Source organism: Felis catus, chromosome C2 (assembly GCF_018350175.1).
Source record: "Felis catus isolate Fca126 chromosome C2, F.catus_Fca126_mat1.0, whole genome shotgun sequence".
NCBI classification, from domain to species: domain Eukaryota; kingdom Metazoa; phylum Chordata; class Mammalia; order Carnivora; family Felidae; genus Felis; species Felis catus.
Genome location: NC_058376.1, coordinates 2,464,154 through 2,592,593, shown reverse-complemented (window position 1 = coordinate 2,592,593; position 128,440 = coordinate 2,464,154). Strand labels below are relative to the sequence as shown.

General features: G+C 58.1%; 1 protein-coding gene and 1 long non-coding RNA gene across 9 annotated transcripts; one reads left to right on the top strand and one right to left on the bottom strand.

Moving 5' to 3' along the window:
- Positions 1-46,767: 46,767 nt before the first annotated feature.
- Positions 46,768-127,914, top strand: AGPAT3 (1-acylglycerol-3-phosphate O-acyltransferase 3). 8 transcript variants are annotated; one of them, XR_006584741.1, is made up of 11 exons: positions 46,768-46,916; positions 106,537-106,763; positions 114,126-114,295; positions 115,820-115,981; positions 117,078-117,231; positions 117,808-117,910; positions 118,531-118,603; positions 120,010-120,163; positions 120,405-120,480; positions 125,021-125,219; positions 125,820-127,914. XR_006584741.1 is itself a non-coding variant. In XM_003991359.6 (9 exons), the coding sequence occupies exons 2-9, from the start codon at positions 106,586-106,588 to the stop codon at positions 125,906-125,908; spliced, it is 1,131 nt and encodes a 376-aa protein (XP_003991408.1). In that variant the 5' UTR covers positions 100,693-100,820; positions 106,537-106,585; the 3' UTR covers positions 125,909-127,914. The 8 variants fall into 8 exon arrangements, 1 of the variants encoding a protein (XP_003991408.1); XR_006584745.1 differs by lacking the exon at positions 46,768-46,916 and adding an exon at positions 47,393-47,715; XR_006584742.1 differs by lacking the exon at positions 46,768-46,916 and adding an exon at positions 82,588-82,643.
- LOC123379840 lies at positions 96,112-100,549 on the bottom strand. Its single transcript, XR_006584746.1, has 2 exons — positions 98,001-100,549; positions 96,112-97,878 (listed from the first exon to the last, which is right to left on the bottom strand). It is a non-coding gene; the product is annotated as an uncharacterized LOC123379840 (long non-coding RNA).
- Positions 127,915-128,440: the final 526 nt, after the last annotated feature.

Sequence of the window (128,440 nt, the reverse complement as noted above, 5' to 3'; positions counted from 1 at the left end):
GGGGTGGGAGAGGCAGAAGAGGGGGCCCTCCAGCGGGACCCCAGCCCTGCGGGCATGGGGAGTGGCCTGGACAGGCAGGCAGGGGAGGCCTGCGGTCACCCCAGCCCCAGGGAGCGGCCTAGAGCCTGCCCTCAGATACCTGTCCCGGTGTCAGCGCGGGCTCATGGGTTTTATCGCCGAAGAAGTAAAAATAAAATGAAACAAACCCCCAAGGAATGCGTCACCAGGGCAGCCAGAGAGCAGCGCAGACGAAGCAGGGGAGCAGCGGCCGACAACAGACGGTCTGACTCTCCTCCTGCCTCGAGCTCATCTTGGAGCGGCATAAGCCAAGGAGCGTAAAGGGCCCACAGTGTGAGCCCAGCCCCTGGTGTGAGTGTGTGTGTGAGCCAGTGTGACCACAGGTTGTGTGTGTGTGTGTGTGTGTGACCTAAGCCAGCTGGACAAGTCTGCAGAGAATTCAGGTGAGTAGAAGTCAACCCTGAAGGAAAATCTTGGGGCGCCCGGGTGGCTCAGCGGGTTGAGCGTCCGGCTTCGGCTCAGGTCGTGATCTTGTGGTTTGTGGGTTCGAGCCCCGCACTGGGCCCTCTGCTGTCAGAGCAGAGCCTGCTTCAGATCCTCTGTTCCCCTCCTCTCTCCACTCCTCCCCCCCTGGAAAACGGGTACACCTTGAGGAAATCATAGCCGTGCCTCTTTCGCACACCCCCAAATCCTGGCAGCTTCAGAGACGACCCACCAAATCTTTTGCGTTCAACCCTTTCCTCCCTTTGGTTTGCCAGTGTTTTGTGCTGGCTTCAACTGGACTTTGAGCATGTTTGCAAAGGGGGGGGGGCACGTGGCTCTGAGACGATAGCAGGACGGGGGAGCCGTGCTGGAGGGGAGCGCGTCCCCTTCCTGACCTTGGCTGTGGACCTGGTGTCCTGCTACCCGGCTTGCGGCGGGGGCTGCTCTCTGGGCCCCCGCCTGGGTCCTCACCTGCAGCCCCGTGGTGTCCAGCCAATACCGTCAGAGCAACCACGCATCTCCTGGTTTGTGTGTCACTTTATGGACTCAGCATCGGAGCAGACTGTCCCAAGTGCAGATCAAGTTCCAGAGTAAGATGCTCTGCATTTTCATTTTGGATTCAGCTGATGTGAGAAAGGGGTGGAGCCAGAGGCTCATGGGGGTCCACATGCAGCAGGTGCAGGGCACGGGGGGTCACCGGGGTCCATGCACAGCAGGTGCAGGGCTCGGGGGGTCACCAGGGACCACACATGGCAGGTGCAGGGCACAGGGGAGTCACCATGGTCCACACACAGCAGGTGCAGGGCACGGGGGGTCACTGGGGTCCATGCACAGCAGGTGCAGGGCACGGGGGGGGTCACCGGGGTCTACGCACAGCAGGTGCAGGGCTCGGGGGGTCACCGGGGACCACACATGGCAGGTGCAGGGCACCAGGGGTCACCAGGGTCCACACACAGCAGGTGCAGGGCTCGGGGGGTCACCGGGGACCACACACGGCAGGTGCAGGGCACCAGGGGTCACCGGGACCACGCACAGCAGGTGCAGAGCACAGAGAGTTTTAGCCACGGTGTTGGCAGAATGAAAGAAATACCAACAAAGCAAATCCCCTCCTCTGATTTCTCCTGGTGGCTCATGGCTTAATGTGTTCATTTCTCCCCATTTATTTTCTTCTATTTATAAGTTGCTAGCACTGTGTAATTTTATCTGGTTGCAGTCAGAGAAGAAATGAGAACTTGATTTTAGGACCATCAGTAGAACGAGAATTGCTGTCGTCTGGCCCGTCTCCTCCCTGAGCGTGGGGCTGAGCTCATGTGGCAGGAACCTTCTCTGCACTCACGGAGGCCTTCCATCCCGCAAGAAGCCCTACTTAACCCCACAAGGCTCCCTGTTTTGTTTCAGCTCTGTGTGTGTGTATCTTGAGGAGGAAAGGGTTACAAAGGGTGAAGAATATAGGTTTTAGAATCAAAAGTCCAGGGGCACCTGGGTGGCTCAGTTGAGTGTCCACTCTTGATTTTAATTCAGGTCATAATTCCAGGGTTGTGGGATAGAGCCCCATGTCGGATTTAGCTGATGTGGAGTGTGGAGTCGGCTTGGGATTCTTTGTCTCCCTTTCCCACTCTCTCCTGCTCGTGCTCTCTCTCAAAAAAACCAAACAAGTCCAATGCGTGGCTCTAGAACTTACCTGCTGTTTAAACTTGGGCCTCCCAAACTCAGGGTCACATCATGTCACAAAATGGCTACTCGAGCTCCAGCAATCACAACCATATTCCAGTCAGGAACAAGGAGGATGAAGGGGGGAGAGAGGAAAATAACTCATTTCTCAGCGGAGGCAGCCCTCTTGAAGGAACTTTCCTAGAAGTCCCAGCCCATCATTTTTATTTCATTGGCAAACCCCTGCTGCAAGAGGGAGCTGACAAACATTTTTAGGGCTGCACAGCCAATACTGGGGTTGTGTTAAAAGGGAGGGGAGGGAGAGTGGGTGTTGAACAGGGGGTTAGTGGTCTTCCTCGGGCACCTGCTGAAGGAGGCTCCCCTGCTCGGTCTGCTTATCTCAGCCCCTCTTTATATGTCCATGGCACTAACCACAGTTTGTAACTCTGGGTTTTGTCTGTGTCCCGATGAGAATACAAGCTCCGTGAGTGTAGGTGCTGGGCTGATCCATCGCCCCCTCCCCGCCCCCCCTGCCCCCGGCCACTGGTCCACAGAGGAACACAGCGTGGGTGTTTGCTGGAGGGGGTCTGAGCCCTGCCTCTCTGGGCAGGTGAATGAACCCCACCGGCTTCAAGTCCATACATGCTCCCTTCAACTGGGGTCTCATTCATTCATTCATTCATTCATTCATTCATTCACTCATTTATTTTTTAACGTTTATTTATTTTTGAGACAGATCCAGAGCATGAATGGGGGAGGGTCAGAGAGAGGGGGAGACACAGAACCTGAAACAGGCTCCAGGCTCCAAGCTGTCAGCACAGAGCCCAACACAGGGCTCAATTTCACAAACCACGAGATCATGACCTGAGCCTAAGCCGGACGTTTAACCGACTGAGCCACCCAGGCACCCCTATTTATTTTTCGAGAGAGCGTCTGTGAGTACGAGGGGGAGAGAGGCAGAGAGACAGGGAGACAGAATCCCAAGCAGGCTCACATGGTCAGTGGACTCCCCCCACCCCATGGGGACTCTTCTGTTCTTTGGTTGTTTTGGGGGAATGATCTCTTGTTTTCTGGAAGGCAGACCCTTGCTGTCCTAACTGTATGGGTTTAAGCTGTTAGGACCCCAGAGGGAGGTCCAGGGCCTCAGCCTCCAACCCGAAGCATCAGGTGTGACCGCCCCTGACCCAGGACCTTGGTCTCAGCGTGTTGCTGTTGGTCTCTCAGAATCCTCCCAAGTTCCTGTTTCTGACGTCTTTTGTGCAGGCGAGGAAGTAGCCCAGAGAGATGTGCCCAACCGTCCGAGGTCACTCAGGTCACCGGGGACAGGCTGGTCCCCTCCCTCCCGCAGCTGTTGGGGGGCGGGTGTTCCCCATTGACACCAGCTGGATCTGCCACCCACAAGGGGCCCCAGTGGGTCCACTGCCCCCTGGGGACTCCTGACTCTGTGTCTATCCCCAGGTGACCTTGGCCCCCTGCTTCACCTTGGGTGACATGCTGGCATCGGCTGGGAGGCCTTCAGAGAGTCCTGCAAGGGGTGCATCCCTGCCTGAGCCCCGCAGAGCCCTCAAAAATGCCATCCTTCACCATAAGGGACCCTTTCCCAATCCTGTCCTGAGACTCGGGACAAAACTGGCCCCAAGTGGCTGAGTGGAAGGCACTGGCTCAGGACTGCACCCCTTCTCCCTGCAGCACCCCCGCCCCAGGATCCCCACCATCCCTACGGTTCCCTCCCCACCCTTCCTGAGCCTCAGGCCCTGAGGGTTTTTCCTCTCCATCCGTGGTGCGCTTTGCAAAGGAGCCCAAAATATCTGTTTCTAGAAGTGTTGGCCTTCAAGAGCTGCAGATGACTCACGTCTCAGCCGGTGTCTCCCTCCGTGGCGCCCACACCGCTGGGCCTGTTTCTAGCCAGCTGGGTGGCAAGCGGTGTTCGATCACCTGCGTAAGCCGCCGTCACCTTCTTAACGGCGGTCCGTCTCCCCGTTTGTTGGTCCTGAGTTCAAAGTGGGCTGGGTGCAGCCCTGTCCCTGACGGCCGATGTGCCTTCTGGGTGATCGAGATTCTTAGGTGATTGGAGTTTGGAGGTAATAACAGCAACGTGTCACGTTCGGGCACTGTTTCCAGGCGTGCGCGCTTTGTCTCTGGCACCTTCACAGGGAGACCAGTGGGGTGGCTGTCGTTGTCCCTGCCCCAAAGATGAGGACACTGAGGGTCCGAGTGGTCACCTGGCTTAGAGAGTAGGGGGTCTCCCAGCTCTTCCGTTCAGAGGGCTCCAATTTTCTCAGCCACGAGGCAGAGAGAATGACACCTGCAATAATACAGCTTATCTCTGGGGATTGTTTTGAAGGGTTATTGTGAAGGTGACTCCTTGAGCACACACAGCAGGGTGGCCCCCCTTGCACCTGTGGGTGTCTCCAGGGCGCCCTCCCCGCTGTTCCCTCTGCTGGGACTGCGGCTCCACTGCTCTGGCCCCTGGGGCCCCGGAATGTCCCTCGGGGCCCAGCTCCTCCCGGCTCGGAGGCGGGGCGAGTGCACTCAGTATCTGAGAGCCGTAAACTAGCTAAGGGTCTGTTAACGAGACCTGCTGTCTCCTCCCACCTGACACATTTCTGCTGAGAACCAGCCAGGTCAGACCTTGGAAACTGGCGCTCTGAGGTGGTTCTGGAAGGTGGGGAGCACTGACCCTGTTCCCTGCTGCCCCTCCTCCTGCCCTCCTCACCCTTCAGCAAGCAGCCCCTTGGGCCGGGGGTGGCCCTCCCTCGTAGGATGTGGACCCCAGAGGCGGGCTGGGGGGTCGCCGGGCAAGAGATCCAGGTCCTGGAGAGCTGGAATGGGGCCTGGAAGGCCAGGGTGAGATCCAGTCACCCGCCCCCCCCCCCCGGCCCTGCAGATGCCTTGCCCTCTGGGGTGGGGCTCAGCCTCTAACTGGAGGGGCCTCCCTGCCCGGTCTGGGGGGTCGTGACCTCATGTGCCCTTTCCGAGACTCTTGGCTTTGCTGTCTCTGGACCTTTGTCCGCTCTCTCCCTGCCCTCCAGTGGCCACACAGAGACCGGCTCTGCAGAGACCCCCTGCCTGTCCCTCCGCTCCAGAGGCCAAGGAGGGGGTCCCAGAGACCTCCAGAGCACGTGGCCCAGGGGTCAGGGAAGAACTTTGTCATCTGGAGGTGGCAGTCAGAGGTCACAGACCCCGCCCAGGGGCCCCGGTCAGCCTCCTGGTGCAGGGGCTGCAGGCTCAGGCTGACGGGAGTGCAGTGTGGGGTCACTAAGAACTCACTACATTCTATGGTGTCCCCACCCACGGTGAGTGCTCTGTCCTTAGCGTCTGTCCTTAGCGTCTGCGGCTGCTGCGACCCACGGCCCGCTGTATCACAGAATTTATGGCACGAGACCACACATCCAAACACTGGTGTCCCAGGCCCTTCAGGGCAGAGGGCCTTACGGTGGGAGGACGCGTTCAGGAAACTGCCCACGTGTGAAGGTCTGTGCTCGGGAAGACCCAGGGCTGGCAGTGAGGGCACTGAGGCCCTGCCTCCGGGGTTGCCTGACGACCCAGAGGGAAGGAAAGGTGGCGCATGGAATACGGTGGCCCAAGACTATTACTGAGCAATGATGGGGGGATTCAGCGGGGACCCCAGAGGGCACAGACCTGTGGACCTGGTTAACCCTCCCCAGAGGATGGGGAGGGCGGGGAGGGTGGAGGGGGGTGCTGGGCCCGAGTGGGGAGTCTGTGGGAGGGGTGGCCTCCGTGAGCTCTGCCTCCCAGTGGTCCCTCTGGGGCCCTGGTCCCGTGAGAACAGAGGAGATGGACGAGACCTGACTGTTCGTGAGGTGCGGTCGGGTCGGGTGTGTGGTCTGCAGAGCCTTGTTCACTAAGCAGAAAGGAGTCGGGGGCAGGGATAGCAGAGCGTCGGCGTATGGGGGGGGGGGCGCACCCTTTTCTTCTGGGCCTGTGGCTGCCAGCTCTTCGGTCAAAACGGCGCCAGCCGTCCCAACAGCGGGCTCTGTGGTCATGCTGTCCGGTGGTAACTTTTCTGTCCCCCGGGTTGTGTTGCCCTTAGGCGGGTGCCGCGTCCTCCCTGCGATCTCGTTCAGGTCCCTCACTTGTGGAGCATGGAACCGGCCAGCAGGGCCACCAGCCTGCCCGCCCACGGCTCACAGTGGGCCCTCCCTGGCCATCTGCCTCGTGCCCCTTCCCAGCCTCACCCCCGGCTTGGCGCTGCCCTGGACAGAGGCCAGAGGAGCGGGTAGCCCTGTTGGAGGGGCTCCCAGGGCTGTGGGTGCACCTGGCCCTCCCCGATGCACTTGGCCCTCAGGATGCCAGGGGCTGTGAGGAGTGGGGATTAAGGAGGGAGCCGGTCCAGGTAAAGGAAGTGCCCTGCCTGCAGGACGCCTTGCCCTTCCCCTGCACCCCCCACCCGCACCTGGTCACCCTCACTAGGCCACAGTGCCCTTGCGTGGCCAGCCCCAGGGCCGGGCTTCCTGGATTCTGGAGGAAGCAGACAGCCTTGCCTCTGTAGAATGTCGTGACCCGATTTCAAAACCTAATGCCCTTGTCGTCGGCCCGGGGTGTGCGGCCTGGGTCGGGACTGGCCTTGGGTGACCCACCCCCTCTGGGTGTTTTTGCGACTCGAGGGGGATTCCCCTGCCCTCAGGGGCTGAGCGCATCCTCTCCCTACACCCGAAATGCATGCTTACCTGCACGTTCCTCTGCCTGCTCCCCACAGCGAAGCCCCCCGAACGGTCCTGATCACCCCCACCAGAAGGGGTTCTGCTTACAGAAAGGAAATGCACACTCTGATCTGCCCCTTGGGCCTCCTAAGACTTCTGAGCCTGCTGGACACCGGCTGAGGGGCTCCGGGAGGTCCCCCCCACGATGGGCCACCTTGGAAGGTGCTCTGTCCCTGGGCAGGATGGTCCCTCCTAGCCTGTCTTGTCACCTGGCACAGTGCTGTCCTGGTCCTGTGGTTCCAGGGGTGGCCGGCCCTTCCAGGCAGCACTGCCCCTTTCTTTCTTTAGATGAAGACACCAGCCTTTGTCCCCGTCACGGCCCTGTCAGTGAGCTGTTGTTCGTGGGTGCTGTGGCAGGTGCCGAGTGGGAAGGCCATCCGCCCCTTTCGGGTCATAAAACACATTTCACGTGAAAAAAGTGAAAACTCAAGGGCGCCTGGGGGGCTCAGTCAGTTAAGCGTCCGGCTTTGGCTCAGGTCATGATCTCACAGTTCGTGAGTTTGAGCCCCGCATCGGGCTCTGTGCTGACAGCTCAGAGCCTACTTCAGATCCTCGGTTTCCCTCTCTCTCTGCCCCCCCCCCCCCCAAATAAACTTAAATCATTCTTGAAAAAAAAAAAAAAAACAACGACACAGAAGGCCATTTTCGCTGTAGCATTTAAACCATTCGGGCAATTTATATCCATTAAAATTGTTTTCTGACTGAATCTCCCCGTGGCTCTGTTCATCTTCTGATGAATGAGGGGCAGCACGGAGGCCAGTGGGGCTGACCAGGCACCAGAAAGTCAGAAAATATAGTAAGACAGACCAATGCCACCAACACCTGACTCTTTATTATTTATTTTTGAGAGAGACAGGGCACAAGCGGAGAAGGGACAGAGAGAGACAGAGAGACAGAGAGGACAGAGAGAACCTGAAGCAGGCTCCAGGCTCCGAGCTGTCAGCACAGAGCCTGATGTGGGGCTCGAACCCACGAACCGTGAGATCGCGACCTGAGCCGAAGCCAGCTGCCTAACCGACTGACTGAGCCACCCAGGTGCCCCAACACCTCACTCTTTAAAAACCAGTCAAGAACAAAAATGACAATCCTTCGGCAAGAATGACCAAGGGAAAAAGCCCCCAAGTTTTGAACAAATGATATGAACCAAGAAAGGGACCTACTTAGAGGGCAAACCTCACAGGAGAACTTCACGAATGACTTCATACCCATATATTAAAAAACGTGGACAAAAGACCCATTCCTAAAAAACCCAAACCAGTTTTTTGCTAGAATTGGTACAAAAGGAAGAACTCTGGAAACACAGAGAACCATCGAGGAGAGGCCTCCGTGGTTTACGAGCGAGTGAGTGGCATCATGAGAGCGGTAAGCAGACGGGGAGGCAAGGGGGCGCCCGGCCCAGGCTCAGCTGGCTCCACAGGCGGGCCTGTCCCACTTCGGGGGGGGGGACAGGTGCACACACGGGGGTGGGGCAGCTCTGAGTGTAACGGGGGCCGAGGTCAGGAGCGGTCACGTAGTGGTGTTGACTGTTGCACAGCAGTGAAAAGACACGAGGCAGATTCACGGGTGTCAGCGTGGATACAGAGGCGGGGCACGCGGGACAGGACTGCATCGCCATTTAAAGCTTATTTTTTATTTTTTATTTTTTTACAAAAGTGTATTTACTTTGAGAGAGAACGAGAGCAGGGGAGGGGCAGAGGGAGAGGGAGTCAGAGTATCTCGAGCAGGCTTCACACCAGCGTGTAGCCAGGTACAGGGTGTGACGTGACCTGAGCAGAGACCAAGAGTCCGGCGCTCCACCGACTGAGCCACCCAGGCGCCCCTAAAGCATAGTTTTGAAAAGAAAAGAGCGGGAATGAAATCACCGGATTGGCAGTGTGTCCGAGCTCCAGTCTCCCCTGAATGGCCCTGAGTTGGAAGGAAGAGGGATCACCACACTTTGTACGCAGTGGGCGCTTGATGTCGGCTCACTGGAAATCTCGAAGGAATTAAATTTGGAACAGTGAGTGGAAGTTTCTGGCAAACACGACCTCGCGGGCACGAGGCTGCGTTGAGCTCCTTCGAAGGGGCCGCGGGCACCGTGTGTCCCATCCTTTCTCCTCCTCCCGAGGGAAGCGGGCAGGGGTGCCCGTCTGGATGGACACTTGGGAGGAAGTTTCATCTACGCAGCTCCCGCCAGCACGCCGCGCGGGCCTGCTGCACAAGGAAACCTGCAGGTGAGCTCGCGGGCAACTTTGTAAAGACGTCTGGTTCTTCAACGTTTATTTATTTTTGGGACAGAGAGAGACAGAGCATGAACGGGGGAAGGGCAGAGAGAGAGGGAGACACAGAATCGGAAACAGGCTCCAGGCTCCGAGCCATCAGCCCAGAGCCTGACGCGGGGCTCGAACTCACGGACCGCGAGATCGTGACCTGGCTGAAGTCGGACGCTTAACCGACTGCGCCACCCAGGCGCCCCAAGACGTCTGGTTCTTGTCCCATCCAACATGCAGTGGAGCGAACCTTTGTCTTAAATTTGTGGCTGGGGCGCCTGGCTGGCTCCGTCGGTTGAGTGGCCACCTCTGGATTTCAGCTCTCTCTCTCTCTCTCTCTCTCTCTCTCTCCCCCTCTCTCTCTGCCCCTCCCCTGCTCTCACACTCTTTCTCAAAATAAGTAAGCGTTTAAAAAATAACGACTTTATGGCTGGTTTTAAACATCCAGCACCACCCCCCACCCCCACCCCCAGCTTCAGCTTCGTCCCCAGGCTTGTCCAGGGAGCGGCTTCCTGCGGCTATACCAAGTCCGCACGACGGCTCGGACCGTCCTGGGCCAGTGGTCTGTGTGCACGCTCTGCAGGGTTGGGGAAGCTGGTTGACTGATTGAAAAATCTATTAATAATATGGTGGACGCTTGAAGAAAGTGGTGTTTGTGTAAGAGATATTCCTGTTGAGAAACTTTTATGAGAGTCCTTGATGTGCAGACGAGAGCGGAAAGTAACTGTTAGTTTCCTGTGGCTCCTGTAATGACCGACCGCACATTTGTCCTCACGGTTCTGGACGTCGGGAGTCCTGACTTGAAGGCTTTGACAAAGCAGGTCTCCTGGTGGCTCCACAGGAAGTCACTTCCTCGCCCCTTCCCCGTGCCAGCAGGTCACCGGCACACCTCCGTCCCTCTGCCCTCGGCCCCTGCCACCACACCACACGTCCTCCTCCTCCTCCCTCTCGCAAGGACCTTGCGGTCACACCCAGTCCACACAGCCTGCCCAGGACATCTCCCCACCTTCAACCTAATCCCGTCTCCAGAGTGCCCTTTGCCCTATAAAGTGACAGATTCCCAGGTTCCGGGGAGTACTGTGTGGGGGTCGCTGCTCTCTACCGTGGGAACCACCAAAAGGTGAGGTGACACCCTCGGGCTGAGCTCTTCCAGGGTGAGGTCAATGCCGAGAGACTCCAGCTGATGGGATTCTTTGGATACCAAGATAAAAGACTCGTTTCTTATAACCTGTTATTCATTAAACCACATTTCTGACTTAGACACGCTTGTTCACCTTATTCCATTTTCTCAGCCAAATGAAAAAAACACTTGAAAACGAAAAAGCAATTTGTTCTCAAATCCTGGCCCTCAGTGAAGTGTTCTTGAGTCGCTCCAAATATAGGACAGACCCAGCTCATGGCCCAGAAACTTGTCTTTGTGGGCACTGCAGCTCCCCCGAGTGGGTGTCCACATCACGAGACATGTGGAAGGACCCCATGAAAATCAGTCATGTGCCTGTTTTCTTCCCAAATGGGAAGAGTTTTTTTCCTGAACTGGAAAAAAAGAAAAATCACGCAGATTTTATTTTCCCACTACAGAAACGAAGAGTACATGCTAATTCCTCTTGGAAAATATGGGCCACTTAGCATATGATAAGATGTATCCTACTGGAAAGACTCTAAATTGGTTTAATTCTTTCAGAAGAGCATTTTGGCAGCGTGAATTCAGAGCCTTAAAGAAACTCCTGTTCTGGGAAACGATCCTGCGGAAATTTACTCCAGATACGAAAAACGCATCATGCAGAACTCCGGTCTTCATGGTACTTCTGTGAGAGTAAAAAGCTCACCAGAAAGAGAGAGGGGTTGAGAAAACAATGGTGAATATATTGGATGGAATATCGTGCAGGGAATCAAGCCGGTGTTTCCAAAGAATTATGGTAACGGGATGGGGGAATGTGTCTCAGTGTGGGTTCCCGCCAAACCCAACTCAAGGCACGGGGGTGATGGATCCCCTTGGGGTGCGAGATGGGGAGGGAGAGAGGGAGGAGAGTGAGCAGGGAGCCAGGTGGGAACCCAGAGAGGCTGTGAGCAGCCCAGGGAAACTCTCCCACAAAGGAGCCAGGCAGCCGAGCTCTGTGGTTGACGGTCGCTCCTGTGACACGAACTCCCCAGTGCTTCTGGAAGCTCCATGTGTCACCCACGCAGGCCCCACGGCCGGAGCCCCCCTTGGGCTGAGATGCAAGAAACAGGTGTTGGAATCACCTTTGGAGAGGACTGAGGGCACATGGGCCAGGCACCACGTTTGGTACAACATGCTCAAGTCATAAACGTGAAGGTACACAATTTTATACACACCGTCAGCATAGCTCCGTAAAACACAAGAACTATGCACGAAAAAGGGGCCGGAAGAAAGTGCACTGAGGTGTTAGCAGTGATGCTCCCTGAGTGGTGGGGGACACTGTGGAGTTCTTTTTTCTTTTCTGCTTACTCTATCTACTTTTCTCCATTTTCCAGCTTTTTGCAATAACGTTTTATTATTTTAGTAATGAATAAGCCACACACATTAAAAAAAAAAAATGACATGGTGAGGTAAATTAAAGAAGACCCGAATAATTGGAGGGGTATACCATATTCAGTGTTTTGGAAGCCTCAGGATTACCAAAGAAATCAACTCTTCCCAAATCAATCTAGTGATTTAAGGAAAAATCCCAGCCATAATCCCAGCAGACTTTTGTTGGAGACATTGACAAACTGGTTGTAAAATTTGTATGGGAATTCAAAGGACCTAGAATGTCCCAAGCTGCTTGACAAAGAACAGTTGGAAATCACATTGGCAGATTTCAAGTATCACTATGCAACTACAGCATAGGGGCGCCTGGGTGGCTCAGTCCGTTGAGCGTCCGACTCCGGCTCAGGTCACGATCTCGCAGTTCGTGAGTTTGAGCCCCGCGTCGGGCTCTGTGCAACAGCTCAGAGCCTGGAGCCTGCTTCAGATTCTGTGTCCCCCTCTCTCTCTGCGCCTTCCCCACTCATGCTCTGTCTCTCTCTGTCTCTCAAAAATGAACCGTTAAAAAAAAATTTTAAACTACAGTATACACAGTATAATATTGGCAAAGAAAGTCAAATGCATCGATAGTTGGGCAGAATAGAGAGTCCAGAAATAGTCCCCTATTCATGCTATCTTTCGCTTCAACAAAGGCACTAAAGCTATCTAATGGGGGAAAGAAAGTCTTTTCAATAAATAGTTTGGAAACTAGATATTCACATGGAAAGTAATGAACCTTGATCCCTACCTCACACTATACTCACGAATTAAACTGAGTTGGGTCCCAGACCTGAATGTGAAAGCTGACGCGAGAAACCTTTTAGAAGTATACATAGGGAATGTCTTTCTGACTTGAGGGTTGGCAAAGACGACTTAGAAAGCACACAGTATTGTATTTCATCAAAATTAGAAGGCTCTGTTCATCAAAAGACATCATTAAGAAATAGGACAGCCACAGACTGGGAGAAAATATTTGCAAAACACATATCTGTCAAAGGACTCGAGTCTAGTGTATGTAAGGAACTCCTGCAGCTCAACAATAAGACAAACAGCTCATTTAAGAAACAGGCAAATGATTTGGGCAGACACCTCGCAAAACAAGACCTGCAAATGGCCGATAAGCACATGAAGAAGTGTTCCACGTTGTTAGACACCAGAGAACTGAAAGTAGGAACCACGGTGAGCTCCCACTGTGACACTCGTCAGAATGGCTAAGATTAAGGAGATGGTGTGTCGGGGCGGGGTGGGGGGGGGGGCGCCTGGGTGGCTCAGTCGGTTAAGCGTCTGACTTCGGCTCAGGCCACAATCTCGAGGCTTGTGGGTTCGGGCTCTGTGCTGACAGCTCGGAGCCTGGAGCTGCTCCGGATTCTGTGTCTCCCTCTCTCTCTGCCCCTCCCCAACTTGTGCTCTCTCTCAAAAATAAATAAACAGTAAAAAAAAAAAAAAAAAAAAAGAAGATGGTGTGTTCAGCACTGACATGAGGCCACCGGAAGTCCTAGCACTGCTGAGGGGCGTGTGAAATGGCACAACCCTTTGGAGACAGATCTGGTAGTTTTGTTTGTTGTTTTTGATCTTCTAGAGATAACATGCACGAGCAGGGGAGAGGGGCAGAGAGGGGGAGAGAGAGAGTCCCAGGCAGGCTCCGTGCTGAGCACGGAGCCCAACGCAGGGCTTGATCCCACGACCCTGGAATCCTGACCTGAGCGGGAGTCTAGAGTCGGATGCTCACCTGACCGAGCCCCCAGGCTCCCCACCGCAAAGAGACGTTTGCAAGAATCTGTGTAGCCGCTTGTCTGGGCTCGGGCTGCTGTCGCCAAGCACCGCAGGCCGGCTGGCAGATCAGTACTGCTGTTTATTTCTCTCTGCTCTGGAGTCTGGGAGTCCGAGCTCGGCTGGGGGCCGTGAGGGCTTCTTCCCGGCTGCCAGCTTCTCACCACACACTCACCTCGAGGACAGAGAGCCAGCGAGCTCTCCGGCCTCTTCCGACAAACTCATTTCACGTTAGCATACGTAACACATTCTCATGGAAAACAAACAACAACAACAAGGACCCCAACAAACTATGTTCCCGAAGACCGAAAATTGAACAAGAAGCAGATTCTTGGCTTATGATTTTTGCAGATGTCTTTAACTTCTGGCCTAATTGCGGACAGCCGGATCCTCGGCCTGCCTTTGTGATCTACCTGTTGTCACACGTGGTGGCACAGAATCCGCCTCCCACGGATACGGAGTCGGAAAAACGAGTGTCTTGAAAACTGGCATGCTGGTGGCGGTGGCTAACACTGGCCGTGTCGGATCTGTGTGTTTCTTCAAGGAGATTCACAGTAATTGTGCGTTAATTACAATAATGCAAGACCCAGGCCCGCCTCAGGCGTCCCTGCTGTGCTCGTGGGTCATGTGGGGGTGTGGGGTCGGGGCCCACGGCCCCCGTGGAAGACAGTTTGGGGTCGCAGGCTCATGCGGAAGGCCCACGGTTTGGGTTTGGGGGGTTGATTCCTCAGAGGACCCCCTGCCGCCAACCTCGTCTCCAGCGCTGCCTGCAAGTGGAAAGTTCCATGTAAAGCACGGGGGCCAGACATTAGAAGTCACAGCGTGGCTGACTTCGGACAGACATCTGGCACCTCTTTGTAGGATGTGGTCTGAGCAGGAAACTGCAGCCGCACTGCTGCGCCCGTGACTGTAACGCGCGGTGTGAGATCACGGATCCGTGCGTGTCACCGCAGGGCTGTTGCTGATATCCCGGGTGTCACTCCTGCTTCTCAGGACGAATAACCACCACCGTGCCCTGTCCGAATCACCCGCGTCATCGGAGGTCCCGAGCTGACCGCTTTCCCACATTTCTTAGCCGTTCCCCATCACCTGGCAAAGCACGAGAGAAAGGATGACTGTTCCCTTTAAATGCCAGTCTGCGGGGTGAGGAATCCACGTGTCACCTCCCGGTGACAGGTGACGCTTGCCTCCCTCTCTCTCCCCCCCCCATGCCAGCCCCACGCCCCCTGCCAGTTTTCTCGCTCTCTGGCCTGACCAGGGGCCCCAGGCCCACCTGGTCTCTGCCTGCCCCTGGCCTAGAACCGGCCTCTTCTCCGAGGAGAGGGCGCCCAGCCCCCTCTCTCCTGCCCAGACACTAGCCCCTCTCTAGCTCAGCGGATCCCCATGTCCCCTTGCGCCGGGCTGGGTGTATGTTGGTGACATTCCCCCGCTGGGGTCCCACACTGTGCTCTGTGCTGCCACTCTGCCACCCTCCTCCCTCTCGCCAGTCCTTCCAGGCACAGAATCTTCTGGGCTCTCAGGGGTCATGGCTTTTCGTTTTTGAGTTGTTTTTTTTTTTTTTTACAACTGTGTCATAGGACGTGGCTCCTGGGGCGCCTGAAGCTGAGCCAAGGGTTTCCAACGTGGTGTGATCTTTTGGACTTTTGGAACTGCGCTAGATTTTGCCTTCGGTATTTGTGCTGAAACACCAGGTTCCTCTCTTCTCCTCGCCCTCTGCCCCCACACATTGGCGTGTCGTGCTAGCCCCTTCTGGGAGGAAGACATTTCCGGAAATGTCCCGTGGAGGCGGGCCACTGTGAGTGCCCCGGGGCAGAGCAGGGCCACAGACAGTCCCTAGTGTCGCTGGGCCCCCTGAGGCCACTCCAGGCCATGCCACCACTCTGGGAGAGCAGGCCTGGAGGGAGCCTCCTTTGGTGTCTCCATGGCGCCCACCTCCCCCAGCCCCCCAACACTGGCCTGGCTGAGTGTCTCCCCTGCTCCAGAACGTAGTGTGCCTGCCTCCTCCACACAGACCTCTGCCTCCATGCCGCAGACGAACAAACAGCGGTAACCCCAAAAGCAGCCGCCAAGAGGTCCAGGGACCGATCCACATGTGGGAGGGTCCTTGCTCAGGGAACAACTCTCCTGAGAACCCCTGCACGTGGCAGTGCAGTGATGAGGTGCCTCGCAGGGCCCCCCATGCTCTGGTGGACACCTGGGGGCACACCTACCTCACCAGTGGGAATGCATGCGGGTAACCTCGCCTCCAGGGTCAGCTCTCAGGAAGGTAGGTTGCGTTCTGTAGAAAGATCTCTCCCAGTGCAGGGCCTTCTGTTTACAAATCCGCTGACCTCGTTCAGCAACGTGCCCTTTCCGTACCGTGTTTCCCCTTCTGTCACCGTGCCGCATGTGACGGCTGTGTTGGGACTTCATTCCTTTCGTGGGGAGCGATGGTCCGCTGTATGATACGCAAGATTTTGTTGATCTGTTCGTCAGCTGGTGGGCATTGTTTGTTTTGGCTATAATGTCTGTTACGAATAATGCTGCTAAGAACATTCATGCACGGTATTTTGTGAATTTGTTTCCGCGTCATTTGGGTATCTACCCACGAGTGGAATTGGCTCACATGGGAACTCTAAGCTTGATCTTCTGTGAAATTGTCAATCTGTTTTCCAAAGTGGTTGCACCGTTTTACATTCCCAGCAGCAATGAAGGAGACTTCCAATTTTTCTCCAAACTTGCCAGCACTTGTTAGCATCTGTCTTTTTTATTATAGCCATCCTAGTGGATGTGAAATGATACCTCGTTGCGGTTTTGATTTGCATTTCCCTTTGACTAATGACGTTGAACATATTTTCATGGGATTCTTGGCCATTTGTGTGTCTTCTTTGGAGAAATGTATATTTCTAGTCTTTGCCCATTTTTTATGGGGTTGTTATTTTATTATTGACTTGTGCATTCTGGATACAAGTCCTTTATGAGATCTATGACCTGAAAATACTTTTTCCTCATTCTGTACGTTTTTTTTTTTGTTTTGTTTTGTTTTGTTTTGTTTTTACTTTTTTGGATGGTGTCCTTTGAAGGACAAGTTTTTAATAAAGTCCAATTAATTTTTGTATTTGATTGCTTGTGCTTTTGATGTCCTATCTAAAAAAAAATTACATAATTCAAGTTATAAAGATTTGCACCTATGTTTCCTTCTTATAGTTTAAATTTTTTTTAATGTTTATTTATTTTTTGACACAGAGAGAGAGAGACAGAGTGCAAGCAGGGGAGGGCAGAGAGATCCTTCTTACAGTTTTATACTTTTAGCTCTTGCAGTTAGGTCTTTGGTCCCTATTGAGTAAAGTTTTGTATATGGTGTGGGGTAGGGATCTAACTTTATCCTTTGGCATGTGGATATTAAGTTGTCTCAGCACCATTTATTGAAAAGACTATTCTAATTGGATGGACTTGGGACCCTCTTTGAAAATCAACTGACTGTAAATGTGTTTATTTCCGTACTTTCAATTCTATTCTGTTGGTTTATCTGTCTATCCTTATGCCCAAATATACTATTTTGTTTATTGTAGCCTAGTATAAGTTTTGAAATTGAGAAATATGAGGCCCCCAACTTTGTTTTTCTTTTCCAATATTGTTTGGCTATTCTGGGTCATTTAATTTTAGTATCAGCTTGTTAATTTATGCAAAAAAAAGACAATTGGGATTTTGATAGAGATTGAGTTGAATATGTAATCAATTTGGGGAGTACTGTCATCTTAATGATGCTAAGTTTTTTGGTCCATAAACGTGGATATCTTTCCATTTATTTAAGTCTCCTTTGATTTCTTTCAATGATATTTCATAGTCTTCAGTGCATGCGTCTTGCACGTCTTTTGTCAAATTTATTCCTATTTTATTCTTTTCTATCCTATTACAAATGGAATTGTACCCTTAATTTTGGTTTTTGATTCTTCATTGCTAGTGTACAATCGATTTTTGTATATTGGTCTTGTATCTTGCAACTCTGCTGAACTTGTTTATTAGCGATAATAGGGTTTTGTTTTGCTTTTTAGCTATAGTAGTTTTTTTTGTGGATTCCTTAGGATTTTCAATATGCAAGATCATGTCATCTGCCAATCAATGCCTTTTATTTCTTTTCTTACCTAGCTGCTCTGGTAGGATCTCTGGTGTAGTATTGAATGGAATTGGTGAGCATGGGCATCCTTGTCCTAATTCCTCATCTTAGGGAGAAAGCAGTCAGTCTTTCATCATTACATGTGATTTTGGCTGTGAGTTTTCACAGATGTCCATTGTCATGCTGAGGAGGTTTTATTCCTGGTGTTTTAGAGTTTTTGTCATGAATGAGTGTTGAATTTAGTCAAATATTTTTCCTCCATTTATTGAGAAGAGCATATTTTCTACTTATACAGTGTCTTACACTGATTGATGTTCATATTTTGAACTGAACATGCATTCCTGGAATAAACTCCACTTGGTCATGGTATATAATTCTTTTTTTTTAAGTTTATTTATTACTATTTATTTTGAGAATGAGAGAGCAAGCGGGGGGTTGGGGAAAGAGAGAGAGAGAGAGAGAGAGAGTGAGAATGAATCCCAAGCAGGCTCCACATTGTCAGTGCAGAGCCCAACATGGGGCTTTGACCCATGAACTGTGAGACTCATGACCCGAGTCGAAATCAAGAGTTGAATGCTTAATTGACTGAGCCACCCAGGAACCCCTATAATTTTTTATATACTGCTGGATTTTGTGTGCTAGTATTTTGTTGAGGACTTTTGTATATATATTCATAGGGGATATTAGTCTGTAGTTTGCTTTGATTGTGATGTCTTTGCCTGGCTTGGCATCAGGGTAAAACTGACTTCATAGAATGAGTTGGGAAGTATTTACTTTTATCCCTTGGAAAAGTTTGTAAAGGATTGATTATTCCTTAAATGTTTTTTTTTCATCATTTAGAGAACACTTGATTCGTTTCTGTAATCAAACCCATGTAGATAAGACCTTCCTTACACATTTAATATAGCACATTACCCCTGTACAAATAGAAAAACACATTTGTGTTTCATATTTCTAGACCAATATGACTGTTAATTTCTGTACAATGTCAGCCCATCATGGTACACACACACACACACACACACACACACTCATAAAAGACCAGTAGGAGTATGTTATGCATCAGCAGCAACAACAGCGTTTCCAGGTTCTGTGGTCATCTGCACAAATTGATAGACACATCCAGCGCACTCCATTAATAAAAAAGATTTTAAAAAGATAAAAAAAAAAACAAGCCCCAGAAAACAGCAAAGTTATGTTACTGCTGTGGTACCCAGTACCATTTTTTCATTAGCTTCTCAATCATCATCTGGAAAGAAAACATTCTAGAATAACGTCATTAAAAATAGCTCTGAGAAAGCATAGTCACTACTGGGTATCATAAAGCAGGAACAAGATATTTTACATTCACAGAGGTATGATACGGTACCGTTCCACAACTATAACACTAAAGGATACAACTCAAAGGACTTGATGCTCCATTTCCAGCAGAGGGCCCGAAGGATGGTGTGACACACAGCTCTGGTAAAGAAACGCACCTTCTCAGGTAGGATTTCCTGTCATTAAGGGCCCAGGTCTAGGTATCCACTGCTCTTGAACATCAGCTGAAAACCGCTAAGAAACCAAAACCCAACAAACCTCATTGGATTCATACAAAGATGACGAGTGGAGGCAAGCCAGACTCAACCTAACTAGTATTCTACCCAATCTCGTGTTTGAATGGTAAGAACTCCATGGAAGAAAGGAGGCACCAAGTAGCACTTCAAAGCTTTGGGCCACAGCCAAAACACAGCGTCATTTCAAACAGAAGCAGTTAGCCAAATTCTGTGCACTTGGGGATGTCCAAGGGTGTGGACATCAATATTTCATCATCAGTTACTGGTGTTCAACTCAATCACAAGGTTACAAACACAGCAAGCTGCCGTAATAAAAAATAAGGCTCCCTTGTCCAGCAGCGGTTACCTTCCATTCTCGACCACCAGGCCTGGTGCTGGGTAGAGGAGCCTTATTCTTTACATGTCTGATAGAATGTGCTAGTGTAGGGGCACATGGGGGGCTCAGTCGGTTGAGCGTCCAACTTCGGGTCAGGTCATGATCTCACAGTTGTGAGTTTGAGCCCCGTGCCGGGCTCTCTGCTATCAGCACAGAGCCCGCTTCAGATCGTCTGCCCCCTCACTCTCTGCCCCTCCCCCACTCACACACACACTCTGTCTCAAAAATAAATAAACATTTATAAAAAACTTAATGTAGTAATCTTGGCCTAGTTTTTTTTTAAATATATTTATTTATCCTAAGATAGAGAGAGTGTGAACAGGATGGGGAGGGGGGAGTAGAGAGAGAGAATCCCACACAGGCTCTGTGCTGACAGAGTGGGGCCAGAACTCAGGAACTGTGAGATCGTGATGAGCTGAAATCAACAGTCAGATGCTCAACTGACTGAGCCACCAGGTGCCCCTGCCTGTTTTTGGGTATGTGTGTGGGTAGTTTTTAACTTAATTTTTTAAATGTTTATTTTTGAGAGAGAGAGAGAGCATGTGTGAGAGTGGGGATAGGAGCAGAGAGAGAAGGGGTCAGAGGATCCAAAGCGGGCTCTGCACTGACAGCAGACAGCCCAATGAGGGGCTCGAGCTTACAAACTGTGAGATCATGACCTGAGCTGAAGTCTGATGTTTAACCGACTAAGCCACCCAGGCATCCCTGAGGGCAGTTTTATAAAAAGTCACCAATTTAGTATCTTTACTTGTTATAGATCTATTAAGATCTCCTTTCTTCTTCTTCTTCTTTTTTAATTTGTTTTTAATGTTTATTTATTTTTGAGAGAGAAAGAGACATAGAGCACAGGCAAGGAAGAGGCAGAGAGAGAGGGAGGCACAAAATCCGAAGCAGGCTCCAGGCTCCGAGCTGTCAGCACAGAGCCCTACATGGGGCTCAAACTCGTGAACCATGAGATCATGACCTGAGCCCAAGTTGGAGGCTTAACCGACTGAGCCACCCAGGCGCCCCAAGATTTTCTTTCTTCTCGAATCAGATTTAGTAGTTTGTCTTTTTAAGAATTTGTTTATTTCATATAGGTTACTTAACTCTTTAGCATGCAATTGTTTATAGTTTCCTTATAATGCTTTCATTTCTAGAAGGCCAATAGGAATGTCTCCAATTTCATTTCTAATTCTAGTAATCTGAGTCTTCTTTTTTTTTTTTTTTCTTGATCAGTCTAACTAAAAGTTTATTTTGTTGATCGTTTCAGGGGCTAACTTTTGGTTTCACTAACTTTCTATGTTATTTTACTATTCTGTATTTTACTTATTTATGCTCTAATGTTATCTCCTTCCTTTTGCTTGCTTTGGGTTTAGTTTTGCTCTTTTTTTCCCCTTCTTTCTTATGGTGGAAGTTTAGGTTACTGATTTGAGATCTTTCTTTTTTAACATTAGGTATTTACAGTTACGAATTTCCTTCCAAGCATTGCTTCACTGCCTCTTATTCATTTTGGTGTGTTGTATTTTCATTTCCATTTATCTTAAAGTATCTTCTAATTTATCTTGTGATTTCTTCTTTGACTCATTGGTGATTTAGGAGTGAGCTGTTTAATTTTGACATATTTGCGAGTTTCCCAAATTTCTTTCTATGAATGATTTCTAATTTCCAGATTCCCAGGAGAGTGTGAGGGCCTTTCAAGGTCTCCTGTGGACATCTCATTCCTCAGCTCTTCCTTTTAAGTTTTTGTTCAAGTTGTTCACCTCAATTTTGGTAACGCTGCTTTAGGCAGCTGTGATGTTAAACAGTTGCCACTGATTGTTCATAACAATCCTCCTAAGAAAAAAGCTGTTCACCAAGAAGTAAGGTTTGAGTCAGGTCAAATAAAGATAAGCCCTGCTTGTCTTTGTTTCTGGGGTTTCCAGGGAGCTACCAGACAGGCCAAATAATGACAGTTATCAGGAGATGGGGCTTTGGGCAAGTCCCAAAACCATTCTGACCCTTCCAGTGGGTGTTAGGCTGCTGGTGTTTATGGCTACTGGCATTGTGAAGCTGTTAGTTTTCAAGACCACTGCAGAGAGGAGGAGGTGGATGGGAGTGGGACAGCCGAAAGGCCCTCAAAGCTCATTGTTCTTTCTGAGATTTAGCTGTTTTTCTTGAATGTCTTGAGCTTCTCAGGTTGTTGCAAGCAATTCTAGAGTTCTGTGAACTTCCAGAGTTCTGAAAAGGTTAATTATAATAAATGTTTGCCAATGATTTCATTGCTTTTATGGAGGAACGGAGTTTTGGAAGTCTTGTTCTGAAAGTGGCTATCCCTGAAGCCTTTTCTTTTTAAACATCAAATACAGTGTTAAATTCTGTCTGAGGTATTCTCGCTCTCTAATTTTGCTGCATGGCTGGCTCTCCCTGTCAGGAGTCCAGCTCTGGTGAACCCTCAGCTCCAGGAAAGAAAATGGTCCATGGATGAACTATGTGTGTCTAGAGGCCATAGGTTCTTCTGGCACCTCCTGGCCATGTCATCTAGTCAGCTGGTGAAAGGTGGTCATGCAGGAGCCTACAGGAATGTGGTTGGGCCAGGCTCTAATTGTGTGAGTTGGAAAAAAATGTGGGAATGGAGCAAGAAAATTTGGGCTGAGCCGGGCGGGACCCTTCCCGTCCAACTGGGAGAGCCTGGAGCTGGCCGTGGTGCTGAAGCCCTGAGTTCTGGTGGTTAAGGCCGCCAAGGGGAGCAGAGTGTAGGGACACCCACCCGCAGCAGGACTGGGCTGCACTGGGGCCAGACCAGGCCAGGGGACCGAGGAGACATTTTGGATGTGTTCAGCCTTGAGGAAGCAGTCAATACATGAGACCTCGTCTTCTTACCTCCCCTGACATCCTGTTACATGTTTACTTACATCACAAGCACTGCCACCAAATCGCACTACAGGAAAACTCACAAGCTGAGAAACAATTAAATCTAACAGCAGCTGTCTGAAGCAGGTACTGTTCACGGCTGCTTCTTTCAGATAAGGACAAAATTTAGACTTTGGATTTAAGTAGCACCTTCCCAGCTTCCCTTCAAGGAGCTCAGAGCATCACATGGAATTAACTAAACTAGTTAAACTTTTCTGAGTTACACAGTAATTTGGGGAACAGCTCAGAAGCACCCCCAGGTTCCTGACACCTGATTTTCCAAGACTGCCTAATTAAAAAGGATACAATAAAGAGGAAGATACAGTTTAAAGCAGCCATGAAATCTATTCTGTCATTCAGAATCATTTCTTCTGTGCCTTGAGCCTCAGGAGGGGGTCTGCAGACCCCTTGCCTGCTCCTATGGGGTCTGCAAGGATTGAGAGCAGTGCCTTTTGGTCAGTCTTGTCCTGGGTCCACTGGGAGGGGGCCAGGCTGGGACTTTGACTCAGGGCCAGGACCACATTTGAGGGAGAGGTGGATGTCACAGTATGTCTGAGGAGCATGGATTTTTAACTCTGCAGCTTTGATCATTAAAATATGCCCCAACTTTTAAAAAGATGCCTTTGTTGGCATATAATTCATGTACCATAATATCATCAGTTTAATGTGTGCGATTCAGTGGGTTCTCATATATTTACAAATACGTGTAAACATCCCCACACTCAATTTTTAAAAAAAATTTTTAAGTTATTGATTTATTTAGAGAGAGATAGAGACAGCGTGAATGGGGGAGGAGCAGAGAGCAAGGGAGAGAGAGAATCCCAGTCTCCATGCTGTCAGGGCAGAGCCCAATGTGGGGCTCAAACTCATGAAACTGTGAGATCGCTACCTGAGCCAAAACCAAGAGTTGGACGCTTAACCAACTGAGCCACCCAGGCTCAATTTTAGAGCCCCCCCACACGCTCAATTTTAGAATATCTTCATCACCCCCAAAACAAACCTCTTCCATGGATACAACAAAGAGACGTTTTCAGCATCAGACTAATGTTTGAAAAGGCTTAAATGTATAAAGATCCTGTATTTTTTGATATTACTAAAAATACCCTCATATTTGGAGAATGATAAAGGACAAAATTAGCATAGTGAACAAGGGGAAATAAAGGGGGGCACTTTTCAAGGGAAGAAAAAGAAAGCTTGCACCCTTTGGCTATCAACCTTCTTATCCCCCCCCAACCCCCACCCCAGGAAACCCCAGATCTATTTTATGTTTCTATGGCTGTCCCTGTTCTAGACACTTGACATAAATGAGTCATGCAACGTGTGTGGCCTTTTGTGACTGGCTTCCTTCGGTCCACTGGCCGACAACCTTTAAAATGGGAAAAGAATACTCATGATGGGGACCGACTTAGGGGAGCCTCGTCTTGGGACACGCTTCTTCAGATATTTAACCTGTAGCCCTCAGCCGCTCGGAACCTTCAGTAGCTCCTGGCCCACTCGGGGTAAATGCCAGAAGCTCTTCCTGACCCACGAGGCCCTGCACATCTGCGAGCTTGCCCTGACGAGCCACGCTAGCCTCCTTGCTGCCCCCCAAATTCGCCAGGGGCGCTCCCCACCTCCCCAGCTCACGCTCCTTTGGAAAGCTTACCACAGGCTGATGTCCTGTGTGTTTTATCTGCGTATCTATTTGTCAGCTCTCCCTCCCCCGGAAGAGGGTCAGCTCCACCGGCAGGGGCTCAGGCTCTGCGCTCTCTCCATTCCCTGCCAAACCCCGGTGCCGGCTCAGACGCTCAGCCAGCATTTGTTGAGTGGATCGGTTCATGCGAAGGTCTTTAGACAGCCATGTTCGGCCCTGGAAAAGTTCGTCCTGACCATGGCTGTCCCCTTCTCCTGCCCACATCCCTACCCGCACCCTTCTCGTTCCTGCAGCCGATAGGGTCCTGTTGGAAAAGCTGGCGTGGAGGGCTCGTGCTGATGTCTTACCCGGGAATGCTGCATTCCTCACGTGGAACCTGTCTTTAGTGGGGAGGCCGCTCTACGGTTCCACGTGCACTGCTTCCCTCAGCGGGGAGAGCAGGTGTGGTCACTCTTTGCTGCGTACTTGTGCAAAAAATGTCTGGCTGATGTTGGCTGGGTTAGCAGGTTCGGCTTTCGGCTCTAGTTCATTCTAGACCCTGGCTGAGGAGCCGTGGCTCCCTGGGGCATCTCCTCGCCTTCCGGGTGTGCGTGTGTGGGGCGGGGGGGGGGGACTTGGGGACTTGGCTGCCTCAGCTCAGAGCCCGCTCGCTCGCTGGCTCTTCCCCCGTTCTGTCCGCAGGCCTCGTGGAGGCCCTGGCAAGGCTGGGAGGGGAGGGTCTGGGGACAGATGGTACAACCCACCAGCACAGGCTTCAAGGATGAAAAAGGAGGGACCCACCCCCGCCCTGTTCAGAGTGCGCGAGGTCAGCTGGCAACGCTCCGAGTGTCTGGAGTGGAAGAGGGGGCAGGAGGAAGGAGCATCCAGGTGTTTCGTGCCCTGTTGACCGCCAACACCTGGACCCCAGACTCCTAACTCGTCGGAGTCGGACTGGACCTTGGCACCCCGGGGTCCACACCCCTTCCCACCCTGGGAGAAGTACAATGACGAGCCAGGGGCCCGGTGTGTCACGGGGAGCAGCTGGGACAGAGACCGGGCGCCGGGGACTGGCGGTGCTGGGGGCTATGCCTGGGTCTTTAATCACGTGGCCCGTCTGAGAAAGCGCTGTCGGGCCAGAGTGAAGGAGCGACCATGCCGAGCATCTGTGTGGGCCTCTGGCTGAGCCCTTCCCCCGTGTCAACTTGTTTGCCCCTGACAACAACCTTCGGAGGCAGGTGCCGTTCTGTCCCATTCTACAGAGGAGGAAACTGAGGCCCAGAGAGGGCGAGCCATGGTGTGGGTGCCCCTGGCCCGCCTGCCCCCGGAGCATGGGTCTCTAACCTCTGGGCGGCCCCCGTGGCATGCACGGCTGGTCCCCAGCAGGCTCAGCTCCCACGGCCACACGGAGCCACCTCCTGCTCCCTGGGAACCAACTCTTGCTTCCAGCTGGACCCTCTGCCCTCCTACTCCAAAGAGGGACGTAGGAGAGAGTGACGGCGTCTGCCCTGCCCCATGGACTCAGGTGGCAGATAGACGAGATAAACAGGACAGGCCGCCTCAGCTGGCCCGCCGCCCGGCCACTGTGGCTGAGGGCTGGCAGGTGTTGTGGGCTCAGGGCTGGGATGGGGGTGTTGGTGGCAGCTCTGACCTGTCCTCCTTATGGTCTCTGACTGATGGACTAGATTTAGGGTCTACAGTGTCAGGAAGCCACCCCAGGTGAAAAGGAAGCAGATAGGGGTGCCTGGGTGGCGCAGTCGGTTAAGCGTCCGACTTCAGCCAGGTCACGATCTCGCGGTCCGTGAGTTCGAGCCCCGAGTCAGGCTCTGGGCTGATGGCTCGGAGCCTGGAGCCTGTTTCCGATTCTGTGTCTCCCTCTCTCTCTGCCCCTCCCCTGTTCATGCTCTGTCTCTCTCTGTCCCAAAAATAAAATAAAACGTTGAAAAAAAAATTTTAAAAAGAAAAAGAAGCAGATAGAGGTTTTGAGCCCCAAACCCTCCGGTTTAGAGCACTCTCACAGCCCCGCACGGCCACAGCACCGGGGCCTGGGGGCTTCTCCCACCCGCCCTGGCTTTGGGGGGCGGCCTGGACAGCAGCTCAAAGGTGCTCCCAACTCTAAGGCCTGCTGCATGGCGGGGCCTGCCTCCCAGTGCTGGCCCGGCCGGAGTACTTTCCAGATGGCACAGCTCAGCACGCCTGCTGGGAATGCCAGCTCAGAGCCTGGAGCCTGCTTCAGATTCTGTGTCTCCCTCTCTCTCTGCCCCTCTCCCACTCATGCTCTGTCTCTCTCTCTCTCTCTCAAAAATAAATAAACATTAAAAGAATTTTTTTTAATAATAAAAAAAAAAGAACAGGGGCACCTGGGTGGCTCAGTTGGTTACCTGTCCGACTTCGGCTCAGGTTCGTGACCTTGTGGTTCGTGAGTTCAAGCCTCACATCGGGCTCTGTGCTGACAGCTCCGAGCTCTCTTTGGATCCTCTGTCCCCCTCTCTCTGCCCCTCCCCTGCTTGTGAGTGAGCTCTCTCTCTCAAAAATAAACATTTTTAAAAATTTTAATAAGAAAAGAACAGAACAGACAGCAGGAAGTGAGTTGTTAGGCCTGAAGGAAGGAAGAGAGCCCCTCCGCCAGACCCTGTGGCAGGATCCTGTGCCCTCCGCCACGACCTCCCCCCCCTGGCCCCGTGGGGGCCCCAAGACCTGCCGGCTTCTGGCTGCATCAGGGAGTCCACGTGTGGTCTGCCCACTGCCGGCTTCCACGCAGAGCTTTGAATCACACCACAAGCCCCCACCCCGGAGTGGAGACCCCCTCCCCACCCCAGCCGAGGCTGAGCCCTCAGCCTCAGCCCCTTCCCACCCTCCAGCTGCACACAGCCCTCCAGGAGCCCTCTGCTCGCCCCGGAAAGCCCCACCATGCGAGGAACAACCTTCCCGTCCCCTCTCGGTGCAAGTGTGACCTCACCAGCCTCCGCATCAGAACCGAATTTGGGTGGGGGTCCTTCTGGCCTCTGAGGGGTGCCAGCCGGAGGGCCCGTCGACAGAGGAAGTGAGAAAGGAGGTGTGGTCTGTTTGGACAACGGAGTATCGCAGAAGGGAGGTCTGGCCTTGAGGCCGTGGTGCTCAGCGACGCGAGCCAGTCGCAGAAGGACAAGCCCTGGGTGGCCCACTCACGGGGGTCCCGGGAGAGGAGCAGGGCCAGCGTTTCGTGGGGACGGGGTCTCAGTGTGGGGAGATGGGACAGTCTGGGGACGTCTGCACAACAGCGTGGAAGAGCTAATGCCACCGAGCTGTATGCACTTGGAGGTGGTTGCGACCTCCAAGTGGTTCGTGTTACCTGTGTTTTGCCACAAAAACGGAGGAAAACCCGAAAATGAATCGGCACGTATGTGGGCTTATTCAGCTCTGCCTGCCGCATGCAGGGAGGCCTTGGGGCTAGCCCCTGCCCCCTCAGTCCAGCAAAGGTGACCTGGTCAGTCTCTGGGTGCCGTCTGTCCCCGGAGGAGGCCCAAGTCCGAGCCTCCCCGCTCCCAAGGGTCTCAGTGTCCGGTGGATGGAATTTACCTAGAACCTCACAGAACTGGCTTCTTCAGACTCGGCTCCAGCCTAGAGAGAACGTGCCTTCCTCGAGGTCCCTGCGAGGGCTTCGCTGATTTGAATCCATTTGGATTAACACAGAGGCACGGGGACCGAATCCCGGGCCGTGGGGGCTGGGGCAGCCGAGCCCCTGAAATCCGGGTGTCAGCTGGTGACGTTCTCGTCCCAGGTCAGGACTCCCTCCGGCTGTCCTGGTGGTCGGCACAGTTCAGTTCCCTGCCCCGACCGCAGAATATTCCAGATGGTACAGCTCAGCATGCCCTCCACAGGCCTCCCCCCTTCAAAGCCAGCCACAAAGTTGTGCCCTCCTCTCCAGGTCTCTGCTTTCTCTGCTGTGGCTCCAGACTCACGTGAAAAGGGCGCGGTGCTTGGGCCAGGCCGCTGAGGTCATCTCCCCAGCCAGAGGTCAGTGGTTCGGGGCCTTGATGACACCCGCAGCACCGACACAAAGGGTTTCGGGACCCATGGAGGGGGTGTGCACCCCAGGGCGGGACTCTTGGGTCCATCTCAGAATTGTGCCTCCCACACCCTGTATACATTGGGCGCTTCATGGATGCTTGCGAGACAGGCGAGAAGGTGGGAGATCGCCACGAGTTCGAGGACCGTTGGGTTCTCCTGTCGTGTTTATGTTCTGTGGACACAGACGGAGTGCACGTACACAGACATGTCAGAGAGACCGGGAAGCTTTCACAAACGTGGGCTCGCGCGGGGACGCTCCGAGAGGGGAGGGCTAGGCTCGTGCGTCTCCAGGACCTGAAGGCCGTCCCCTTGCACGGAGCCCTGGGACGGAGCGGAGTCCTGGCTAGTGGACGCTCGCCGCCCTGCCCCCCGCCCCCTGCTTTGGGAGAAACGCTGCCGTGGCCTCTGGGCAAAGCCGGGGGCTCAGCTCTTCCAAAATTGCATCCCTACCGCAGACCAGGGACACAATTCATCTCCCCCAGTAGGAGTAACTAATGTCGGCTTTGCTCGTCTCTGGCAGGATTTTAGTTTTTTACCATCTGGTGTTATTCTCATCAATAACAAAATATTTCCGTGTTGGAAATTAGTGCTTTATCCTTCATGGGGGCAAAAGTCAGGGCTTGTGTGGAGTCCGGTGGGCAAATGTGAGTAACGCTGCGGGAGTGACCGGGAGCTTCTGTCGCTGGGACCAGCGCGGCCCCCGCAGCGCGCAGCCTCCCGGCCGGGGTGCGTCAGGACCCCAACGCGGGCAGCAGCGGGGAAGGGGACAGGCTGGCCCTGCCGTGAACTGCATGCTTTGGGATGATTCAAGTGGCAAATGTTGTATGCATTGTGCGCAATGAGCATTCTCCCTGGGGTGGACGGTATTCTGGCCCCAGGGTTAGAATAGTCTGCCTCCCCACCCCCCATGGAGCACAGCATTTATTTGCTGTGTCCCCCACTCTGGGCAGGGAGGCAGGGAGGGGACAGGCCTGCTCTGCTGTCACACCTGGACCGGCGAGGGTGACCGGGCACGGGGTGCCTCCCCATGGGGCAGAAACCGCCCTTGCACCTGCCCCAGCGGCCGCACCCTCTCCCTGTTGGTGTGGGTCTGCTCCTTCGGGATTCTGCCTGTGGTTGCAGCTGGGGCCCCCTGGAGCAAGCCCCCCAGTCTTTGTCCTCCCACTTGGGTGCGAGAGGCTCCTTCCACCCACAGGATGCTGGTGGCCGGTATGGACCCGAGTCCCTGAGCAGTGCTGGAGAATCGAGGTGGCCCCGGTGTAGACAGCTGCCGTGTGGCCTGGAGCAGCGCCCCAGGCAGGGAGGAGAGACATGGCGTGTGCAGGTGCACTCGTGGGAGGCAGATCGCCGGGGAAACCTCCCGAGTGCTGGGCTCAAGCGATCCCGGTCTGTCCACTCACGCGAGTGAGATTTTAGGCGAGTTACATCAACTCTCCGAGCCGTGGTTTCCTCAAGCATAAAACAAGAGTGTGTTAGTAGTGACCTGGGAATATCTGCGAGAGTTTCTGCGGGAGGTGTGCGCTCCCGCCGTCTACACGGACCCGTCATGTGACACAGACACGGACGTGTGTCGCTGCTGGCCGAGTCCACGCCTCAGTGGCCCCGTGCCCTGTAGAGCTTCTCCTGAGCCTCCAGCGGTCCTGGCACCCGGCGCCCGAGGGAGCAGCCGGCCAGGGTCACCGCGGGGTGTCCTCGGCTTCAGGGCGGGGCCGAGACCTGCAGCTGGCTCCGTCTTTCCCCAGGGCCAACCACGGATTCTCGCCGGTTTGGTTCCAGAAGAAAAGCATGTTCTCCTCTTGAGATGGAACCACGTGGTTCGAACCAGGACCCGTGCCGCCCGACACACCGTCGGTGTCTCTACCTTAGCTGCCAGAAAGCACAGACTCGTGCCGGATCGTGTCGACTCCCGTTCCTCGTGCTCCTCTAACCGAAACGCGCTCTGTGTGCTTGCCTGGCACCTTTTCTTCTTGGTTCTGTGCTTGTTGGTTTATCGTGCTCTGGGAAATGCTGTGGCTTTAAAACAAAACCACAAAATAAAAAATTTTAATTGCCCAAGTGGTACAGAAATGTATTCTTGTAACAGTTGAAAAACGAGGGGCACCTGGGTGGCTCTGTGGCTTGAGCGTCTGACTTCAGCTCAGGATCTCACGGTTGGAGAGTTCAAGCCCCGCCTTTTCCGCCCCCTCCCAGGCCCGCTCCCTCTGCACTTGGGGGGGGGGGAGCTGCGTCTTTCCAGGTCTCCTCGGGTGTGCCCACAGAGCGCGTGCAGAGCTCTGCAGGTTGGGTTCCCGTAAATGGCACCGTATGACAACATCACGTAGGCGTTTGTGCTCGTATTCAACCCCGTGCCTTGGAGATCTTTCCAGATGTCAAATATCATACTTGAAGTCATGCCAACAGACTTAATCCAGAGTCACTGACCCCTCCTGCCTGCCCCCTGCTGCCCTCTGCTAACGCGTGTGCAGGGGTTCCTGGTTGGGGGGGTGATGTAATCTAGCCAAGGTTTCTATTTTGCCTGTTGCCCTCTGTGTGTGTTCCTGTGGGATCGTGCTCTCTGGGGACCAGGATGCTGGCTAAATCCAATAGCTTTCCTTGAATCTGGAAGAAGTGTTCGATCATAGCAGGAGCAAGCGGACACTTACTGAGAAATTCGGGGTTGACCTTGAACGGCCTCTCTGACCGCCTGACCCATCCAGTGGCCGGCGTGCCCCTCCCGGGCTCCGAATTGTGGGCCACAGGGCGAGCACCCGCTGGCTGTCTCTCCTCACTAACCCGCGTCTGATGATGATCGGGGTGTCCAGGCTCGGGAGCCGCGAGCGGACTGAGGTTCCCTGAGAGTTGACATTCAGCAAGGCGGAGACCTGGGGCTGAGGAGGGCCTCGAGAGTGGCAGCTGCAGGCCAGGGGGTGGGACCAGGAGGGACAGGGGCACCTCTCAGCCCGGTGGCATGGTGCCAGCACCCCACACTGAGGAAGGATGGGAAGCACAAGAACACAGATCATCCTGAGTCTGAGGGCCTGTGCAGCTTGTCACTGGGCGTGTGTTCAGGGGTGAGGTGTTCGTGCGTCCGTCTGATGGACTGGGTCCCGTTCAGCCCCTCCTCCAGGCTGAGAACGGCACCAGCTGCTTGGCCCTGAGACCTAGACAGGCCCCAAACCCCGGGACTTCCTGTTTGTCGCCACCCACAGAGACTGCACCTGCCTCATGACGCCCAGGCCAGGATGAGGCCTGAGTCCTGCCGAGTCTAGATTTGTCGGGTGTTGTGGGTTGGGTGGTGTCCCCCAAAGAGATGCGTCGGAGTCCTGAGCTCTGTACCTGTGACTGTGACCTTAGCTAGAACCTGGGTCACTGCAGGTGTGATTAGTTAAGAAGATTTCACCCTGGGGCGGGGTGGGCCCTAATCCAATGGCTCGGGTGGAGGCCGAGTGATGACCCAGAAACAGGGAGAAGCCACGAGATGATGGAGGCAGAGCAGGGTGACGGGACACAAGCCAGGGGGCCCTGGGGCCACCAGAGCTGGACGAGGCAGGACGGATCCTCCCGGAGCCTTCAGAAGGGGCCCTGCCCCCGCGATGCCTTGATCCCTGGACTTCCCAACTCCGGAATGTGAGAGAATAAATCCACGTTGTTCTAAACTGCCCCTTTGTGTGCGTGTAGCGGCCCCAGGTAATTTGTCTCGAGGAAATGACTTTTCTGGCATATCCTGACCCGTCCCCATCCCCCAAACATTCCTGGGAACGGAGAGGCACCGGATGAGCGTATCAGTAAAGCCTCCTCCCCCAAGGCCACTGGGATGTACACAGAGTGCCCTGGAAGCAGCTAAGGAAATAGGAAGCCGGAGGTGTGGACGGCAGTGTGGGTGTAAACACAGTTCCAACAGGCCCTCCTCCTGGCTTTGGCGATGCAGCTCCTGCTCGGTGACCTTCCTGAGCCTTTGATGGGTCGGACCCCACAGACTCCTCTGTGAGCCTCTTCACGAAGCTCCTTGAAGCCTGGTGCCCCCACCTCCCGGCTCTGATGGAAGGGACACATCGGAGTTCCCTGTCTCCACGGCTTCACCTTTGTCCACACCTGTCTCTCCCTCTGGGTTCCCGGGCGCCCCATCCAAGCCGCTGACCTGAGCCCTGGGTCTCCTTGGGCTGGTTGGCCCCGCCGGCACAAAGCCGAGGCCCAGCTGGGTCACGTTTGTCCTGTCAGGGCGATTTCCTCGGCCTTGAGGTGAACGTGGGGCGTGCCTGCAGGTGGGCCAGGCCTCTCGGAGCCCCCCAGTGCAGGGCCAGGGCTCCAGTCCCTCGGGGGCCCTGGGAGGGAGCCCGGGGCCAAGTGGCCCGCAGGCATGGGGAAGGGAGGCAGAGTCAACCTGGAGCGGAGATGGGGTGCCTCTGCCCTCGCTAAGGGGCTCCCTCCCCCCGAGGCTCCCAGGAGCCTGCGAACACGGGCCTCTCCCCTTCCGAAACAGACCCTCGGGTGGAGCACGCACCTCAGCGCCCCCACGGGCTTTGGCGGGACCTGAGGGCCGTGACCCTGACCCGGTCCCAGGACAGCCGGGCAGCGCTGACGTCCAGCAGACATCAGGGACCGCCAACCGCAAGACAGGAGCAGCACTCACCTTCAGAAGCCAGTCCTCCCCGCTTCTCACGTCCACAGACACATGTCGGGGAGAGCAAAGGCCTTTTCACTTTATCGCAACATTTTGTCATCGAACCCGGACGTAGTGCCACCATGAGAAAGCGCACACTAGTTCCTTCTGTACCAGATTCCCTCTCTGGTTGTACAAGTGGCGTCAATCACTTCACGGATAATGACGTTTGGGGCGCCTGGGGGGCTCCGTCGGTCGAGCATCCCACTTCGGCTCAGGTCACGATCTTGCGGTCCGTGGGTTCGAGCCCCGCGTCGGGCTCTGTGCCAACAGCTCAGAGCCTGGAGCCCGCTTCCGATTCTGTGTCTCCCTCTCTCTCTGCCCCCTCCCCTGCTCACGCTCTGTCTCTCTGAAAAATAAACATTAAAACAAAAGGTGGTGTTTTCAAGAGCAAATGTGATTTTGCTGTAATTTCATTTTTCTAAAGGCAGTTTGCAAATTGTCTGGGTTCTAAGTTCTGAGAAACAAATTCCACTTTCATATCAAATTCCACAACAAAACGAGATGTGCGCTCCCACAGGGACAACACCCTCACGGTGGGCTTCGTGAAAGTCTGGAACAGGAGCTGGTGGCAGACGAGCCCCGAGTCCGGAAACAGCCCCGCAAGGCAGGTGAAGCTGGTGTCAGAGCAGGCCGTGGGGCCACTGCTTCAGCCCTCGCCCCCCACGGTGGCCGCACCCAGGGTGGGCGCCTAGGGCCGGAGTGCACCTTGCAGGGAGGCCCAGCAGTCGTTATGGAAGCCAGGTTGGAGTGACAGCTTCCAGGTGGGGACACAGGTGGTGATGGCCGCCGGGCGGGGACACAGGGGTGGTGATGGCCGCCGGGCGGGGACACAGGGGTGGTGATGGCCGCCGGGCGGGGGCACAGGGGTGGTGATGGCCGCCGGGCGGGGGCACAGGGGTGGTGATGGCCGCCGGGCGGGGGCACAGGGGTGGTGATGGCCGCCGGGCGGGGGCACAGGGGTGGTGATGGCCGCCGGGCGGGGACACAAGGGTGGTGATGGCCGCTGGGCGGGGACACGGGTGGTGATGGCTGCCGGGCAGGACACAGGGGCAGGTGGGAGGTGCCAGGTGCAGTGCATGGAGGTGCCATGTGACTTGTCATCTGAAGTGGAAAGAGGGTCTGCATTTAACCCTGATGGATTTGGAATTGGAGTACTGGACCCTCCTGCCCACTTCCTCTGTGGCTGCCACAGACAGCGTGGCACCTGTGGTGTGTCCAGAGGGCACGATCAGTCAGTGAGAACTTACCTACCTTTCAGTAAAGTCCATGGAGATGAAACTACTCGGGATGCTTCCTCAGTGACGGGAGATTTTAACCCGAGGTCTGACCACGTGCAGGGGACAGGATTCTGAGCAGCTGTCGCACTTGACCGAAAAGGCGGAGGAAAGGGGACCTTGGAGCCACGTCAGCCACCGCCACGTCCTCAGGAGATACAGCCTTCCCCATCCCATGCTCCTGAAGTGCTCCCCGTGGTCTAGACGCAGACCCAACATTCCCCAAACCTTGGTCACCCGGAGAACACTTGCTGTGGCCGCAGGGGCCGTGGGCCCGGTGGGCTCACAAAGCCTGCGGTGCTGGGTGGCCACGTGGACAGCAGGGGGGGGCATCGGGAGGGTTCCCTTCCTTCCCACGGCCCCTTGTCCGCAGGTGCTTCCCCAGCGGCTGGTGACACGAGAGGGAGGGAGGGAGATGGCTGCCCCACGCAGAGGGTCCGGGGTCTGGGACGCACGTGGCGCCACACGGTGCAGCCACCGCCTATGTGAGTGCTCTGAGTGGCAGAGACACGTCTGTAGAGACGGGAGGTGGATTTGAGGTTGCCTGGGGGCGGTGTCGGGGGCCGGCAGGGTTACTGGTGCGCGGGCGAGGGGGATCTGTGGGGGCCACGGAGACGTCCCGCGGCTCGGGGATTTAGTTACAGACCACGGGGCCGTGTCCTTGAAGGGGGCCAGTGAGCGCTCTGTAACGCACCCCTCGACTGAGGGATAAATATCGATCTTCCATGGAGCCTACGGGCTTCGGTCCCCAACTCTCAGCCCAGATGGCCTGATGCGGAGGGAGAGCATTCCGTGCGTTTTTACAGCCCTTCTACGTCAGATGGCGTCACCTTCAGACGAGGCCCTGGTCCGGTCCTTGGTTGTGAGGACAGGACGTGCTTGTCTACCCTTCTCACCTATGACGTGGGGTGGCCTCGCCACCTCGCAGGCTCGGGGGACAAGGAAGACAGCAGGCAGGGCCTGGCCGGGAACCGGTGTCACCTGCCCCTCTGGAGAGCAGCTACGGCTGCGGTTGGGATTTCGGTGAGGCTGCGGGGCCCCACTTAGGTCAGGGCCGGACGGGGCCGTGGCTTTGGCCCCAGGAGTGTTTCTTGCACCTTCTGCAGGAGCAGTGTGTGTGTGTGTGTGTGTGTGTGTGTGTGTGTGTGTGTACACACTGGCCCTGCGTCCGCTGGCCTCTCCTGACACTCTGGCCTCTCCAGCAAGTCGGGGCCTTGCTCCCTGGGTGTGACCCGGCTGTGTGGTGGCACTCCGCCTCCGTCGTGACACTTCTCACACTGGTTGGTGGGGCGGGCGCTCCGGGTGGTGCTAGGCCACCGTGGGACAGGTGTCACGTTGAGTTGCCCTCGTTTCCCCAGTCCCCACTTGCCACTGTGCCCTATGCAGACACACAAGACCGCCAGGCATGAGCTGTGTTCTTACCGCAGCACACACACAGCACACACACAGTGCACACATAAAGCACACACACACAGTGCACACAGCACACACACACAGCACACACACAGTGCACACACATACAGCACACACAAAGCACACACTGCACACACAGCACACACACAGCACACAGACACCACACAGCACACACACACACACACACACACACACACACAAAGCACACACACACAGTGCACACGCACACAGCACACACACACAGCACACACAGCACATACAAAGCACACAGCAGACACAAAGCGCACACACACAGTGCACACACATACAGCACACACAGTGCACACACACAGAGCACACACACAGCACACACACACAGCACACACAAAGCACACACACACAGCACACACACACACAGCACACACAGCACAGTGCACACACACACAGCACACACACACAGCACACACAAAGTGCCCACACACAGCACATACAAAGTGCCCACACAGCGCACACAGCACACACACACAGCACACACAAAGCACACACATACAGCGCACATACCGCACACACAAAGCACACACACACACAGCACACACACACAGCACACACACAGAGCACATACACAGCACACACACACAGCACACACAAAGCACACACACACAGCACACATACCGCACACACAAAGCACACACACAGCACACACACAGCACACACACACAGCACACACACAGCACACACACACAAAGCGCACACACACAGTGCACACACACAGCACACACACACAGCACACACACACAGCACACACAAAGTGCCCACACAGCGCACACAGCACACACACACAGCACACACACACAGCACACACAAAGCACACACATACAGCACACACAAAGCACACAAACAGCGCACACAGCACACACACACAGGACACACAGCACACACAGCACGAATGACAAAGCGTGCTTCTTCCTTCCCGGAAACACGTGTTTGTGCGTCTCCCACCCTGAGGTCGGAAGGAGAATGTGTCGAGACCCCTCCCAGTGTGAGCTGGTGGAGAGCGGGTACTCAGTGTGTGACAGACAAAACCGAGTGGCAGAGAATAACCACGTATTTGGCCCGTGGTTCTGCGGCTGGCAGTGAGGCCGGGCACAGCTGGGCAGTTCTTCTCTGGCTCTGGCAGGGTCACCAGCCTCTGCACCCAGCTGGCGGTCAGCGGCCTCGCTTTCCTCACGGTGGCTGACAGGGATGATGGGGCTCTATTTTATTTATGTATTTTTTTTAATGTTCACTTATTTTGACACAGAGAGAGACAGAGCATGAACGGGGGAGGGGCAGAGAGAGAGGGAGACACAGAATCTGAAACAGGCTCCAGGCTCCGAGCTGTCAGCACAGAGTCTGATGTGGGGCTCGAACTCATAAACCACGAGATCATGACCTGAGCTGAGGTCGGACGCTCAACCAACTGAGCCATCCAGGCGCCCCAATGGGACTCTATGCCCCTCAGCAGCCACAGACCTGTCGTTCATGTGGTGGACCACAAGCAGGTCCTTTTAAAGCGACTTCTTTTTTAAACAACGGATTGGTTTATTTTTAATCATGGTCACATACACATAACATAAAATGGATCATTCTAGCCATTTTCAAGTGGCATTTAAGTTAGCGTCTCGTCTTGTATGACCTTTGCCGTCGTCCCGTTGGCCAAAGCAAATTGCAAGAACAGCCCAGCCCCTCTGGGTGGAGGAGAGCAACGTTCCTGGGGCTCTTTGTGCCACGGGCTGGGCGGGGCCGGGGAGCCAGCTGTCAGGGGCTGGGTGCGCCCGGGGCCTGAAGGCCACCACTGGGGAAATGTGGCCCAGGGTGGCCCTCCCGGTGTTGCTTTGCACAGCGAAGATGTCTGATGGCACAGGACAACAGGGGCCCTGGTGCGTCGCAGGCAGAGGGCAGGCACGTGGATGCGGGTGCTTTAGCCAGTGCTGGAGGTGGGGACCCCGCTCCAGTGTCCTGGCAAATGGGCCCAGCAGCAGGGGGCCTGGGACTTGGAGGGGGGAACCTGAGACTGGGAGGGGGGCCTGTGACTTTGAGGGGGGCCCGAGGACTGGCGGGGGGGCGGAGACCAGGAGAGGGGGCCTGGGACTGGAAGGCAGGGCCGGGACCGGGAGGCAGGGCCGGGACTGGGAGGGGGGGGCCTGGGACTTTGAGGGGGGCCCCGAGGACTGGCGGGGACCCGGGAGGGGAGGCCTGGGACCGGGAGGCGGAGCCAGGACCGGGAGGGGGAGCCTGGGACAAGGAGGGGAGGCCTGGGACTGGAAGGCGGGGCCAGGACTGGGAGGGGGGGCCTGTGACTTGGAGGGGGGGGCCTGAAGACTGGCGGGGGGCGGGGACCAGGAAGGGAGGCCTGGGACCGGGAGGCGGGGCCGGGACCGGGAGGCGGGGCCGCGACTGGGAGGGGGAGCCTGGGACCGGGAGTGGGGGGCCTGTGACTTTGAGGGGGGCCCGAGGACTGGCGGGGGGGCAGAGACCAGGAGAGGGGGCCTGGGACTGGAAGGCAGGGCCAGGACCGGGAGGCAGGGCCGGGACTGGGAGGGGGGGGCCTGGGACTGGGAGGGGGGAACCTGGGACTGGGAGGGGCGGCCTGTGACTTGGAGGGGGGGCCCGAGGACTGGCGGGGGACCGGGACCGGGAGGCGGGGCCGGGACTGGGAGGGGGGGCCTGGGACTTGGGGGGGCTCCCCAGCCTGTTTGGGAGCAGGCGGTTCACAGGCATCGCAACGCAGCCCTGCTTGTTGTTGTTGTTGCTTAGATTATTGAAGTGTAATCGACAAACAGCGGTCTGCTGGTTTCAGGTGCGCGACACATTGATGGGCAATTCTACACGCGGAGCGTCGCTCCTCTTGACAAGTGTGGTTGCTGCCCCACGTTATCACAGTATTATCGACTCTGTGCCCCACGCTGTGCTTTTCTTCCCCGTGGCTCGTTTATTCTAGAACTGGAAGTCGCTGCCTCTTCCTTCCCGCCACCATTTCACCCGCCCCCTGACCCCCTCCCTTCTGGGAACCACCAGTTTACGCTCTGGATTCGTGAGTCTGTTACTGGTTTTGTCTCTTCTTTTGTTTTTCAGATTCCACATGTAAATGAAATCATATGGTATTTGTCTTTCTCCGACTTTGCTCAGCGTAGTAAACTCTCATTCCATACACCAGATTTCATTCTTTCTGATGGCTGAGTAGTATCCCATCGTGTGCATATATCACTCCACGGACATTTCAGCTCTGTCCATAATTTGGCTCTGGTAGAGGATGCTGCTATAAACACAGGGGTGCACATGTCTTTTCAAATTAGTGTTTTCATTTTGTTTTTCTTTTCTTAGTATTTCTTTATTTTCAAGTTAGTTAACATACAATGTAGTCTTCGCTTCAGGAGTAGAGCCCAGTTGCTCGTCCCAACAGTGTTTTCATTTTCTTTGGGTAAAAACCCAGTAGTGGAATTGTTGGATAGTAGGGTAGTTCTATTTTTAAAAAATGTTTATTTATTTTGAGAGAGAGAGAGAATGAATGAGCAGGGGAGGGGCATAGAGAGGAGAGAGAAAATCCCAAGTAGGCTCTGCACTCTCAGCACAGAGCCCAACATGGGGCTTGATCCCACAACCCTGAGATCATGACCTAGGCCGAAATCAAGAGTCGGATGCTTAAACAACTGAAACACGCAGGCTCCCCTATTTTTTTCAATGTTTATTTATTTTTGAGAGAGAGAGAGAGCTAGCGAGCCGGTAGGGTAGGGACAGAGTGAGGGGACAGAGGGTCCAAAGCGGGCTCTGTGCTGACAGCAAGCCCAGTGTGGGGTCCAAACCCACGAACCGTGAGACCATGACCTGGCCTGAAGTCAGACGCTCAACTGACTGAACCACCCAGGTGCCCCCAGGCGACCCTATTTTTAATTTTTGAGGAACCTCCACGCTGTTCTCCAGAGTGGCTGCACCAGTTTGCATTCCCACCAGCAGTGCATGAGGGTTCCCCTTTCTCTGCATCCTCGCCAACACTTGTTACTTCTTGGTTGTTTTTTGTTTTGTTTTGTTTTTTGTTCTTTTTGTTTTTAATGTTAGCAATTCTGACAGGTGGGAGGTGGTGTCTCATTGTGGTTTCGATTTGCATTTCCCTGATGCTGAGTGATGTGGAGCATCTTTTCATGTGTCGGTTGGCCATCTGGGCGTCTTCTTTGGAAGAGTGTCTATTCAGCCCATGTTTTCTCGAATAATGACAGTCAAAGCCGAGCACAAAAGCACAGGCAGGTGCTGGGTGAATGGGAGGAGCCGGGCAGAAGGCAGCCAGTGAGAAGATCTGGCCTGGGAGTCCAGGCAGGGGTCAGAGTGGGGGATGGGGGGTCTCCGTGGAGAGAAGGGTCCTACCCTGGGTAGGCTCCACGTTTCTGGTCCACAGGCAGGTATTACAGATTCAAACCCAATCTTCATCAGGGCAAAAGTGTCCTTGGGACCACAATGCTGCCATGACACAGGTCATCGGATCAATTGTGGGTTGGCTATAAGAGGGGCCCCGCTCTCAGCCATCCACCTGCCATCTAATTAGCGGAACTTTGGTTGTAGATTGTCTGGTGTTGGAGTGGTCCGCACCTGCTGGCAGTGGTAGGAGCCTGGGGCTGCTGGATCCCCAGGAGGGAGCTTCCGTCCCTTGTTGGGAGCCCCGAGGGACTTGCGGGGGGAGGGGCCGGCGGCGGCGGGCGCTGTGAGCCCAGGGCTCTTGGCAGCGACGGTGGTGGGTGCTTCCCATTAGCCTCTCATTTCACGTGCAAGACAACTTTGCACCAGGCGTTTGGGTCCGCATGTTGCTCCAGAGGTCAAACACGCCGAGTTCATAAGCTGTGAGGTTGGGAGTTGGCAGGGATCTGGCCGCTGTGGGAGGGGCTGCAGAAGGAGCCAGAGGCATGTGTGTCCCCAGGAGAGGGGGTCAGAAACGGGTCCGGACTGTATCCCAAGTAGGGATCCCATTGATGCGCTAGGAATGAGTCTGACCAGCAGCCACCGGGCCTTGAACCTCCCAGGCTGTGTGACCTCAGGCCAACTACTTAGCCTCTCTGTACTTCGGTTTCCTCCCCTAGAGATGGGATGACAGTCCCTGCCTCATAGTGTTGTTAGAACAGCAGGGCATGTGGAGGACATACATCAGGTGCTGGCTGTTGTCACCACCATCATCAACCCTGTGACCCCCGTATCATTATTCTGACCAGCTGTCACTGTATCATTATTCTTTTTTAAAATTTCTCTTAACGTTTATTTATTTTTGAGAGAGAGAGAGAGAGAGACAGAGCACAAGCAGGGGAGGGGCAGAGAGAGAGGGAGACACAGAATCCAAAACAGGCTCCAGGCTCCGAGCTGTCAGCACAGAGCCTGACGCGGGGCTCGAACTCATGAACCCCGAGATCATGACCTGAGCTGAAGTCAGATGCTCAACCGACTGAGCCACCCAGGCGCCCCCGCCGTATCGTTATTCTGACCCTGCGATCGCTGCATCATTCTTCTGATTCACTGGGTCAGCAGGTGCTGACTCTCTGCTGACCATGATCCCAGGACAGTGGGAGCAGATAGTTGTTACTTTTGATCTTGTTTCTTTCTCCTGCCAGATTCTAAGCTCCCTTTAGGTCCCGTTCCTCAAAGGTGGCAGCCCCCGCCGAGCCCCAGCGGAGGTGGGTGTCGCAGAGCAGGGCCGCTCACCGACCCGGCCAGCCAGCACCCCACTTCTCCACGTGAGCCCGCTTCCGCTTTCACGGATGGCGTGCCCCTTACGGCTCCCCTGCCCCGGCGTCCTGGGATTTGTGAGGCGCAGGTGAATTTAGAATGCCTTCCAGCGTTGATAAGAACCACATGTTTGTGGCACAGAGTAAAAATGAGAGAGAGTGTACGCGTGGGCTGTGGGGGGGGGCGACACCCCCAAATGCATACGTCAAGCCTCGTATCCAACGTGTGTTGAATGTGACTGTGTTTGGAGACGGGGTCATCAAAGAGGCCACTCACTGGTGTCCTTACAAGAAGAGATGACAGATACACAGGGGACGACCGCGGGAGGACAAGGGGAGAGGCGGCATCTACAGGTCAGGGAAAGAGGCCTCAGAAGGAGCCTGCCGACCCCGTGACCTTGGACGTCCGGCCTCCAGACCGTGAGAGGGTGGACTCTGTCACCTGGGCCGTCCCCGCCGACTGATACGGCAAGTGGGGCTCAGACAGTGTCCATCCCTGCGGGCCCCTCCAGCGGTCTCCGGGGATGTGCCCGGCCTCAGAGACCTCCACCTGTGAAAGCACATTTGCGGCCTTTTGTGCACACAGGATACAGGGGCTGGGGCGCAGCGGGGCCGGGTGGGGCGCTGTTCTCACGACGCACCCCTGCCCGGCCCGGTGGGGTTCCGGGGCAGAAACAAGCCGGCCAAGTCACACAGTGACAGGAGCCAAGAGGACACTGAAGGGTGCTGCCGGAGAGCCTGGGGGGCAGCGGCCCATAAAGGGGGCGGTGGGGCAGGGAAAGCCCGCCGGGAGGAGGCCTGGCGGGGGAGACACCAGGGGAGGGATTTCAGAGAAACTGCGAGCGCGGCTTTCCCTGTGTGCCTTCACCCGGTCCTCCCAGACACCTCACGGGGCGGTGGGCAGGGCGGGGCGGGGAGGGGGCACCGGTACTCCCCATGGACCATGCCGGGAACTGAGGCCCCGCTTCAGCAAGATCCGCTCAGCCAGGCGAGAACCCTGTCCCCCCCCCCCCCCATTGAGCCACGCCTGCGACAGTGCATTCCCGGGTCCTGTCCGGGACGACCACTCGCGTCCCCACGCCCCCACACCCGTCCCCGGGTCCAGACGCAGAGGGGGCTTGCAAGATAGAAGTGGCTGCATCTAACAGGGTGGAGGGCACCTGAGAACCCGGCCCCCACCCCCACGCCCTAGCTAGCCCTGAGGAAAAGGAGGAACACACACGGATTCATTTTGTGACTGCACAGGGCACGTCCACGGCCCGTCCCCGTGCTAAAGGATGCGTTTATTTTATGTGTCATGACGTCTTGGCTAAGCGTTTCCAGGGAGTGACACTGAGCTCGCTTTTAACGCCCTGGAGGGTGTGCAGGCCCGTTCTTTCTCCATGGCCAGGGGCACTTACCCGTGCCTCTCTCCTTCCAGAAACAACTCTTCTTCTGTTACTCTGAGTACTGGGGTGTTTAGACTATTTTATTCCCCATCAAATCATGTCATGATCTGTGTCTATGCCTGAGGCATGTCATACCCTCCCCCCTTCATACTGACACGCTGGGGTGTTTCTTCTGGAAGGATTTCATTGAGCCCACCAACAACAGTCCTGGGTACCTCCTTCACCTGCTTGTCAGGAATTAGACGGCACAGTAGGTCGGTGAGCTGGGTTCGGGCTCGCCTACGTGCATTAGAAATACCAGAACTGAACAGGTGAGCTTTAGAAATAGTATTCACTTGTTTTTATTCATTTATTTTTTTGAACTCTAGAGAGCAATTTGGAAACTGATTTCTCGCCAAGAAAAAAATTAAAGTGTTTGTGTGTCTGGGTGGGGGTGCCGGGGGAGGGGGGGAGAGCTTCCTTTGAGAGGTCACGCTTCCGCGCGTCTCCTGCCTGCCCACCCCGTGCACAGAGCCTCCCACCTTTACGAGGAGCCTGGACCGCTTTACTGACTTGGCGACCCGCGGGCCTCCAGGTCAGGACGTGGACGCGTGCGACGCCCACCTTTGCCTGCAGAGTTGGGTGCAGCCCCCGGGGAGCGCCCTGGTCAGGCAGCATTTCTAAGGGGCGAGGGCGAGCTCTCTTGCAGGTGCCTGTGTCAGGTGGGGCCCCCAGGCAGAACACAGCGAGCGGGGGTTAGGGCACGAGGGACTTGAGGGGTGCTGTGATGCCTGCACGAGACGAAGGGGGGCAAGGACTGGGCAGGCGGTCTCAGACCTCGCTGCCGCTGACTGAGGCCTGGAGCACAGATGGCCCGTTAGGGGCGTGGGGCCACGAACGGACGTGCCTCGGACCCGCACCCGCTCCGCGGGCTGGGGCTGTGTGGGGAGGGGGCCTCAGGCTGCGCCTCACGGCCTGGTTCTGGTGTCCCCGTCTGTGCGCCCCACTCCACCCTCTGGCCCAGCTACCCCCCCGGTCTGGCACCCCCTGACTCTACCCAGGGACTCGTGAAAGGATGCTGGTGCAGGTCACAGGTCCTCAGGGCCCACAGCTCGGCCACCGCACCCAAAAGTTACTATCGTCCCCACGTGGCAAACTGAGGCACCCACCCTCAGAGCTGGGGCGAGGCTGGATCCCAACCCAGGGCTTCACCCCTGCACGGAGGGCTTCCCCATGTGCTGGACGTTGGCCCAAGGTTGGTCCTTGGCTAGGCACTGGCTTCACCCGCTCTTGTGACCTTGACTTTGACCTCCAGGCTGATCAGGCCAGGCTTCTCTCCAGTGCCCCGACTTGTATTCTCTAGTGACACTCGACGTCTGGAGGACGGATGTCCACCGTCTTGTCTGACTCAGGACGTCCAGACTGGACAGTTTCTCAACAACCACCTCGGAACAGGGGCTTAGCGCACCCCAGGACTTCCAGTCTCTCTGCCAGGAAAAATCCCTTGTAGGGTTTTTGCCCTGTAGAAGCCCTTTTTTTTAAAGTTGAGTTTATTTATTTTTGACAGAGAGAGAGGGTGTGTGAGCGGGGGAGGGGCAGAGAGCGAGGGAGAGAGAATCCCAAGCAGGCTCCGAGCTGTCGGCACAGAGCTCGACATGGGGCTTGAACCCATGAACCGTGAGATCGTGACCTGAGCTGAAATCAAGTGTCAGACGCTTAGCCGACTGAGCCACCCCAGCTGCCCCTGCCTTAGACTTTTGAAAGATGCCTGAGTTGGCCCCAGCTTGGTCCACTTGGCACACTCTTGGGAACAGGGAAGTCCGGGGTGGGACTTCCACCCCTTGTTTCACGGGAAAGGGAACTAAGACCCAAGCGTGCTGTGTCCTTGTCCGAGGTCACAGGCTAGCTCTGAGCCTGGGCCCTCGGTTCCCCCGGCAGTGGCCACAACCTGATGCCCGTGCCCAGGAAGCCGGTCCAGGAAGCCTTCCTCGGTCTGGACTCACCTGGACCCACACTGCCATCCAGGCTTGAGTAGGCCTCGGGCAGGTCTTGACGGGGGCAGTTCGCCAACAAGAGAGAATCTCCCAGCTGGAAAGACTGCTTCTAGGCTTGGGGGTAGGCAGCTGTCCGCCATTTGGTCTTAGGATCGCCTCCTGGGCTCTGGTTTACTTACCTGTGAAATGGGATCAAGCAAGCTGGTTCTGAGATTTACAGCAAATAATGAGTGTCGAGTCCCTCTCCCAGGACGCACCTCACACAGCGTGGGCACTCACGTTCCACTTCCCTTTTCATCCGTGCAGGGAGCCCCTCTCCCTGCACATTTGTGCCAACTCTATTCCTCTAGGTAAGACTTTTCCTTTCCCATGTTAATTTGGGCAGCTGGGGACCCGAGTCTGTCTCCCAACACAGAAGCCATCACTTGTGGGGTCAGGAGGAGCACGGGCCCTGAGGCTGGGTCAGGGTCTGGAGCCAGGCTGCCGCATCCTGGCGGACGAGACGCGGAGTTTTGCTGCGCCGGCTCAGGGCTTTGTTTGGAGAAGCAGGTGAAATAATGCACACGGATGGGACACTCGTAAATCCTAGCGGTGACCGCATTGCCTGTCAATCTGAGCACGTGCCCTGTGTGGGGCCCAGGAAGCCTTTAGGGCTGGCTGGCTGACTTCCAAGTTCTGTTTATTTATTTTTTTTATTTTTTTTTTCAACGTTTATTTATTTTGGGACAGAGAGAGACAGAGCATGAATGGGGGAGGGGCAGAGAGAGAGGGAGACACAGAATCGGAAACAGGCACCAGGCTCTGAGCCATCAGCCCAGAGCCTGACGCGGGGCTCGAACTCCCGGACCGCGAGATCGTGACCTGGCTGAAGTCGGACGCTTAACTGACTGCGCCACCCAGGCGCCCCAGGAGTCAGATGTTTAAGAGACTGAGCCACCCAGGCGCCCCATCTCTCTCTCTCTTAACGTTACAAATCTTGGAAATTGTGTAACATTAGCATATACAGAATTACCATATACATTTGTCAATGTTCTAAGAAGTATTAAATGAGTATGCTGGAGTTTATTTAACCAGGTGTCCGTGAGTTGCTTTCAGATTTCTCTAATTCTGTGCTGTGCATTAGAACGTGCTTGTGTCCACATCTGGGAGTCCCTGTGGGGACAAGAGGACAGCTCCAAGGGGCGGCGTGGGCTCCCGGGTTTCACAAGTATTACATTTCCACCAACACCGCGAACCAGAACTCTTTTTCAAGGATAAGGGAACTGTGAGTAGAACAGGTGCACGTGTGTTTATTTTATTTTATTTTTAGTCCAAGTGTTTTCTGAAATAATTGGAGGAAGTTTAAAATAAGGCACAGCTGACGGCAACGGCGCCTGTTATTTTCGATAGTTTTCCAATGAAACTGGTCAAGTTAGGGAGGTCCAGAGGGACCTGAGGACCTCCACAGGCGGCAAGTCACGCGAGGTACCACGTAGAGAAAGCAGAGTGGAGATGACCCCCCCCCCCCCCCCGAACCCAGGCCGTTTCCAGGCTCAGACATCAGCAGGTGCTCCGTGAGGGGCTCGCTCGGGTGCTTTGGAGCCAAGAGGGCAGAGCCATCTGCGACCGGGCCTGGAGGTGTGGCTATCTAGGCAGGTCACAGCCGGGCTCCCCCAACCAGTTCCGGGAAGTTTCCTCCCGGGTCAAATGCGGATACAATGTTGCCAGCCTGGTGCCAACTATAAATAAGTCAAAGGGCGCTGCACGTGGGTCTGAAATGTATCCTCGCGCGGAGCTGGAGCCCCGGCTCCCCGGATGGTCCCCACGTTGACGCGGGCCATCCAACCCCATGGGGCGGCAAACCCCACACGGACCGGACCAGGGGAGGAGCTCCCGCCCGGAAACAACCCCAGTGCCCCGGGGGAGGGGGGAACCCCCAGGGAGCCGGGGAAACGAGGGGGGTGGTCTCCTGACCTGAGGTGCCTTCTCCCTGCCCCCCATCATACTGTGCCGCCCGGTCCCCTCCCTGCGTCAGTCCTGCCCCCCTGCCCCACCTCGCTGGTCCTGAACCCCACGTGCGCCGCCGGCTCCCATCTCTGCTTCGGATTCACGGGCGTCCGTTACCGACCTCTGCCAGAGTCCCCCCCCAACCCCCCTCCCCGGTGTCCCGTGTCCCCCACGTGTCCCCCGTCCCCCACGTGACCCAGCGTGTACCCCGGCCCCCCCCCGCGCCTTCATCCGAGTCCCCCCCCGCGTGCCCCCCCCGCGTGTCCCCGCGTGTCACCCCCCCGCGTGTCCCCCCTCCCCGCGCGCCGGCGGAACTGTGGGATCGCCGCGCACAGGAAGTGGCGGGGCGGCGCGGCCGAGGGCGGAGGGCGGCGGGCCGGGCGGGGCGGGATGGGGGCCGGGGGCGGCGGGCGCCGCACTAGCTGAGGCCCGACGCAGGGCCGGGCGCGCCCAGGGCCGGAGCGCAGCGGCCGGAGGGGCCGCGGAGGCGACGCCGAGGCCGCGCGCGCGCGCGCGCGCGACGAGCAGGTGGCGGCGGCTGCAGGTGAGCGGCGCGGCCCCTGCCGAGGTCGGGCCCCCCCCCTCCCGCCGCCCGCGGTCGCCCCCACCCCACTCCCCGCCGCCCGAGGTCGTCGCCCGCCCGAGGTCGCCCCCCGCACCGCCCCCCCGCCTCCCGAGGTCGGCCCCTGGCCCCGCGCGCCGGGCGGAGCGCAGCCGGCCCTCTGCGGCGTGGGGCCTGCGGGAGGACGGGGTGGCGGGGCGGGGGGTGGTCCGCGGGCCCGGGTCCACCCCGCACCGCCGGCCTCCCGGCGCCTGGTCCGGCCGAGGCCCAGGACACCTCCCCGTCCGCCCCCCCCTCAGGCCGCTGCAGCCCGGGGTGGGGGGGCACGCGGGGCCTGGCGGGGGGGGGGCGCTGGGGGACGGGGCGCCCCGGGAGGGAACGGGCGGCCCAGGGCTATGGGAGGGCGCGACCCCCTGTCCCTTGTCCCCTGTCTCCCCGCGGACTCTGCTCCCCTCCGCTCCCCCCTCCCTGCCGACGCGAGGCGGCCCCTGCTGGGCTGGTGGGGGGGGGGCACAGGGGACCTGGGACCCCGCGGGGCGCCCGCGACCCCGCTGGCCCTTGGCCACGGCTTAGTTTCACTCTTTGCTCAATCAGAGGGCGGGCTGCAGGTGGGGTGGCGGGTGCCGAGTTTTCCGATTTGACTTTGGCGTTTGGACCAAGGCCGACTGTGAATTTCCACCGTTCAGTGATGGGGTCAGTCAGTAATGCCAGAGCCATTCGGGGCAAGAGCCGCCTCCACCCCCACGGCCACCCGGAGGACCCCGGAACGTTGGACGCCAAGGTTGTCGGGAAAGGAGGTTTATTAGCAGTTGAAGCTACCTTGAAAAATTGTGCAGTTTTTTTTTTTTTTTTTTTAACTTTGAGAGAAGTTCAGTTGCGGTAGGGAAGATGCCTTCCTAAATGGCTTCCCTGGCCTTTTTTTTTTTTTTTTTTTTTAAAGCACAATACCAACAGTCTTGTCTAAGGGAATACTTGAGCAGGCAGGTTCCTTTTTGTAGGAAATACAGTCTCATGAGAAGGAAAAATGAGGGCTGTTGGCCTTGAGAGAGGCTGGTTTGGGAAGTAGCTGGCCATGTGGGAAGTGACGATTATCCCAGAGAACCCCAGTCCACCACCGGGTGCTGGTGCTGGTGGGGCCCCGGGGTGCTGCTGGGGCTCGGGGTGGCGGGGCTAAACCCAGAGATCCCCTCCTTGCTTCCCGTTCCTGCTCCGCAGCCTGATTGTACTCATGTAGGGATTACTCATCAGTGTTTCGTCTGTTTAAAAGTTTCAGGAGGGGTCTTGGGCTGATTTTGAACATTCTTTAATATGCCCCCTTCCTTGCTGCTCCCTCCCCCTGTTCTAGACCATCGTGACCACATCCCCCCGGCCGCCCTCAAAGTTTCAGAATTAGCCTGTTACAGCTCATTTCTAAGTTTCAGAATTAGCCTGTTACGGCCCCTTTCTGAACCACGCTTCGGGGTCTTGATTACGCTGTTTAAAAGAGAGGTTACATGGCATTGACGTGCAGAGCGGGAAGGGCCTCTCGGCCCTGGACGGTGCAGTTGCCTTAATGTTTTGAACCCGGTGTCGTGTGCACGCAGAGTGGCCGTGCTTGGTGGGAGTTCGAAGCTCACCCCACGTGGGTGGGGCCCCACCTGGGGGATCTCTACCTAAGGTCTGTGTCCTGGCAATGGCCTGGAGCACGCGGGAGAGCAGGTGAAATTCCGTGTCGTAGGATGGACGGTCAGGGAAGGTGCCGGAGGGGTGCTTCAGTGGGCAGAGTGGGGATTCTCTCAGCGCCTCCGGAGAGGGTGCCCTTGCCCCTGGACTGGCCCATGTGGCCAGCTCCGCTCCTGCACGAATGCTTCCGGGCCTGTGTGAAGGTCTGTGGGCCAGCACTGGGGAAACAAAGGAGTTGTTTTGTTTTGAAAGGTAGAAAAAGTGCATCCACCGAAGTGATCTGGTCTGTCTATGTTTACTCCGGCTTCCCATGTTAATTAGGGTTGCCCCTGATACACGGGGTTAGCCCTCCGGACGTGTGACCTCGGATCACACTTCAACCTTGGAAAAGAGTAGTCTGAGAAAACAGAGTCCTTGCTGCCTGCTGAAGGGTAGGTCACAGATCAGCATGGCCAGATTTAAACTAAGATCCCCTGGCTCCCATCTTCTGAGACCCCACCATCTGCTAAAAGTCCGTATGTGTTCACCTGTGGTCAAATCAGAGGTAGAAGGGAAATACCGGGATCCCTATAAACAGGAAAAATGTAGAGTAGACGTTGTGTTTGAGAAGAGCCAAATTTACTGGATTTTTGGAGGGGGAGGGTCTGGTTCCCTTGCCCAATCACGTTTCGCCCCTGAAATGCACACTTGGCTGTTGACTTGCAGACTGACTGAACACGGGAGACACGAGAGGCACACATGGTGTAGACCAGGTGCCCTCACTGTTAGCAGTGAGCCCCTATCACCGTCAAAACACACTTCTGGCAAAAGCAGTGTTTTCTTACCACCCCCCCCCCCGCCTTATCAAAACTCTGCTAGTTTATCGGTACAACTTGCGGCTCATTGATATTTATAGAGCAAAGCGTTGGTCGTGAGCGGCTACATTTGCCCGTTTCCTTTTTCATGATGTGTATAAGGTAAGATCTTTAGTTACTCAGCCTTATTGAGAAATTGACTTACAGTAAGGGTGGACTGAATTTTGTAAAGCAGTTGTTCAGAAACTTCGTGCATTTTACTTTTGGTTAACCAAAGAATGTTTGAGGCTTTAAATGAGTTATCTCAAGCTGTAAAGCGAAACGTCTTTCACTTAATCTGCTCTTTCTAAAACTACCTCGTAATCATCTTAACATTAATCGCTAATTCCCAATCTCCGAATGCTGCATTTTAGGCAAACGCATCAGTGGTTTATCTTCGGACAGACTTCCTTTCAGATATTGGAAGAATTCCCCATGTTTTGATTATCTTTGTTGAGCAAAGTGTGAGAGCTGGTAATCTTGGGAGGGCATCTGTGTGCTTGGGAGGGGGGCCCAGGCTCTCAGAGACTGGCCCGGAGGCTGTGGTCCGGGGTGCCCGGAAGGGTCGCAGGTAGGATGCATCTTAGATGTGGTCTGAGCAGATCTGTATGTGACAGGCCAGAGTGCTTTTGCATCACACAGGACTCGGGACTGAGGCCTGGCGCAGGGGTGGGGATAGCAAGCCAGCAGCTGGCCGAGAGGCCTGTCCCCAGGCGACTCGGGAGGCCATGCATTATTAATGTGGATCTTCTCGATTCCTTTCTGAAAGTGGGTGGGGAATGAAATCGGTAACAAAGAACGATAGTAACGAATTCTACTTGGAGCGGTAGTAAAAAGCTGTGTGCTGCGACCAAATACCTTTCCCCAGGTTTGTCGCTCAGCGGTGACTTGTATGTCCCGAGAGTTGCAAACCTGGGCGGGGAGCTGAGTCCTAGAGTTCCAGAGACGGCGGCTCTTCTCCTGTCATCGGCGACCTGAAGACCGTATGAGCATACGCTGACTTTAGAAGTGTCCTCTGCCTTGTCACTTGGGCTGTGCATCTTGGTCTGTGACGGCAGCTATAATTACTGTGAGGTGTTTTATGTGCAGATTATATTGTTAGATTCTTGAAACAGCTGTGTAAGGACCGTGGCAGGTCCCTGTTCGCAGATGGAGAAAACGGAGTCGGGGGAGCATGGCTGGGGTTGCTCAGCCAGCAAGTGATGAATCTAGATTTCAAACAAAGGTCTTACTGCATCCAAGGCGCCCTGATGCTCAGAAAACTCAATGTATGAAAAAAAACCGACATATTGAAACTAAGCGGTTGGCTTCACGTAAGTAGTCCTTTAACGACTTTTCGCTTACAGACTTTGCGCTGGGTGGGCCGGGGATCAGAGATCCCCATCTAAGGTGATAGAAACAGATACACGCTGGATATGGTGTTGCACTGGGGAAGAATTCAGTGCATCAAGTTCATGTGTGCTCGGAGGCATTATGCACGCGGCGGGAGTAGAATGAGGCACTGTCTGAGGACGGACGTATCGAATGGGCGGTGATTGGGTCAGGCTTCTACACACTGACTTCTCCTTTAGACACCGTCCAAGTCTAACTGGAGTGGTTGGATGATCGTGCCATTTATCAGGATACACATATCCCCGTGTTCAGAGAGGAATCAGTCCATTGGTCTACCTTGCAAAGTAAGGTTTAGTTGTGGCGAGTTTTGCCCAGATAAGAAGTGTTAAAAGAGGGCTGCAATGGTTTGGGTTATGCAGGAAGCGGATGTGAAAACAGCAGTGCAGAGGTGTGCTGGCAGAGATGCCCGTGGGGGCCGAGGGTCGTGGGGTGCATCAGTGCGGGCGGGGGGGGGGGGACCCTGGGGCCACCGTGCTGGTCTGACGCGGTGAGAGGAGACAGGGACGGGCTGGGGAGGAAGGACCTTGGCACAGCCCTGAGCAAGTCTCGGCCTGGGGTCCCGGGGGAGGGACCCCCGTCCCTCAGGTCCCACTGGCCTGTGGAAGGCACGCTCCTGCTGCGTGGCAGGTTCTCTCTCGGGGGCGTCGAAGCTGCACGAGTGCCTCACAGGCGACGTTCAGTGACTTGGTAATCAGCAGAAGTGGAATGGCCTGGTAAAAATAATTGCGCGGCACGGGGAGCGTTGTGGTTTTGTTTCAGGAGGAGCCGTGTGGCCGCGGCAGGCGTCCTGAGGCTGATCCGTAGCTGCTGCCCTGTACCTGCGCGTGAGCGGAGTATCCATCCGCTAGTGGGGACCACCAGGCGCTTCCGGACGGGCAGTGGTTAGAGCACACACGTCAGCACGCGGTGGTGCGTTCCCTGTTTTGAGGCGGGGTGCGCACCACGGTTACTTGAGTCCCAGAAACTGCTAGAAGATGCGTTACGGCCTGCCGTTCTCTCTTGCTCTGGGCCAGCGCGGCATGTTCCTGGGGCCCCAGCTGCTTTGCACCCTTTACTTTCCTTTATGTGTTAGGGGGTTACTGGGCGTAAGCATTTCTGTTTTCGTAAGGAAACTGTCCATAAAAAGTTGCAAACACCGGTTCTGACGGGGGCCCGGCAGGAAGGGGGGCCAGTGGAAACGTAGGCGTGAGGCACTGGGGGTGGCTCTGTGGACAGGAGTGATGGCCGAGTGCCTCTTCCTCCGGCCTGCTCGCCGGACCTCCCCCACCGGCTGCCAGCACTATCCCAGCGGGCACGGCCCCAGCATGGACTCCCAGCACCTCACCTCCAGCACGGAGCACTTAGCTCCAGCACTGAACACTCAGCTCCAGCACTGAGCCCCCAGCACTGAGCACTCAGCTCCAGTACTGAGCCCCTAGCACTGAGCACTCAGCCCCAGCACTGAGCCTCCAGCACTGAGCGCTCAGCCCCAGCACTGAGCCCCTAGCACTGAGCACTCAGCTCCAGCACTGAGCTCCAGCACTGAGCACTCAGCTCCAGCACTGAGCACTCAGCCCCAGCACTGAGCACTCAGCCCAAGCACTGAGCACTGAGCCCCTAGCACTGAGCACTCAGCTCCAGCACTGAGCCCCTAGCACTGAGCACTGAGCCCCTAGCACTGAGCACACAGCTCCTGCACTGAGCTCCTAGCACTGAGCACTGAGCCCCTAGCACTGAGCACTCAGCTCCAGCACTGAGCCCCTAGCACTGAGCACTCAGCTCCAGCACTCAGCTCCAGCACTGAGCACTCAGCCCCAGCACTGAGCACTCAGCTCCAGCACTGAGCCCCTAGCACTGAGCACTCAGCCCCAGCACTGAGCCCTTAGCACTGAGCACTCAGCCCCAGCACTGAGCCTCCAGCACTGAGCGCTCAGCCCCAGCACTGAGCCCCTAGCACTGAGCACTGAGCTCCAGCACTGAGCCCCAGCACTGAGCACTCAGCTCCAGCACTGAGCACTCAGCCCCAGCACTGAGCACTCAGCCCAAGCACTGAGCACTGAGCCCCTAGCACTGAGCACTCAGCTCCAGCACTGAGCCCCTAGCACTGAGCACACAGCTCCTGCACTGAGCTCCTAGCACTGAGCACTGAGCCCCTAGCACTGAGCACGCAGCTCCAGCACTGAGCCCCTAGCAGTGAGCACTGAGCCCCTAGCACTGAGCACTCAGCTCCAGCACTCAGCTCCAGCACTGAGCACTCAGCCCCAGCACTGAGCACTCAGCTCCAGCACTGAGCCCCCAGCACTGAGCACTCAGCCTCAGCACTGAGCACTCAGCTCCAGCACTGAGCACTCAGCTCCAGCACTGAGCCCCTAGCACTGAGCACTCAGCTCCAGCACTGAGTCCCTAGCACTGAGCACTCACCCTAGCACTGAGCACTCAGCCCAGCACTGAACATTCAGCTCCAGCACTGAGCACTCAGCTCCAGCACTGAGCCCCAGCATTCAGCACTGAGCCCCAGCACTGAGCACTCAGCTCCAGCACTGAGCAATCAGCTCCAGCACTGAGCCCCAGCACTCAGCACTCAGCTCCAGCACTGAACCCCAGCACTTAGCACTCAGCTCCAGCACCAAACCCCCAGCCAGTGTGTCCCCCAGCACGGATCCCCGGCCAACATGGCCAGGTAGGCGCAGGACTAGAGGGACTAGATCTGTGGTCTGCCAGGACAAGCCAGAAATCTGGATTTTTTTTTTTTAGCAATCTGGATTTTATATACGATTATTTATTTTTAACACACTGCAGACCAAATAAAAAATGTTGCTGCCTGAATTCAGCCTGTAGAGAAGTTGAGGTGGTAATTTTTACAGCCCCTGGTCGGAAATGTTTGTTTGATTTCTGAACTGGAGTAAACTGGGCTAGTGAGGTGACACCACGGGGCAGTTCCTGAATGCACGTGAGAGAGGCAAAAACACAGGTAACAGGTGCCCAAGCCTCCAGGTGCAGGTAGAAACCAGAAGGATGGTCCGTCCCTCTCAAGCAGGGCTGCTGGAAGCGGGTGGGGTTGTCTGATGGCAGGGGCAGGACAAGAGAAGATGGCACAGAGAGCCCGTGTCCTCTGTCCGTCCCTGAATGCGCCGGGAGGCCCTCCTCGGGTCTACACAGAGATGAGGTCTGTGAGAACTGACCCCGACCCGCGCCAGCCGCGCGCGCTTGCGTCCCCAGGTGGGGGCGCCCGGCGGCGGGGCTCGGGCCCGCGGGCCCGCGCGGTGGTCCTGGGCTGTGGCTCACACCCGCCCCACACCGCACGCCCGCCAGCAGCCGGCGGGTGGATCCCATTCGTGCAAGCGCCTCTGGCGGGGGCCTCGACGTGCCTCTCTGGTCCTGCCTCGTACTCACGGTCCCGCGTGTTTCCCTGAGTTCCTGCACTCAGTTTCCCGCTCGGCGCCTCACCTGTAGGTCTGTACCGTCCGGCACTCACGCTCTATCCTGTGTTTTCTCGTGGGAGTTCTCAAGTTTGCCCCACCGAAGTGCCCATCCCTCCGGAGCGGTCTGTCTGCGGGGAGAAGTAGGGAGCCCGGGGCTCTGGCGTCCCCACGTGGAATCCCGGTTGTCCCACGTGCGGGCCCCTCTCCCTGCTGACGTCGCGCCGCCGTGGCCCTGTCTGTCTGGTCCTCTGTCCCCCTGTCCCTCAGCCGCCCGCTGTCTGCACGTCCTTCCTGCTCTTTGCTCCGTGGTGCACGTTAAAGTCAGCTTCTGAGTCTCATGAAAAACTGTTGGGGTTTTGACCGCAGTGGCACTGACTCTCTAGGTCACCTGTTTCACTGACGCTGTCCTCCTGCTGTAGAGCTGGCCTTGCCTCCGTCTGTGGCGACAGTCGTGGCTTTCAGCGAGGCTCCGGCATGTCCCACGGCCTGTCTCACTCTCTGCGGTCAAATTTATTCCCGGGCGCCCTTATCGCTTCTATTGCTTTTGTAAGTGGCACGTTTAAACTTTGTTTTTTATTAAAAGTTTTTTCAAGCTCCGTGTTGGCGTTGAGCAGGCACGCATTTGATGTGGGGTGTTGCCCAGACAGCCAGCCGCCTTCCCGGTCTGTTCCGTCATCCGTACGTAAATATTCAGGAGTTTCGGCGTGGACGTCCCTGCCGTCTCGGGGTGGCGAGGGCTTTGTTTCCTCCTCGTGCCCTCCTGCCCTGTGGCCGGGCCGGGGCCTTCTGGATGGTGCTGAATGGAAGCCCGACAGGGCGTCCTTGCCTTGTTGCAGATTTGAGGGGAGCCCTGTGACCGCTTCCCCTCCCGGCACCGGTGCAACAGTGACGCGACTCCGAATCCTGGATCCGAATCCTCCCCTGCTCCCTCTGGGATCACAGGTGGCAAGACGAAGAGGAGCAGACAGAGGCGAGAGACCGCCCCACCGTGGTCATCGGGGGGCGCGGGGACGGAGCCCCGGTCAGGCCCTGGCCCGCACACCAGGGGCCACGGCCAGAAAAGGTGCAGAGACCAAGCGCCGGGGCCGACGTGGGGCGGACGGAGTCCCACCGTGGGTGCGAAGGGGCGCCCGCGGGGCAGACCGTGTGGCGGGACCTGCCGGGGAGGCGGCCTCACTCCTGGGCACGCACCAGTGAGCGCACGGCAGGGCCCATGTGCTCAGTGTCCCGGCCGCTGTGGTCCTGACGCTCAAACCCCGGGATCGCTCTACCTGCCCGTCTCCAAAGAGAATGAAGAGGTAGCTTCTGGAATATTCACGTGGTGGGAGAGAGAAGGAGGCAGTTACAGGTGCAGGCACGTGTGTGCGTCTTGTGGGTCAGCCGAGCAGAGGGAGGGAGGGAGGCCGGAGGGCGGCCGAGCCCTGATTCGCTCCACACGGAGCCAGCGAGGCAGCCCGCGCTGCTGGGCATGGGGAGGGGGCTTCCCGGGAGGGCAGGGGCATGCAGCCGCTCCGGGGGGGGGGGCACGGCGACATCCCGTCCCTAGAGCCACGTGTGGGTCACACGGGCGTGTGTGGCTTGTAGAAGTCTGAGCGGCGCACCTGCGGTGTGAGCCCTTTTCTACACGTCCAGTAGGTTTAAATTAAAAGTTCGGAAAAGGTGGAAGAGAGAGCTGTCGATACAGAAGACGGGCCAGGGAACCCAGCACACGTGTTGTCCGCAGCCCAGAGCCTGGTGAGGAAGCGGGGACGGCAGCCCACGGCCGCGCTCGTGAGCGGGACTCTAGCACGAGGGCCGAGAGAGACCCTCCCGGCAGATGTCCCACTTGCACGTGCTGCGTGCAGCCGCACGGTCGCCTGGCTGGGAGACCAGAGAGGGCAGCCTGGACTCTCCCACGGGACAACCCACGACGGGCCAGGGGCGCCGCGGGAGAGAGCACGGGGGCCGCAGACTCGCCCGGCCGCGCTGGACTTAAGGGCGGTCGGCTCCGCCACGCGGGGGGAGGGTGGCCCACGGCTCTGACCGAGAGGCTCGGGGCAGCGACGGGACTCCTGAGGGTCCTACGCGACCACACTCCCGGGACGCGTGCTCCAGGTCAGGTGACTTGGCAGGTGTGAGGTGGCCCGGGCGGGGCCGTGCACCAGCACCCACCGGGGGCCCGAGTCTGGGGGCCGGTTGGCTGAGCCGGGAGAGGCCCCCAGGCCCGCACGCCGCACAGCCGAGAAACGGGGACAGCCTTCCTTTCCCCCAGGAAGGCTCCCCGGGTTTGGAAGAACGCGTGTGGGGTGGGGGAGGGGTGGGAGCCCTCTTCAAGCTTTCTTGTGTCCCATGATGACGTCCCAGGAGGGACTCCAGCGGAACGCGGTTCCTTCCCGCGTGGGGTGGGGCAGCGCGGCGGGGGTGCCGACGTTGACACGCCTCCTCGGACGACGTCAGCCGTTCGACAGTGAAATTACGGGAACAGAGAATGCTTATTTTTCCACACAGATGCCCCCTTTCAGGGTAGAAGTTCGCGTTTATGCCCAGAAGTGTATTTTGCTGGAACTGTCTTACAAAGAGCCTCTCTGCGAGCGTCGAGTGGATCACATAAGATTTTTCCATCCATCCGTTAATTTGGTGAAGCCATGAGGAGCTTCTTTGCCTTCCTGGACACCCCGTCTGGGCCGCGGGTCGCTGTTTTCTGCTCCGTTGCTGTGTTTGGTCGGTCCGTGACGTTTCGTTTGGGGTTGTCTGCGCCCGTCGCCAGAGTGAGTCTGGCCGGCGATTGTCCCGTATCACACCGTCCTCGTCCGGCCCGGCGTCTGGTTGTGCCGGTCTCCTAACCGGAGTCAGGCACCGTTGCCCCTTTCTGTGCTGTGTAAGACACACCACATAAGCTCGAGACTGTGTGTGTCTTACGTGGATTCTTGGTCTGCGTAGATCCTAGTTCACGCCCTGGTTCGGCTGCAGATCTGTTCGGGTTTCCCGACCCTTGTTCTGGGGAGGAATGTGCGTGTGTAACAGGCGGCCCCAGCGCTTGCTGGCTTTAAACAGCAGCACGTGTCGTCTCCCCGTTTCCGTGGTCCAGGAGCCCAGGCACAGCCTGGCCGGGTCCTCAGGCTCCGCGCTCTCACCGGCCGCCGTCGTCCCTGAAGGCTCGGCGGAAGGACCCGTTCCCAAGTTCGCTCCCGCGCGGCGGTCAGGATTCAGTTCCTTGCCGGTCGTTCTGAGGGCCTCCCAACACACCGCTTGCGTGGGAGCGAGGGGCAGAACGTGCCGGCGGGACGGAAGCCACGGGCGGTGAAGCCTCATCCGAGACGCGGCCCATCTTCGCTTTTGTTGCACTGTTTTTGTTGGAAGCCCGTGGTGAGGAGCAGCCGCCGTCGGGGGAGGGGATCACGCGGGGGTGCGAACCGGGGGACCGTCTTCAGGCTGCCCACCACGCCGTCCGCGTCATTAGCCTTCTCGGTTCCTTGGTGCGAAGGTCGGAACATTTTAAGTCCCTGCCGTACCCGACGTGGAGTTCCCTTGTTCCCTGCCACGGTTGCTGCTGCCCTTTATTCTTGACTCATCCTAGCAGAGGCTTCTCTCCGATACCTTAGTGCTCACAGAGAGCCGGCGTTCCGTCCTGTGGCTCCCTGGTGCTGTTTCTTTGCTTCTCCGCGTCATCGTTTCTGGCCGTGCTCCCCGGGCTGATTCCGGTGTTCTCTTTCTAGGTTACCGAGTTGACTCATTACCGCTGTTTATTCTTTATTATTTTTCCTAAGCGTTGCTTCTTAACTTTCAGGCTTGATTTCTCGCCTGAGACTGTCGGGCTGTAACTTTCTTCTCGGCTCAGCTCTGCTGTCCTCTGCAGTTGGTTTGCGATGCTCTCACTGTTCGGTGTCAGCACTTTAAATTCCTGTTCTTCCGCAACCCGTGGGTGATGCAGAAGCACTTTTGTTTCCTCAACGCACGGGGGTTTTAGGTTGTGTTTTTATTATTGACTTTGGCTCAGAAGCCCTGCGTTCAGAGGACACGGTCCGTGTGGCCTGACTCAGCCCAGTTTTTGAGATTTGGGTTGCGTCACGGCCCTGTGCTCTGGCCGCCGCGGTGGCCGCCCTGGCGTCGGCTGTGGGGCCAGCTGGCCTTCCTGTGCCCGTCTCCGGTTTTCTCGGGGCCATTCTCCTCCCCCCTCCCTCTGGCGGCCTTCAGCCTCACTGTGGCACGGCTGGGGCGGGGTGGGGGCGGGGGTGGGGAGGCTTGCTTCTCACTTATCCTGCTGTGGATTCCGTGTGCTTCCTGCAGATAAAGTGTTGCGCCTTTTAGTAATTCTGGAGAAATTCTGGCCACGAGTTTGTTGAACTCCGCGTCTACCTCACGCTTGACTTTGTGGCGCGTCCTGTGGCCTCTTGTTGGAGCTGCTTGCGTTTCGGTCATTTTGTGCTGCCCCGGGGCGGTTCCCCAGGCCTCCAGCCCTGCCACCTGCTCCGTGTCGTCTCGTCTGCCGGTCAGCCAGCCTGTTACACTTTTCGTCCCACTGATCATAGCTCTTGCTTTTAAAAGTTCTCTTTGGTCCCTTCCCAAGCTTCCCCTTTTCTGACTTGGTATTTTCTTCCTTGCATATTCCGACCTCCACTGCGACAGGCAAACGCTGTATGCAGCAGCCAATAGCAGAATACTAACCATCATGGTGGTCCTAACACCCGACTTGACGCGTCTCGGGGTTCAGTCCCACCGCTGGTGCTGCTGCCTCTTGCCCCCGGTTTCTGGTGTGCTCAGTAACACAGGCTTCTGTCCCCGTGAGCTCTGCTCCTGCCAGGCACCCCGGAGCGGCACTGACCTGGGACCGGTTTAGGTTAAGTTTCTGCACCCACAAAGGGACTTCTAACGACGCCACTGACCAGTCGGAAGAAGAGTGATGCCAACAAGGGACAAGACTGGTGTGGACGCAGGTCGCTCCGGGAGAGACCGGTGTGCCGTTGGGGAGTTGGAAGCTGAGAAGATGTCCTCGTCAAGTGCCTCAGCGAGGTTGGGACACCGGGCTTTGTCCTCAGCGGCCCCTGCTTTCCATCAGCGTCTCTGCGTCCAGGCGAGGTGACTCCTGCTGCTTCAGAGTCACGTTTCGACAGCTGTTATTATTCGAGTGAGGCCTGCTCGGTCGCAGGAGAGCCACACAGGGAGCTCGCCAGGCCTGGCCCGGGAGCGGGACCCCTTCCATCTGAGCAGGTGACAGGTCATGGACGTAGGCGTTGGAGCCAGAAAATAAATGGAAAGACCGTTCGGCATCTAGAACGAGGTGATTCTCGGGGCTTGTCTGAGGCTGTCTTCGTGCTGTGCGCTGACCAGCCCCCCCAGTGCGGGTCCCCAGGCCTCCACGTCCTGTGGCACACGGCCGTCACCTCTCAGGGGGGCCTCCCCGCCTCAGTGGGTGCCTTTCTGTCCAGTCTGCTGCCACCCTTCCTGTGTCTCCCCGGGTCCTGCCCGGGATCCCCTTCCTCCCCGTCCCTTCACACACCTTCCTCAACAGCACTCTTGCCCTCCTTGCCCGGTGAATTCTTTCTCTTTTCAAAAACAATTTTTTTTTAATTTTAGAGGGGGCCGCACATGGGTGGGACAGGGGCAGAGGAGGGAGACAGAGAACCCCAAGTAGACTCCCCACTCAGCGCGGAGCCGGATGCGGGGCCCCATCCCACGACCCCGGGATCGTGACCTGGGCCGAAGTCAAGAGTCGGGCGCTCGACCAGCCGAGCCGCCAGGCGCCCGCCTCCTGGTGAGTTCTCACGCACCCTCAACTCGGCTGTCGCCTTGCTGGGGAAGCCGCCCCCGTCGCGAGTCCGAGTGAAGACACGCGCACACGCACGCACACTCTCAGCGCACGGTGCCGCCTTGTTACCGTCTTTGTGGCCCGGCTTCTCCCGCTCACGCTGCGCTTCTGCCCTTGGCGTCGGGGGAAGGCCCTGAAGGCCGGTCTCCGCTGCGCTCTGCGCAGCCGGGCTGCCCCGCGACGGCACTTGGGGCAGGGTGCGCGGGAGGCGACGTCGCACGCGGCCGCACGCGGTGGGTCGTGGCCGGGCCAGAGCGCCCCGAGGAGGGTGCTGCGGACCGGCGGGCACCCCACCCAGGAGGGAGAGCGAGGAGAGAAGCGAGGGCTGAGCTCTGCGCGGGCTCGTCCCCAACGGGCCGCGTGGCAAGGGTCCCCGCGTGTTTGTCCTCTGGCTCTGGCTTCGCCCTGCCTTTCCCCTTGGGGCGGAGCCGAAGGACAGGGTGACCGTTGTCCGTGTCTGTTGCCATCTACGCCCGAGGAAGCGTGGTGGCATCATGGCGGAGTGGCTCACCGTGTCCTGCCGTGTTTCTGGAACGCGGCAGAGGCCGGGGTGCTGACGCTGGCCGGTCCGCCAGCCCACACCAACTCCGGGTTCTCCTTGTTGCTGAGTCATTTCACGGCTCAGCTCGTCTGACGGGAGCGTCCCCTTCTCCCTAAAGCCACCGGGCACTGCTCGCTGCCGAGTTCCCGTGTGGCGGTCGCCTGGCTGTTTGCAGGGGACGCGGAGGGCCCCGGCCACCTGCTCTTGTGTCGACGGGATGCCGCCTGCCTCCCCGGTGTGTTGGGTGCCGTGTGTGCGAGCTGAGGGCCACGCGGACCCGAGCGTCTGGCGCTGTGCGCGGCCTCAGGCTCCCGGGGCGGCCGGTTTGCGGTGTGGACGGCTTCTCCTGGGCTGGGTGGGGATGTTTCCCTTCTTCGGCAATTTTGTTTGCTGCCGTTCGCGGCTGTGGATGGGTCACGTTTGTGCCTGTGGCCTTTTGACAACGAGCCTCCACATGGAGGCACATGGAGGTAGGCCAGCTTTATTGAATGGCGGTGAGTTTTTCCAATCCCTTTTCTGCCCACTCCCGTGCCTCCACCAGGGAACGGAAGTAGCACGCGGTAGAGAGAGGTGCCCGAGCCCCCCCGTGTGCAGACGGCGGTCACCTGCAGGCTTCAGGGGCGCCTTGTCTGACACTGGGACGCCGGTAACAGCAGCCTGCTGCCTGTGCGTAGCTGGGAAGCCGGGTTACAGGGCTGGAGACGACAGGGTTCGCTCTCCTGACGTGGCGGGGGGAGGGGGCAGGGAGAGGCACGGGGAGAACATAACCAAGAGAGAGGCTACTTATAAATAAGATTTTCTTAAGGGTGGGAGCATTCGTTTGTTAAGAACGGCCATCACAAAGTGCCACGGACCGAGTGGCTTAAGGAACAAATGTTCTGTCATGGTTCTGGGGGCTGGACGTCCCAAGTCAAGACGTCTGTGGGGTTGATTTCCTCTGGGGGCCGGTGGGGGGGACGCGTCCGGGCAGACGACCGCCTTCTCCCTGTCTCCCCACGTGGGGCCCTTCCTTTGTGTGTGTTTCTGTGTGCTTTTTAAATAAGGACTCCCGTCCTTCGAGTAGGGCCACCCGGTGACCTCATCATCACAGGTTACATCTGCTGGGCCCCGGCTTCCGGAGGTGGCCCCCCGCTGAGGTCCCGGGGGCCAGGATGTCAGTGTGTGAGTTGGGGGGGAACGTGACTCCCCCCCCGGTAGCGAGGTACCCCTGTGCCGGCACCCTCGCAAGGTCCTGATTATCGGCGGGTTGGGGCGGATTGAGAGGTGACCATTCGGCCTCGTGTTGCCAAGTGCGTTCGAGCTGAGGCGTGTGGTGCCCGGCGCAGACTCGTGGGCGGCCCCGCAGCCTTCTGGTTCGCGTGGGCGCCGCTCCGGGCGAGTGTCTGTGTTTCCCGCTCCCCGAGCAGCGGCGTCCGTGTGGGATCCTGCCCTTCCTGCTGTCCTGCCGCCAAACGAAGTCGCCACGGAGAAGCTTCGTGCCGGACAGCGACCCTGGCGCTGTGGGATTCGGCCCCTGGGCTGCGGAGGGACGGCGGCCCAGCGCGCGCCCTGCCCGGCAGGTGTCCAGCGGCCGAGGGCCGGACCTTAATAAGAACGGTGTTAGGAAAACGGGAAAATTAAAAAGGAAGTGATGATGACTACTCATTATTTATTCTCAGTCATTTATTGTGTATTTATTTCTAGAGAGATTGGTTTCTTCCTCTTCTTCCAAACTTTATAGAAGACAAAGGAAACTGGGAGTGCTGGATAATTTTATCATACTTTTTATTGTGTAACTTGTGATTATATTGGATTTCCCAGAATGAGTCAGCTTTTTTTAAGATTAGGAATTACTGTAGTAAATGAAGACACGTAAAATATTCAACCCCCCGTACCTACCATCCGGTGGAGGAATTGATCATTATAGACAACATTTGAAGCAGAATCAGTGAAATTAAAAGCTTCTAAAAACCACGTAAATGGAAAAGGAAAATGGGAAGAAAACAATCCTGAAAGTGTCCTCTCTGAGCTTGTGCTGCCTGATGCAGTGCCTAAGGCCACATGTCACAGGGCCACGGCTCACGGGGGCCACGGCTCCCAGGGCCACGTCTCACGGGGGCCATGGCTTCCAGGGGCTGTGTCTCATGGGGAGCCTCGTCTCACGGGGGCCATGTCTCACGGGGCCACGGCTCCCAGGGCCATGGCTTCCGGGGCCACGGCTCCCGGGGCCACGGCTCCCAGGGCCACGGCTCACGGGGGCCACGCTTGAGGTGTGCCTGTCCTGAATTCAGATGTGTTCTCACTGTGAAAGGTGCGTCTGTTTAAAGACGTAATATGAAAAAAAGAATGTAAAATGCCTCATTAATGTTCTTTTGTAATGATTAGGAGTTGAAACGATAATGTTTTGGATTTATTGGGTTAAATAAAATGTTGCCACATCATTTTGCCTGGTTTTTGTTGCTTTCTAATGCGGCAGCTAGAAAACACAAAACTGAAGGTGGGGCTTGTTCTGCGACGTGGAAACGTGACATTTCCACTGCGCGGTGCTGGTCGTGATCCAAGTAGCTTCGCGGGATGGGGCGGGGGCAGCGTGTGGCCCTGGGCGAGCCCCTCATCTCTGGATCCTGCAGCCCCGAGAGTGAGTCAGGCGGGTCTCACGTTGTAAGTCTCTCCCCGTCGGGCCCGATGCCGCCTCTGTGGAGTGCGGTTGCCACACGTAAAGTGCTTAGGGCAGAGTGTGGCAAACAGCAGCCACCAAGCGTGTTTGATATCATCACTCATAAATTATCTTGTAATAGCTCTTTTACAGGGTGGAAATGGATTTCGTCGACTGTCCACACCCAGAGTTTTAAAACGATTTGTATTCCAATGTGGAAATGCTCGGGCATGTCTACACTGGCAGAGCGGGCCGGCCCACAACTAGTGCCCTTCTTGTCCCAGGTGCGGCCGAGAGAGGCGGGTGGGTAGGAGGCCCATCCCTCCCAGGTGTTGTGTTGGGCTCCCGAGGCGGAGTACGTCTTCCCGGGTGTATCTCGTGGGTGGCTGCATTCCCGGAACATTCTGTGTGTGTGGAAACCAGACTTCGCGGTGTTTGCGTCCAAGTGGAGTCAGGCTCAGAACTCTGGAGCGGACGTCTGGGCGGAAGGAGCGCTGCAGGGCCGGCCCTCCAAACACCCGCTGTGCTTCCCGCCGCTGTGACCACAGGTACCCTATTTCTGCAGGGGTCCCTGGGGAGTGCGCGGTAACGTCCCGAGGTCCCCGGGCCGGAGGGCCACAGGTCTGCCGTGGTGCAGGCCATCTCTGTGGCGTGCCCTGGCTGGGACAGCCCATCCTGTCCCCTCTGTCCTTGGGGCCCTGGGCCCGGCAGGCTGGCACGCAGGCTCTCCGTTGTGCGCATGTGCCACAGGAGCAAACACCCAGTGGCGAGGGACTGAGCCCCCACGGAGGACCTGGAGGCGCGAGGAGCGAGCCTGCCTGCCTTTATTGTGATGTTTTCGCACGTGGGCCTCTCAGGGGGAAGCGCCGAGTTGCTCTTTTCTGGGAAGCAGTGACTTACAGGAGGTTGTATCTTGTTCCGTCCCGGCTGGTGACTCCGGGTGGCACTCAGGGCAGCACTGTTCGCGCTCACGGGCGCCTGGGCCTCTGAAGGACGAGGCCCAGAACAGGTGGCTCCGGGTTCCTACCTCCCTACTCCTGCCAGTGCTGGGACCCCGCAGTCAGGGGTGTCCCCGGGCCAGGGACCACGAGCTCGTGGCCTGAGGGCGCAGGCGGTCAGTTGGTGCCCGTCACTCCCCTGGCCTCGTTCTTGAGTCTGCCTACCGTGTCCTCTGCTAAGCAGCCTCCCGCAGGGACAGTGAGTCCTCGGGAGTTTCTCCCCATCACCCCTTAGGTCTGTCCACCGTGGATGCAGGTATGTGTCTCCTGAAAGGGGCCCCTCTGACTGCTTGGTCACCACCGTCACCAGGCCTCTGTCACCCTGTGTCACCCTGTGTCAGAGCCTCCTTGAGCGTCTCAGAATAGTCTCCAGGGCTGGGGGCCGGGTCCCGGTGCAGCCGGGGGGCTCCTCCCTCCCTCCCTCCCTCCTCCGCCCCCCACTCTCTCCTTCCCCCTCTCCTGTGTCACAGAGACATCTGAGCTCAGGTGCTATAGGTAACACCTTTCTCGATAAATGCGCTTTTCATGGCCACCTCGCTGGTTCCAGGCGGAGAACGTGCAGTAACGAGTGACTGTGGCCCCTCCGTGGCCCCTGTTCATTCTCGCTGCCCCTTCTGCGGTTCCTGCAGAGCACACGCGCTTCCCCGTGGCAGCAAGCGTGGCCACCGCCTGCTCCTGTGTCACTGCGTGGCCGGTGTGGTCACTGCGGCCGCTGGCTGGGGACGGTGAGCCGGGCACTGCGGGCCCAAGGACCTGGCCGCGAGTGTGGGCCCCAGGCGGTGTGGACGGTGCGTGTTCTGCCTCCCCTGTGACCCTCAACACGCAGGTCACAGCCCCGCTCTGTCCTTACGCCGTGTGGCAGGGGCCCCACCACAGGTTTGGTGCCATGGCAGCATGGGCCCCTGAAGCGAGGGGCGCGCTCGGGCCCAGTGACCAGGGCGGCGGTGACGCCCCTGGAGCAGAGGCCCCGAGCACCGGCTGCCGGCAGAGCCCCTCCGGCTCCCGGGCTCCTGGCTGCTTCCCGAGTAACCGACTCCCAGGTCTGTGATCCTCTCCACTGGCACTTGTCGCCCACGTCCCGATTCCGAGGCCACGGCATCATCCTGTCGGGTGGCCTGGCCGCGTGCAGAGGGCGCGCCCCCAGGGTGCGGGGTCTCAGGTGCACAGGGACTCCTGCTTCAGTTATTTGGGTTTTCTGCATCTTCTGAAGCATATTTTTGTCCTTTTAGCTGCATTTGAAGTTTACTGCTGGAAAACCGTTCAGAAGCTGCTCTTGGCTTTACAACTGCAGCATCGGGTTGTTTTCCCAGCGTTGCTCAGGCCGCCTCTCCCTTTACCTTGACTCTCTTGTCCAAGCCATCGGTTCGTTCCGTCCTTTCAAAGAACCAGCTTTCTGGCTTTCGGTACGGGTTTTACTTCATTAACTTCTGCTTTTTAAATGATTTCCTTCCTCCCTTCCTTTTTGATTTGCTTTTTGTTTTTCTAACTTCTTGAGTTGTGTTTAATGTCATTTGTTTTCAGCCTTTTAAAATTTTCCACTGCGCCCTGAGGGTGACCTTCAATCCTTGGACTGTTCTGGCCACAGCCTTTGTAGGCTGTGATAGGAGATACTTTTCTTACTATTCCATTCAGTGGGTTTTTAAATGTGTAATTGTCTTTTGTTGTTATTGTTGATAACTCCTTTGGATTTGTAAATGCGAGGTGATTTTGCCAAGTATCTTTTTTGTTGCCTTTTTAAGTTATTGTTATTTGCTAGTTTATTTGTGGTCGGAGCCTGTGCTCTGACTGGTGCCTGTTTTTGGAAACGCGTTCCTGCTTGCTTTGTGGCCCAGCATATGGTCACATTCAGAAGGGTTGTGCGTGTCTCTGGAAAGATTGTGTTCTGAAGTTGGTGGGGACAGTGTTCTGTGTGGGTTCATGAACTTTATGAATCCTATTGTCCAAGCCTTCCCCATCAGGCCGGCAAACCACAGCCTGTGGGGCAATTCTGGCTTGCCACCTGTTTCTGTAAATACAATGCTGTGGGATCCCAGCCATACCCCTTCGTGCCTCTGTCGCCTGTGGCTGGTTTGTACCAGGGCAGGGTTGAGTAGTTGTAGAGACCATTTGGCCTAAAAGACTCCACTATTGACTCTCCGGCCCTTTCCAGAAAGGTGTACCAACTCCCACATCCTTGTTGATTTCTTAGATCTGTGGTTCTGTCAGTTACCGGAGGGTCTGTTAGAATCTCCAGTCACTGTTGCCCATCTGTCTAATCTTGCACAAACATCCACTTGTGCTTTATGTATTTGCGGGATATGTTACTGGTGATACGGTTTCTGTCCTTGTGGATGGAGTGTCTGCCCCTGTGATGTGACCTCGCCTCCGACAGTGCTCCCCACCTCTGCTTTGAAGCTCGCACGTGGAACCGGCTACGTGGGTTGCCCTGCTCTTAACCTTTCTGTCCCTCTGTGTCTTAGAGGTGCCTCAGAGGTAGCGTCTGATTAAAGTTTTTTTTTTTTTTAATTGAAATTTGACAGTCCTTTTTTTTAAAGTCTGACAATTAAAATTTTTTTTAATTTTTTAATGTTTATTTATTTTTGAGAGACAGAGACAGAGTGTGAGCGGGGGAGAGGCAGAGAGAGAAAGAGAGAGGGAGACACAGAATCCGAAGCAGGCTCCAGGCTCCGAGCTGTCAGCACAGAGTCCGACGCGGGGCTCGAACCCACGAACCGTGAGATCATGACCTGAGCGGAAGTCGGACGCTTAACTGACTGAGCCCCCCAGGCGCCCTGACAATTAAAATGTTTTTAACTGGAGCCTTTATCTGATTTCCTTAAAGGTAATAATTATCAATGGATTGGAGTTTAAATCCGCCATCGTGTACTTTGCCGACCGCTCTGTCTCCTCTTCCTCATCCTTCCTTGCTTATGTTTTAGATGATTACTGATCCTGTCTTTTTTTTCTCCCCCCCCCCCCCCCCCCACTGGCTTGGAAGTTATAGACTCCTCTTTTGATGATTTTCCCAGAAATTGCAACATTCTTACTTGTCAGTTAGCTAAAGTTAACAAGTGCTTTACTCTTGGGGAGGTCCACCCCCCCCCCCCCCCCCCCCCCCCCGGGGCACCCCAGAGGCCCTTCCCAGCGCATGTGTTGCTGTGTGTTTAAACTTTGCAAACCTCACCAGACATTGTTGCTGTATTGTTAGCATTACTCTTTTGTTTCAAATTTGTAGACACATTTGCCACTGTCTTTGGTTTTTATTATGTTTGGCATCTGGGATTTTCCAGGTGAGAACACTTCCTGCTTGAAGGGTGCGTTGGAGGTTGCTTTGTTACATTCTGCCGGCAGGCGGCAAGCCCTTCCCGTGTCTGTCTGACTGTCTGTCTGTCTGGGAGAGTGGTGACTTTCCCTGCCCCTCAGGGATGCACTGCCGGTGGTGGGATTGTCGGCCGGCGGGCGGGTCCTTCCAGCACGTAGGTGATAAATGCACGGGCCTTCGACGCCCTCCGCACGCTGAGAAACCATGGCCCGGCTGTCTCTTCTGCGAAGGTAACCTGTCCTTTCTGTGGCTGCTTTTAGATCAAAATTAAAAAAACCTTTGTGCTTCAAAGGACACCATCAAGGAAGCAAAAAAGACAACCCACAGAATGGAAGAGAATATTTTCAAATCGCGTACGTGACCGGGGTCTTGCGGCCAGAATAGAAGGAGGGCTGTCATGAGGGTGGGCTGGGCTCTTGGCCTTACTGGGGGCCGCGAGGGACGAGGAGGGGGTGGGAGGCCCTGCTGTCTGCAGTGTGGGCTCTGGCCACGGGGGCGAAACCCGGTGGCGCCCCGAGCCCTGAGATACACCTTCCTGCGGCTGTGCCCCCCCCCCCGCCCCCCACGGTGTGGAGCAGAGCCCCATCCACTCTGCGTGCCGGAGAATCAGCCGCTGTTCTGGAGCCTTCTCAGGGACCGCCTCATCTCTAGCTTCTCCGGCCTCAGCTCCGGCTCGGGTTCGGAGAAAAGGGTGACTTCAGGCGGCGAGCTGCTCGTGACACACGTCAGTGATGCCGTTGACCTCGCTGAATAAATTGGGAAGTGGTCGTTGACGGAGAAGAAGGGCCGCGAGTGTCTCAATGTGCTCTGGGCACGTGGTTACCCTTGGGCACCGGCTTGTCTGTTTGCTAATTAGCCTCGGGCTTGCTGTTCTAGAACACGGGCGGCCAAGCACTCCCAGCGCTCCTTTCTAAGAGAGCGAACGTGCTTTTGATGAGATGCTTCCATCGAGAGTGAGGGATCCGAGAACAGAAAAAGGTAAACGCCTTTGTTCTTTTCAAGAGACGGGTTTACGAGAGCTGCGTGGCAGTGAGGCCTTTCCTGGGGACGGAGCCTCTGCCTTCGATTACAGCCCGGTGCTTCTCACGTGAGCTGTGTCGTCCAAACCCGTTAGACACGTGCACTTCGGGTTAGAGGACAATTGAATGAAAGATACAAGGGTGGGGGGCTTCTGGGGGGCTCAGTGGGTTAAGTGTCCGACTCCTGATTTCTGCTCAGGTCGTGATCTCACGGTTCCTGAGATCGAGCCCCGCGTCGGGCTCTGTACTGACAACGTGGAGCCTGCTTGGGATGCTCTCTCTCTCTCCCTCTCGCTCCCTGCCCCTCCCCCGCTCATGCGCACACGTGCCCACGCGCACTCTCCCTCTTTCGAAATAAACTTAAAAGAAATTCGAGGATCTAACCCGCACTTGTAGCCACGTGAGGGGTGACAGGAACTAGATTTCGCGTCCCGCCTGAAGCAGCTGGGAAGCACACAAAGTGTGCGGCTGCAGGTTGCGATGCTGCACGGCAGGGCACAGGACAGTCGTCCCTGTGAAGGGAGCCCCTGGCCTCCCAGCCTGCTGCCCACGGTGTCCCGCTGAGCCCGGGGGGAGGGAGCCCAGGGCCAGGTGGAGACAGCGTGGAATTAGGGGATGGCGTGGAATGGCAGCACGGCTGGAACTCGCGGGGGAGAACACTGGGGGTGAGGGCACTGTGTACGAGAGGGCTCTAGAGAGCTCAGGAGGGGTCCTCGTGGTCGTCGGTTGAGCACTGACCCGGGCACAGACCATCAAGGCGAGGAGAGGGGGGGCTGGAGAGGAGTAGGCAGGACCACTCCTGCGGTCCACACAGGGCGGGGAAGGAAGTTTGTGTTCTCACCAGGTAGGCGGGAAGACCTCACGGTTCAAAGGGCCTGGGGTAGAGTCCGCGGAAGGTCACTGCCTCAGCCCTGCACGCAGCCGGCTCAGGACTTCCCCAGCAGGGCTCGCGGCAAGCCTTGAGGGCATCAGGCTGGTTCTAAGTCAGTTAGCCGCGTCCCCGCGTAGAGCTCACTGTCCTGAAGGGACTGTGGCAAGCGCAGCCTCAACGGCATCGAGCCCAGAGTCCGGCACCAGTCTGCAGGTAGGGGGAGGTGGAAACCCAGGAGAGGAGGGAAATCGGCCGCTGGAAACAGACCCGGGCGGAACCGCATCGGTCCCGACGTAGGGCTAGCGGACAAGGGGGTCACGGTGTCCGTTACAAACGCGCTCCGTGTGTTCAATGACAATGACTGTGAGCAAGGAGAAGGTGGAAGATGTTGGAAAGGACCAAACAAGTCTTCTGGAAAGCACGCTGGCTGGCGCCCCGAGCAGGTCAGACTTTTCGGAGACCAGCTTAGTGCGCGAGAGGACGGGCCTGAGAAGCACCGAGAACAGCTGGCGGAGGAGAGGGACGGAACATCGGTGGGACCGTGTCCAGTGGCGTGACGAATGGAATTGAATTCCGAGAGGAGGGGTGCGCGGTGGGAGACGCTTGAAGAAAACAATGGCTAGAATTTTTCCAAGTCTGACGAAAACTCACTTCCGGCTCCACACACCCCGAGCAGAGGAAACGCAAAGAAAACCACCCCAGGGCACATCGTAACCAAATTTCTGGAGATTTTAAAAGCAGAAAACCTTAAACGCAGCCAGAGGCAAAAACCTACCATTCACAGAGGAGCAAAGATGAAATTAGGGCTCACGTCTCCGGAGAGGCTGTGCGTGCCCGGTGGTGGGGGAACATCTTCCGAACTGAAGAAGATCTTTGACTGCAGTTGTGTGGACGGCAGATCGTCTGTCCAAAGTGAAGGCCGAATAAACTTTGAGGAATTCAAGAGCCGAGAGAACTGACCCCTGCCCACCTTCCCCCAGGAGCCTTGGAGGAGCCCCTTCAGGGAGGGGGAAGATGCCACGAGGGAGGGATGTGGGTCTGAAGGAATGAGAAGCAGCCGAAATGCAGGTAAATGTAAAAAAAAAAAAAAAAAGACTGTGTCCCCTTGTGTTAAACAAGCCCTCTGATCAGGGGTGGCTGGGTGACTCAGTTCAGCGTCTGACTTCGGCTCAGGTCATGGTTTGTGAGTTCGAGCCCCACACCGGGCTCTGTGCTGGCGGCTCGGAGCCTGGAGCCTGCTTCGGATTCTGTGTGTGTGTGTGTGTGTGTGTGTGTGTGTGTGTGTCTCTCTCTGATCTGTCCCCTGCTCACGCTCTGTATGTGTCTCTCTCAAAAATAAATACACATTAAAAAAAAAAAAAGCCCTTTGACCGAGGATTTACTGTTTAAAGTGAAAATGGTAACGATGTCTTGTAGAGTTGGCGATGTAATTAGATGTGAAAGGTCTGCAACAATGTAGCATAAAGTGTAGGAGAAACGACTGGAAACTCTTGTAAAGTTGTTAAAATACACACCAAGTGTTAAAATGTTGGAAGGTGGGCAGCGGTGTAGTAAAGATGTGTTGTGAACCCTACCGCACAGCCACTAAAAACAGCAACGAGGTACAGCTGACAAGCCGGAGGAAGAGGAAAATGGAATCATCTGAAAACTCCTGAGTCCGGATGAAGACAGAAAAAAAGGACAAAATGAAGCCAAGAAACTCAGGACAATAGAGGATGGAGGTAAACCCAACCCTATGGACAAGCCCGTCGAATGTGGACGGCTTGAAGACTAGATACGAGACGTTTTGTCGGAGGTCGCCAGACCAGATGAAGCAGAGTAAAGTGCCCTTCGCAGCAAATATGAAGCGTAGACAGGTTCAAGGAAAAGGTTGGAAAAAGAGGTACCGTGCAGATGTGAACCTGAAATGTCGGAGTCGGGTAAGTCCAATTTCAGGACCAGAAGTGTTTCCCAGAATAAGGACGTGTCGCAGCGGTAAAAGGGGTCAGCTCGTCAAGAACACATACGTACTGAATGTGTGTGCCCTTGATAACAGCCTCCAGATTCAAGTAGCAAAATGTGATGTATTTGAAGGGACACACAGATCCGCAGTTACGGTTGGAGACACAGTACTCCTGTGCCAGCAACCGGTGGATGAGTAGACGTGAAATCAGTGCAGACGCAGAAGGCGTGGACAGTGCCGTCAGGCAGCGTGACTCACCTGGTGCTCATGGACGAGTGCCCCGCCCAGCAGCAGGACAGGTGCCCTTCTCAGGTGCGCGTGGGACACTCACCAAGCCCACATTCTGGATGATAAAACCAGTCTCCGTAAATGGAGACGGAGTCAGCCATACAAAGCATTTTCTCTGACCAGAGACCTAACTAGGAATCAGTCATTGAAAGCTATCTGGAAAATCCCCAAATATTTGGAAACAAAATAACCCTTCTCAGTAGCCCCTGGTTCCAAGAGGGAGGTAGACGACATTTTGAAATTCGTGAAAGCTGATGTACAACGTGTCACAATTTGTGGAATGCAGGGACAGCGGTGCTTAGGGAAAGATTTGTAAGCATTAAATGAGAGCATAAAAACTGTTCTCAAATCAGTGATTTAAGCTTCAGCCTTAAAAAGCGAGCAAAGGAAATAAATAACAGAGCAGAAATCAATGAAATAGAAAACAATAGAAAAAAACTCCCCAAAAGTTGGTTCTTTGAAAGGATCGTTATAAGTGATAAACCCCTCGTGAGACTGATCACAAAAGAGAAAGAGAGAAGAACGATCAAAATCAGAAATGAGAGACGAGAAATCACTACATGTCCTAGAGGTGTTAGAATGACGACAAGGGAATATTATGAAAAACTTTATGCTGGAAAGTTTAGAACACGGATGAAATGAACAAGTTCCTGGAAAGATGCACATCACTAAAACTTACGGAAGTCAAAATAGCCCAAATAATCCTGTATCTATTGGAAAACTGAATTTATTTATTTACCTATTATTTTTAGAGAGAGTGTGAGCCAGGGAGGGGCAGAGGGAGAGAGAGAATCCCAAGCAGTCTCCATGCTCAGCGTGGAGCCCCACACAGGACTCGATCCCACGACCCTGGGATCATGACCCGAGCCAACATCAAGAGTCGGACACTCAACCGACTGAGCCACCGGGTGCCCCTGAAAAATGAACTTCCACGTAAACACTTTTCAACGGAGAAAACCCTTGGTCCAGGGGACTACGTTGATGAACTCTATCGGACATCTAAGGAAGAAATAATCCGAATTCTACGCAAGGTCCTCTTGTCATTGGAAGAGGAGTAAATATTTCTCATCCTATTTCGTGACGCCAGCGTGACCCTCATACCAAAGCAGACGAGGACTGCGGACCAGTGTCCCTCATGAGCAAAATCCTTCATGGATTCGGAAATTTTAGCAAATCAAATCCAACAGTTTGTAAATAGGACGCTGTATCACAACCAAGGGGATTTACCCCAGGAATGCAAGGTTGGTGTAACATTTGAAATCAATCACTGTCATTCACTATATTAACAGACAAAAAGGAAAACCATATAACTATCCTAATAGTGCAAAAAAAGAGCATTTGACAAACTGTGAAACTCGTTTATGCTAAAAAACCCACCAAGTCTCAGCAGTCTAGAAGTGCGCGTCCTCAGAGCATCTATGAAAACCGATAGCCAGCACCATACTTAACGGTGGAAGACGGAGGGCTTTCCTCCTGAGATAGGGAACAAGGTCTCTCTGACCACTTCTGCTCAACATTATACTAGAAGAGGCAAGAAATAAAGGACGTACAGAATGGAAAAGAAGTAAAGTTGTCTTTATTCACAGGTGGCATAATGGTTTCTGTGGAAAATCCTAAGAGAGCTACAAAACAGCCACTAGAATAAATCGGTGGGTTTCGTGAATTTTGGGAGGTGAGGGTCACTGTAACAAAATTAATTTTATTTCTCTATACCATATAGCACTGAACAATTAAAAGCTCTGATAAAACAACATTTACAAGAGCTTCAAAAATATGAAATTCTTAGAGATAAATACAAGCCAAAAATGTGCTGAGAAATTTAAAAACTAAAATGGGCTAGAAGACCCAATGTTATTGAAATGTTAATTCTACCAAAATTGATCTACAGATTCAGTGCAGTTACAATCAAAATCCTGGGAAGGGTTTTTTTTAGAAACTTATAAGTTTATTCTAAAATTTACTTGGAATTCCAATGCCCTAGAACAGCCACAATAATTAAAAAAAAAAAACCTTTTAATGTTTATTTCTTTTGGAGAGATAGAGAAATGGAGCACGAGCGAGGGAGGGGCGGAGGTGGGGGGGGGTGGACACAGAATCCGAAACAGGCTCCAGGCTCCGAGCTGTCAGCGCAGAGCCCGTCGCGGGGCTGGAACTCACAGACTGTGAGATCATGATCTGAGCCGAAGTCGGACGCTCAATCAACTGAGCCACCCAGGCGCCCCAAGCCACAATAATTTTGAAGAGACAAACAAAAGCCTACCTGGTTTTAAGACTTTCTCCATTGCTGTAGCAACAGAGACATTGTGGAACTGGGAAGAAAGGTATACGTGAAGATCTGTGGGAAAGAATAGATTCCAGAAATAACCCCCCACACTTATAGCCCGTTGATTTTCCGCAAAAGTGCTGATGTAATTCAATGGGGAAATAATAGTATTTTCAACAAATGGTGTCAGGACTTTGGACCCCCGCATGCAAAAACAACGAACCTTTGCCCTCCTTCATCGCCTATTAAAAAATTAACTCAAAATGGATCACAGACCTAAGCGTGAAAGCTAAAACTGTTAAGATTTACAGAAGAAAAAGTGTGGGACATTCATGCGATGGAATGCTATTCAGCCTCAAAAACCAAGTTCTGACCCACGCCACAGCGTGGATGTACCTTGAGGACATCATGCTCAGTGAACTAACCCAGAGACGGAAGGACAGATCCCGTAACGCGCCTGCTTACGTGGGGTCCCGGGGGGCAGTCAGGCTCATAGAGAAGGCAGGACAGCGGGTGCCAGGGCTGGGGCGGGGCTGGGGAGTCGGTGTTTCGTGGGGACAGAGTTCCTGTTCCGGAAGATGAAGGGTCCAGGAGACGGAGGGCGGGGACGGCTGCACAACTTAGCACCACGGAGGTCAGTGGTGCCCACTTAAAATGGTTAAGGTGGTAACTTTTTGTTTGTGTGACCAACCGTTTAAAACAAGCAAAAACAAGGGCCACACTTAGCCAGTGAGCCTGGGCTTTCGCTTTGTGGATGCCGGGCTGAGGGGGTGCGGGTGAGGGGACTGCCCTGGAGAGGAGCCCAGCGCCCGCCGGGTCGGCGGGGGGCCGTGAGCGGGCTCCGAGCGTACCGGCTGATGCGGAACCTGTGCGTCCAGAGGGGCCAGAGGCTGGCGGCCGTTCTCCACCTCCCGGGGTCAGCACCCCTCTCCCGTCAGCTGTCCCTGAGTCTGTAGGGGACAGGGACGTTGCTTTGGTCTTTCCTAGGTGTGACCTCTGGGTCCCTCCGGGTCTGTTCATTAATGAGCCATCTGTTGGGCCTCCTTGCCCGGCAGCAGGGAGGGAGGACGGCACATGGAAGGGCCCCGGGGTAGGCTGTGTCCACGGTAGGCTGCCTCCCTGGGTAGGCTGTGTCCTCAGCCCTCGGCTTCTCTGGGATGGGCTCCTTTTGATTGGGAGCTCGGCTCGCGCTCTGGCCAGTGCGTGGGTTTCCAGTCCTGCAGAAGAACAGCGCACCTGTGTCTCATACGTTTAGACCCTCAACTTGGAGACCCTGGGGACAGCTGCCCTGCTGGCTCTGCCGACCTCGTCCCTTTTGGTGACTCAGGAGATGGAGGCCTGGGTGTGCACGTGCGTGCATGGGTGTGCATGCGTGTGCACGTGTGTGTGTGTGTGGTTATTTCTGTTCCCCCGAACAGCCCTGGAGCGGGCCCGCCCCAGTCGTCTGGACATGCCGCTTGCTGGCTGCTGCGGGGGCCCAGCCACGAGTGCCACACTTGATGGTCCAGCCTCGACGACACCGAAGGAACCACGTGGGGCACGGTCAGGCCTCACTGCGTGGCCGATTAATTTTCTTAAGGAGGCATGTACTTTACGGTTTTCCAAAAGGGCGTTTATTGTACTCAGTCCCTGTTTGTCCAAAATCCAAACGATGAAGTTCTGGTAACGTGCCTTCCCTTCTCTTTCCTGGGAGGGATGAGCTGAGCTGAGGAGCGGCCGAACTGAAGACGCCGTGCGGTCCAGGAGCTTCCGTGGGTGCAGCTGTGGGCGTCACCCAGGGGAGCTGGATCTGGGTTTCACTAGCAGACCTGGAGTCCAGGAGTCCTTGTCAGGACACAGACCGGAGGCCCCCCGGCTTAGACGCCCAGGGGTGGACATGTGACCTGGAGGTCAGCGTGCACGTTTGCCGTGAAGAGAGCCCGTGTTTGCGTCGGGTTCTCCTCCTGCGCCCCGCCCCCCCGCGCCCCCAGGAATCCCAGGGATAACCGGCAGCTTTGGTGGAGGGCACTCGTCCATCCGGGCCTGAGGACAGAGCTGGTGCCACAGAGTGGCCTCCAGTGACCCTGGCCTCTCTCCCGTCCCCGTGTCCAACTCCCAGTGGTCGGGGACCTTCCTTTTGGGTTCCCTTCTGCGTCTGCACACACTCTTGGGGTGATTGAGTGACAGGTTCCTTTTACATCAGTGGAGCCACGACCAGACGCCCCCCCCTCCCCCCCCCGGGCCTGGGAGACGGCTGTCCTGGCGGGTGCTCTCTGCACAGACGAGTCCAGCCGCCGCAGGAAGGCAGCTTAACCTCCCAAGTGGTGATTTCAAGTGTGCCGACAGCTACCACGGGGTGAAAGCAAACCACTTTTAGGGTAGGAGCGGGGTTGACGGAGACCCACGCCAGCCCCAGACGTTCTGCACTTGGCGTCACGGCTTGCGTAAAATAGCGTTGTTGCTGAAATACGCCAGGCCGGCCGCACCTCTTCAGTTTTCAGACTTCAGCCACTTTGTGGACCGTCTCCTTAGGGTGGAGTCTTTCATTATGAGGGCTGATTTGCTAAGTGGTGATAGAAATGTGATGTGCACGCTGACCGCTGCTCCGAGCGGCTCAGCTCCAGCATTCTGAATCCCCAAAAGGTCGTTTGCTTTTCTTCGCTCTTTATTGATTTCTTGCTGCACTCGTGGTCTCCACTGTGAAACCGTTGCAAGCTGTCGTCTGCGGAAGAAAATCAGACCAGGCTGAGGCCCAACGGGGGGCGCGGCGTGTTCCTTTGCTTTGATTATCGTCTGGCGGTGGCTGTACTTCTCTCAGGCCTGGGACCCCCTCTCCCTCATGGGCGCTCCGGCCGGCAGGGCTGGACCCAGCGTGCGGCCCGTGCGTGGCAGCGGGAGCCCTTTGATCTGTGAAGCGTATTGCACTGTGCACACGGCAGGCCTGTGTCCCCGATGACGGTCTGTTTCCGGGGGAGAGGGGCCAAGGGTCACTAGCCCTCAGCAAGACCTCTCCCGGAAAGATGGAATTTGGGGAGGTCGCAGATGGAAATCACCTTGATCTCCCTCATTTCTGGGGACGGGGACCACGAGAAACAATGAGGGCTGGCAGAAAGAAAGGGGGGAGGGTGGCAAATCGGAAGCACTGTGTTTTTAGGACTGTGATGGCGGAGACAGTCCCCGGGTCGGGTTTATAACCGGGTGTCAGCCAGACTGAGATTAACTCAGCATTCACAAATAAAACAACCGTCAGGGGCGCGGTGCACATATGAGTATCTGTGCATATACGCGTGTGTGTATGTGTGTGTGTGTGTGTATGCACACGTATGTGTATATGTTTACGGACACACACACGCACACACAGCGTACCCCTTTGAAGGGGTGGGAAAGGTACAGCGAAACCAAACACAGTACAGGCGATGTGCTCCAGCGACGGCCACCCACAAAGCTAATCAGCATCAACATCGAAATAAAGCAGACTCGACTTCACCCTCTCAAAAGACGTCCAAATACCTGATAGACGCACGCAAGTGGGTATGCAACTTAGTCATCAGAGGAAGGAAGATGAAACCCCGCCGGTGTGGTGTCCGTGCAGTGCCGGGCTTGACAAGGGGGTGCAGCCATGCGGTGCTCGCCCATCGCGGTATGTGAGGTGCGCCCCAGGGAGAGCGGAGGGTGCCTCAGCCCTGCCGTGGCCCATGTGTACTGTGAACGCATCCAAGGCCCTAACGTGGGGAGGTGATTCCTAGGGCAAGGGAGGTGGAAGACCAGGGTGCCTGCGGCTCTAGGTGAGTGGGCTCCAGGTACGTGGGCTCCAGATGTGCGAGGCTCCGGGTGCCGGGGCTCTAGCAACAGTTCCCTCTGCTGGGTGAGGAGGAACTGTCTCTACCCTGAAGGTGATATGAGGGGGCCAAGCAAAGGGCTCAGACTTTGGCCACGTTGTGTCTAGAGGAGGCAGATAGCAGGCAAGCTCTGCTCTTTTCCTGGAAAAACCAGATCTTATCGGCGTCCAGGGTAATGAGTTAGACTGTTGTTACCACCATAGAGGCAAAAGGTTGGAGCCTAATAAGCGAGCAACGTAGCTCTTCCTTTAGCCTCTAAATTCTGATTATGAAAGTAGTACGTGCTTGGAAAAGACGAACACAGAACCAAATCTAACACAGAACGAAATTCTTCACTCCACCCCAGGTCCCACTCTTTTCCCTGGCTTGTGGTTCACCCTTCCGGAACTTGTAACCATTCTTGCAAAAACACGCATACGCAGTTTCTGCAGACAGGTTTACGCATCGTGATGTAAACCAATGGAAGTCTTACTCTACACAGCTGCACTTTGTTTAGAAAACTTCCTTTTTATGTGTGTTCTGGGCGTGTGTGCATATACATACGTGCGCACGCGCCCACGCGTTGTACAAAACGTCTACGTGACGGTTTCAGAGCACAGTGACCCCGTTATCAGCTTATGAGGACCAGAGGGTGCTTTTGAGCCTTGAAGTGTGTGTGTGTGTGTGTGTGTGTGTGTGTGTGTGTGTGTGTGGCTCAGAAGGCGTGGCAGACCTGGTATACCTAGGGGCTGGCTGGGGGTCAGGTGACCGCAATGGAGACAGCCTCTGTGAAGGGTGACGACGGGCCTCGGCGCTCCGCAGTGTCTGAGCCCCGCGTGGCCCCTCGCCTGGTGCCCCGGAGAGTGGACTTTGTCCCCTGCTGCCGTGAGCAGGCTTTCCATTCCTGTCCGTGGCTGGTGCTGTTGTGAGTCGGCAGAGATGGGCAGGCAGGCTGTAGATGGACAGAGACTCTGCTGAGCAGTGCCTGTTTTCTGGAACATTCCACACCTTGTTCCTCCTGTTGAAACGCACAGAAGGGAAGGTGTGCAGGTTCACGTGCATTTGTTGACTGGGTCACAGCGTTTGTTCGCTGAGCTGCCTCCCTTCCAGTGCAGCAGACGTGGAAACGGGGCTGTCGGCCACGAGGCCACCGTGTCGGGACACCTGGCCTGCTGGGCCACCCCTGTCCCTAAGTGAATAGAACTAAACACTGAGAGCACCTTGTGAGCTGCTGTGGGAGGGAGCAGCAGCTGTTTGGCTTACCCCAAGGGCTTCTGGTTGAGACAGAAGGAATGAGGCCCGGGCTGCTGGGAGGAGCGGAGGCTGTGGCCTCGAAACGGCCTGGCTCCCAGCATCGCCCGAGGGTGTCTCCCACTCACCTCCACATGAATCCTCGGACGCGGTGGGATGGAGGCGGGTGGCCGGGCTCACCTCTCCAGCCCCAGATGCTGAAGTGCGCCCCAGCAAGCAGATGGCATGCACGTGAGGCCGCCCCTCATCTTGAGCGTGCTTTGCTGTCCTCCTGGGCCCTCGGGAAGGAAGGTGGACAGCCCTCAGGGAGGCGCGTGGGCTGTGGAACAGAGCCGGGGAGGAGGGGAGACATTGCACCTCCGGCAGCGGCCCCGGGGCCTTGTCGGCTCGTCCAGTCGAGGCTCTGTCATCTTGGACAACGGAAGGTGCTTCCCTCTTTCTGGGTACGGCCCTTGATGTTTACTGGTGTGAACAGGCAGCTGAGGTGAGTCCTCTGGGGGTCGGAGCCTTGATGGTGGGTGTCCTTAAGCAACGGCGAGCGGTGCTGACCTTCATCACCTGCTTCTCCTGAACCTCATGCAATTATCACGTGGTTTTCTTCCTTGACCTCTATTGTCAACTGTTAGATCAACTGATTTTCCGTAGTAAACCGTTCCTGAGTCCTGGTATTCGCAAATCTGGTCAAGATGTTTTTTTGTGTGCTTTTGTGACGCCACGGCAGGAACTGCTCTGCTGACGTGTATCTAGGGGGCACTCCACCTGTGTTCATGCGCTCAGCCTGTTGGATGAGGGCATTTTGCCTCGTTCCTGATTTGCTGGAACGTCTCTAAGCATTTCTCCATGGACCACAGTGCTGGGTTGGGGGCTGAGACATGATCACCTTGCAGGGAAGCATATAATGGGTATGTAGGATTTTTTAAAAACTTATTTTGAGAGAGAGAGAGAGACACAGCGTGAGTGGGGGAGGGGCAGAGACAGAGAGGGAGACACAGAATCGGAAGCAGGTTCCAGGCCCTGAGCTGTCAGCACAGAGCCCGACGCAGGGCTCGAACCCATGAACCGCGAGTTCATGACGTGAGCTGAAGTTGGACTCTCAACCGGCTGAGCCACCCAGGCACCCCTGTATGTAGGATATTTTAAATTGGCTCTTACTTTATTGGGTATTTTGTCAGCAGTGAGGTTGAGTTTTGTTAAATTACCTCCCCGGCATTCTTGTTAAGGAGCTATAAAGAATTTTATGAATAGATTTCATGAGATCAAACCACCCTTGCATTCATGGAACAAATGGTCATGACATATTTTTAATGTGCTAGAGTTGGTTTGCTGATAGTTTTTCCCAAATTTTGTATTCGCAATCAGGCTTGCCGTGGTTTCAGAGGGTGCAAGTGCGCACGTGTGACTGTGTGTGTCGTGCGTGTGGGAGGTGTGCGTGCTGCACGGTGCACGCGTGTGTGTGCAGACAGAACTGGGACAGGCCTCTCTGGGCTCTGCAGGGAAGTCAGAGGGGCGGGTCTGCGGGCACAGGGGCCTTTAGGGCCCAGCAGGCGTGCCGCCCCCAGGCCGCCCGGCACAGCACCCTAGAGAGGTTCTAGAGAGCCGGCTAGGGGCACGTCCGGTGGTGGGAGGATGGGTTGCAAAGGGAGAGGGGGAGGAGCAGGTGCGGGAGGCCGAGGGTGAAGGGCCCAGCGGGCAGCTGGGCAGCGTGGGAGCCTGGCAGAGACTCAGCCATGATCCCCGGGGGTGACGGTGGGCAGCCCTGCTGTTGTGCCCGGATTCACTTGTCCCTGTGGCGCTGTCGGGGTGAAGGGGGCGTTCAGGCTCAACCCTTCCCGTGGCGCAGCGAGGACAGCCTCACGCCGGGGCTGGGCCCGTGGTGGGAGGCACAGACAACAGGCACGTGCACCCTCGAGCTGGGGCCAGTCAGGGGCCGGGTGCCGTGTGGCCGAAGGCAGGAGGCTGGGCCGGAGCCCCCTTTTCTGTGCACAGACGGACGCGTGCGGTGGCCCCTGCTGAGAGCTGTCAGCAGGGCCGTGCGAGGGTCCTGAGCTCCAGGGGGGTGTCCGGGAGGAGCCAGACGGGCTGTGACGCCGACCTCTTGTGTGTCCTAGATGTGACGTGTACATGCCGCATGCATGCCCGCAGACACAAGCACACACAGCCGTATACGCTTACAGTGTACTATACACAGCACACACGCACATGTGCACGCGACACGACACCCAAAGCTTGAACAGAGATCTGAAACTATTCGGCGGATGTTTCCTCTCAGTGGCGGCTGCATGGGTGTGTGAGACGTTGCATTTCCGCGTCTGACTTTCCGGAATGGAAAACATGCGCACGTGCCGCTAGAGGGGAGCTTCACTGAGGGCTCCGGTCCTGGGGCTGGGGTCCTGGGGCTCCTCTGCGTGGTCGAGGGGCTGCTGGGGGTTCTGGCCCAAAGCCAGCCCGGCGCCCGGTGCCAGCGGACCTTGGGTGCGGTGGCTTCTCGCACGACCAGCAGGGGGGTGCTGGGGGGCCGTGTGTGGAGGAGCCTGTCCCTTGTCGGCGTGACCTGGGCCCCAGGGCACCCTGAGGGTGGGGGGAGCCTCTGCCTGCGTGCCTGTGCGTTCCCGAGGGAGCCACCTCCTGGAGGTGTTACCTGGTGTGAGAGGAGGGGGCAGGGGAACAGGGGTGCATTGGAGGAGGGACGGGGTCCACTGTCCCTGGGGGCTGTGCTGGGCACAGCCTCCTTGGCTGTCTGTGGACAGGAGCTCAGACCCAGGATCTGTTCCAGTGTGGACCTCGTCCTTCTGGAAAGGACCTGGGGTTCTGAGCGTCTCCATGTTCACGAAAGGGGGGATTCCCACGCAGCTCAGGGTCGTCCTCACCGATGATGCTGCACGCGTGTGCTGTCTGTTAGGCACACGTTCAGTCCGCGTGCAAGTGTGGTAACGGATCCACGCAGGTCAGCTTTATCTCCCGTTAACAGCGAGCCCGGGGCCAGGCAGGCTCCCTCTGACCTCACTCGCAGCCTGCAGCCTCTGTGCTGCCGGTCATGGCTTGCTGGTCTCCCCGGGGCTGCTTCCTCCTGGCCATTTCATCTGCATTCCAGCAGGAAGGAGCAGAAGGGCACACCTGGGCCCTTATTGCCTTTTGAAAGCTCTCTCCAGGCTCCACCTAGTGGCCTCCCTGTCCCCTGTCCCAGGGGACTGGGACCTTCCCTCCTTGGCCGCTGGTGACCTGCCTGGGCCGTCCTGTTGGTACAGAGGCGAGGGACAGTGGATGGGGGAGGGGCAGCCCACTCCTTCCCACCTCTTGCCTCGTGGTCAGTATTCCAGGACCTTTGACCCGGTTTGGTAGGAAGGGGCATCCCGGCCCTTCCCTCCTCGCCGTGCTCCGCACCCGGTTCCGGTTTTCAGTGTGGGGGGTGCTTCTCAGGTCCCGGCTTTCAGTGTCTCTGAAAATAAGAAAAAGGAGAAGGGCACAGCCACCGTCTGGAGCAGGACTGTTCCCCGATTGGTGCAGGTCCGGCTGGACATGGGCAGCGGCAGCCCCGGGCCACCCTGCTGGCTGAGTCTGCCTTCCTGGTTACAGAGTGTAGGTCATGGGTGAAAAGGACATCCCTGGAGACCCCGCCTCCCGGAGGCTCCTGATGGGGAGGGGCTGCAGGCAGGATAAAAGCCGTTGGCTCCGTGCACACCCGCCGCTTTCCAGGGACTGCCCTGCACGTCCGCCAGCCCGCAGGTCACAGGTAAGGGCGCGGCGCCTGCTCTCTGGTTGGAAGGAGGTGCCGCGGCTGCCGGGGACCAGCCGGCGTTTGGGCTGCGCCTCAGACCCCTCCATCTCCGCGTCTGCACCCCGCGGGCTCCCCGAAGAGCGGGGCGGGGCGTGGTTATTTCCCCGGGGAGCCCCCGCCTTGGCCCTTCCTGCAGGAGAGCTGGCGGCCAAGTTCTGACCCTGAGCTGCAGGGGAGGGCAGACAGATGTTCTGATGCGACCTGTCTTCCGGCCCCCGCCGGTGCCCGAGACTCGACGCTGGGATCGGTCAGGCCGCGAGGCGGGGGGATCTCTGAGCCGGTGCTGTCTCCCCGGCGAGGGTGGCCAGAGGCTCTTATCTGCCACAGACGTCGCTGGAGTAACAAACAGCAGAGCGCGACGGTCCAATGTCCGATGCCACGGCTCGCACGTGGCCGCTGAGCCCTCAGAGCAAGGGGCTGGCTGCACTGAGAGGCGCTGAGAGCCGGCACACGGGCTCCGGAGGCCGGCAGGGCAGGGGCGATATCGCGGGTGGAGGGGGGGGGTGTTTTGCCGCATTGGGTTAAGTCACACCATTACGTTAACTTCACCTTCTCCTGTAACTTTTTCAACGTTTGTGTATTTTTGAGAGAGAGAGAAGGAGGGCGAGCAGGGCAGGGGCAGAGAGAAAGGGGGACCCAGCACCCTAAGGGCTCGGAGCTGTCAGCACAGAGCCCGACGCGGGGCCCAAACTCCTGAACCACGAGATCACGACCTGAGCTGAAGTCGGACGTGTAACCGACTGAGCCACCCAGGCGCCCCTGTCCTGTCACTTTCTAACGCAGCTACGAGAGCGGTTAAACAACCTGCACAGCTCACTGTTGCCCCCGGGGCGCCGAGGAGGGTGACCTGTAAACTTGGCCCGAATTGCACTGCCTCTTTGCTCTGATCGCCAGCGGTTGTGAAATCTGGAGAATTCTTAAGTAACATGCTCACCGAGAGACGAGGGGGTAATTAACTGTCACTTCTGCTTTCGTCAGCCGAGCAGGCTGCTGCCTTAACCGACAGACTTGCGCACACACGGCCGGAGCCAGTGGCTCCGGGGGGGGGGGGGGCACTGGACGGCCCGGCCAGGGGTCCGGGGCTTTGACGCCGGCCTCACCCTCACCAGGCCTCGCCCCAGGCATAGGAGGCAGGAAGTGAAAACATTTGCTCACGAATTAAGTTGCCTGCCCCCTTACATTGATCTTTTATTTTGCCACCAGACGTCGATTACTATTGCTGCCGCCTGGGGTGGGAAGGGGGTGCGGGGACTGTAGGATGCGGGCCGCCGCGCTGGTCCAGAAGCGGCTGTGGCCAGTGGGCCGCACGAGCTCCCACGACAGCACGTGGGAGACCAGGTGTGGGCCCAGTAGAGCAGGGGCCTGGGGGTGCTGGGGTCGGCCCTGGCGGTCAGCGCGTGCTTACCCTGGGGCCCCCTCGCTGGAGGGGTCGCCGGCCCCGGGCTGTCGTCTGCGTCACCCACGGCACGCACAGCCGGGGGCACGGCATCGGTGACCCCAACTCTGGCTTCTTCACGGAGAGCGAGCGTTCACGCTCCCTGGGACTCGGGGTGCTTGTTCTCTCCCTTCTCACGTGTTCCTTCCCTCATGTGACGTGACCGCCGGCCCCTTGTCTTTACATGTGTTGGCGGGGGACTCAGCCCGACGCTAACAGGAATGACGGCCTCTCCTTCCCTGTTTTGCACAGATATCTGCGTAGCTCTGCACGGTTTAGTGAGTCTGTGCAGCTACAGGGGCAGCTCCCCGGAGTGAGTCTGGGCCCAAAGAGCCAGCTGTCCCTGAACTTGTCACTGCAGGCGGGGAGACGGCGGGGGTGTGCCTGGGCCGGGCTCTCCTGGGGCAGGGGGCCACGGGAAGGGTTTCTGCTGCTTGCGGGAAGCACGTGGGGCCCGTCGGTGAAGACACGGGCCACCCAGAGGCTCTGCTGCGGCAGGTAATGTGAGAGCACGTGTTCCCCCCCCCGCCACTCCCCCTCCCAACCAGCAACAGACGAGCTCAGACCAAGGTGGCTGCCCCAGCCCAGGAATGGCACTGAAGGACACACCCCGGGGAGGGAAGTGCCCTGCGGTAGACGGAGACACGCGCGGCCGGCTTGTGCCGGGAACCTGGGGCTGGCGCGGGGTGTCCTGCTGAGGAGAGGAACCGAGCGGGCAGGAAGGACACAGCCCCTCGACCTTGTGGGACGAGCCTGGCCGTCGGCTGGCCCTCTGTCTGAGCTGCGCGTTCCCGACATCACAACACATCGAGGGACTCAAGTCTTTTGTCCCTGGTCTAGAGCAAGGGCCTCGGACGGCCAGACGGGTGCAGCTGCACGGAGGCAGAGGAGGCTCACGGTCAGGGTGACGAGAGAAGGTGGGGCAGCCTGCAGCCGGAGCTGGGCTTCCCTCCAGATGAAGCTTGTTTGGGGAAGCACTTTGGAGGGACCCTGTGAGGGCGTGGCTGCTTCGGATGCTCACCTGCTAAGACAAGACGGGACCTGGATGCAGCCCCAGCTGTGAGCTAGCGACGCTGTCTGGGGGGAGGGGGGGGGAGCTGAATTCAATGCCAGGAGATGTGGTGAAAAGCCAGTTTGTCACCAACATTCTGCAGAATGTCCCAATGCTTCAGTGTCCCAATGCTTCTTGATCCCAACCCCAGAGTCAGACCGGGCGGGCGTTCCTGCCGGCGGGGGCAGCCGCGGCCCCCAGCACACGCTGGGGGAGGCTCAGAGGGTGGTGGTGAACGGCAGCCCTGGGAGGTGACAGGAGGGCCAGATGCCAGCCCCCGGGTGTCCGAGGATGCGCGTCCACCCACACGGGTGCCATGGCCGGTCCCTCAGACCAGCAGGCAGCAGGGAGGGCCGGGGACACCCACGATCAGAAGTCTGCAGAAGGGGCTGGAGGCTTTGCATTTTGGCCCCAGAGATAGGGGTGAGTCAGCTGCCTGTGGGGCGTTTACAGTGGGTGCAAAGACATCTTTTGAGCAAAGGTGGGCAGGAATATGCTTGAGAGAAGGTCCCTGGTCACCTGGCATCCTGGGAAGGTGGCAGAGGTGAGCCGCCTCCAGCGGCTGCTCCCGACAAAGAGCCCAAGGGTGGCACAGGAGGGGTGGCCGCGGTCGAGCGTGGTGTCGGGCGAGACCGCCAGTCTCCGTGCTCACAGCTGGTCCGTTCGGGTCCAACGGGATTTGTGGGCACGGTTTGTGTCGGTCCAGACGCGTGGCACAAGGACAAGGTGCCGGGTGCTGCCGGGCTCGGCAGACCAGGCAGGGCCGTGAGAATGATCTCTTTTGAAGATACCGTCTCTCATAAGACTTACAAAAATCAGCTCACTTTCCAAAATAAAGTTTAGACTTCTTTCCCCGGTTCCCTGCTGCAACCCGACATCCGAGGCCCGGGCAGCTGGAACAGGGAAGGGCCACAGGGGCGCTTGCGGGGGCTGCGGGAGGTGGGGTGCCCGGCGGGGTCTCTGAGAACCCCTGCCGCTGGGGACCTGGGCAGCCGTGAGTCCCTGCCTCGTGCCGGCCGTCACACCATCGTCCCTGCCGTCACCTGCCACACGGCCGGCGGTACCTTCCGCTGGAGGCCGCTTGAATAGAATCCCGCGGCCCAGGTGGCTTGTGAGCCACAGACATTAGTTTCTCACGCTTCTGAAAGCGAGGAGTCCAAGATCAAGGTGCCGGCGGGTTCCGTGTCCGGCGAGGCCCCTTCCTGCTTCACAGCCGGCAGCTTCTCTGTATCTTCGCGGGGGGGAGGGGCAGGGGAGCTCTTGGGGTCTCTTTGAGAAGGGCGCTGATCCCACCACGGGGGCTCCCCTCTCGTGACCTGATCACGAGGCCCGAAGGCCCCACCTCCCTGTTCCGTCACCTCGGTGGTCAGTCAGGTTCCAGCCCGTGCGCTTGCCGGGGCGCACACCCTCAGTCCCTAGCAGGTGGCGCCGGGCGGGAAAACCGGGGTGGGGCCACTGTGTCAAGTGCGTGCCAGAGCTGGGAAAGTACAGACATCAGAAGACCAGCCGTCGGCCCCGGGCCTGGCGTGGGACGAAGGCTGGCCTCCCTTTCACGCCCTGCCTCTGCCTGGTTTCACATTTTACAGCAAGAATGTCCTACTCCCCGCCAACTTACAGAATCTCATTAGGGCTCCAGAGCGGGGGTGTTGTGACTTCACACGTCTTATTTGCAGGCCTGGCTGTAGAATCCCTCCAGGGAGCGCCCCTCCCGCGGCCGGTCTCCCTGCGGGGCCCTCCGCTGCCCTCGTCGTGAGCCGTGGCAGGCGCCGCTCCTGCCTCGAGCCCGTGTGCTCAGCCGTGGGGGAGACCGGCCTTTCGGTGGGTGCGATGGGAGAATGGGCGTTTCCGGTTGGCTTGGCGTCTCGGTTGTTGACGACACAGTTCCTGCTCGCGGAAGCGGTGCTTTGACGGGTACTTGGCCCGCGTTAGAATCCTGATTCTGCTACGTGCTCGCCGCGTGACTCTGGGCGGGTTGCTTAGCGTTTCTGTACCTCAGTTTCCTCATCTGTGAAATGACTCTCATGGGAGCTCACCTCCTGAGGCTGCCACGAAGACTGAACGAGCAGACGGACACGGGGACATCGGGATGCCCCGTGACAGTGACAGTTATAGACAGCTGTCACCCTGCACGGGACTGGGAGCTCCAGCTGGCGTTAGAGCATCTCGACTGCAGTTCCGGAACTCGGGCTCCTGCTCTGGGCAGCTGGGCGTGGCAGTTTCCCTGAGGAGAGAGTCAAGTCCTCTGCAGGGAGGGGCAGGGAGGGTCGGGGGCTCAGACCCGGGTGCTCGCGGGTGCTCCGGCCACCTCCCCCCACCCCCGGCTCCGTGCTCCTGAGAGGGACATGGGACAGCAGGAAAGCACACCTCTCTGGAATATGTGTGGGGAAACGGGAAGGACACCCAGGAGCCAGCTCAGGAGACCAGCCTTCCTGCCACCCAGCAGAGCAGCCTGGGGCCCTTCCCCCTGGGCCCTCAGCCTGCCCCACACCGTCCGGCCCCCGGCTGGCCTACAGAGGTAGGAGGCCGGGGTCCAGCCCAGCTTCTCTCGTCCCCTTTGAGCCTCCCCCCACCCCACGCCCCCAACGGCTCTTCTACCCCTGGGAACAATAGGTGCCTTCGATGCAGCCCTGTCCTTACTGCCACCATCGCCTGGAACAGCGGGGCTCTGCAAACCGGCTCCCGTGCTCGCCGCGTGTCAGAGAGACCAAGCTGGCACGTCGGGCACACAGACGGAGCCCCTGGGCACTCGCCGCGCGGGCGCTTCCCGGTTCTGTGCGCCGACGCCCGTGTCCGCGGTGTGCGGAGGGGACGCCGGGCCAGCCGCCCCCTTGTGCCAGCCGGGGTGTTGTTGCTTGTTGACCAGACCCCTTGTCCCGGCAGGTGCCTCAGTGCCGTGTGCACATCTCTCCTCCCGTCACCCGCCCCTGGCCTGTAGCTGCATCTCAGAGGCTGCAGTTACGAGCACAGCCTGGCAACCAGTCCCAAGTGGGCCCGAGGTGGCCCAGGGCCAGCGAGCCGGGTCACGTGTCCCCGGGAGGCTGAGCAGGGCGACCCCCGCGTCTCAGACCGGCTGGTCCCCTCCAGGCCCGCCCTTCACAAGCGAGGCGCTCCCCAAGAGTGAGGCGCTGCCCCAGGACACCTGCTGCCGGACGCCCCCGTGCGTGGTCACCCCGACCCGCCTGTGTCCACACCGCGCGGTGACCACAAGCTGCACAGCGTCTGGCACAAGAGTTTCCGAATGTGCTTCAAAGCACTTGAGATTTGGCCGCTGGCTTCCCTGTGTGCACACCTCAGGCTGTTTACCCGTGTTTGGTTTGCATGGTAACCCGTGCTCCCCACGCGTCCCGGTGTGGATTGGAAGGACACTGTCAGCCTCCCGGGGAGCACCAGCCTCACTCCTGGAAGCGCCACCGCCGGCTCCTTGACCCCAGGGTGAGTCGAAGCAAAGAGGCTTGTCACGAGTGGGCCTTGATGTTTGCTCCCCACCACCCCCACCCCCGACTTGTTCGTGTATTTAAAGCTGCAGGAGGCAGACCAGGTTGAACACGGCACCGCCGGCCTCCCTCAGGCGCCCGCGGCCAGGTCCCTGTGGAGCAGCTGGCATCCGTCGGTCGTGTCCTGCGAGGGACTGGGGGGCACTGGGCTGGCTGGTGCTGGGGCCACAGCGCGGCCTCCTCCTGCGTCGTGCCGGGACCAACAGAGAAAGCTCAAGGAACTCAGAGCCTTTCCGAAGAAGGGCTGCGGAAAGCGGCGGGAGCCCGTGCCCAAGCGGTCAGCGGGAAGGACGACGCTCCGGGCGTGAGAACGAGGTCGGGGTCGCGACTCTGTCGCAGGAGGGGGCCCGGTGAGGCCTTGTGGGGAGTCTTAAGTGAGGGCCTCCGGCAGCTTCTCTCCCTGTTGCTCTAGAGTGCTGTGTAGCTGGCATCCAGAGGCTTCTTCCCGGGTCTGAGGCCGAGCGAGATCTGGAAGACAGGCCGGTGAGGTGGTGCATTCCCCGAGCACCTCGTTAACCTAACACGCGGACGACGGTGTATGGGGGGGGGGTGGTCTCACTGCTGGGGCCAGCGTGTCTGTGAGGCAGGGCCCGCAGCACAGTGCTTGGTCCCCAGCATCTTTCCTTCTGGAAGCTGCACGTTGTGGCTGCTCTACAGCCTCCGTGCAGAGGCAGCACGGCCTGAGGATCACCAGTGTCTTTGGTGACCTGTGGGAAATAGTGATCAGCCGTGATTTAGCTCGCGTCGAGGCGTGGACACATCAGGACAAGCGCCAGGATGTGCCGTCCCGCCCCTGGGAGCGGCCGGATTCACTCCTGGGGGCCTGGGGTGGAACCGGCCACGCTGGAGGCAGCGGGGCGCTCAGAGGGCCGCGTTTCGGACCCCAGGCTGCCAGCTCTTTGGTGATTTGGGGCAGAGGGACTCAGAGCTGCAGTCGTGCCAAGGGCAGAGCCGCCGGGATCGCCGCATGGTTGGTCTGCGGTAGCATCTGTCGCTTGGCGTGGCCTCGGCGTGTGTGTGGGTGTGGCTTCATGCACGTGGGCAGGGCCCCCCATGGCCCCTCACCAGTGTGTCTGGGCGTGGCCCGTGTGGCCTCTCTCGCACGACACTGTTAGCAAGCACCCGATTCCGGCAGGTTCCACGTGGGGTCCCCCCTGAGGGCCAGGACTGCAGGAGCTGGTGGCAGGGGCTCCCGGTTTCTGTGTGGGGTCAGGGTGGGCCGGGGACGGCCAGGAGCTCTGCTGGCGGTGAGCACAGAGAACAGGATGGGGAGGCTGACGGGGAGCGGGGAGCCCAGGGCTGGCTGTGCCGCAACCCCCCCGCCCCTCCCCTGCAGGGATGGGGGGATCGTGGGTCCGCCCCGGAGGATGGAGGGAGGCACTGCCCTCGGTGCGCCCCGGCTTGCCCGCCACTTGCCCTCCCTGTGGCTGCGCTTGGCGAACTTTCTGGCGGTTGGCTCTCTGATCTCCTTTCTGTCTGGGCTGCAGTTGGTGGGTTCCTCGTTTGCCGGAGCCCAGCAGGTACCGGACGGAGGAGCGTCTGGCTGTCGCCGGGGGCTCCACGGGGCCCCTCCGGCTGTCCGGCCCCCTCCTCACTGGGCCCCTGATGGCCCCAGGGTCAGCGGGGGTAGCAGAGAACCTGCTCTGGGACCACACGATAACAATCACAACATGCTTGCCTGCGCGTGGCCCCGTCCCAAGGGCGTGGTCACCACCAGTCAAGCAGGGGGACTGGAGTGTGCCGACTGACTGCACGGGGAGAAACTGTTTCCTCTGAGGAAGTGCTACAGAGTTTTAAAGGATACTTTTCCCGTGGCTGCTCTCAGCGCCAAGAACTCCTGCCAACACACGCTCTTTCACCTTTTTGGCGGAAATCACTAACGTTCAGGCGCAGGGAAATAATCCGGAGACTACGTTCCCGTGACGCTTTCTTGTGCAATACGTTCAAATTAGCTTTGTTCTCCTCAACCTAACGAGGAGGTGTGGAGAACGAGAGCCTCGAGGGAGGGCGGTGGCGGGGGTGAGGGTGGGGAGAGGGTGCGGGGAGCGGGGCTGGGGGGCAGCTTCGGGCCTGGACGGCGCGGCCCCCGGTCTCAGGGGCTGGAGTTTGGGAGGTGTGTCTGGGGGGCTGCGGGGGCAGCCGGGAGGGGTCTGTGACCCACTTTCCACTCAAGACGAGTCATCGCGGCCACGCCCGGAGGTCAGGCCGGAGCGCCCAACGGAAGCCTTTCCCAAGGAGGGCAGGGCCCGTCCGGCCTCACAAGGTCCTCACGGGACGAGTCAGGGCCACCTGCCGCCCTGCACGGTGACCTTGGCTGGGGGGTGGGCCTCACGGCCCCCCAGGCCCGTGTCCTCACGCGTCACACACCGAGGTCCCCCACGGGCTGGTTCTGCGGACGCACGTCCTGAACGGCACTCTGGGAGAGGAGGGCTTTCTTTTCGTGACCCATTGGCGAGGCGGCGGTCCGGGCGCCTGGCAGGAAGCGGCACCTCCAGGGCCCCGCCGTCCCGGGAGGACGGGCACGGCTACGTTAGAGCCAGTCCGCCAAGGCCACCGGCACCCGGGATTAAGGACTTGGAAAAGCCTTAGCCAGCAAGACGGTGCTCAGGACAATCCTCTGAAGCCCCTTCCAGTGGACGGAGTGCAGGGTAGTGACCCGCCTTCTCTCCTGAGACGAGTCAGGCCAGAAGCTAGATGACAGATGCTTCTAGAAGGAGCCTTGCAGTGACCCGTCCAGAAGGCCCAGAACCTGCCGCCTCAGGGTCCCACGGGAGTTCCTGTGCTGCAGACTCACTGTGGTGCCCGGGGTGGGGGTGGGGGTGGGGCGGGGGAGGTGCAGGGTGGGAGCGCTGGCCCAGTCTCCCGTGTACGAGAGTGACAGTAGTGACTTCACTTCCCCCTGGGACCGCGCCCTAGCCCCGAGGAAGGTTCCCCGGCCAGAAGAATCCTCAAGACGCCCTCATGATCAAGTACCCCCCACCCCACCCCCACCCCCCTTCCTCAGGTGTCTGCTGCGGCCTTCTTCACCGGGAGCGGGTTTTGTGGGGTGACGCTTCTGTCCTTGGGCCACCTGAGCTCGCCTCAGCCCCGTCACAGATCCCACGTCTCAGGGAGACGGGGGAGAGGCACACACCCCCCCACCTTCCCTCAGTTCCTCCAGCACAGGCTCCCCAAGAGTAAGACGTGTGGCTTTCCCCCCAGGAGCCCTCCTCTGTCGGCAGCTGTGGGCTGGGACCCGGCCCCGAGTCTAGGACGTCTGTCCATCACCTGGTGGCCCAAGCACGGGCTCCCCATCACTAGCTGACCCCACGGCCCCGCCCCAGGCCGCGCTGTGTTGGGGTCATGCCATTGTGGCTTCGGAGAGGCGGGGGAGAGACGGTGTGTGCTTGTGGGCCCGCTGACCTGCGTCCCGGCCCAGCCCCGTGACACCAGCAGCTCCCGGTGGCTCCCGGCAAAGCTGCTTATTGGATTAGTGGCCCCGCGGGCCCCTGCAGCAGGTGGGGGGAGGCTGGCATTTAGGGAGTCCTGTTTTCGTCTGGGCTGCTCTGTGAGGCCTGCAGGGGCCTGGGGCGGGGGGAAGGCGGCGCCTGGAAGTGTGTGTTCCACTTGGGGCTGAGCAGATGGTCCTGGTGGCCCCGGCCCGTCGGACACGGGCGCCATAGTCTGGACGTAATCCCTCTTCCTTATCCGCCGGCCAGGGGCTGACGCTGCTCAGGCCGCTGGTCTCCTTCTGTCGGACTTTCACGGGCACAGGCTTCCAGGGGTCCGAAGATGCTGTCCAGCTACTCAGCCTGCCTTTTCTCGGGCGTGTGCACGGCCCTGGTCGCCGTGGCCCTGGCCTATTACTTCTACTGGTGAGTACGGCCTGGCGGGCTCTGGGCCGTCCCTGCGCAGGGGCCCCGGGCCTCGCTTTTCTTCCGCTTCCCCTCCTGTTCTCCGTGTGCCACAAACTTCCCGCTTGGGAAGGGGCCCTCGTGGTCGGCAGGGAAGTCAGTGTCAGTCCTGCCGGTTGTGTCGGGGCTCGGCCCAGGGAGATCCCACCTCGCCCCGCCGCGAACGTGTCTCTGGGACGTTCTGGAATGTTCCTGGAGAAGGTTCCGGGGCCGGGCGCCTGGCGCCAGGAGCGGCTCCGTCAGCTTCCTGGTGCTCCCCGACCTCCTACCCCGCGGTGGGCGCGGGGGGCTCGCGGGGTGGCCCGTCGATGAGTAGAAAGTGGTAGTTTCCATCACGGAGAGGCCACCCCGCCGTACCCAGGCAGGCCGAGCTGCTTTGCGGTGAGTCACTCGCAACTGTTTCTCGCTGTCGTGACCCGCGCGCGTACTGGCTCTTGCTGGGAGGTGGGGAGTCCGAGAGGTGGTGCTGACCCCCCGGCCTGGGGTTCCCGAGACTCGGGTCCGGCCCGACCCCACCCCAGGCCGCGATGGTGAATGGGGCGCGTGTGCTCCAGGCCACCTGTTTCCATCTGTAGAATGGGAAACCGTGTGCCCTGTCTGCACGTGACCGTCTGTAGCCGGGGCACAGGGATGGGAGCCATCGGGTGGAGCTGGCCCCCGCCCGGTGCTGGATGTGGTCAAGGTGGCCGTGGGGAGACCCGAAACCCCAGGTCTGTGGCTGACTTCATTTTTTAGGGCCAGAAAATGGGGTAATTTCCGGTGAGGAGACATTGAGACGTTGGCTCTTGTGAAGGTTCTGACCCAGATTAGTTTTGTTTTCTTCAGCACACGGTCTGGCTGAGAATTCTGTTTGCCCGAGGCTTTCCCTTCTGTTGATCCGATTATCACTTCTGTTCTGACGATGCGGAGGGCGCTGCACACGGTGTGTTCGGGGGCTCCGTGCCTGCGCGGCCCCTGCCCTGCCGTCCAGGGCACGAAGGCCCTTTCCTGCCGGCTGGGAGCTGGGAGCTGGGAGCCCCTTCCTCCGCAACTCTGTATCACTTACCGTGCAGAATGAATTTATGCCCGGGAGTTATTTGCATTTTAGATCTTACGTGAAAAGGATGGATAGAATTTACAAAGAGTTACACGGGACCACAGAAAGGTAACAGGCGTGAGTCAGGGGAAGAATTGGCCCAGGTGAGGGAAGGAGGGACTTTTGTCCCCTATTGAAGGAGTTCCGGGTCTTGGCCAGGTGGTTCCCCAGACCTCGCTGGGGCCCCCAGGGGACGAGAGATCACTTACTTTCATGTAAGTAATCTTACATGAAAGATTAGGGGCGTGTCGCAGCAAAGGTGCCCCCCTCCCCCCCCTCCTGGTAATCGATGGCGTGTGGAGGCCAGGAGAGGAAAGGCAGCTCGTGTGGCTCTGAAGGCTGGCCAGCTGCGGTGTGCTGGCAAGGGCACGGGCTCCCCGGGTCCCCTCGGTCCTGACACTTGCCCCAGCCACTCAGTCGTCGCTCCATCCACACGTGGACAGAAACCCAGACGGAAGAATGTTTTTGCAGCTTCTTGTGATCTGGCTGGCAGAGCCGAGCAGCCCCAGCTGTGCCCCCGTCCCCCTGCCCCCGTCCCCGTCCTTGTCCCCCACGCTCAGAACTGGGAGAAAACATGGAGGTTTTCTTGCCCTGGGTCTACAGAACGGTCTCCTCCCCAGTTTGTGCTGGGCTTAGGTGCTGCCTTTTCCGCCGCCAGTCTCCCCGGGCCCGGAGTCCCACCCAGACTGGCGTGCGCTCAGCCAGCCTGGGCTTCTGGGGCGCTGTGACCGGCACCGAGGGGGAGCCCCTCCCCGGACGGTGCTGGAGAGGAGTGCTCTGTTCTGGTCAAGATGCCTCCGGCCGTGCGAATTTGTGAGCACTTCCAGGAGAAGCCCGGGGTCAGGGAATAGAACTCTGGGCTCCAAGATGCCATCAGAGACCCACTTCCTTCCGAGGCTCTGCCGTGTGGCCCGGCTGTCCTCTGCAGACGTCACGGCATCCAGGAGAGACACCTTCTCGTCCTCTGCCCTCTTGCCGGCGACAACTGTCTCCATGGTGGGCTTCTCCACGTGCCCGGAGGTGAGCCCATCGCTAGCAAGAGGGCCGGACGCGGCCAGAGCGTGGCCCCGGCCCCGTGCCGGAGCGCCGCTTTCGGAAGCGTCCCCCCTCCTCCCCCCTGCAGGTCTGTCAGCAGAGTGACGTCGGGGCACAGCAGCCAGGGAGGCGACCGTGCTTCTCTGAGAAAGCCTGGCTTCGCTTCTGGGTGTAAGACCCCCAGGACCCACCTGTGAGACAGGCACAGGGAGGCGTGGGTTCCCCCAAGCGCACACTCACCGCCTCTGGTCGCCCACCGTTACTTCTCTTCGGCAACGTCGCCGGCACGTACCCGCTTTCAGACGTCACACTCACCGTGAAACGCACACGGACCTCGTCTGTGCTTCCATAAATTGTTGAATGACATCAGGGCCGGAGCCCCGCCTCCCCGCCCGTCACCCGGCGCGACCTGGGGGCCATGGCTGACCTCGTGCCCTCTGAGGAGACCTTAGGAAGCGCTGGGCCGCCCTCCCTCTGTATCTCAAATATTTAACCAGTTCACGGGCCTAAGTGGCGTTTCGTATGTTGGTTTAGGGATCTTCCTCATTTTAAGGAGCGCAGATTCCTGCCACGAAGAACCAACTGCACAGGGGAAAGATGTTTTACATCTTTACGAGGGACGGAGACGTTTAGGGGAGGCCTGGGGCGCCCTCGCTTCCAGCGCTGCCCGCACACCCCCGCGGGTCCCGTCCCTGCAAGCTCGTCGGCGGCGTAGGCAGCGCCCCGGTCAGCGGTTCCCCCACGCCGCTTTGTTGATAAGTTTCCCCGTCATCGCAGCCGAAGTATGGCTCCGGGTTCTCTGGGCTCTTTCTGGAAAGGCAAACTGGCACCAGAGCCCTTACTTGAAGGTACAACAGTAGCTACTTTTAAAAGTTAGTGACTTACAACCGTGTCCGATAGAGATTTCTACCGTGGCCTTCAAGGTGTGTGTGTGTGTGTGTGTGTGTGTGTGTGTAAAGAATCAAAATCTCGGGGTGCCCGGGTGGTCAGTCAGTTGAGCATCTGACTCTTGACCTCAGCTCAGGTCATGATCTCACGGTTCATGAGATCGAGCCCCACATCGAGCTCTGACTCGATGACAGCTTGGAGCTTGCTTGGGATTTTTTCTCTCCCTCTCTCTCTCTTTCTCTCTCTCTTTCTCTCTTCCCTCCCGCCCCCCCCCCTCTCAAAATAAATACATAAACCTTAAAAAAAAAAGAATTAGGGGCACCTGGGTGGCTCAGTCGGTTAAGCGTCTGATTCTTGATTTCGGCTCAGGTCATGATCTCCCAGTTCATGGGTTTGGACCCCACGTCAGGCTCTGCCCTGACAGTGTGGAGCCTGCTTGGGATCTCTCTCTCTCTCTCTCTCTGTCTCTCTCTCTCCCCCCCCCCACCTCTGCCCTTCCCCACTCAGACTGTCTTTGTTGCTCTCAAAATAAATAAACTTAAAAAAGAACGGATTTAGAAAGAATTAACATCTCACTGATGTCGGCTGCCTGAGGGAAGGCGGGTCGGAATCACAGAGGCTTCAGAGCCTCACTGACAAAGCGTCGGGTCAGACCGCGGCTTCGGCGTGGCTCTCCTGGGTGTGCATCAGGCCTCCTCAGCGTGGGGTGCGCTGTGCAGTTTCCCCAAGGAATGTGACCGTGAGGCCCTCTCGTAGCGGGTCGGTTCCTGGCGTCAGTGTCTCAGTTACGGAGTTTTACCAATGCTCGCGATGATTGAAATATCTGTCACTGGTACGGAAAGCGGCACTTTTACGAAGGCTCTTTCGGAACCCGGTGTGTTTATGAAACCCTGACGAGTTTTCAGGGACACTCCTACGTGCCCTTATTTCATCCTTGGAGCCAGCCCGTGGTTCTGGTAGTAAAGGTCCTCTTACCCTCACTTTCAAATCAGAAACCGAAATTCAGAACGATCGCGTCACGCGCTGAGGCCACAGACACGGGACAAGAACCGTTGGCCGAGCCCTGGGCCCAGCGCACACCTGCCCCCGTTCCTCGGTGGAGAAACCCACGGTGGGCGTGGGGGCCCCTCCAACGTGTCCGCTGAGCTGAGACCTGCAGGTCATTTTCCCTTGACCGAGTTACACGAGGACTCTTTTCACCTTTAAAGGTGCCATTTCGCGATCAGCATTAACCCAGACCTTAAATCGCTTTATAGCTGCATTTCTCTGAGTTGGCAGCCTGCCGGGTTTAAAGGAAAGTGAGCTCCCACCCGTCCCTTCCTCACTCTGGTTCTCAGGGTCGTGGCTCCAGAGCCATCCGGCCGCTGACTCCCGACCGTTTGCTGATGCTCCGTTCCGTGACTTACTAACCCACCCAGTTCTCTCGCCGATGTTCACCAAGTGTCCATCCACCGCGTGCCAGGCGCGGCTCTAGACTTTTGCTTCTCTGCGAGTGTGACAGACACCTGTCACTCCTCACCGCCCCCGAGTTTGCTGGGTTAGTATTATTTTTAGTTATTTTGCTCTTCCCTTAATACTTCAGTATACTTGAACTTTCACTTTGTGCTGAATCAAGTGGAACAAAGCCCTCCTGACCTGCTCTGTGTAAAATAACTTGGGTCCACGACATTCGTATCTGCGGTCGTTATAATGGAGTTCTCCACGCTTCTTTTGTAGGTCGATTTCAAATATTGAAAGTCCAGAAACAGCATTCACAATAAAACTTTTAATGAATTAGCTCCTGCCGATGCCACAGAGAAGGCACGAGAATCCTGTCATTAAGTCTGTGCTGCTTGGAGGAGGAAGTCGCTCGTGAAGCCAACCGTAGAAACCCACGCCCCTTGTTAGTGCGATCGCTGTCTGCACCACAGTTTCCTGGCAGGGTTTTTTTTTTTTTTTTTTGTTACTTGAAAATGTTAATTGCTTCGTTTTTATTTTTGAGAAAAGAAACCTATTTCTCCTTCAATACCAAAATCTTCTAGCTCCTTGATCGTATTCTTTGTGGAACAAATTCTTTGTTCTTGAAAGATCTCGGGTTCTAGTTTGGAGCAGTTTCTTCCCGGGCCACCTACGGGTGTTTATCCCGGCATTTCCTTACGTTGCATAATGCGGTGAGTTCTTTGTCTTAAATCCCATGTCTTTCTCCTTCCTTCCTGTTTCGCTGGACTACACCCTCAAGTAATCTTTTCACAAAGGATCAGCAGAAGTTCCATTTTCTGAAACCTGGTCGATCTCAGGACTGCCGTGATTTCCGTCTTCATTCTTTGTGTCTCTCTGGTCCTGATGGAGGGGAAATGGCATTCAGAGGGAGGAGGCTTTACTACAGGAGCTACTTACAAAGGGGCCAGCAGGGATTGGGGAGCGGTGAGAAGGGGAAAACCCTGGAGTCGGCACATCCTTACCGACAACGTACTTCGTTCCAGCCAGAGCTGCGCGGGGAAGGGCAGGGCCCACGGAAAAGTCGGAGGATCGCGGAGTCCAAGTTGACTTCTCTTGGTCCCAGGGTCGAAATTCTGTGAAATTTGTAAAGTGGCCACATTTCGGATGTGCCGAAGCATGAGGTTCTGGGCGACATCTGTGGCGCTCCGCCGCTCTTGACCCAAGGGTTCCGGCCTGGATGCTCCTGGGGACTGGGTGACGCTTGTCACGGTGCACGTGCGGTAAACACGCACCATGCATTCAGCAGGCTTTGATGGAGCGCCTGGGTATGACACCCAGACCCGCGTGCTGGCGTCCCAGAAACGGTGGCTTAAATGCGTGCGACTCGTCCTCTCTGCCTGCGAGGTCTCGGCCTCGGAGGACCCGCGTCTTCCACACTCTGGGCCTTTAGGCCTCATATGTGTTGCTTCATGCTGACCTTGGCTTATATCTGGGGGCTTAGATCCCATCTTGGGATTCGATTCTCACCAGGAGCGGCGTGGCGGGAGGGAGCCCACGGTGGCTGCACGGGACTCGTGGGCCCAGAGGGGAGGTTGGCCTGTTGTTTAATTGCCTCTTTCCACCCACTGGTTGAGGAGATATGTGATGCTAAAAGAGCCTCCTGATTCCCGTAATGGTTTTAAGTTAATTTTGTATTCTATTTATTGTAACGTATTAAACACAGTAGAGGGGCGCCTGGGTGGCTCAGTCGGTTAGGCGTCCGACTTCAGCTCAGGTCGTGATCTCGCGGTTCGTGGCTTCGAGCCCCACGTCGGGCTCTGTGCTGACAGCTCAGAGCCTGGAGCCTGCTTGGGATTCTGTGTCTCCCTCTCTCTCTCTCTCTGCCCCTCCCCCACTTGCACTCTGTCTCTGCCTATCAAAAATAAATAAATGTAAAAAAATAAGAAATTTTAAACACAGTAGAAATACACACGTGCCTCAATACAAATACAGCAGGAAGTCGACACGTGTGTGAGGCGTGGTGTTTGCTGAGCCAGTAGCCCCACTCGGCGTGTCCAGCAGGGGTGCACCTGCTCGGGCGCGAGGGCCCGCGGGCCGTCAGCTCCGGTCCAGCTCACTGGTCTGCTTGTCTGTCCGCGCGGGCTGGGCCTCGCTCGAGGCTTTGTCGTAGTTGTGACATCTTGTGGGCCGTTCCCTGGTCCCGTGCGTGGTCTTCTCGGCTTCTCTTTCTTGTTTGGTTCTCCACATGAGCTGTAGCACCCGCCTGTCTAGTTCCCGGTGAAGCTGAGGGGACCGGTTGGTGTTTTAATTAGGATTCAAGTGCATCTGTAACTTAGAACGGTTTGCGTGTCAATCGCGTATCACCATCTAACCCACGCCCTCACAGTGTGGCACTTGTGGCCACCACCGGCTTCTGCGGGTCAGCAGCCCGGGCCGGGCCCAGCAGGAAGGGGCGTCAGTGTGGCTGCAGTGGGCTGGCACCCGCCTGGGGCTGTGGGTCCACCGTGCTCCGCGGGGCCCGCCCCCCACAGGCCGCCCCGGGACCCCCGCCCGGTGGCGCGGGGCACGGGGGAGGCGGCAAGGCCCTGAGGGCCGAGCTGGGGTCGAAGGACCGCGTGTTCTCCGTGTGCAGAGCCCTGAAGCCAGCGGGGCCCCAGCGCCGGAGAGGGGACCCCACGTCCTGACGCCTGCCTTGCCAGGGGCGGGGCACAGAGAGGGCAGTGTTGTTCCCTTTGCTAGGCCTGCTTATTGTCTTTCAGGATGTTCTGCCGTGTCCTTGTGCGGGCTCTGCCGTCAGATCGTTTCGTCGCAGACACACGCGGCGGGGTCTTGTCTTCCGTGTGCCTCCTGCATCTGCGTGTCCGCGTGCAGGCGTGCCCACTGGACGGCGGTCCCCGGGCTTATCTTCCTGCCTTAAGTGCTTGGACTGTGAGCCTGCTCCCCACTTGCTTTAGGAGAAACCCCTGGTCCTGGACGTGCAGTTTTTCCGTTTCTGCTGCTAGAAAGACAGTGGAGCGACCCAGGAGCCGCCAGCGGCCGGGGCCCCAGATGATCGGGGGGTGGGGGCAGAGCCGCCAGCGGCCGGGAGCTCCGCATCTTCCGTGCGTGGCTTCTGGGTTGCTCTATGGTCTCGGATGACCACCTGAGGCCAGTGTCCTGGGGCTGTTGGGTAGAAATGACTAAACTTCTCTGCTGTCTTGGTCCCTTCTGATGACTTCAGTCAGAGCGAGTTACTGAACGTTCTGAGAATGCCGATCTCTGTACGTTGTGTTAACTGCATTCGGCACTCTGTCATCTGTTGTTTATAGTGGCACTTTGGTCACAGTGGATTCTCTGGGGTCTGCGGGATACAAACCTGTCATTTGCAGATAGGGATGATTTTGTTCCTCCTCCTAGACTTTTCGGTTTCTCGGTGGTTCTGGGAATCTGACGAGGCGACAGACGATTGTTAGCAAAGAAACGTGTCCTACTTCTTGGCCCGTAGAAGGATAAGACGGTCCCTGCCAGTGAATTTACCCAAGAACAAAAGGTAGTCCCTTAAAGACTCAGAAATAGGATCGTGTTTGTCTGATCTGCAATTTTAGTTGGCCTCATAAAAATACCCTTTCCGCTTCCTGGCCTTGTCAGTAACATGATGCTAGGATACAGCCTTTCTCTCGGCGTCGTGGTCAGGTCAGCGTGGACAACAGTGGCCATTGTGCTCTCATTCGTGATGTCATCGATGGGCGCAGGGCCACCCTCTGAGGTGGTGCCTCCCGGGCCGCCGGCCGTCGCCTGCCCCTCCGTGTCATTGTCAGAAGGATGTCTGCCACCAGCGCCCCTCCCGCCCCCGCTCACACCAGGTGGGCCGTGGGCCAGGAAGCCACCCAGTCCCTCTTGCCCCTGCCACATTTACAGCCAGAGGGAGGAGCAGCCGGTCAGGGACCAGTCAAGGGGCTAGACGGTCCCGCTGTGAGTGACGTGGGATTTGCTCCCGTGCGGCCCGGGCTGGCCGCTCGGGGAGCGCGAGCCTTACTCCTGGCTCCGGGCTGCGTTTTGGGCAGTTAACGTTGCGTCTACGTGTCTCGGGGTAGCTCGAGAATATTCGAGACAGTGTTCACTCTCGACTCTCCCCTGTTCATGGGTTTTGTCCTTCGGTGTCTCCTGACTCAGAAACAACAGAACGGCCGTGCTCAAACCAAACACCCAGGCTCGCTCCTGGGGTGTCGTCTGTGCGGCCAGCCGGCAAGGCCTTTCTGTGGTGCCTCCGGGGGACTGTGCGTGCCTCACGCATAGGCCTTCATGGGTGGGACGGGACAGAGGGAAGGAGGGAAGGTAACGGTTCTGCTTTTCTGCTTCATCGCGGGCTTTGAATTCGGATGACTGAAATCCGCGTGAAACTCAGCGGCTGTTTCTGTCTGTAATGCAGACCACTTATCTAGAACATCAGAAACGCTGCCCTCTGGCGTGTTGAATGTCTTCTCCCATCGCCAGCCGCTGTCGGCTCGCAGAGAACACTCGGGGCCAGCTGAGGCCACGGCTCAGAGGGGCAGCGGTCCCAGAGGGGTGGTCCCACGGCTGCACCTTCCTCTGGTCCCCGGGGTCGGGCAGCAGGTCACCGGGAGAGGCAGCCAGAGCAGAGCAGGAGACACGGCCGAAGGGGCACCCGGTGCCGTCGGAGGACGACGGTATTGGTTCGGGTCCCGTGCCGCGTCCCCGCTGTGTGCTGGGGACACCCTGGGCGGAGGCACGCGAGGCACGTGGGTGGAGGGACTGGCACCGAGTCTGAGTGTAAGTGAGGTGCAGTCGGTCCCCATGCGGTGCTTCCCTGCACGGAGCCCGTGCGGTGGAGACGCCCGGTGCCGCCCTGCCGGCCTCGGTTTCTTTCCCACGCAAAGGCTTTGTCAGAAACGTGGGAGTTTCCACGAAGACGGGGGACGGGGTGCCTGGGAGGATATCTGAAGGTCAGACCACCTGACTGGCTAGTTCATGAACAAGAGGGACCCAGGGACCGGTGACGGGAAAGAGGGGCCCTGGCCGTCTGGGGACGGGCCCTGAGGCAGGTGCAGGGGCCGGAGTGCTCTGCCCTTGAGCGGTGAGGTGGGGCCAGGCTTCCAGGCAGGACGTGGGAGGGGCCTGGGGTCTGGGGATGAGGCCGGAGTATTTGTGGGAGGGGTGTCACTCCACTAGGGCGGCCAGGACAGAGCGCCCCGGGCCGGGCAGCTTTGGCGGGCAGTTCTGGAGGCTGGCTGTCTGAGATCCAGGGGTGGGCGGGACTGGATCCCCGTGAGGGCTGTGGGGGAGGGATCTGTTTGTAGACAGCGTCACCCCCGCCGTGCGTGTCTTCCCACATGGTCCTCCTCGACACGGAGAGACCGTGTCCGAATCTCTCCCTACGAGGACACCAGGCAGGTTGCTTTACGGCCCACCCCAGTGACCTCATTTAACGCGATCACCTCTTCAGAGACCCCGTCTCCAAATACAGCCACATTCTGAGGTGCTGGCAGTTAGGACCCCAGCATGTCTTTTGGGGGACACCGTTCGCCCATAACGGGAGGTGCCCCAGTGGGCTCTGAGAGCAGCCAGGGGCCTCACGTGATGGCGGTGAGGTGCCGCAGTGCTGCAAGGTGCTTCCTCCCTTCCCCTCGTGGCCCTAAGCCACAGACAGCTCGGCCGTGGGCACCACAGGCTTGCAGCAGCAAAAGCACCGGGAGGGACAGGGTGTCAGACCCACCAGGGGTCCCCCTTCTTCGGGGGCGGGGCGCTAGAGCTGGGAGGAGGGTCTGGTTTGGGCTCCCAGTCCTTCCTGCCACACCGGAGGGAAGGCTGGCTGGCGTCCCCAGATGCCCCGGGTCGGCGTCTGTGGTGGCCGGCGGCCCCTGAGTTCCGTGTGAGGCCGCGTTTAGCTCAGTCGCCTGGCTGACTGCCCTCCCGACAGGCCGGCGGTCCGTCCTTGCCTTCCAGCCCTGAGGGGGTGACTCCACCCCACACCCCCACCTTGAGGAGGGGTGCGAACTCAGGAGGCAGCCACCTCGCCGTCAGGATCAAGTTGTGCAGATGCAGGCTTCCGGAACGATCTAGACTTATTATCTAGTGAAGGGGCTTAGAGACAGGCCCAGGCTTCCTTGCTCTGTCGGTGACGGCGTCTGAGCATTAGCGAGGGGGTACCAGGTACACGGGCCGGGGCGGCCGCCTGCCACAGGCCCCAGGGGCCGCTCCTGAGAAGCAGGTGGCCTCTTCTGAGGCCCGGGCGCGGGGGGCTCACCCAGGTGTCCTGTGGTCACGGTCACGGACGGGTGAAGGGCCGAGTTCCGGGCCTTTCCTCGTCTTCCTTTGTTGGATGCGCAAATCGGGGAGCAGCTTTATGGCCGAGGCCCGGGCCCTGCCCCCGTCGTCCTGAGCTGCAGGCCTTGAAGCCGCTTGGGCCCTTCCGGTCCTCAGTTTCCAGTGGGCCGGTGGCGCTGTGGCCGTAGCCAAGACGAGACGCAGACCAAGCGTTCAGGATGGAGTGTCTTCAAGTAACCCATCCAGGAGGAACCGTTTGGCTTAAAGCCTCGCGCGTAAGAAATGTAAACTTGTTCGAGAATGTTGGGTCGGGAGGCCGTTGAGAGACTTCATAATGTATCTCGTCACAGCGAGGTCGCGTGAGGCGGCACGGGAGATGCAAACCCAGCGGGGAAGACGGGAGGGAGTATGCTCCCTGGCCTCCCAGAGGAGGGTGGTGCCCCGCGTTTTGAGAGGGGACGGTGACAGAGGCTGTTGAGCAGTGAGGCGTTAGACCCCCTTGGCTGCATCTAAAAGAACGAAGTCATATTTAGAAAGTAGAACTTCACAATGTGCCAGAGTGCATAGCGCTCGCATATTTAAAGTCGGGTTTAAAAACGTAGAGACTGACTTAAATTCGCCCGGTGAGAAGTTAAGCCGGTTTTGTCGGGCGCACAAGCCAGCGGTCTTGGCGGCCTGAGTCGAGGGCTCCCCCGGCCGTGCTCCTGCCCCTCCAGTGGGAGGCCGAGGCCGGGGAGAGGCTGGGAGCGTGTGGGCCCAGTGGGAACGGGGCATCGCCCCACCCCCACCCTTCTGCAGGGGACCCCTGCCGCCTGTCCCCGAAGGCCTGTGATGCCGATGTCGGCGGCCTGTGGCTGGGGCGCAACGTCCAAGCAGACAGTCGGCACGGGGTACACTCGCGGGGTGGGAGGGAGGACCCCTGACCGCAGCGGGTGACGTTCCTGAGGGTGGAGTCTGGCCCCCAGGTGAAGTCGTGCATTTTGACCCCACTTCTCGGGTATCCGGGCCAGATCCTGACAGCCCGGCTGACCAGCAGCAGGGGAACATGCCGGAAGATGGCCAGCCTCAGCAGAGCCCCGGGCCAGGCTCACTTTCTGGTGCCCGAGAGCCCGGCACACAGCAGCTAGGACCCACCTAGGGTGGCTGCAGCAGGGACAGGTGGTGGCCGAGGCTCACAAAGAAGGGCAGTCATCGGAACGAGACCCCAGGACCACTACCAGCCCCACACCACGTCCATCAGCCCTTGTCAGGTCCCCCACTTAGCCCCAGGGACGCGGGCCGGGAGGCCAGCTGGACCCAGACAGGAGGGTGTGGTGCTGGCGATGGGGCCAAGGGGTGGGTGCAGCTCTCTGGGGGGGGGTTCTGCCGATGGACTTTTAGACCAGAGCCTCGGGGGGCAGACCAGGGACTGGCTCCTTACCTTCACAGCCGCGGGGGCTGTTGTGAAACAGGGGCAGGGGTGGAGTGGGGCCCCCGCCGCTCACAGCCCGAGGCCCGCCGGCAGGTGCAGGGGCGGAGCGGGGCCCCCACGCCGCGGAAGGAGCTGTGGTGCACACTGAGCCACCAGGCATGTCCCGTGTGGGTCTCCTCGCGTGAGCCCGCGGGAAAGGAGGCCGGGTTCGCGGTGCCGCTGGGGCAGGGGCGAGGGGAGGCTCCCAGACTCGACCACGGCAGTGGCTTTCCAGGCCGTCCCGCCGCACAGCAGTGAGCGCGTCTGAGCTGTCGTGAGTTGTACCTCGATAAGGCTGACTTTAACATCAGATTCTCGTACCTCGCGCCCTAGTGATGGAAACAGCAGGTCGGCCACAGAACCTAGGAATCTGCCTCAAAAAGTGTGACGGCTGAGGTGCCGATCTCTGAGCTGGCTTCCGGGGACCCTGGCCATTCTGGCCCACGTGGCCCGAATCTGAGATGGCGGGGGTGCGGGCAGAGCCGGGTCTGCTAGAGCGGTGGGGTGCGGAGAGCCTGCCACGGGCCGGGCTCGGTGCCGGGGGACGGACAGCCATGCCAGGTCTGGCCAAAGCCGTTGCCTCCGGGGCAAGGAAGAAGCGTGTGGTCAGGCCCGGCCGGTGTGTCTGAGACCGCTTTACCGAAGGGCCCCTGCCCGTGGGAGGAGCGTGGACCCGGCCTCACTGCCTGCTCTGGAATTGGGTCCTGCTCCTCCTCTCGCTGCGACCCTGAGCCAGGCACTGAGCCTGTCTGTGCTTCTGTTTGCTCAGAGGGGGGTTTGCAGTGACCCCTAGGAGGCAGTAAGACGCTTCTCAGGGGGGGCACTTCAGACACAATGGGCTGGGTGGGTCGGGATTGCTCGTGGGGCTGCGGGCGTCCGAAGGTCTGGCTGGAGCTGACAGTCAGCCTCCGCGTGCAGAGCCTGCCGCTCACATGTCCTCCTGGCAGGGCGGCCAGGTCCCCCGGAGCCAGCTATGTAAGGACCGGGGGCCGGGCAGAGTTGTGCTTTTATGACTCGGCCTTAAAAGTCACTGCACTTTATTTCTGGCCCAGTCGGTTTATTCTCTGGGGGTGGCCGGTTCCCGTGTGCCCGCGGGTGTGCTCAGCTTGTAAAGTGACGCAGGGCCTGCCCTGGAGGGTCGGGGAGCCCGGTGTGTGGCTCAGAGCCCCCTCCGCGCCCCACCCCCAAAGAGGGCGCGGGCGCCTTTCCCGCGGACCAGGTCTGCGGGTGCACCGGCCGCGGACAGCCCTGAGTTTGGGTCACGACTTCCTGCTTGGTTCTCTGCCCACAAGGGGGTCCCGGGGCAGCTCACGGGACAAGTTCAACCGAGAAATGTGAGCTTCTGTCTTCACCGTTGAAAATAAGAAATGCATGTGAAGAGGGGACAAAAACTGGTCAGGTTCCTGGGTGAGTCACCGCCTTTGTGTTAGAGCCAAAACAAAGGCTTTTAGCTTAAAAAGTACACCACTGTTTGGGAATCAGGAGGCATTAGTTACGGTATCGTGGATCTGTTTTCCTGGAGAGTTCGTGTGCAGTTTGACGACGGTAAACGCGTGGTAAAAAGTCTAAAATAAGAACTGTCTGTCATGCCCTTTCCTAGAGGGAATCACTGGTAATGCTCGGGGACATCGGTTCTAGTCTTTTCTGCCTCTCTTGTGTGCCCGGGGGTGTCCGCGTGTGGGCCTGTCGGGTGCGGGGTGGGGTCGCGGGGTGCGGCCCCCGTGAGCTGCCGGGGGTCGGGCCCCAGGTCGGGGCCGTGCCGTGAGCACCGCGGATCCGTCCCCGGGGCCTGCGGCCGCCAGGGCCCCCGCACCCTCCTGACCGCTGCCCCCTGTCCTTTGCAGGACGGCCGTTCTCGCTGAAGGACCCTGCACTCGCTACTGAGCGGCGACCATGGGCCCGCTCGCCTACCTGAAGACGCAGTTCGCGGTGCACCTCCTCATCGGGTTCGTGTTCGTGGTGAGCGGGCTGCTCATCAACTCCGTCCAGCTGTGCACGCTGGTCCTCTGGCCCCTGAGCAAGCAGCTGTACCGCCGGCTGAACTGCCGCCTCGCCTACTCCCTGTGGAGCCGTGAGTGTGGCCCGCGCCGCACGGCTGGGTGGGGGGTGACGGTGGGGGGGGTTCTTTCTGCCGGATGAACCCCACACACGCTGCTCCGTAACGGGCAGGGGCCCCCGGGGGTGGCGAAGGCTTCCGATGACGTGACCGGGAGGCGGGGGCCTGGCTGGCGACCCCCGGGCTGGGAATTGGGGGGTGGGGGGGTGCTCCAGGGTGCTCAGGGCTGGCTCCTGGCCAGGACACGAGCAGAAAGACGCTCCCCCGCCCCCCCCCCCTCAGACTCTTGGTCTGGCTGACCCAAGTGACGTTGCCGCACTTGACCGCTCGGACCCGCAGAGACCAGTTTCCTGAGGTTTAACGTGGGGTTTTGGATATTTGAGAACAAATGCAACTCGGCTCAGCAACCCCCAGCCCCGTCCCTGCCAGCACACGGGCCGGGGTCGGCTCCCGTGTGCTCCGCCAGCCCATCACCAGAGCGTCGTGAGGCAACCCTCGGGTGGCCTGTCCTCTCTGGAGCGTCTCTCTCTGGAAGAGAAGGGCTCCTGCCTGCGTCCTGGTTAAACAGACGCGTGTGGACGTGTGTGTCTGAGGCCTGTGTGCACATGTGCGTGTTCAGACCTCGACGACAAAGCCCACCGTTGACAGAGGTGAACGCCGCACGGGGGCCTGGGGTGGGGGGGAGCCAGGCACGTGTCAGGAGGGCAGCTCGCCAGCGGGCGTCCACAGCTCGAACAGCGGCAACTTCTGACTATTAATCCACAAAATAAGGAGATATCTGCAGAAGTACATACGTATAGACATTCTCGTCTTGTCATTTCTGTATTAGCGTAAAAGTGGCGGCAGCCGCAGTGCCCATGAGTGGAGGCCGGCTACGGTGAGTCCGCCTGGCACAGCCGTTACCGACAGGGGATCGTCTCTCGACTTGATAGAGAACCATCTTCAACGTCCTTTTTTCCTAAAGTCTACTCATGTATTTTGAGAGAGAGAGAGAGAGAGCGCAAGCATGCGCAAGGGGAGGGGTAGGCGGGGAGAGAGAGACAGAATCCCAAGCCGGCTCCACACCGTCAGCGCAGAGCCCGACGTGGCGCTCGAACTCATGAACTGTGAGATCGTGACCTGAGCCGCCACCAAGAGTCGGACGTTCGACCGACGGAGCCACCCTGGCGCTGCTTAAGACACACTTTTAAGCGCAAAGGGAAGGTCTCCCGCAAAGTACGTGGCATGCTGGTTGTTTTGAGGTGTGTGCACGTCTACACGGCCGTTCGTGCCCAGAGAGTCTCAAGGGGTCAACGGGAGACTGAGTGTCAGGGAGTGCAGGGAGGAGGGCCTTCTACTTTTTTCCTTTTTTGTTTTACTTATTTGCTGTTTATTTTGCCTTTTATTTTTTTTATGGTTTACGTTTATTTATTTACACGTCTGACTTTGTGCCGTTTCCATTTTTTTCGCGTAAGACCATGTTTCTTTTCCACTAAAGAGAGAGAAATAGCCACCGTGTGCCTGCCGTGTGGGGAATGGTGGGTCTCCACTCGCCTCCCGGTTCCGGGGCAGAGAAGGGAGCCCCGTCGAGGAGGCCGTGACCTCCCGCTGCCTCTGCCGAGGCCAGCACACCGGCCTGTGGCTTTCTCTTGCCTTATACACGTAACAGCTTCAGTGCCCAGGGTTTGGTTTCTTTTCTGGATGAGACACGATTTGTGTGTGGGGGTGGGGTGGGGGAGAACCAGAATTCCTCTGACGTGAAAAATACAATGAGTTGTTGATGAACGTAAGACGTGATGTGAGCACACACCCAAAGGGCAAATGCTAATCGATAAAAACAAAATTGTAGACTCCGCCTCCAGCAGGATCCCAAGGAGCTCAGTCCCGGAGAAAGCCGGCTGGGTTCACAGGAAGTAAGGGGACCTCTCAGCCCCGCCCCATCCACGCAGCAGAAAGCGGGGTGCTCAGTGAATCTCGAGGTTGCCTTCCAGGGGCCCCAGCTGGGCCCGCTGCAGGGGAGGAGGGACGCTGGGTCTAAACCAGGACCCGGAGCCGTGGCCGGCGGGGAGCAGGTTAGCAGCACCTCTTGGGATCAGTAGCTCCGAGTTAGGCCTGAGGAATCTGTCAAGACAGATAAGATGGGAATTCACGGTCCGGTCCGAGGAGAACAAAAGACTGGCAGACAGCGACAGGTGTGACAAAGAATCAAATAGAACTTCTATAAATAAAAACCGTAATTGTAGTTTTTAAAGTGAACGCTTAGAAGACGCGTGTTCCGTCACGTTGGACCCTGCTCACGAGGGAACGGGCACGCGGGGTGCACACGTGCGGCGGAGCCCCGCCAGGGAAGTGTGACACGGGAGCGACGAGAAGGAAGGGGGGACGCGCGGGTCTGTGGGGGGACACGGGGAGGCAGCGCCGGGGGCGGTGATGGCCGAGGACGCCCCCGGATGGACGGAGACGTGGTTCTATGGCTCTAGGGGGACAGCGCGTGCCCAGCAGGGAAATAAATAGAATCCACACGTGGGCCTGCCCCAGGGAAGTCACAGCCCACGGAGACAAAGGGCAGGCTGTACAAATACCCAGACAGGAAAGCCGGGCACCTGCCGGCTGGACAGATGGGCCTGGTCTCGGCCCAGCGGGGTCGAGTCAGGGGCTGGGAGGCCTTGACCCCGAGGGAGCCTCACCACCCTGGCCCAGCTGCCTGCACAAGTCAGGAACAGCCGGAGGCCAACGCACAGTGGCGGCCCTCACAGCCCACGGACAAGCACCTGAAAACTCTCTCTGGTGAGAATAAAGCTGACAGCACGACAGGCGCTGAGCTGCGAGAAAGAAGGAAGTCAGAGAAAACGGCAAGCAGGTACCTCTGAACGATCCTATTACATAGTGATGCCCGGTGTGTGAGGCTGAAACAGGGGTCCGGGTGGGGATGGGGGGCGCAGTGTTCCGGTCCGCCACCCCCACCAGCCCTCCATTCTCATATTTGCCAGGTAGAGAGCGGCCATGTCACCATTGGACTTGGCTAAGGGAGGGCAGGGTGGGAAACAGACATCAGACCAACCTCAGAACTATTAGAACAAGGTGGATTAAACAAGCAACCACAAATCCTTTTTTGCAAAACAAAGTAGCAGAGAGCGTGGAGAGGAGAAAACGTGCTGGAGGGGTGAAGCGGGCTGGGTGGGGCCCCTCACCCCCGCCCCCCCCCCCCCCCGGAAGCCCGGCCTTCTGCTGCTGAGTGCCAGGCCATGGGAGCCCCCAGGGCACCTGCTGAATTTGGGGGTGTTCTCCACGTTACCCTGAAATACAGGGGCAAGTCCTCCTCATGTTAGGGCCGCGTGGGAGGCTCCCCTACGTTCCGGGGGCGCACGGCGAGCCCTGGAATCTCAGTGCCCCCGAACCTGCCTTCTGTTCAACCGGACGTGTGGTCCTGTCCCCGCCCCGTCAGGCCTGGCGCCCTCCCGCTGACCACCGCGTTCCCAGCATGACTGTCGTCTGGCCACAGAGCTTAGGGGCACACGCGTGGAGACGCATGGCCTGTTCCGGGCCGACCCGGCCGAGACTGAAGCTTCCCGGCTGCAAAGGAGAAAACCGCCAGCCCCACAGCAGAAGCTGATGCAGGGAGCACGCGCGCAGCGATGTTCCTTGCGGGGCTGGGGTAAGCAGGGAACGCTCGCTCGCCGTGGAAGGGCAAGCATGTACCTGAACGGAGGAATCGCAAAAAGATTAGTGAGGGCTCAGGAGCCAACCAGCAGTACTGCTAATTCCAGATGCTCCCCAGCTCGGCCGGGACCACAGGCAGGGACCCTCCGCCCACCGAGGGCTGGCAGGAAAGAGCGGCCTTCCATCAGGCGACCCTCTGAAAGGGCCGATCTCCAGGACAGCGACAGGGGGCGGCCGGTGTCCATCCGTCTGGTCACTCCCGGGTCAGACCTCTCCCTCCATCAGAAAGGCGGAGGTCCCCAGTGCTGGCCACGGCGAGGGGCTGCGTTAGGAGGGGGAAGTCTGCCCTCCAGAGCACATCTGCTTGTGGGACGCCAACCGTGTCCTTGCGCGCAAACGCGGGTGCCACGTGCCCAGCCGCCCCCCACAGGGCTCTTCTGTGCATCCGGGCTGCTGCCCTGTGCTTCCCCTTGGCGGTCGTGGGGACCCGGAGAAGCCTTACGTGCGGTGGTGATGTGCTCGCGTCCCTCCGTTCTGATGCAGCGTGCCTACATTTGTGGCCGCCTTGAGATCCAACGCATGGCGGGACGTGGTCATCCTCTGCCTGCCTGCAGAGTGCGGCCGGGCCGGGCCTCGGTGTCCTCACCGCTGTCACCGGCCAGCACGAAGGGCCGGTGGCTGTTCTGAGCCCGCGCCGTGGTTTCCAATGGTGTGCTGTCCAGACCCGTCCTGGGAGGTAGTCATGGCCACAAGGGGTGTGTAGACATCATTATAAGTGCCAGCATGAGCGAGACACGTGTCGTCAAGCCTAAGCGAAGACACGGCTTTGAAAAAGATCCTTTTTAGAAAATTCCGCGTCTTGCGTCAGTCTTAGATGAGCACTGTCTTGCTCTGTTCCGGATGCCTCCGTGAAACGCAGCGATGGCCGGGAAAGCCGGCATTCGCGGGACGTTGACCGCGTGGCGGACCCCACAGCTGGCGCACTGCCCTCGCTGCCCTTGGCGTTTCTGAGTCCGGAGGTCGAGGCATCAGTGGCCCCTCTCAAGCTGACGATGAGGAAGCGTTGCAGAGTCTGCCCGCGCTCCCAGCGGCGGCGTCCACGGGAGTCGACAGCGGGACACCTTCAGTGTCCATCGATGGATAAGCGGATGGAGCAAATGTGGTCCGCGTACAGTGGAAAACAGAGGAGGAACTCCTGCCACGTGTGACCACACGCAGGCAAGTGCCGGACCTCGTGCTGAGCGAAATAAGCCGGTCACAGAAGAAGCACCGTCCGGCTCCGCTCATATGAGGGACCCAAGGTCGGCAAACCCTACAGGCCCACAGGGGCGTAGACTCTTGTGCGAGGTGAGAAGGTCCGAGAGGTCCGTGGTCACCAGCACCGTGCCCACGCGTAACGATGCTGGCTTGTGCGCTGAAGGTCTGTTAAGAGGGCAGACCCCAAGTCTTCTTACTAGAGTAATGGGAAACCGCTTCCTGGTGCCCTAGCCGATCGCTTTCGGAGCCACGGTCTCATCCACAGTCTCTCGTGGACCAGCGTGCACCTGGAACTTTGCCCAGGCCCTGCCGGACTGCTGCCATCGGCTAAATGACAATCGGCCGGAGAGGGAGGGGCAGGAGCAAGGCTCGTCACCTGGTGTGGGCGTCTGTGGGGTGCGGCTCTCTGGGGGTGGGGGGGCCAGGGGAGCCTGGTCCACAGGGGATGTGCTTCCAGATGCACAAGTGGCCTTGTGGCCTCCCTTCTTTCTTTCCTTTTCTTGTCAACAGCTTTACTGAGATAAAATTCACCCACTTAAAGTATACCGACCAGCGGTTTTGGGGTTCAGCCCAGAAAGGAACCCCGACCCACCAACGGTCACTCCCCTCGTCGCTGCGGTCAGTACGCTACTTTCTGTCCATGGATTTGCCCATTCTGGACATTCCTGCAGCAGGTGGTCCTTGAAGACAGACTCACGCTGAGCACGATGTTTTCAAGACCCGTCCACGGTGCAGCTGGATGACATTACCTGGTGCGGACAGACATCGTGTCCCATCCGTCCAGCAGTCTGGGCGCTCGGGTTGTTTCTGCCTTCTGGCTGTCACGAACAATGCGGCTGTGGGTGTGCGTGCACAGGCTTTTGCGTGGACATCTGCGTTCGTGTCCCCCGGGCAGATGCCCCGGGTGGGGTCGTTGGGTCTTCCCACCTGTCTGTTCCGAGATCGCGCCCAGTACTGTTCCAACCAGGGCAGCTGCACCGTTTTGCGTCCCCACCGGCACCGTGCGGGGCTCCAGTGTCTCCTGCCCTCGCCTACACTTGCCCCCGTCTGTGTGTGACCGTGGCCGTCCTGATGAGCGGGAAGGGATGTCTCACTGTGGCCCGGGTGTGCGTCTTCCTGATGACTGACGATTCTGAGTGTCTCCTTGTGTGCTCGTTGGCCACTTGTGAATAACCTTTGGAGAAGTGTGTGTTCGGATCCTTTGTCGTTCCACGCCCCTGCCTTTCTCCAGTGCAGTCTAATGTGGGATAGACGTGGCCACGACTGGTGGGTTCACGGGTGCTGAGTCAGCCTCTGACAGGTGGCCTCTTCTGTTGACCCCGCCTTGGGTGGCAGGGACTTCGGCTGGTGAGTTCAGGTATCATCCGAGGGGCATACTTCTCATCCAGCTCCCATCACGGAGGAAGGTGAGACCCTAGAGGCTGCACGATCGGGAGCGTGCCGGGGGCAGAACTTTTGAAGCCCCCACTTTAGGCCGGGCTGATGGGGACGCCCATCAGAAGGAGAAACCAGCCTCGGTTCTCTGCTTCTTGGGTGTTAACGTCACAAGCTGTAGCCCGTTGAGTCCTCCAGAGGCCCCTGTGAGGAAGCTACTGTTTTCTCCTGTCTGTAAATGGGGACACTGAGGCCTGGGAAGTCAGGCTTGGAGCCCAGTCTCCAGGCCCTGCCCTCCATCCTCAAGGGACGGTCCCCTCAGAAGACGGATGGGCTGGTACCGAGAAAGAACGGGGCTGCCCCGTGGAGACCCTGAGCCTGCAAGTCGGGCTTCCTGGTCTGTGAGGTCACCTTTTTGGGGATGCCTGGCCCGGTCGGTGGGCCCATGCTGGCTGGCAGTGGCTCAGCACAGCCACCCTGCTGACCACAGCAGTCCCGCAGCCGACTGTGCGCGTGCGCCCACCCCTCTCCCCTCCCAGTCGGCGGCTGCAATGTGATAGTTCCTCAAATCACAGCACGTGTGAGAATCACAACTGGACACGAAGACATTCCTCCAAAATTACTGGCTCCCTCTACTTCCGCTTTCTGGTTTGTCTTCTACCTGACTTACGTTTAAATTTTTTTAATGTTTGCTTATTTCTGAAAGAGAGAGAGAGAGACAGAGCGTGAGCAGGGGAGGGGCAGAGAGAGAGGGAGACACGGAATCGGAAGCAGGCTCCAGGCTCCGAGCTGTCGGCACAGAGCCCGACACAGAGCTCGAACTCACAGACCGTGAGATCGTGACCTGAGCCAAAGTCAGACGCTTAACCGATGAGCCACGCAGGCGCCCCTACCTGACTTTTGTTTAGAAAAGGTAATTATAATTTTGGAAAATCTAATTTATGAAACATAAACCTTCAAGACTCATTTCCAGCAGGAAATACCGCCCTGGATGGACATTCTGTAAACGCCCCCTGGGGCACAGGCTCGGCCTGTGCCCGCCCACAGTGGGGGCCCGGATCCGAGCACAGCCCCCTACCCGCTCACGCCGCTCCCGTGTGTCCGCAGAGTTGGTCATGCTTCTGGAGTGGTGGTCCTGCACGGAGTGCACGCTCTTCACTGACCAGGCCACAGTGGACCGTTTCGGCAAGGAGCACGTGGTCGTCATCCTCAACCACAACTTCGAAATCGACTTCCTCTGTGGGTGGACCATGTGCGAGCGGTTTGGCGTGCTGGGGGTGAGCCACACGGGGGTCCCAGGGAGGTGCTGGGGGTGAGGGATGGGGGGTCTTGGGAGGTGCTGGGGGTGAAAGGTGGGGGGTCCGGGGAGGTGCTGGGGGTGAGGGGTGGGGGGGTCCGGGAAGGTGCTGGGGGTGAGGGGTGGGGGTCCCCGGGGAGGTGCTGGGGGTGAGGGGTGGGGGGTCCGGGGAGGTGCTGGGGGTGAGGGGTGGGGGGGTCCGGGGAGGTGCTGGGGGTGAGGGGTAGGGGGTCCTGGGAGGTGCTGGGGGTGAGCCACACGGGGATCCTGGGCAAGTGCTGGGGGTGAAGGATGGAGGGGTCCAGGAGGTGCTGGGGGTGAGGGGTGGAGGGGTCTGGGGAGGTGCTAGGGGTGAGGGATGGGGGGGTCCTGGGAGGTGCTGGGGTGAGGGATGGGGGGTCCGGGGAGGTGTTGGGGGTGAGGGATCGGGGGTCCTAGGAGGTGCTGGGGGTGATAGGTGGGGGGTCCGGGGAGGTGCTGGGGGTGAGGGGTGGGGGGTCCTGGGAGGTGCTGGGGGTGAGCCACACGGGGATCCTGGGCAAGTGCTGGGGGTGAAGGATGGAGGGGTCCAGGAGGTGCTGGGGGTGAGGGGTGGAGGGGTCTGGGGAGGTGCTAGGGGTGAGGGATGGGAGGGTCCTGGGAGGTGCTGGGGTGAGGGATGGGGGGTCTTGGTAGGTGCTGGGGGTGAGGGATGGGGGTCCGGGGAGGTGCTGGGGTTCAGGGGTGGGGGTTCCTGGGAGGTGCTGGGGGTGAGGATGCAGGGGTCTGGGGAGGTGCTGGGGGTGAGGATGCAGGGGTCTGGAGAGTTGCTGGGGGTGAGGGGTTGGGGGTCCTGGGAGGTGCTGGGGTGAGGGATAGAGGGTCTCGGTAGGTGCTGGGGGTGAGGGATGGGGGGTCCGGGGAAGTGCTGGGGGTGAGGCATGGGGGGTCCGGGGAGGTGCTGGGGGTGAGGCATGGGGGGTCCGGGGGTTGCTGGGGGTGAGTGGTGGGGGGTCCGGGGAAATGCTGGGGGTGAGCCACGTGGGGGTCCCTGGTGTCTGGGTTTTCCTTCCCAGGAAAGGAAGTCCCCTGGTCCCTCTGCTCCCAGAGTCTGAGGTCCAGGCACCCACAGCTCCCCGGGGCTTGTCTTGAGCTCAGGTTTCTGACATTTCCTTGGGGAAGGCTTACCCAGAGTCCCTGCCAGCTGAGATGTGTCAGGTAAGGGCCCCGTGAGGCAGGCCGAGGAGCACGATGCAGAGAAAGCCACTGTGCCTGGCGGCCCCGGGTCTCCCTCAGGCAGCCCCAGGCCCGGCGGCCACGGCGGGCGCCCTCCCTCCGCCAGGCCCGCGCCCCAGCCTCCTCGCCTGTGGGACAGCGCGCCTGCGTGCTTGGGGTCACGCTGAAGCCGGCGGCCGGGCTCTGAGCCCGGCCTCCTCCCTGACGGCGAAGTCCCCAGACACCCAGCCGGTCCGGGGCGCCTGAGCGGGTTCTGACCCTCCTCACCTGCCCCCCCCCCCGCCCCCAGAGTTCCAAAGTCCTGGCGAAGAGGGAGCTGCTGTACGTCCCCCTCATCGGCTGGACGTGGTACTTCCTGGAGATCGTGTTCTGCAAGCGGAGGTGGGAGGAAGACCGGGACACCGTCATCCGGGGGCTGGAGCGCTTGGCGGACTACCCTGAGTACATGTGGGTGAGTGCCCGTCGGCCGCCCGTGCCCAGAACCCTCGCGGCCTGGGCCTGAGCCAGCCGCTGTCAGCCCACGGGCTCTCCTGCACCTGAACTTGCAGGCCGGGGCGTCCCTCCAGGGCCGCCGCCTCCACCCGCTGCAGCCCAGACGGGAGCCCCTTCCTGCGTCCCCAGCGGGGCCGCGGGACCAGAGCTGCCCTGAGGGCCCCTCAGGAGACTTCTCTGCGGGAGCAGCTTCGGGGCGGGGGGAGCCAGGTTGCGGTGCAAACCCCAGGGACCCCGTGGTTCTGGGGGATACATTTGTACCTTGGCCCCAAGAAGATCTACCCTGCTGTTCACAACATCCACCCTTCAGGCACCTGGGTTTGATGGGATGGCCATCTGAAATTACAGATATCAGTCGGTTTGAAGATGGTGTCTTTCTTTTTATTTTTTAAGTTTGTTTGTTTTTGAGAGAGAGAGCACCCGTGCGCACCTGTGTGAGTGTGCGTGTACTCTGAGCGGGGCAGGGAGAGAGAGAGAGCACGCGTGTGAGCAGGGGAAGGGCACAGAGAGAGAGAATCCCAAGTAGGCTCATGCACTGTCCGCACAGAGCCCGACGTGGGGCCGGAAACTCCTGAACCGTGAGATCATGACCTAAGCTGAGAACGAGAATTCAGACGCTTGACCAACTGGGCCCCCAGGCGCCCGAACGGCGTTTCTCTTTCTAATCTTTCTTTCCGGTCTCTGGCAGAGTAGTTCTTTGAGAAGCGGCTCCCCTCTTAGCATCTCTGACCCTCCCGTTAAGGCAGAGGGACGGAAGCCTGTTTTCCGCTCAGGGGGGCGGAAGGCGGCAGGGACACCTTCCTGCTTCCGGGAAGCCGCGTTCTGCATTCTTTGAGAACGAGTGAAATGCCGTTAGCCGTTGGGTGAGGGACTTTGTGTGGCTGGAGCGTGGATCGCAGCCCTGAACAGAACGGCGTTTTCAGCGATGCCACGTGCTGGTCGCTAGAGTGTTCCGTCAGTTTGACAGATTCGGTGACGCGCGCTTTGCGGGTGGGAACGTTCCCCGGGGCCTGTCGCCGGGGTGACCTCCGTCCCCGCTCTCGCTCGTGTCCTAGTTCCTCCTGTACTGCGAGGGCACGCGCTTCACGGAGAAGAAGCACCGCGTCAGCATGGAGGTGGCCGCCTCCAAGGGGCTGCCCGCCCTCAAGTACCACCTGCTGCCTCGAACCAAGGGCTTCACCACGGCGGTCCAGTGCCTCCGGGGGACAGGTAAGCGGCCGCCGCCTGCCCCGGGCTCTGCGAGCAGCAGGACGGGAGAGTGACCTGCCCCGAGCCACGCAAATGACGTGTGAGATACAGGCAGAGGCAAGTGGGTGGGGTTAACGCGTGCGAGGCTGTCGTGTCCTTTCTGACACGATGGAACGCTAGTTAGTGGGGAATCAGCAAAGCGATGAGAAAGTGTGCAACCGGAAACCTTACGAGGGGAACCGTATGTGTTCCTGATTAATCCCAACGGAGGCAAGATCAAAGAGAGGGGACAAAGAGCAGAGCAAGTAGGAGGCAGCCAGACAGTAAATTTGGACACGAACGGTCAGTAACTAACTGCACTCGACCCGCGTACCCACGTGGCAGGAAGGTGAGCCTGCGGTGGGGCGCAGGACCGTGCGGGGCGGGTTCGGGGTTGTGCGGGTGCTGAGCTGCGCGCGCGTGCCGGGCGGCGTGGGCACGATGCTGTGGTGCAGGGGTGGGCGCTGAGGGATGTGGGGGCGGAGTGATGCGGGCGCAGGGGCAGGTGCGGGTGCGCTGCGGCCCTGGCCCAGGGCTCACCCCCACCTCTCCCTACAGTCGCAGCCGTGTATGACGTCACGCTGAATTTCCGCGGAAACAAGAACCCGTCTTTGCTGGGGATCCTCTACGGGAAGAAGTACGAGGCAGACATGTGCGTGAGGTGAGCTGGGAGGGTCCCCGCCAGTGGCAGCCACCCCCTGCCCCCCGCCCACCTCCCCAGCCCCTGGCACTGGGCCCTCCCTGCGCCCAGTGGAGGCAGCCTTCTCCCCAGGACTGCAGATGTGGGGACAGACACAAGCACCCCTCCTGCAGGGTGGAGGGGTGGGTGCGTGGGTAAAGGCAGAATGTTCTGGAAGCTCTGGGGGAGCAGCAACCCCTTCTTTTTAAAAGGGGTTGAGTGAGGTTCAGCTTGGACAGTGACCAGGCTTGCTCCCGACAGAAGGGTGAGCTGTCCCAGCTCAAGGGGCCGATGCTCTTAGTGGGGACTGTGAGGCCAGCTCGAGCGTGATTCCATGCGTGCCCTCCTGCTCCGCTTTCTGTCCGAATATCCCCGGGGAGACTTGTCCGTCCCTCCGTCCCTTCAAATGCCCGGGAGGGCAGGACCTTCCCCGGCGTGTGGGCGGGTCCCGTGGAGCCGTTAGCTCCTGTGTCTGACACCCGCCGGCACCGGCTGGGTGTCTAGCCGGTCACGCTGGCCCTCGTCAGAGGCCCCCGTCCGGTGAGTGTGGAGAACGTGAGCAGGTACATGTTTGAAACGACAACACCTAGTCTCCCCACCAGGAGTAACTTTGTGAATGTGAAGAGTAAGCCGGGAGGCTTTTTCCTTCTGAAGTTTGCGGCAGACTGGCTCGAAGTAGGTGTAAGGCCTCGTTGCATCCTGGGGTGGGGAGAGAGCCCGGGATCCTTGCCCTTAGGCCTCTAGAACCACCAGGGACTGCGTGGCTGATCTGGGGCTGACCTGACCCTGGCCGTGATTCTGACCAGAACACATGCCGTGGTCCGGGGCAGTGACAACAGTGGACAACAGGGCTCTGTGTCCTCCCTCACCTAGCCGGTCCCCGGGGAGTCAGGGGTGCGTCTCGGCCACCGGGGTCCGAGCTGGCGGGTGAAGGAGCTGGGGCAACTCTGCGGTCCAGCCCCAGGCCGGTGCCCACGGCCGCCGCACCGGTCGCCTCTCCGAGTGGACGGTGCCCCCCGCCCCCCACCAGCAGGAGGAGACCCGTTGCTTCCTCTGTTCGTCGTGCCCTTTATTGCAGAAGGCGTGGAGTTATATTTTACCTAATCTTGTAATGGATGTGTGCTTAGAGCTTCTAAAGGCTTCAACTTCCTGTTTTGTGATACTTGCCATGGGGGTATTTTGAATAAAAGCATGTAAAACATGCTTATAATCCAGCCAAAGTTCTCCTGGCCCGAGGGGGCTTTCCCCTTTGACCCCGCCTCCTGTCCCCTCCCGGTGAAGTTGCCCTGGGGGCAAGGTCAGGGGCATTTGGTGGTGGTGGCCCGAGCTCCCGGTGCTGGCCCGGCCCTTGGGGCAGAAGCCTTGAAGAGGCTTGAGTCGACGCCAGGAGATAGGTGCCCGTCTTTATCTTTATTTCATACTGCACGTGGCCGCCTTGTGATAGAACGTGGCTGCGGCATCCACTCTGGGATGTGGATGTACAGCCAGGGAGGGCAGTCGAGTGAGTTTGAAGCCCTGAGCAGCCATCCCTCTGTAGACAGCCCCCTTCTGAACTTCGTGTCCTCACCTGTGACACACCAGTTCCCAAGAACTTTGGGGGTCCACAGAGCCACCCAGAGGCTGCGTGTCGTGCGGCCCCCGCGTCACTCCCATGTCTGACAGCACATGTGCTTATAAAACTTTGCCGTTTTCCTTTCAAATACGGGGAAGATCGGGAGGTCTAATCCGCAGAAGCAAAGTTCTCCATTTTCTTAGAGACAGGGTTAGGATGCCTTCAGCCACAGAGATTCTCCCAGGGCCGCCCTTACTCTGGCCTGCTGGGTGGGCCCCGGCGCCCCCTGCTGGCGATCTCAGGTGCCGCGGCTTCCGTGGGTCCCCGTCCTTGCCCCGGTTCCCCTCCCCAGATGGACACCCGGGCTCCAGGGCCGGTAATGCGGCTGCTGATCACTTTCGTAAATAAGTTCGTGTCTTCACTGGAGTCAGCTGTCTGTGAGTGAAGATTGAAGTCCTGAATCTCTATCGCTTTTCGTATTTGGAGCACGTAGCTTTCGTTTGTGAAATACATAATTTTCTTGGCCTAGTGGAAGACACTCTCAGTTCTGACTATTTCCAAAGAACGAACCATTAAGACCCAAACTCCTGCTGCAGCCCACAAATGCCCGCCCTCCACAGTGGGAACGGGGCACGATCTGCTCAGGAGAACCCCTCGTGAGAGTCGCTGGCTTTGCCTCGAAGGTGAATGGTCTCCCGGCCCTCCCTCCGGGGCCCCCGCGGTCCCGCAGGGCTCCAGGCGCTCCACTGTGCCCGGGTGGACGCCTTCGACATTTGTGTCTTTTTAGGAATTGAGAGTGAGGCGTGACCAGAAAAGGCGGGGGGAGGGGGCAGAGAATAACCGAGCTGTGCCACGATTATGTCCCCTTTTCTGGGCGATGCCATCCAACAGTGAGCCACTTTGCTCTCGATCTTAACAAAACAGGAGATTCCCTCTGGAAGAGATCCCACTGGATGAAAAGGAAGCAGCTCAGTGGCTCCACAAACTGTACCAGGAGAAGGTAACTCAGCTTTCCTCCCGGGGGGCTGGTGAAGAGGTCTCGAAGGGGCGGCTCGCAGGGCAGGTGGGACCTTCCGGAGACGGGGGCGGGGCGTCTGCAGTCCTCGAACACTCCTACCTTCTTTATTCTTTCCATTTTCTTGTGAGAAATCAACACGCTGGAGACGAGTGTAAAGGGTGTAAAGGATAACACGGTGCTTCTACAACCGCGGCTGGTTAACGTTCTGTCACATTTGTTTCCTTTTTTGGTGTAAAAGAAGGTATCGATCTGTAGCCTCCACATATATATATGGTGTGTGTGTGTGTGTGTGTGTGTGTGTGTGTGTGTGCGCGCGCGCGCACGTGTGCACGCCACAGGTGACATGAGGTTATCCTTATGCCACCCACCCCGGTCCTTCCCTCTCCATTCCCCGGTAGCACGCCCTGCCCTGAACGCCCTGCCAGCTTGGTTTCCGTACGTGGGCAGGACGTTAGATCTTCATCTTCAGCATCGTGGGAGGCTTAGAGAATGAGAAAGTCCTTTCTGCATGCAACAAGTACCCTTTTAAAGGCACTGACGAGCTCTTAAGAAAATCTGGGAAATCTCTAAGGGTCAAAAAAGGAGGTTGAGCTGAAAAGCAGGTGGCGAGCCTGTGATCCAGGAATGCCAGGCTCCAGCAGCGGGTTTTGCGAGTCCCCTTAACCTGGAGTCTTGATTTTTAGCACCTACCCGGAACAGAAGATCAGGGTTTGATCTCATGCCAGGTCCCTGAGATCCTGAGATCCAGGCCTCAGGACCCTCCGAGAGTTTTCCCTCGCACAGTGAACTGAAAGAAACCTACTTTCCAGCACAGGGAAATGGCTCTGACGCTCCCCCTTCTCCTCTTGGTCTGAACAAGGGCTCCCTGATAACACGTAACCACAGGTCTGCCCTCGAACGGCTATGCTAGCAACACAGCTCAAGGAGAATAGAACCAAAATATCAACACAAGTGGTTCTGGCAAATCACTAGAGTTCCTGAGAGAAGCCCACGCAGGACCGGAGGGACGTTCCTCCAAACCTCAGCTGCTCACGATCTCCACGGGGAAAATTCTGTCGGGGAGGAGCTCATAACCAGACCATGTGGGCAGGGCGCACAAAGAACCGAAGAGGTAAACTCTCCAAAAACTGCAGCCAGTGGAACTGTCAGAGACTAAAATCAGTGCGTCCGAAGCGATGCGGCACAAAGAAGGAACTGAAAAGAAAAGGGAAGGATCTGCAGAAAAAAAGGCAGATTTAAGAAAAACCGAGTCGAATTTATAGGCAGGAAAAATCTAGCTGTTGACAGTAAAATCTTAATTAATAGATTGAACAGCAGATTTGATACAGCTGAAGACACAATTAGTGAAGTGGAAGATGGAGAAGAAATTCCTGGGCAGGTAGCAGGAGGGAGTGCAAACATAAAAGGAAGTACAGAAAACACGGAGGGCAAAGTGAGAGGTCCAGAAAAGAACTGCTGGTGGGTAAGAGACAGGAGTGGTGAGGAGCAGGGGTCAGAAGACCGCCGTCAAGCTTCTAGCACTCGTCAGGTTCAAGAGCCACAAGTCTGGAACAGGGTAAGTGAAAAGATATCCACTCCCCAATTATCACTGAAATTGCAGGACACCAAAGACAACCAGGAGCTCTTAGAACAACCAGAGAGAAAAGACCGATTCCCCGGGAGGGAATGACCGTCACGTTGACATTAGACACACGTCTTACTATGTATCACAACCTCTTCTGAATGTCTTACGCGCGTTTTGTCCTCACAGTAACCGCACACAGCACTCTGGCAGGTGCATACATTATACGTGAATACACGTAGAAAAACAGAGAGCACACACAAAATAGAACAAAGAAAATAATAAAAACAGCATACGTCATTGTGATGGAAAGCAAAGCCACAGGAGTGAGTCAGATGTACCGCATGCTTTTCCTGTGAAAATATTAATGATCTAGAAATCCCCGGGCAAGACCGACCAGTCAGAAGCGTAATTGCATCAGTAGAGACAGAAAGGTGAGCTGACCAGAGAGCAGAGGACAATGGTGAGAGCAGCATCTCTCACTTAATGCCCATACATTTGAAAACTCAGACGGAACGCGGGATTTCCAAGAACACAGCTCTCTCCCGAAGAGAAACGCAGCCTACGTGCAGAATCCGTACGGCGTGTGTGTCTCGGGTCGGTGGAAAGGCAGACCTGGCACTCGCCAGCTGGAAGCGGGGAATGCGTCCCTGAATCTAGGTCCGCATCAAAGAGTTTGAAACTCTTGCCACAGACATTTGTGAGCAACGGCATTTGCGCAGCGCGAGATGAGCCATGACCTGGTGGCGCGTTACCGGGAAATAGGGACCCCGTGTGTACGCTTCCATTTGCTGCGATTCCATCCCCGTGAACGAACTGCGGACCATCAACACGGCTACACCTTGGGGATGTGGTGTACGGAGACAGCCGGCCGCGGTGTGTGGGGGACGTATGACGCCCCTCACAGGAGGCTGCCAGCGCGTCTCGCACGCGTGCCCGTTGAGCGTGTGTGTGATCGGTGTGGGGGGAGCATGGTGACCCCGGAGGGGACGGAGCGGGGGCCTCCTCTCCGGCTCCCAGGTGTACCTCCCCAGATCACCTGGTGCAAATCCACCAAGCGACAAGTTTTGACATCCGTGACTTTTTGGGGTATTTTTATATTATCTGCCATGTTTTTCTCGAGTATCGAGACATATGCTAATACGGTAGGCTCGGCTGTCCTTCCTGTCACATGTATTTTACGGTAAGGACCGCATACCGTGTGCTGTCTGTTTTTTCTTTCTCCGGTCACCATCGTTTTTATGTCTGTCAGCGTTGACGTACGCAGATTTAATTCACTCCTTTTCTTTTAGAAGATCTTTAAAAAAAAAATTTTCTTTTTAATTTAATAAATTCCACCCCCGACGTGGGGCTCGAACTCACGACCCCAAGATCAGGAGTCCCACTCCAATGACCGGGCCAGCCGGGCACCCCGGTTCACTCCGCTTAAATGCCCTCTTCTGGCATTGTGCCACGGGTGACGGCCTGTTGTCCCCTCTGCGGACAGTCAGGTCGTGTCCCGCTCTGTGCTGCGCGTTTCTTGGAGACACGGACTCGTGCTGTCACCGTTGGCATAGCCTACTCACTTTGCGGAAGGTTTCTAAGCTGTGCTTCGAGGAGACGCCCAGTTCACGCTGAGCGTGAGAGGCCCCTTGCCCCCCGGGTCGTGTGAGTAGAGGGTCCGGCTGGCCCCCTGAGCGACCAGACTCAGCACTTGGATCCCGATGCCACAAACAGCCTCCGAGAGACATTGACACCTTACACGGCTACCTCCGGTCATAACCTAGGAACGGACCACGCTCTCACCAGCGGAGTACAGAGGTCGTGCCCCGCGGCTTCCCCATTCTGCAGATGTGGAGACGGGGCTGCGGGTGCCAGGCGGAGCCGTCCCTGGGCCTCCCTGCCTCCTGCCCTCACGCCGTCTGCGCGCCTGCTGCACGGTCAGGAAGTGGTACCCTGAGGCCAGCGCTCCTGCCTCCTGGCCACCCGAGCCCTCCTAGAATGTGCGCTCTGGGCCCGTGGCCCCGGGGCCCCTCCGCCGCCAGGCTTCGGGGGGATGAGGTCAGGGGTCTGCAGGCGTTGGCGGTTGGGATCCTGGGCAGCGCCAGCATGTTGAGCTGAGGTTTGCAAGGAAGGGAGCAGGCGGGGCGGGGGAGGGTCGGGAGGAGAGGGCACGAGCTCCGAGAGCCAGCTCCAAGAGGCCGCCTCGGCGGGTCGGGCCCAGCATGTCGTCTCAGTGAGACACACCCAATGTGACCGAGTCTGAATGCTCCCGTGTGCCGTGGGTGAGTGCCGTTCCCCCTGAAATGCGGGCCAGGGCCACACGCCGAGTGCATGTGCACACTGGCACACGCTTCCCGCCGGGGGGCCCCGTTCAGAACGGTGCGAGGAGCGGGTGTGTACGTGCCGCGGGGGCCGCGAGCACCGGGCTTTTGTACAGGTCCACCCTCAGGACAGCGGGCGGGCTTGGCCGCCTCCCTCCCCCTCCCCCACCCCTGCAAGCAGGATCCTGCCACCACTCCCGGGTGGGTGTCTACCCGGGGTGGGCCTGAGCCCTCCCGGTTAGACAGGGCAGTGGGCGGGACCAGCAGCCCCGAGAGGAGCCACGCCCCCTCCCCGGGGAAGCAGACAGGTGCCTGCAGGAAAGGATGCCCCTGACGGGAAGAGCCCCTCCCCTGGGAGACCTGGGGGCAGGGGGATGCGTTGTGGCAGGTGCACGACTGGGCTCCGGGCAGGTCAAGGCCGTGCCCCACCCGCCCCGCCTTCAGAAGGTAGCAGGAGGCGATGAGGTCAAGGCGGAGGTGACTGCCTGTGCCTGGCTGGCTTTGAGCTTTGACACAAGCAGCCGAGGGGCTCCGCAAAGGACACACCGTCCCGCATCTGCCGCGCACTCACGGCTCGCCGCTTTCTTTACGCGGAACTGTTTTAGACTGAGTCCGTTTCCGTGGTCAGTACAGCAGCCACTGTCGTTGACTCTTTCAGGACGCGTTGCAGGAGATGTATAACCAGAAGGGCGTGTTTCCAGGAGAGCAGTTCAAACCTGCCCGAAGGCCGTGGACGCTTCTGAATTTCCTCTTCTGGGCCACGGTCCTGCTGTCTCCTCTTTTCAGCTGCGTCTTCGGCGTCTTTGCGAGCGGTTCCCCCCTCCTGATCCTGACGTTCCTGGGGTTTGTGGGGGCAGGTAACGCACGCGAATGATAGCACAGCTCAGGGTCAGGGATCTTCTGAGCGCCAGCCGCAGAGCTCCGCAGGGAGCTGGGTGCGCCTGGAGCCCTTTTGGCCTCGGAGAGCGGGCTCTGTCCGCTGAGCCACAGGGTCGTGGAGACCACAGCCCGGTCCCGGGGCCACGTGCTCTCGTGGCATCCTGTGCTGAACTGGGCAGGCGCCTGTGGGGAGTCCCTGAGCTGCTCTGTCTGCGTTCGGGTTTGGGGGGCTTGGGGGGCTTGATGGTCTGAGGGTCTCTGAGGACATGGTCATTACTGTCCCGAACAGAATCGTGGGCGCTCAGGACTCCCCGGGTATCCTTGTCGGAGGGACGGGCACCCAGTCTGCCCCTGGGCACCTCACAGGGCAGTGCAGCCCCCACCAGGCCCCCACCCACCTCCTGTCGCTGGAGGAGCGGAGGCCATCACCCCCCCAGACGGGCTGAGCACGGCAGTGGGAGGGGCCGGGGGAGGGGAGAGGGCTGGCCTGCCATCCCCTCGGGACCCTGCCCAGTAGCGAGTTCCCTCGTGGGAAGGCCAAGCCATCGGTCTGACCTTGCCTCTTTCCTATTTCAAAGCTTCCTTTGGAGTCCGCCGGCTAATAGGAGTAACTGAAATAGAAAAAGGCTCTAGCTACGGAAACCAAGAATTTAAGAAAAAGGAGTGACTCCTGGCTGTGGTTGCGCACACGTAACCCGACGGCGGTGTCCAGTTAACTCAAAAACAGAACCACACACCCAGGTCGGAGGAAAAGACACTTAGAAACTATTTTTCTTATTAACTGGTGACTAATCTCAACCAATAAACCTTGAGCCAAGAGCAAAGCCGTCGGAAGGCCTGCGGACGAAGACGCCAGCGGCACCCCGGGCGGGGTCCCAGGGTCCCACGAGCCAGGCTCCGAGGGCGCCGTGCGTGCGGGCCCACCGCTGCGGGGGGCCGGGTCCCACCCCACCGCGACCTCGCGAGAATTCTGCCTGCCAGAGGGAGACTTCGGCCGCTTTCTCTTCTTAAACTTAGATCCATTTTTGGTTTTTACCAGTTATTTTGGGAACTCCCCCTGCCCCCCCCCCGCCTCCTCCCCTGACCCCAGCAAACCCTCCCCGGCCCTCCCGGGAACGAGGACATGTCAGCCCCCAGGCCCACAAAGCACCTGCCCGTCCTGTCTTCACACACGGGTGTTCTCGGGTGACCAGGGCGGGCCGAGCGCCAGGTGGCCGGGCAGGTGCCCCTGAGCTGGCGGTGGGGACGCCCCACCCCGGCTGCCTGGCTCCTCCCTGAGCCTGTGTGGAAGCACTTTACATCCGTTTCTAAAGTGATCCGCCCCCTGAGACCTCTGTCCCTCTTTTTCCCTGCTCAGTCCTCGGCCCCTCTACTGGGCCGCACCCCTGCCGCCAGCCCCGGGGACAGCTGCCCTGCAGCCCACGGGCTTCTTGGATGTTGGTTTCAAAGAACGCCCCCACCGGGCCTCCTCTCTTCTGGAGGCGGTTGGAGACTGTTCCCTGGGAGCTCGTCGGCTCCTCGGGGTTTTATTTTTACTGTTGGTCTGTTCATGGCTCTCGTCTCCCTCAGAAGTAGAGGTGGTGGCCCCCCCTCCCTTCCCCGAGCAGGTGCCTGGGTGCCCGGGGCGGGGGTGGGCACCTCCTTGCGCAGGCTTCACCGGGGAGCCTGGGAGCACTGCCCCGCCTCAGCTCCCCCTGCTGGGGGGTGTCTGCCAGGGTCCCGACTTCGCGGCGAGCCCTGGGCGTGGGGCGCCCCAGCAGGCCTCTCCCCAGGCTCGGCTCCAGCATCCCGCTGTCCACCCGCTTGCATCAGCCTTCTTTCTTAAACCTCCCGCGTGCTGTTTTCAACTCACACCCCCCTCGCCTTTTTTTTTTTCCCCCTCTTTTTAGCCAAGGAAGGAAAAGTAACGGGTGTTAGCCCTGGTGCACTGGAGCCAGCGTGCCGAATAGAGGCAGGTTGGATTTTCTAGGAGAAAAGGTGGAGGAAAGAGGCATGGAGAAAATACAGACTACATTGGACAGGTGCCTCTGCATCAGCCCTAAGTGTGTATTCTGGGAGGCTCTCTGGGGGCGGCACGCGGTCTCTAGGACGAGGACGCTGCTGGGGTCTGTGTGAGAGCACCCCGCCCTCCCCCCGCTGCAGGGGGGGCCACCTCGGGTTAGTCTGCTCTCCTGTGGCATGCTGCTCCCGGCTTCCGTGTTTGTGTCCTGTGCTAACTCACTAACACCTAAAGCATCTTGAGAACGGTGGGAGGGCACCCCTGCGTGCATGCGGGCCCTAGAAGGCCCAGGTTTAGGTCTCGTACCTTGTAATTCGTGGTTCTCCTTGGCCAGAGAAGTTCTCTCCGCCTGAAATGACTACGTACCGGGCACCCTCCTCCCGGAGCCACTGGAGGGGCCGTGCGGGGTCCGGGTACGATGGAGGCTGAGGGCGGGCGTAGGTCTTAAGTCTCGGTGATTCCCTTCTGATCTAACACAGATGAGCCCGTGCATTTGGTGCCCAGACCTTGAGAGCAAGCAAACCTCACCATGGACGTTTGGGGGGGGTTGTTTTTTGTTTTTCTGTTTTTTGTTTCTTTTTGGAGGGGGAATGGATTTTGCTTTACGTCCGCTTTAGAAGGAGAGGGAGAGGGGGCTCCTTTAATTTTCAAAATTAATAAATCGCAGAATAGTGCTTTTCTTCTTTTCTTTTCCTTCACTCCCACAACTCAGCATCGTTGGTGGCTGACGTCACGTCCACGTGGAGGCCACGTGTTTGGACGGTGCCAGCCGGCCGCGGCGGGGGGTGGCTCAGGGCCCGGACTCTGGCGCCCTCCGCGCGGGGCGGTGGGCCGCGCGGGGCGGTGGGGAGCGTGGGCGACGTGGGCAGACCCCCTCTGCCGGGCCAGCTTGCCGCTCCGTACGCCTCCGGAGCCCTCGCCCCCCCTCGCCGGAGGCGCGGCGGGAGGTCCCCCGCGAGCACCCCACGGGCTGAGCTCCAAGCCTGGGGACCGCGGGCGGCTTGCCTCTCAGGCACCAGGTGCCGCGTCTGGTCCGCCCCGCCCGGCGAGTGGAGTTTGGGTTGTGGGCGCCCCCCCGCCCCGTGTCCAGCTGGGGAGAGGACCACAGATTCTTTGCCCGCCACCCCCCCCCCCCCCCACCGAGTTCCAGGGGCTTCTAAGGTGCCTGTGGCACTTCCTGGTGACTCTGTGGCAGCTAGC

Excerpts from the sequence above, each read along its gene's own strand:
- AGPAT3 (XM_003991359.6), top strand. The coding sequence starts at position 106,586 with ATGGGCCCGCTCGCCTACCTGAAGACGCAGTTCGCGGTGCACCTCCTC. Across the intron at positions 117,232-117,807 it reads CCAGTGCCTCCGGGGGACAG|TCGCAGCCGTGTATGACGTC; the intron begins GTAAGCGGCCGC and ends CTCTCCCTACAG. Across the intron at positions 120,481-125,020 it reads ACAAACTGTACCAGGAGAAG|GACGCGTTGCAGGAGATGTA; the intron begins GTAACTCAGCTT and ends TGACTCTTTCAG.